This window comes from Diabrotica virgifera, chromosome 6, assembly GCF_917563875.1.
Source record: "Diabrotica virgifera virgifera chromosome 6, PGI_DIABVI_V3a".
NCBI lineage: Eukaryota > Metazoa > Arthropoda > Insecta > Coleoptera > Chrysomelidae > Diabrotica > Diabrotica virgifera.
Window position 1 is genome coordinate 124628030 of NC_065448.1, and position 144179 is coordinate 124772208.

At 33.2% G+C, this 144179-nt stretch overlaps 4 protein-coding genes and 2 long non-coding RNA genes across 6 annotated transcripts; 4 read left to right on the top strand and 2 right to left on the bottom strand.

Moving 5' to 3' along the window:
* The first annotated feature begins 20948 nt into the window (after positions 1–20948).
* LOC126886184 (uncharacterized) lies at positions 20949–21941 on the top strand. Its single transcript, XM_050653038.1, has one exon. The coding sequence runs from the start codon at positions 20949–20951 to the stop codon at positions 21939–21941; it is 993 nt and encodes a 330-aa protein (XP_050508995.1).
* Positions 21942–23575: 1634 nt separating this feature from the next.
* LOC126886185 (uncharacterized) lies at positions 23576–68398 on the top strand. Its single transcript, XM_050653039.1, has 3 exons — positions 23576–25044; positions 38075–38308; positions 68233–68398. Exons 1-3 carry the CDS (start codon positions 23576–23578, stop codon positions 68396–68398), a joined length of 1869 nt encoding a protein of 622 aa, XP_050508996.1.
* LOC114332339 (zinc finger protein OZF-like) lies at positions 68121–102215 on the bottom strand. The gene is made up of 2 exons (XM_028282125.2): positions 101784–102215; positions 68121–70386 (listed from the first exon to the last, which is right to left on the bottom strand). Exons 1-2 carry the CDS (start codon positions 102034–102036, stop codon positions 69116–69118), a joined length of 1524 nt encoding a protein of 507 aa, XP_028137926.2. The 5' UTR covers positions 102037–102215; the 3' UTR covers positions 68121–69115.
* Positions 102216–108586: 6371 nt separating this feature from the next.
* On the top strand, positions 108587–112520 carry LOC126885999 (uncharacterized). The gene is made up of 3 exons (XR_007698532.1): positions 108587–109382; positions 110947–111104; positions 112340–112520. It is a non-coding gene; the product is annotated as an uncharacterized LOC126885999 (long non-coding RNA).
* Positions 112521–119432: 6912 nt separating this feature from the next.
* Positions 119433–120778, bottom strand: LOC126886000 (uncharacterized). The gene is made up of 3 exons (XR_007698533.1): positions 120652–120778; positions 120291–120552; positions 119433–119944 (listed from the first exon to the last, which is right to left on the bottom strand). It is a non-coding gene; the product is annotated as an uncharacterized LOC126886000 (long non-coding RNA).
* Positions 120779–122363: 1585 nt separating this feature from the next.
* LOC126886186 (uncharacterized) lies at positions 122364–123710 on the top strand. The gene has a single exon (XM_050653040.1). The coding sequence runs from the start codon at positions 122364–122366 to the stop codon at positions 123708–123710; it is 1347 nt and encodes a 448-aa protein (XP_050508997.1).
* Positions 123711–144179: the final 20469 nt, after the last annotated feature.

The window sequence follows — 144179 nt, forward strand, 5'->3', positions numbered from 1 at the left end:
TCTTATGTGGTTTTGATTGTATCTGAGAATTATGACAAAAATATGATTAGACAAGGTGGAGGGGAGAAAAAGTATTGAAATTAATCATAAGGCTAAGCAATCAAAAAGTCTGAAAAAAAAACATACCTGCATCTACTTGGAAATTGTTCTCCTTTTGTAGGCGTCCTCCGGTGTTTCTCGAATTTGAGTCCAACAGTAGTCTTTCAATGACATAATGAAATGGACTTTCAATGACATATTGCAACCTAAAGCCTTGTAAGATTTAAGTAGCTCATCAATTCGTTGTTGATAGTCATCTGACCTTTTGTTTCCAAGAAAATTGCGACAAACAAAAACAAAAGATTCCCAGGCTCTTTTCTCTTTTCTTGACAAACTGTTGGAGAAAGCATCGTCATCAAATAACTGTTTAATCTGGGGTCCCACAAATACGCCTTCTTTGATTTTGGCATCACTTATATGCGGAAATTTTTGCTTCAGGTATAAGAATCCTTTACCATCCCTATTTAGAGCCTTAACGAATTGTTTAAAAAGGCCCAGCTTAATGTGAAGTGGAGGTATAATGATTTTTTTTTTGTCTACTAAGGCACCAAAAGCGATGTTTTTACAACCGGGAATATCATTCACGCGCAAGGGCCAGTCTTTTCGCACATAATGTTGATCTTTAGCACGGCTGTCCCATTCACAAAGAAAGCAACAAAATTTAGTGTATGCAGCTTGCAATCCAGTTAATATTGCCACTACTTTGAGGTCAGCACAAACATTCCATTGATGATGATCGTAACTAATTTTTTCCAAAATTTTTCTTAGATTGTCATATGTTTCCTTCATACTGGTTGCATAGGCAACAGGGACCGATGGTAGATCATTTCCATTATTATTGTTACTTATCTTACCTACGTTATATTCATCTCCTTCATTCTTCAAGTCCCTCTGATCAAGAAGGGAGGTGGATTCCCGACTCTCTGCATATCTTATATCACCTTCAACCAACTCTTCCTTAATTTCTGTTTTTGCAGCCCTAGCTAATAAAAAATACGAATTAGGTACATCTTATTGTTTAGTACTAATTTAGATAGATTAAAAAATCGGTGGCAGATTTAAAAAATGTTATTTGGATGGTGTTTTGCAACCCACAGTTGTTTTCAAATGTGGTTAGAGGTGTCAAACTGTTTATCATAACGTATACAAGCAAAAATGATATAAGCCACATTTACACTCATGACGGCATCTGTGAAGTAACTTCTAAACCACATTTTATCAAATAATATGAAAATCGAAATTTGTAAAAACAGTCTAATCCATGTTTTCATTATGTACTTATATGTGGGTTAGATGCTTGTTGCAAATCTTTGTAAGCATGTTTTCATTGTTTTAAACATGTGGCAGGTCGTTATTTACGCCCTTATTCTTCTTCTTCTTCAGGTGCCATCTCCGCTACGGAGGTTGGCAATCATCATAGGTATTTTAATTTTTGAGGCAGTAGCTCTAAATAGTTGTTTTGAACTGCATCCAAACCATTCTCTCAGGTTCTTCAGCCATGAAATTCGTCTTCTTCCGATGCTTCTTCGGCCATCTAGCTTTCCTTGCATTATGAGTCGCAGGATGCCATACTTCTCGCCCCGCATCACATGTCTGAGATACTGTAGTATTCTTTCTTTAATTGTAAGTTCAACTTCCTTATTGTAATATGTTTAAGGAAAAAAGAACACAAATTTGTAATTGTTCTTACTCCAGGGACTATTATTTTTATTACACAAGGTACCTATAAACTTATTTTGACTTAAAATTGAAGAAATGGTTTCAATCTATTGCAACAATCAGTAACAAATCTCAAAACAAATACAAATAAGGATGTTACTAATTGACTAAAAACACATGTAATAAATATTACAAAAGAAAGTCCTATAGTTTTGTATATGAAAAAACATGTGAGAGATGAACAATTTTTCGAAGTAAATATTGAAAAATCAGATAAAGGTTGAAAACCTATTTTAAAAAATGTAGAATTGACTATGTGTGGCCAAGTGGCAAACTACTGTCCGTTGAAAAAATAAAGGACCTTAAATATTTGTGTTAGTTCCCCAAGATGCCATACCTTTTTATGGATTTGTGAACAACATAGACTATAACAATTTTAAGAAGATTTGGAAGGAATTGTGTTAAATCCAAATTTATAGATTGATCAAAATCAAATCAAGTAGAAATTTAATTAGTAACTTTTACTTACTATTAGTAATGAAGTCGAATTCGCAACTTTTTTCTTTGTATTTATCATGTCGGAGGGATAGTCGGTTATAGCAAAATGACAAACTTATATTTTTAAAATTTTGCAAAAACCGTCTAAGCTGCTTTAAGTTATTTTTGCAATAAAATGTTATTATTTATTTTACTTTTGCACATTTTTTAACCTTTCCGTGGCCGTGCGGGGCAACTTGGTTACCCCAGATGCGGTTTGGTCTTTATAACTTTTCAAAATATTTTTATTTTTTTTATCCCTCCAGGTAATCTTAGAAAATATATTACTAAATCGTTTTTTTTATAAAAATTATCAAATATAATTTAAATTTTATACTAAAATTGAAATTAACTCCTCGGGGCACACAGTGCCAGAAACCCCTGCCAGAGACATTCAACAATATACAAGTCGAAGATCCAGCTTTTGTGCCAGGGGACGTGATAGAAAGACTCAAATATCATGTAGTACATGCAGAAAACCAATTTGTACCATACATCGAGAAGAAAGTAAAACATTTTTATGCTTTGACTGTAAAAATTAGGAATAAAATCAAATTGTAATTACAGGTAAAAATAAAAAAAATGTAAATCTTTTTAATAATAAAAACAAATTATTTCAGTTACTAGTGCCTTATTATATAACTTTCCAAACAATAATGTAAAATTTAAATGAATTATTAAAGTATTTTAGTGGGGTAACATAGTTGCCCCGCACGGCCTGCAGCGTAAGTTTTTATAGCACGGTTCCGGAAAGGTTAAAGTAGCCTGTATTTATTGAAGTATAAAACTGTGACAGTAAAGCCTTATTTTTTAACAGTGATTTTTTAAATGTAGGTAGATACATATGTATATGTATTATATATATATATATATATATATATATATATATATCTATATATATGTATATATATATATATATATATATATATATATATATATATATATATATATATATATGTATATATAAATAGTAGAGAAGGAGAGGCTGCGCGCGCGAGAGAACGGTCTGGAAAGACGTGCCACGCGCGTAAGCCGAGAGTGGGTTTAGTTGGTAGGCATTGTAACACGGATGCATCCGGAGGCAAGGCCCCCAGAGGGGGAACTGCGTTCGGATGTACTCCGTTTACTCTGAATCCAACACACGCCAGGTACGATTCGCCTGGTACGGTCTTTAGAAGATTCCCACTCTCACACAAAAAAAAAAAAAAAAAAAAAGGTAGATACATATGTGGCTTAGTCTATTATTGCAAAACACCATCCATTTATTTAATAAAAAAAGGTATAGAACTTTTAAAATAATTACAAAAAATTAAACAAATATTTAACTAAATAGGTAAATTCTGTTCCAATCCAAATTCCCTATTGACAATTTTTTGTCAATAGGGAAAGTATAGCAGTAATTGTTACCTATTAATTATTTTTTAGTATGCAACAACCCTAATATACCTTCTGTACTTAATTTGTTTCTCGGTTTTGTTTTCATTAAATTTATAGCCGAGAATATTCGTTTGATGTTAGCCGACAAGTGTGGCAAAGATAAAAATATGTAGAAAGCAAACATACTCAAACAGAGATATTAAAGAACTCGGAATTGTCACCCAATTTAAGATCTTTGACTTGTTGCCAAACTAATACAACATCATCTGACAAAGTTTGAATTTTGTTAGTGTTTCTCAGTAACTGCCATTCACTGTCTAATGCTTGTATGCTTTTTCTCATCAGCATCTTTCAGTGCGTCACAGTTTTTCGATTTCATTCTTAACGGTATGTGACAGAAAAAATGTGACATTTATAACATTTATTCTAGTTGTCAATAGATGGCGCTATAATCGAAAAACAAATTATTTACGAATTATATAATATATCTCTTCCTTACACTATTAACTGCACAAATCAACTTAATCTTTCATGAAAAAAAGAATTATTGGAAATAGTGGGAGTGTACAACTAAACTCATAAAATTTTGTGGAATTTATTTCTTTAAAATATTTTTACTTTGTACAACAAATAATTTGACACCCAAATCGAACAAGGTTGTAACTCAAATTAGATCTATTTTCAGATTTCAACAAAGGCGAATTCAACAAAAAATTGCGCACACGTCAATATAAACGACATAGTTTAATTCTCAAGAGTTTGGCTAATACTCCATTGAAAAAAGTTGTATTTTAACTTATGTGTGCCATTTTAGCGTGAAAAAGGCAGTAACTCTAGATACTCTCTATGTTAAATATTTACTTTCTTTATACTTGACGATTAACAAGGTTTTTAAATGAGTAACAACTTTGTTGCACGTATGTTTAATTTATAAAGTAATCAAACCGATGGTGCACCTCATAAGTCAATTTATCAAAACGAAAATAAAAAAGATTTACAGACTTTTTTCCTTTTTGATAGTTGCAGTGGACAAAATAAATATAGAACCGTTTTTGCTACATACTTCTATGTAGTGAAAAAGTTTAATATTAACATTACACATGTATTTTTTGAAATACCACATTCACACAATTAGTGTGATTCAATGAATGCCCTTCTAGAAAAACGGAAAAACATTAAGTCATATGCTCCGGATCAATGGATAACCATGATACGATGTGCCAAAGTAGCAGGCAAGCACTATCCGCAACTGAAATAAATCAGAAGAAAATTCTAAATTTTAACCTATTTAAGGACACACATGTTAATTTTGAAGTAGATGTTAATAGTAAAAGAGTAAAGTAATAAAGTAAAACAGTCTAAAATTAAATATTTACAGATATGTAATAAAAATGCGAAAAATTTGAGATATTTTATAGTATGTTCTTTTCATAGTGATAGAATATTATTGTTATTGTAAAATTTATAATTTCCAATTAAAATTGTGAAAATTGTGAGTTGATATTTTGTTTAAATATGCCATAAACACTAATTTTCTCCTACATTGCCAATAGCTCAAAACATACAACCTTTTAATAGTAAAACAGGAAAAATAATTAACACAGAGAGTGTAAAATGGTTGTTAGGCGAGTTACAATCTTTTTCTACGAATAATCAATCATGTTTAATCTCAAGGTTGTATCTCAATCAAACTCAAGATTTTCAATAGTTAATAAAATTAATAAACATACATCTCACAGTAATCTCTTATTATGTTATAAATATCATAATCATAATCAAATCATATCGCATTAGTGTAAAAGAGTCTTATCATTTGTTGCCAATTTACCACTACATCATAATGGTGTAAACAAATAATAATTATTGATTGGCGTAAGGTTTATGTTATTTATGTCTGTTTACTATTAATAATATTGGCTATGAGCAGATATGTTTGGTTGTGTAGTAATTTCCAGTCACGTCTAGCAACCTAACTCCCAAAAAAATTACTAAAATCACTAGACAGTTTGTTGTGTATCAGACAGGGCTGTGCCATGCTATGATGCGGCGAGGCAGTCACATCAGGCGGCATCACAAGGGGGCAGCATAATCAGTAAAATAAAAAAAAATGTAAGATTGTGTAAAAATGTTGTCAGAAACTATAGAAAAAATAAAAAGTTACAGACAATATGGCTAATGACCAAATGAAAATTTAATGAAATTGCCGAAAATTTTGATATAAGTTCCGAACTTCCAGCTGAAACTGAAATTTGAGCCAGGAGAAAAAAGCGTTTATTTGACTACGATCTGTGGACAAGCTCTTAACAGATGAAGCTAAATTTAAAATTTTGTTCATCTATATTTTAGACATTGCCGTTAATTCTTTGACTGATCGATTTTCGCTTCTAGAAACTCATAATAAAATTTTTTAAATTTTTATATATTTTTAAATTGAGGCAAATAGATGATGAAACACTAGAAAAATATTGTATGAATCTTCATTCAATACTTTCAATAGAAAAAGAAAAAAATCTGATGATATAATGATCTTCTAGAAGAATTGAGTGATATATTTCAAATGATATCATACTCCATGAAACCTTTAGAAGTTTTGAACTATTTGTGCCAAAATGACCTAATTTCTTTATACCCAAATGTAGTTAACTATGAATTCTATTAACACTTCCTGTCTCGGTAGCTAGTGGGGAAAGAAGTTTTTCAATATTAAAAACTATTTACAAAGCTCCATAAGACAAGCAGAACTAAAAAATTTAGCACTTATTTCAATAGAGTTCTTACTAGCTGCTACACCTATCTATCCCCACTAGACTACACCATTCTGATTGAAGAGTTTGCCAAAATTAAAGTCAGAAGGGTAAAATTATAATTTTTGTAAATGTTACTTGAGAGCATAGGTGCAAAATTTTCTTGCAATGCTTTTTAAAAGCTTTCACTTTTTTCAAATCCTGAAAAAACTAATCAATATTTTTAAAAAATTTAAACGCAGATTGAAAGATTACATTATCACTGAGGGCCGAAAGTCCCTTAAAATAAACAGAAGGTTTTGTTTGAATAAGATATTTGAAATTAAAAATTACACTCAATTGTCTTTTTTTTCACCCTTTAACTTATTCAAATAAACATTATACGAGATTTTCAGGGACTTTCGGACCTTGGTAATAATGCAATCTTTTACTCTGCATTTAAATTTTTCAAAAATGAAATTACTAATTAATTTTCTCAGGATTCGAAACAAATGAATGCATTTAAAAAGCATTGCAAGCAAATTTTGCGCCTACCCACTTAATGTAGTGTTAATATATTAATTTCATTTAATTTAAAGTGTTTTGTTTTTAAAATAAAAGTTTTCGTTCATTTTGCGTAGTTTATTTTAATAAAAATAAAAGTTAAGTTTCAATAATATATAAGGTGCGGCATTTCGAAGACTTGTATCATATTGAAAAGATGTACCGCACGGCTCTGGTCTCAGATTAGCGAATTTAGTATATTGTCCTTTATTAAATGGACGGTTCAGAATACAAGTGAACCAAGTCCACTTTTTGTATTTTTTGGGGTAATTGCGTGAAATTTGTTCCAATAAAAGCAAAGTACATGTCAAAGTTACTCCTTGACTTTCTTAAATTGAATATACAGGGTGAGGCAGATAAAAGTCCTATTAGAAATATCTCGAGAACTAAAGTAAACAGAATCATGAAAATTGGATTGAAGGGGTTTTGAAGAGTGATCTCTTTAATGGAAATATTTTCATCGATTTGCTACTTCCGGTTAAACCGGAAGTGGCTTATAACTTCGTTTTTTTAAATGGAACATCCTGTATATTTTTACATTTTTAATTCTCCTGGATGTCTGCTTTCTTAAAATATGAGGTTTTGTAATGTTATACAGGGTACTTTAAAAGATAATTACGTTTTTTTTCTTAATTTCCTAGCAATATTCACACCCTGTAGAATTGTAGTAGTTTGACATCAAAAACTCTATTTATGTTCAAATGATTTTTAATATAGTCTACTATGGTTAAAAATTGTTAGTATAGCTAAATGTTGAATTGTACTATACAGGGTTGGTCGAAACTCGGAAAGAGTATTTTCTGAGTTTTCTTAAATGGAACACCCTATATTTTATTATTGTAATGAAATGATATTTTATGCTACTTTTTTATTTTTTAAGCATTCCCTATACCTAACTGCTTTAATTTGTGAGTTATTGGTGATTCAAACCAAACATTAATTTCAAAAAAAAATACGTGAAATTTTATTAGGTTGGCCGTGAAAATATTCAATCACAAATAATTTTTCGGAAATAAATACATATTAATCTAGACGGATCTTTAAAATTGCCAATAATGGTTAAGCTATCAAAATACCTACGTAGCTAACATTTTTGGCGCGATTAACAATTAAGCACAAATTAAAACATTTAGGTATAGGGAATGCTTAAGAAATAAGAAAGTACCATAAAATGTCTTTTCATTGCAATACTAAAATACAGGGTGATCCACTTAAGAAAATTCAGAAAATCCTCATTCCGGGTTTCAACCAACCCTGTATACTAAAATTTAACATTTAGCTATACTAATAATTTTTAATAATAGTGGACTATATTAAAAATCATTTTAACATAAATAGAGTTTTTGATATCCAACTACTACAATTCTACAGGGTGTGAAAATTGCTAGGAAATTAATAAAAAAACGTAATTAGCTTTTAAACTAGCCGGTATAATACTACAAAACCGCATATTTTAAGAAAGAAGACATCGAGTAGAATCTAAAAATGTAAAAATATACAGGGTGTCCCATTTAAAAAAACGAATTTTTAAGCAACTTCCGGTATAACCGGAAGTAGCAAATTGATGAAAATATTTTCATTAAATAGATCACCCTTCAAAACCACTTCATTCCAATTTTCATGATTCTGTTGCCTTTAGTTCTCTAAATATTTCTAATAGGCCAGTTATCTGCCTCACCCTATATACTTTTAAAAATGTTAACAAGTAATTTTGTTATGAAGCTTTAACTTTAAATATCTGTAGCTCAAATGTAACTAAAGTGGACTTGGTTCACTTGTATTCTGAACAATCTGAACCTTCCAAATTAGAAAATAAAAGTGCAACTAGAGTAATGGAACTTATTTGACCACCTTTGACTATACTGTGATCTGGGATCAATAAAATTAAATAGTTTTATTATATTACTTACTTACTTAGTCCTAAGCCTTTCTACCTTTAGGTGTAAGGCTGGTGGAGTTGAGTTTGGCATTGTAGTCTCCATGCTTTCCGATCTTGCGCTAGGTTTCTTGCACTTTCCAATGTCAATCCCTTCTTCTCGACTTCTTTCCTGATTTCATCTACCCACATAACTCTTGGTCTCCCTCTTTTGTTTTTCCCCTGCACTCTCGTTTCGAACACTCGTTTTGTTAGCCTCTCGTTCGACATTCTACACACGTGCCCGAACCATCTAAGTTGTCCTTCTACTATTTTTTCATTGATTGGTTCTAGTTTTAGGTTTTGTCTAATTGTTTCGTTTCGTATTTTGTCTGTCCTTTTTCTGTTTGCTATTTTCCTCAGGAACCTCATTTCCATAGCATTGACTCTGGATTTTTGTCTCCCCGTCAATGTCCATGTCTCGCTGCTATACATGATTGTTGGTCTAACTACTGATTTAACGACTGCCGTTTTTACTTTTTCCGGTATCCCTTTTTTCCCAAAAAATGTTGTTTTCATAGTGTTAAATAAGCTTCCTGTTCGTCCCATTCTCTCGTTTATTTCCATGTCTTGTTTACCATTTGATTCGATTATTACTCCTAGGTATTTAAAATATTCCACTTGCTCTAGTTGTTTCCCGTCTAATTCTATTGCGTGTGTCTTCCTCGTATTTGAAATTATCATTGTTTTTGTTTTCTCTGTATTAATTTTCATATTTATGTTTGATAGTTCTTCTTCTAGGATTTCAAGATTGTTCTGTAAGTCTTCTCTGTTTTCTGCTATCAATACCATGTCGTCTGCAAATAGTAGCTCCGATAGTTGAGTCTGTTTCATTTGCCAGTATCCTAATGTTAGTTTTCTCATTCTTCTCTTGGCTTTCTTTATCGCTTCATCCAGTACCACTGAGAATAGCAGTGGACTCAGCACGCATCCCTGTTTGACGCCTTGACTTGTAGAAAATTCTCTGGATTCCTCGTTATTGGTTCTTACTGTATTTGTATTATTTTTGTACATATCCTTTATTACTTCTATTATGTGTCTGTCGACTCCCCTTTCTGTTAGTGTCTTCCAAACGTCCTTTCTTCGGATTCTGTCAAACGCCTTTTCCAGGTCAATGAAGCACATATGTATCTCTCTATTTTTCTTGATTACCTTCTCACTTACTTGTCTTAATGTGAATATTAGGTCTTGCGTGCTTCTGTCCTTCCTGAATCCACACTGTGTGTCTTCCATAGTTGTTTCTATTTGTGTTTTTATTCTTGTCTCTAGTATTCTTGCTAATACCTTCCCAGGGATACTTGATATGGTGATACCTCGGTAATTATTACAGTTTCTCTTGTCTCCCTTTTTGTGTATTGGTAATAAAATGTCTTTCTTCCAGTCCTTTGGTAATTCTGCTCTATTTATGATATCATTCATTAGTTCTTTCATGCTATCCATTCCCTCTGTACCCATGAATTTTATCATTTCCGGGGTGATATGATCCTTGCCTGGTGCTTTGCCCAGTTTTACTCTTTCTATTGCTTTCTCTAATTCCTCTCTTGTTATGGATTCCACTTGTTGTTCTTCATTCCTTTCTTGTATCTCCCCTATGTTGTCCTTGTCTACATGAGTTAGCTCTTTGAAATGTTCTCTCCATCTTTCCATTATTTGTTTTTCTTCTGTTAGTACGTTTCCATTCTTGTCTTTTATATTCGGCATCGTGTGCTCTTTCTTTTGTCTGAGTTGTTTTAATGCGCCGTAGAAGAGTTTTTGGTTTTCCCTATAATTTTTTGTCATTTTTTGTCCAAATATCTCCCATGACCTTTCCTTTCCTGCTTTCACCGCTATTTTAACCTCTTTCCTTTTTTCTTTATATGCTTCGTAATCTTCCGGGTGTTTTGTGCTTAGGTATCTTTTCCATTTGTCTTTTTTGTTCTTTATTTTCTCTCGTATTTCTTCCGTCCACCATTCTGTTCTCCTCATGTTAGTGTTTGCTATTTTTGCTTTCCCGCAAGTTTCCTCAGCTGCTTTGATTATGCTGGTTTTTAGATATTCCCATTTTTTTTCTATATTTGTATTTTTTGCCCTACCTTTCAAAGTATTATCTAATTTTTCTTGGAATTTCTTCTTATATATTTCCTCTCTTAATTTGTAACTTTTTATTTTTTCATTTACTACCTTTCTTCTCTTTTCTTCTTTTTCCTCTGTTGTTCTCATTCTCATTATTACTAGATGGTGGTCACTGCCAATCTCCGAGCCTCTTTTCACTTTCGTATCCTGTACTCTTTTCCATTTGTTGCTGCTTACCAAAAAGTAATCTATGATTGATTTTTCGTTTCTGCTGTCTTGTACTCTCGTGTATTTGTGTACTTCTTTATGTTTAAATTTTGTATTTGTTATAACTAGTTTATTCTCCATACATATTTCTATTATTCTTTCACCATTTCTGTTTAGCATTTCTTCTCCTTCTTTTCCCATGCACTCCTCTATTCCGCTGTTGTTGTTTCCGACTCTACCGTTTAGATCTCCCATTACAATTATGTTTTCTTCCCCATTATCAATTTGCATTTGGAGCTCCTCGAAAAATTTATCTTTCTCTTCCTTTCTTGCATCTTCATTTACTCCGTAGGCTGTTATTATTGTCCATATTTCTTCGTCCATCAGTTTAATTTTCACCGATAATATTCTCTGGTTAACATATGTTTCTTCTATAACGTGTTGTAGTCTATTCGGTGCAATTATTATCCCGACTCCTTCTTTTGCTCTCTCTTTTGTATCCGCTCCTACCCAAAGTAACCAATATCCTTTGTGTATTTTCTTAAGACCTTTTCCTTTCATCTTCGTTTCTGTTATTCCTAGTATTTCTATTTTTTGTCTTATCATATCTTCTACCAGTTCTTCCTCTTTTCCATTGATGCTTCTCACATTCCATGTTCCCATTTTTATCTCTCCTTTTTTCTGCAATCTAGCTTTCCCCTTTTTCCTATTTTCATCCTTGTTTACCTTTGCATCATCTTTTTCCCTATCGCTTTTCCCATTCATTGCCTTGGTTGTCATTGTTGTGGGTCCGGTCTCATTATTTTCTTTTAGTTTTTTGAAGTCCCTTCCCCGATATTTCTGTGAGTTAGTATAAGTTTCTCTTTATTATGGTCCCATTTCCACTCCTTTCCATTAATCTCCAGTTTCATATATCCTATCTTCGTAGTATTACCTTTGTCTTTTTCTTCTTTTGCCATTTTCCTAATTTTTGCTTGTATTTCCCTTTCCTTTCTTGTTAAATCTGATTCTATATACACCTTTTGTCCCTGTAGATTTTTCAGTTTTCCTTTGTTTTTTAGTACACTCATCTTATCCGTTAGGTTTTCCATTTCTGCTACAAAGATTTGGTCGCCGATCTTCACCGCTCCTCTCAGTCTGACCTCTAATTTCAGATTTCTTCCTATGAAGTGTTCTACTGACTCCTTTACAGGCTTTCCGTCGGTAGCATCTAGTGTTAGGCCTTTTAATACTATATTATTTCTCCGTCTATCTTTTTCCAATTGTTCTATTCTATTGTTTGCCATTTTTAAACCTTCTTCCAATTTTTCGTTTTTTTCTTTCAGCTCCTTAATATATTCCATCGTTTCTTTTTGGTCTTTCCGTATGGTTCTTATTTCTGCCATCATTTCATCATTTTTCCACATAACTTCCCGCATCATTTTTATCATCTCTTCATTTGTGTCGTTGCTTTTATTCGGTGTTCGTCTCGTCAGGTTACTCTTTTCAAAATATAATTTATCTTCTTTATATTTTTTCTTCTTAGATTCTTCGTCGCCACTATCAGATAGTTCTTCATTCTTTCTATAGGTTTCCTTTCGGATTGTTCCTGTTCCGCCACTGGCCATTTTAAATTAAATGTTAACCTCAGCACTAATATAAATATTATTATTATACACTTAGAAGTTTATTTTTATTTCGCACAAGAACGCTTTTTAAGTTTAACGATTATCGATAACGATAGGTCTTTTAAAAAACCGGTGTTTTTATTGTGATAGGTTTCGAATTCGAAATTTTACTTGTCTTAAATACCTGAGTTACCATCTGGCCCATTCTTCCAGTCTCCAAGATAGGTTGATGTGGATGTGAATTGCTGATTTTCTATGTGTCTTTGAACAGTTTCAACAGACTCTTTCTTAATTTCAATGTTAGATTCCATAGCTAACAAATAAACTGGATACCAGTTTTATTATAACCGTTGGCCAAAAAATATGGGATGTCATATCAACACTACACAGTGTTTATAAGAGTAATAAATAAGGTTAAGGCAAGTTAATCCTTAGGCTGTACTTAATGATGCCCTATTTTCTGCCTACAACAAACATACAAGATTTGATACAAGTATACAAGTACAAGTGCAAGATTGTGCAAGATACAAGATACACATACATGAAGTTTATTTTCCAGAATAACAATAACAGAAATAAAAATAAAAATAACCAATAACCATGCCCCGCTAACTCTAATAAAAAACGTGTAATCGTATTTATTTTCCTTCCGTTTAGTCAGAGGCGCTGATGTCGGCATTGTGATTGGTGGAACATGACTTTTGACAAATCCTGCGCTATCTGTGAATCTGTAATGCGCCCGGATTACGTACACTCGATACGCATCGTATCCGCCATGTTTTACCGTAGCGCCTTATGGGAAAACATGGCGGATACGATTCGTATCGAGTGTTCGTAATCCGGGCCCTGTGTTCGTTCGTTCGTTGTCGTTCAGTTATTTTATATGGTCGGTTATGTGATGTGTTTTTTGTGTCACCATAACAAGCTGATATTCAGTCGTGTTTTTTGATATTTTTGCTATTTTGTAATCGTGTATCTTTTTAAAGGTAAGTTTTTCTGATTGTAGGTACTGTTTATCCAACAGTTTTAAAATACACACTTTATTTCGCGTTTTGTTGTTAGGTCTAATGGCTCCGTTCAGCTGTTGTGTGCAGACGGTGGAAAAGTTCAACAAGTAAACATTTATTTAATCCAAATTAAATACTCATATTTCTATGTAAAATGTCACATTATTTTATAAATAAATAAGTAAGAAACAAAAGTTGTTTGTGTTTTACCTTTATTGTCCAATTGAATAAAATATTAAATATTGGAAGTACCGTATGGAGGCTACGTACCTAGCATGGAGGCTAGATTGTGGCACCCTTCCTATCCAATCAACAACAAGAGCGTTTAAAATTTCACACCTATCATGTCGAAGCTACAGACCACTTATGTGGAGGCCAGATTTGTAGTATCCTTCCATTTAACCAGGTGCTGAGATGGCGCTGAAATACGTGACATGTTTTTTAAAGAGTAAGATCGCATTCTACCAAATCACACAACACTTTTTTCTATGCCAATAACCACAAAATTATAAAATAAACAATACGACGTCAACCATATGTCAACTGTCAGCCTGTTGAAGATTAAGGCCCGGTACGCATCTAAACATTCCGTATATGTATTTGGACCATAGGAGTTTTCTATTGGTTCGTTGCAGCACGCGGTAATATTTTAACCAATAGGCGGCGAGGTTCCAGATGCATATCATATACGGAATGTCCCAAATTCATATACGGAATGTTAGTCGGTCCCAAATTCATATACGGAATGTTAATTAAGGAAATTGATTTTAAAATGTATTATTAAATAAAAATAAAACAATTATAGTATTTCGAATGTTATTTGGTGCGATATTCATATGCGGAATGTTAATTATTCGTAGACCAAAAATGGAACTTTTTATTAATCAGTTAAGGCTATGGGTACATAATTCCCAAATATTTTACGTGTATCCCTACTTTTTCTGTCTTTACACGGCAAATTACGTGTAGTAAAATTCACACTGGTATTGATATATAAGCATTACTAGAATGTCATTCTACTTGAAAATGTCATCACTAATTTAAAGAGATGGGTTTTGAATGTTCTTGGATAACTGTTATTTTTATAATTGGAAATTATTAATTCAGTTAATAAATGTGATAATTTTTTCACTAACTATGTATTCAGTGATTGTAATAATTTATTTGTACAACAAAGACTAATACTCAATCGAGAAAAGTGTTAAAGTGATTTTTTAATAATATATTGTTATGGAACGCTTACAATTTTGAACATCTTTAAGAACAAAATACTTGGATCACAGAATATATTATCCTGATGTTATTCTCTGCTTGGATCTTCCACAAATAATACACAATAAATAACTTTTTATTAAGTTCACGTCTTAAATCAATTATTTATCAAATACACTACCCAGGCAACCAAGTGACGTCATATAATGTTGAGGAAACGTCAGTTTTTGGTTGAATATAACACGTGTTTTTACATTACGTCATATAGACGTCTTTTGTAGGTGATTTTAAATACGTAAGATTAATGACGTTAAAATTACGTTTAAAAAACGTTTTAATTTCAGACAGCCTAAGTCTGACGTCACAAAATTGGGAGGAGCTTGTTTGTTTGTATTGACTCCAAACAATTTCGTTTGGGTATAGATAACGCTAAATGTTCATAAGAAATTTCTCATTTATTGTTTACGTGGTTTGTGCCTTGTGTGATAAAATAAGACTTTTCATTTAGATATTTAGTTGAAGAAACGTGTAAATTAAGCGATTTTTATGTGTTTTTGCTCAGTGAGTTAGTTTAATGCAGTAATTCTTCTTGACAACTATTTGAGGTTATGTTTATTTGTTTTTAATTAAGCGTTAAATGAAGATATTAAGACAGCGTTAAATTAAGATATTAGTATGCTGGATAACTTATTAATAAATTATTTATTAGTTTCATATATATGTTGTTTCAGTTTTGACACAGTAAGTAGGTATATATAACTAGTGAAAATTCTAAAATGTGAGGGCTGGTACAATCATGCAGAATTAATGATGCTTCTAGCCTAGCGCACAAGCGATCTTAAACAAGTGGTAGTACTTATATCTTCGACACATATGGGACGTAGGCCTATAGGTTTCATGTTATGTACCTATTTTTATATTATTTTGAAACATCTGAAAGAGGTCACTTTTTGAAAGTATTAAAGACGTGATTTTACCGACGTGAAAAAAACGTAGATACGATGTTTTAAAATAGTCACAATTATGACGTCAAATCGATGAGACAAATACACGTGATTTTCAACGTCAGTACTACGTCATAGAAACACGTCAATTGGTAATTTTTATGACGTGTTATCTACGTTATAAAAACGTCGTTTGGTTGCCTGGGTATATTTCAATAATATTTAATCATTGGGTGCGTTCGGACGACCACAGCGGCTGGACAGCTGGCCAGCAGTAGCTGTCAGACGTCACCGCTGGAAGCCAGCCGCTGAGAGATTTACTAAGCTTTCCCTATCACGGCTGGATACAACCACTCAGCCGATTTCTGCTGACCGCCAGCCGCTATGGTCGTCCGAACGCACCCAATAACTCAACATATTCCCGATGCAATGTCAAATATTTAGTCACTGATTGTCAGTGTCTGACTGACAATATAGCTGACAATATCACAAACCATACATACTCATACACGTTTCACGTAAATTGTCAAGGTCAAGACCACAAACCATACATACTCATAGACGTTTCACGACCATGTTAATCTTTCGGATCGAATTAACGCCATCTCTTGATTGGAATGGGAACTAAATTGACAAATTTTAGTTACATAGGAATTTTAAATTATAAATTTTGCGGGATTTTTGATGAAATTTCGCAGGAAATTAAAACAACAGAAAGACAATTCAATGTTTTACTGAAAACTTTAAATGTTCCAATTTGTTTTCAAAATGCTATAAACACTACTGCCATGTTGATATGCCATATGTCACGTGAAAGCACTGATGTGTAATATAGAGTTGAATGAAAATTTTTGAAAGAATCTTGTAGGATGATTGTTTAGATAAATACCTTATAATCTTTTACAAACTTCCAAAAATATATAGGCCCGAAATGTTGATGACACACTTGTCTATTGGAATAAACTGTTTCAGGATCTATTATATTGTTTTTTAAATGTGGAGAAACACAACACGGGATGATCAATGTAAACTAAAAATTCTACTCACAAAAACGGAGAGGAGGTTAATACAATTGATTAAAATTGTGATTAAATCTAATTAAAAACATAACACCACTATAATATTTAAGACACAAACTGTAAAATAAAAAGTAAATAACAAATTAATTTAATTGTCAACTGTCAGTTGTTAAATATGACAAGAGAATTGACTGACAGCGACATCTCTGGATTGGAATGGTAACTAATTTGCTGTCTTGACCTTGACAATTTACGTGAAACGTCTATGAGTATGTATGGTTTGTGGTCAAGACAGCAAATTAGTTACCATTCCAATCCAGAGATGTCGCCATCAGTCAATTCTCTTGTCATATTTTTAACAACTGACAGTTGACAATTAAATTAATTTGTTATTTACTTTTTATTTTACAGTTTGTGGCGGCTTAATTATTTTATTATAGTGGTGTTACGTTTTTAATTAGATTTAATTACAATTTTAATCAAGTGTATTAAGGCCCCGTCTCACCATCAAATAATTGACAGTTATTTGATCAAACTTGACAGTCAAACTTGACTAGTGACACAAACTATACATACTAACTGTCACTTTGTGTCACTAACTGTCAAGTTTGATCAAATTAACTGTCAATTATTTGATGGTGAGACGGGGCCTTTAACCTCCTCTCCATTTTTATGAGTAGAATTTTTAGTTTACATTGATCATCCCGTGTTGTGTTTCTCCACATTAAAAAAACAATATAATAGATCCTGAAACAGTTTATTCCAATAGACAAGTGTGTCATCAACATTTCGGACTTATGTATTTTTGGAAGTTTGTAAAAGATTATAAGGTAATATTTATCTAAACAATCATCCTACAAGATTCTTTCAAAAATTTTCATTCAACTCGATACACATCAGTGCTTTCACGTGACACATAGTAGTAGCACCGGTAGTAGTGTTTAGCATTTTGAAAACAAATTGGAATATTTGAAGTTTTCAGTAAAATATGGAATAAAACATTGAATTGTCTTTCTGTTGTTTTAATTTCCTGGGAAATTTCATCAAAAATCCCGCAAAATTTATAATTTGAAATTCTCACCTAACTAAAATTTTTCAATTTAGTTCCCATTCCAATCAAGAGATGGCGTTAATTCGATCCGAAAGATTAACATGGTCGTGAAACGTCTATGAGTATGTATGGTTTGTGGACAATATTATATTCGGCTGAGTGCGTTGTAAGACCCGTTTGCCATTATACTAATTTCAGTACTGATTTCAGTACTAAAAATATTGGTTAGTTGCGCGAGTCGATTTAGTATGAAAAAGTCAGTTTGTGCCAAGTTTGTGTTTGCAACTATCCGAATTGTAATCAGCATATAGGCATGCGCTCTACCTACTAAATTTACATGAGCTTTACTCAAGGTTCATAGATAGGAGCTTTACTAATTGAGATTGCAAGTTGCAAGCCATTAACTTATTAACAATAAAAGATGGGAAGAAGTATTTTTGCAAAACTGGCAAACTTGGCTTTTATTTCTGCTATTAGAGATATATCCACACCTAGTTTGGCTAATTCTGCCTTTATTTCTTCCAAAACTTTAATTCGTGCCTTCCTATTCTATAGAGAGGGTGCTTTGGCACATACAAACATTGATCATTGATTCGATTTGTAAAACTCTATTAATGTTTCAATCTGCCTTTTTCTCCACATGTTGAAAGTTGAAATCACTATTATTATTATGTACCTATAAAAAAAAACAAAAGTACCTAATATACAATACAACCTCACTTTTTAATATTGTGTCAATTTCAGTACAAGAAATTAGAACATGTTTTAATTTTTAGTACTAAATCGGCGCGCGCATCTAATTTGTAGATACAATATTTTTAGTACTAATTTCAGTACTAAATTTAGCATAGTGGCAAGCGGACCTAAGACAAAGATAGATTTGGAAAATATTACCACGGCATAGTGTTTATTTTTTTCGAATCCTGAAAAAACCAATAAATATTTTTGAAAAATTTAAACGCAGAATGAAAGACTAAATTATTACCGAGGGCCGAAAGTCCCTTAGAATAAATAGTTTATTTTGAATAATATATTTGAAATTAAAAATCACACTAAATTTTCTCTTAGTTTTTCACCCCTGTAACTTATTAAAATAAACATTATAGAAGTTCTCAGGGACTTTCGGCCCTCGCTAATAACGTGATCTTTCATTCTGCGTTTAAATTTTTCAAAAATACTTATTAGTTTTCTCAGGATTCGAAAAAAATGAATCCCCATTTGAATAGCATTGCAGCCGAAAATACGTTCCGATCCTCTTAAAGGAGACTGATTTTAGAATACCTATTTTATTGATGTATTATTAAAGAAAAATAAAACAAATGATTAGGTACCTATTTGGTGCGAAATTCATAAATGGGATGGTATAGATTTGAGATACATATTTCTTTATTTGACTAAGGTTTCGCTTTCTCAGAATTTTTAATGACTTGCACGTGTTGTTAAGTATGTTTAGACCTGTTTCAGCTATTCAATTCAATTCTGTTGAAGTTTAGGGCTGTGTGCTATCAGACGAAAATAAATGTTAACTTGGTTATAACGTTTGCGGTTGTGTTTTAAATATTATTTATTCTGGTTTATAATATTTATTTTGGTCTACGAATAATTAACATTCCGCATATGAATTTCGCACCAAATATCATTCGAAATACTATAATTGTTTTATTTTTATTTAATAATACAGTAACAAGTATTTTAAAATCAATCTTCTTTTAAAAGACTCTAAAAAAACTTATCTTTTTCGGTGTACGATATTTAACATTCCGTATATGAATTTGGGACCGACTAACATTCCGTATATGAATTTGGGACCGACTACCGTATATGCATCTGGAACCTCGCCGCCTATTGGTTAAAATATTACCGCGTGCTGCAACGAACCAATAGAAAACTCCTATGGTCCAAATACATATACGCAATGTTTAGATGCGCCCGGTACTTACAGCCCGTTAGTTAACGGAGGTTTAATCGGGACCTCTTTAGGGTCTCTTGCGTTGTAATAAATTATACTTATTTATAATTATAATAATACTTGTAATTGCATTTATTACAACGCAAGAGATCCTAAAGAGGTCCCGATTAAACCTCCGTTAACTAACGGGATGTTAATCGAGACATAAAGTTCCGGGCCTAAATTTAGCAACATTGTCCAGAAGACCCATAAGCAATCTTTTTTTTATGGATGCTGTTTTGGCCTCATTAAATTTATTTCATTCGAAGTACCTGGCCTATTTTCTTGCCCAGATATTGTACTAAATTTTTTGTTTTCTCTTTAATTACCTTTCGTTAGTACTAACTAGTCGTGGTTGTCAGTTGTCAGTAAGTAAGAACAAATTGAATTGTTAAGTCGTTTCCTGTAGTTATCAAGTGTCGCCAAAAAACGCCGGTTTCAGTTATAGTAAAAAATAAATTAACCCTTTCTCCCTCCTTCCTTCACCTTACTAATAACTGAAGACTTCTCGACCTACCAGTTAAAATAAGGTAAGAATTTTTTTGTTATTATTTCCATACAGTCCGCTTTAAATTCGATTGCGTAATAGACCAGCATAGCCCAATCGCCACCCCATAAGTTTGGTCCTTCGAGCCGGATCGTCTTGAATCAATTTCGTTGTTGCTTTGCCGGTTCAAGATCTGATCTATCGTATTTTTCGCATTGGATAAATTTATTTAAAATTATAATTGTAATCGGTATAGTATATTTGTCGTGTTAAAATCTAATTAAATCGTAGTGTACCCTTTTTTTGTCGTGTATCGAAAAACCTTGTTCTTCGGTCGACTATAGTTGGAACATTGAATTCGTGTTTTTGCTTCTGAACCCATCGCTTAGTGAAATCGATTTTGATTAAGTAAATATATTTGATTTGGATATTTTGCAAACCTAAAAATAATTTGTTTGGATTTAGTTTAATAAAATTTTAGTAATTGTTGAAAAAATATATACACCTAACTACTATTCTTGACATATTTTGGGTTTTGTTCCATTTTATTTCTTCATCATTGATAATTTTTTGAAAGAATTTCAATATTTATTATTAAACATGCCTAAAAGTCAAAACGAACTAAAATTGGAGCGATTATGCTCTAAACGTGAAACTATCTTTCGTAGGGCTCAATTATGTTACGATGCCGGGTCGGCCTTAGAAAAAGATCCAGAAAATGCCTCAAAAATGCGTAACTTTGCAGTTAGATATAGTACTTTCGAAAAAACTCTATCAGAATATGAGGAAATTGTTCAAGATATCGTTATATTAAAACAAGAGATGGAGCCAGATGCTGGCGTTGCATACCATACGCATTTAGATGCATTTTATGATCTCTACTCCAATATTGAATATTTAGCTTCATTATTAATAAATAAACCTGCTGTTTTGAGTAATAATCCCAATAGTACTAATAATTCTACTATTAAAATGCCCAAATTTGAATTAGTTAAGTTTGATGGTGAAGATATATCTCTGTGGCCTGTTTTCTATGAAAATTTCAAACAATTTGTTCATAACAAAATAGAATATCCCAAGTCCGATAAGCTACAGTATTTGTTGAGTTGTATTTCCGGGAAAGCCTTGAAAAGCTGTAGCTCAATAGAACCCATTCCTAATAATTATGACATTATTTGGAATATGCTTGTTGAAAGATATAATGATAAAAAATATTTGTTTAATCTCTATATGGATCGAATTGTTAATTTTCGCGGTTTGCAATCTAATAATCCATCATATTTGGAAATATTTTTGGAAAAGTTTGATACTAATGTTTCTGCACTAAAACGATTAAATCTCGATAATTTAGATGATCATATTTTAACTTATTTAGCTATGTTAAAATTACCACAAGATACCATAGATTCATTTGATTTAATAAGAAATAATAATGATTTACCCGCTTATGATGATTTATTGAAATTTTTACGCCAACGTGTAGTAAATCTCTTATTAAAAATGATAGATCAAGGAATTCCAAAAATAATTTTTCGTTTCAAAAACCGAACAAATCGTTTCATTTGCAAGAACAGAATACGTATTCCTCCATAGATTGTGTTGTTTGTAAAAAAGGCCCACATTTAATTAAAGACTGTAAGCACTTTTTAGGGCTACCATTTGAATCCAGATTTAAATTAGTGAAGGAAAATAATTTATGTTTAAATTGTTTTTCTTCAAAGCATCGAGTATCCAATTGTCCGTCAAAATTTTCTTGTGTTGTGTGCAAAGCTAGGCACCATTCCAAGTTGCATAAGCCAAATACTACTCGGCCTAATGAGAATGTTCCATTTCCCTCCACTAGTACTGAGCCTACCTCTGGTTCTTCTGATAATCCTTCTAGTTTACATGTCCGCCATTCTAAAAATATCCCAAATGAATCAGAATCGAGTTCTGTTAGTCTGTTTGGGACAATAATGGTTAAAGTTGTTGATAAATGGGGTAGTGCTCACAAGGTTAGATTTTTGTTAGATAGTGGTTCTTCTGCTAATTTTCTTACTTTTGATTGTTCCCGAAAATTAGGCCTAAGTTATTCGAAATTAAATTTGACAGTTTCTGGTATAGGAGGATCAACCACCCCGATAGTAGGTAAAACCAACATTGTTATCTTTTCCCATTTTGATAAAAAAATACAATATCCTATAGAAGTGTTGCTTATAGACACAATCTCTAATAAGTTGCCAGATCAACCAGTTGACAAAGACTGTATTAACAGTATAGAACACTTGAAATTAGCTGACCCGAATTTCTTTTTTCCTGGCAAGATAGATGGTATTTTAGGCTTATCTGTCTTTTCAAATATCATTGGTTGTAATAGAGTGTCATGCGAAGATTCTCTATCAGCTATTGAGACTAGTTTAGGTTATGTAGTCATGGGCTCAGCTGCACCAAATTTTGAAAAAATCCACACATATTTGTCTTTCGTCTGTAACCCTTTGTTGAATTTAGATTCCTTGGTCGAAAGAATGTATGAATTAGAGGATTTGCCCACTGTTACTAATAGTTCATCAGAAGATGAAATTTGTGAAAATTTATTTTTAGAAAATGTATGTAGAGATGCAGATGGTAGATACACAGTTTCATTTCCGTTCCAAAATGATCCTAATGTACTGGGTGATTCTTTTGTTCTTGCTAAAAATAGATTGTTGTCCTTAGAAAATCGCCTAGCACCAAACCCAGAACTTAGAAAACTTTACTGTGATATCTTTCAAGACTATTTAGACCAAAAGCACATGAGTTTAGTTCCCATTCAAACCATTGATTCGTTGTCGTATTATATTCCCCATCATTGTGTTTTTAAATCAGATAGCCCTTCCACTCCTTGTAGAATAGTCTTTGATGCCTCTATGAAAACTAGTAAAGGACCGTCATTAAATGAAATTCTTTATAAAGGTCCAAAATTACAAAATAATCCTACCACAATATTGTTGAATTTTCGTCTTTTTCCAATCGCAATTGTCGCTGATTTGAAACAAATGTATAGGCAGGTTAAAGTGGTTGAATCTCATTGTTCGTTTCAAAGAGTTTTGTGGAGATTTGATACCAATGATCCTATTTCTATTTTCCAATTAAATACTTTAACTTTTGGAGTAAAAGCCTCACCATATCTTAGTCTCAGGGTAATAAAACAATTATGTAATGACGAATCTAAAAGTTTTCCTGATACTATCATCCCAATTTTAAGAGATATGTATGTAGACGATTTTATTAGCAGTTTTCCAAATGTTTCTGAAGCTATAGTTACACACACTCAGTTAGTGAATTTGTTTCAAAAAGGTGGTTTTAAATTAACCAAATGGATGTCGAACTCGAACGATCTACTATCGACAATCCCCGAACCCCTTCAATTGGTCAAAACCAAACAATTTGATAAGTCAGTCTCCAAAGTGTTAGGATTGCAATGGGAAGAAAAATGTGACAATTTTAGTTTTGGGTTAGAAATACCCTCATCGACCCGTTGTACAAAAAGAAACATGCTCTCACTTGTTGCTCGTATGTTTGATCCCTTGGGATTCCTATCTCCTATAACCCTCTTGCTTAAAATTTGGATAAAGAAACTTTGGACTCTAAAGGTAGATTGGGATAGTACCGTACCAAAAGAAATCGAAATAGCATGGGAAAAGTTTCAAAATGAATTTCATGTCCTATACAAAATACAAATTCCACGCCATATAGCAGTTACACCTAATTCGTCGTTGTCTTTTGTAGGATTTTCAGACGCAAGTGCTGCTGGATACGCAGCCATTGTTTATTCCAGGGTTGTTAATTGTACAGGTCAAGTTAAAGTTACTTTACTGTACTCTCAATCTAAAGTATCTCCAATGTCTAAAATAACTCTTCCTCGATTAGAGCTTTGTGGAGCGCTTCTTCTCTCAAAGCTTCTTTCACATGCTATTGAAACTTATTCTCCTAGACATAATATTGATAAAATTTTTGCCTTAAGTGATTCCATGATTGTATTAAATTGGATAAAGTCCTCAGAGAAAAATCTCAAAATATTTGTTCAAAATAGAGTTGTTACAATTCATAAGATGGTTCCGTCAGAGTATTGGTTTTTTGTTCCTGGAAAGGAAAATGTTGTTGATTGCGCCTCTCGAGGTTTGTTTCCTTCTTCGTTAGTCAACCATTCCACATGGTTTACTGGTCCAAATTGGTTACTGTTGGAGCCAGAATATTGGCCTATTCAGTCTGTCAACGGACAGGAAATTATGATTTGTGATTCTGAATATAGATCACAAACCTTCTTTGGTAATGTCACTCGTGTAATTTCTCCGCTGTATACTCTTATTGAATATTTTTCCAGTTGGTCGAAACTTTTAAATTCCACAGTATACGTATTGAGATTTCTTAGAAAATTGTCTTTAAATAAACGGATATCTCTATTTGATTTAAAAATTGCAGAAATTGAATTAATTCGAGCTGTCCAGCAAAAGCATTTTTCTGAAGAATATAAAGCCCTTTCTCAAAATCTCGTTGTAAAATCTTCCATACGTCGTTTGAATCCATTTATTGAAAATGGAATAATTAGAGTAGGTGGACGTTTGTCCAACTCCCAATGTAGTTTTGAACAAAAACATCCGATTTTGTTGCCCAAAGCCGATCCTTTAACCATTTTGTTAATAGATTATTTCCATAAATTGCATTTACATGCTGGAGCGTATTTGTTGCAAAATCTTCTGAGAACAAATTATTGGATACTATCTAGTCGTCAGGCCATCAGAAATAGAATTTGGAGATGTAATCGTTGTTTTCGTCTTAATCCTAAACCTACCTATCCTATGATGGCTGACTTACCCGCCGTAAGAGTCAATCAGGCAAAAGCCTTTTTACACACTGGTGTAGATTATACTGGTGCGTTTTCCATTACTATAGGAAAATATCGTGGCGTAAAAACTAAAAAGGCTTACGTATGTTTGTTTGTTTGTCTAAGTACGAAAGCCATACATCTTGAATTAGCCTCCTCGCTCTCTACAGATTGTTTCTTAGCCACTTTCAAAAGATTTTTATCTCGTCGTGGAAATTGTAAGGTTTTATATTCAGATAATGGCACAAATTTTGTGGGTGCCAAGAGAGTCCTCGATGAAATATATCAATTAACTACTTCAAAAACTTATAAAGATGCATTCCAACAGGAACTTAATAATACCAAAATTTCTTGGAAAATGAACGTACCTTATGGCAGTCACTTCGGTGGTATTTGGGAAAGCAATATAAAAAGTGTAAAACTTCATTTAAATAGAGTTGTGGGGAATCAAATCCTTACTTACGAAGAATTTTTAACTGTTCTGACACAAATCGAGTGTCTTTTGAATTCGCGTCCTCTTTGTGTTCAAAGTAACGACCCTGAAAATCCAGTCGCGCTGACTCCATCGCATTTTTTATGTACAGAACCTTTAGTGTCATTACCCTCGATGGATATTGATCTTGATAAAAATATGAGTACTTTGAAAAGATATAAATTATTAGATTGCATTGTTCAACATTATTGGAAAAGATGGCATTCAGAATATTTGTCTTCTATGCAGTCTCGTTTAAAATGGAACACTAACTCGAACCCTCCCAAAGAGGGAATGGTAGTTATAATAAAAAATGAAACTATCCCACCTTTACAGTGGCCTCTGGCAGTCATAGAGACTTTGTATCCTGGAAAAGATGGGATTGTTCGAATCGTAAAAGTGCGAACCAAGCACGGTAGTTACATGCGCCCAGTCGTTAAACTGTGTCCTCTACCCAGTCAATAAACTGGAGAGGATTTTTTTATTTTATTTGATAGTTAAAATTTTAGTTTAGGGTGATGGGTTCATGTGCAGACTTAGCATATTAAAATTAAATTAGTTTTCGTTGATTTTTCGTTTATTTTAAAAATAAACTCGGGGGGGCAGGATGTTTTGGCCTCATTAAATTTATTTCATTCGAAGTACCTGGCCTATTTTCTTGCCCAGATATTGTACTAAATTTTTTGTTTTCTCTTTAATTACCTTTCGTTAGTACTAACTAGTCGTGGTTGTCAGTAAGTAAGAACAAATTGAATTGTTAAGTCGTTTCCTGTAGTTATCAAGTGTCGCCAAAAAACGCCGGTTTCAGTTATAGTAAAAAATAAATTAACCCTTTCTCCCTCCTTCCTTCACCTTACTAATAACTGAAGACTTCTCGACCTACCAGTTAAAATAAGGTAAGAATTTTTTTGTTATTATTTCCATACAGTCCGCTTTAAATTCGATTGCGTAATAGACCAGCATAGCCCAATCGCCACCCCAGATGCTATTTATAAGGCTACAATAAGGCTATATAATGTGTAACTTCTCTCACTACTTACATTCAAAACGAAAAATTTCTTACGCAGTGAGAAAAGTCGGCCATTGCAGTGAGAAATATTTTTTCTCACGGGTTCTCCTACGATTTTATATAAGATTTGTTCCAATACAACGAAGAACCGTCATGTAACGATCACGTTACTATATAACAGGAGTGGCCAAACTGTGGCTCGCGAGCCACATGTGGCTATTTGAAGGATTATTTGTGGCTCTCATGTTTATGTTTTCAGCAACCCAATCAAAGTTGACATTGACAGTTGGTGACTGTAATTAAATATTTGGTAATGATCAGTTGATTCTATTTTTGATTAGCGTTCGAACAACCGGCCCTTAGGGCCGGTTGTTTGAACGCTAATCAAGAAGTTGATTATAATTAAGTCCCATTAACAACCATCAGATAACAACACCCATCATTCGTCCGTGAATCAGTTGATTGTAATCAATTATGTTAATTATCATTGATAATTAACATAATTGATTGATTAATTAACCATTAATTAACATAACAATTATTAACATAATTGATTAATAAATCTCATAATTGTAATCAATTGTGCTTTCAACAACCAAAACAAAGTTGACATTGACAGTTGGTGACGTAATTAAATATTTGATAATGATCAGTTGATTCCATTTTTGATTAGCGTTCGAACAACCGGCCCTAAGTTAATTCCATTTTTGATGATAGGGCCGGTTGTTCGAACGCTAATCAAAAATGGAATCAAATGATCATTATCAAATATTTAATTACGTCACCAACTGTCAATGTCAACTTTGTTAGGGTTGCTGAAAACATAATTGATTCCAATTATGAGATTTATTAATCAATTATGTTAATAAATAATTGATTACAATCAACTGATTGACGTACGAATGAGGGGTGTTGGTGTGGGGTGTTGTTATTTGATGGTTGTTAAGGGGAGTTAATTATAATCAACTTCTTGATTAGCGTTCGAACAACCGGCCCTACGGCTCCACGGGCGAGAAACTGACGCTAGCAGTAGCCGTAAAACTAACTTAAGGTTCCGCGGAACGGAATAGGAATAGCCGAACTACCGACTACAGGACTTGTGCGTAGTCGGTTCATTTCGGCTATTCCTATTCCGTTCCGCGGAACCTTAAGTTCGTTTTACGGCTACTGCTAGCGTCAATTTCTCGCCCGTGGAGCCGTAGCCTCAGGACTTAAACAAGGTTTACCCCTTAGCACCGTTGCTATTGTTCGGCCTTAGAATATGAAATAAGTAAAATAACATCTAAGCTGACAGGGTATTTCCGAACCGAAGATCAAAACTATTGTTGGCCTTTGCTGATGATCTAGGTGCATTCGCTCATTCTACAAGAGACGTTAAAGAGGTGTTTTCACAACTCGAGGGAGAAATAGGTAGTCTGGGCCTTCGAATAAATGAAAAGAAGACGAAATACATGCTAATAGTAAGCAAAAATCCAAGACCAAGAGTTAGGCAGAACATAACTATTAATGACCCCCACTTCGAAGTAGTAAAAGAGTTAAATATCTAGGGGCGATAATCACATATGGCAAATACATACAAAAGAGGTATCAGCATGGATAGTTGCGTGGAATAGAGCATTATACTCCCATTCATCATTATTAACACATTCACTGACACGCTTCAGATGAAGACACATCTTCTTATGGAGTAACAGTGACTTAATATGCAGTCGTGTCCGTGAATGTGTTAAGATCAAGCTGTTAATCTAAGTCAGTGTGGTCCAACCTTATAGGCACGCGGGCCGCATGCGGCCCGAGGCTCGTTAAACTGCGGCCCCCCAAACACATTTCAAAAATATTGCCATTGATAACTTTTATCTGTTCCAACCCTGTCTAACTTTCCGTAATCTTAAGAAAGTAGTTACATAACCTTGATTGAACACTCACTCCCGATAAGCGGGCAGTTAGCTTCAGTCAGCTGCACGTGTCGTGCTGAATTAACAGTGGCGAATAAATTGAATGCTAAATTCAGAATGAGTAGTGCCAAGAAAGGCAAAATTTTCGAAGAGAATCGTACGTTCCAAGGAAAATGGGAAAATAAATATTTCTTCATCGAATTAAAAGGCAAACCTCAGTGCATTATTTGTTGTCAGTACTCGCGGTATCAAAAGAATACAATATTAGTAGGCATTATGAAACCCATCACAAAACAAAATACGACAAATATCAAGGTGAAGCTCGCATTACTCTTGTAAAAGAACTTAAGGCTAAATTGAATAAACAAAAATCTCTATTTACAAAACCGACAGCTCTTCAATCATCAAGCTTAGCAGCATCATATGAAGTATGTTTAGAGCTGGTCAAAAGTAAAAAAGCATTTTGAGATGGAGAAATGATCGAGCGGTGTGCCGTTAAAATGGCGCGATCCTTTGGAGATGAAAAGATGGCCAAAAATTTTGAATGTGTTTCAGTTTCCCATCAAACTGTACTAACTTGTTTGTACTACTCCTTAGTCCTGGACGAATCTGTTGATATTACCTACTGACAAAAATCAGCTATTAATTTTTGTTAGATGCTTCAGTGAAGATATTTGTGTAACTGAGGAACTTATAAAACTGCACCACATGGAAGACGGGACCAAAGGTATAAATATATTTGAAGCAGTTAGTGACGCTGTGAAAAATATAGGCGGTTTTCAAAAGTGCTCTTGCGTTTGCACCGACGCACGGAGCAAAAGCAATGACGGGACGCATAACGGGAGTGGCTGGACTTTTGCGGGAAAATAGTGTTAACTGTGTTATGTTTCATTGCATTATACATCAAGAGACTCTCTGCGGAAAGATAATTAAAATCAACGATACTATGAAAACTGTAGTGCAGACAGTAAACAGCTTAAGAGGAAGAAACAGAGCTCAGCGACACCGAAAATTCATCTCTTTCTTGGAGGAATTAAATACTGAATATAAGGACGTCCCCCTACATTCAAAGATACGCTGGTTGAGTGCAGGTAAATGCCTTAGAAATTTTTTTTCTTTAAGAAAAGAGATCTTACTCTTTTTTGAAACGGAAATTGTTATTAACACGGAAGTATTTATAACAAAGCTTAAGAATAAAACATTTCTTCATGAACTGGCATTTCTAACAGACATTACCTCTCACTTGAACACATTAAACCTACAACTCCAGGGGAAAAATAAGACAGTATCACAATTGGTTGGTCAAATTGAGACATTTCGCAAAAAACTTGATTTTTTCGAGAACTGCATGAAAATAAAAGACCTCACACATTTTCCTGCGTGTTTCAAAATAAATCAAGAAGAAACTATGGTCGATTTCTCGAGGTTTGCAAAAGTTCTTACAGAAATAAAAAGAGAATTCGATGAAAGGTTTTCGGAATTTGATGCACTAAAACCCGATCTTGAGCTTTTTAACAATCCAATGGGAGTCAACATCCAGAACCAATCAGAAGAATACCAATTATAGCTGTGCGAACTACAGTCCGATTCGTTTTTTCAAGCAAATAAAAATGAAGGCATTAGTACCTTTTGGAAGTTAGTCTCCAAGGATCGTTTTCCTAAACTTCGTAACTTTGCGTTGAAACTATATTCAATGTTTGGTAGTACGTATATATGTGAAAGTACATTTTCTGCTTTGAAGCATATTAAATCTAAAACACGTAATCGCATGGAAAACAATTCTCTGGAAGCGTGTATTAGATTCACTACCACTAGCATAGATATAGATGTGCAAAAGTTCGTAGATGATAAACCCTTGCCTCAAATATCCCATTGATTTTTTATTTTACGTTAAATTTTAAACATAACATGTAAATTGTAAACCATAATAAAATACTTGTAAATAATATTTCGCTTGTATATATTATTTTTAAAATAAACTTTTTTTGAATGAGTCGAGTTCTCTGGCCCTTCATAATAATTTCAAATTTAATACGACCCGCAACATCTAAAAGGTTGGACCACACTGATCTAAGTTAAGACTGTACATGCCAATTATTCGCCCAATTGTTACATGGAAGTGAAACATGGACTTAATATCAGCGGGAAATAAATAAACTGCTGCGGTATTTGAAAGGAAAGTTCTCAGAATGATATTTGGCCCTCAAAGAGATGAATTGACAGGAGAGTCAAGAAGGCGTCGCAGCGCTGAATTGGTGAATGTGTATGGTACTGAAAACATCATCAGAAATAAGAGCTAAGATGAGATGGGCAGGTCATCTCGTAAGATTAGAAGACAATGGATTGTTAAAGACAATGTTTTTTGAGAGACGGTAGAAGATTAGTACGCCGTCCCAGAAAAAAAATGGAACGATGATGAAAAATCGAAGTATCCTGAATTAGTAAATGCTGCTTGTAGAATTATTTGCATATTTGAAATAACGATGTGATCCATTTTTTTTATTTATATACGGTTACAATCATTTACAGAAAAAAACCAATAGATTAAAATATAAATTCCATACAATATAGAGAACAAAAATACATATCATATTATCAATATAAATAAAATGTTACCAATACAAATTACACAAATAATCATACCCAAGGACATTAATTAGTGTGGTCGGCGGACATAAGCAGACAATAAGTCACTTTTGAGTTTATTATTATTATTATTTTTACAGCACAATAAGTCTTAGTTAATGCGTTTACTAAAACCTGACTCAGGAACTTGCTATAAGTTTGAAAAAGGTCAATGTTAAAGTGCTAGTTTGCTAGTCTGGCAGTTCTAGTGAGAAAGTTGTTAAGAGCATAGTTAGTACGGTGGATTGGGTAATGGAAACTAACTGTAGCCCTGGTTGTTCTTAATGGGACATGAATATTAATTTTTTGAAGAAGCTCTGGAGTTCCAGTTTTTCCATGTAGGATGTTGTAAAAAGTGATGAGATCCCTTCTCTTATGACGAGCAGTAACCGGTGCCATATCCAGGATATTAAGAATATCTGCATCATTGTAGTTGTCCAAGATATTGAGTCTATAGGCAATTTGCTTTAAAAATTTATGTTCAACTAACTGAAGAGCATTAGTACCTATGTACTCCATAAAAAGGAGACCATACACAGGAGGCATACTCAAGATGGGGACGGACCAAGGCACAGTAGAGGGTTTTTAAAGCTGTAATATTTGTGAAGTCCTGGGTGCATCTTCTAATAAAACCAAGCATCTGGAAAGCCTTATTAACAACATTCTCCAGACGACGAGAAAGCTGTAAGTTTGTATCAAGGGTGACCCCCCAAGTTTTTAAAAAGGGAAGTTCTTTCGAGAGTACATATATAGTGACCAATATTGTAGTCAAAAACAATAGCATTTCTGGAACGGGAAAAAATCATAGTTTTACATTTAGTTGGATTAAATTCCATGCCATTTCTTTTACACCACTCTAGCATGTTATTTAATTTATTTCACTAAATTAAATTTTATTTTCCTTTAAAATTCGTGAAATCCAAACACTGAGAGAAAAAGTTAATACCCTTTTTAATCGCTTAATTGCAAAGAAGAAGAAGCAAAAAAAGTAACTGAGGCCATACTTAAAATGTGCAAAAGAGTGCATACCGCGAGGTAAAATTAAAGGGTATAAGACTTTCTGGTCCCCAACGCTATCCAAATTGAAAACTGCCAGAAATAAAGCCAGGCGCAAAACTAAAAAATCCAGGCAAATCAACGATTGTATAGAGCTTCGAAAGAGTCAAGCGATCCTAACTCAAGCCATTAAGTCAGGGAAAAGAGAAGCTTTCAAATCCATCTTTGCTAAGCTCGATTTCCGAAAAGACGGCACCAAAGCGCACAAGTTCGTTACTACGCTAGACAATGATGGAAACAAGCAACAGCAAATGCCAATGAGAGGCATGGCTAGAAAACCCACTTCACATGCCGATATAGCAAACGAACTATGTAAACACTACACAAAAGTGAGTAATATTACGGATACATAAGAGGGAGAGAGCAATACTGTTGCGTTATCCGCCTCCCTGGCGGATGAGCAAAAGTATAGAGGACATCTGTACAAAAGATTTCTCGATGTTAGAGCTGGAAGCGGCTCTCTCTGACACAAAAAAGAAAAAGGCAGCAGGGATTGATGAGTTGTACCCGGAAATGCTTAAATATCTGGAGGCCGCAGCCAAAGGCACTATTCTGAATTTGATTAACATAACGTGGAATTCAAGAGTCTCAAGTCAATGGAGGAAGAGCGAAGTCATACCCACCTTAAAGAAAGGAAAAGACCCGAGCCTGACTGATAGCTACCGGCCAATATCCCTCACAAGTTCCTTATGCAAAGTAGCCGAAAAAATGGTTCTGGACAGACTAAACCGAGCCATAACCCATCTTGCACAAGCTGGCTTCAGGAGACACAGGAACACCATGGACCATGTAGTCGATTTCGCTCAAAAAGTAAAGGATGCTTTCCACCGTAAGATGTCAACAGTGGCAGTGCTAGTAGACCTCAAAGCTGGATACGACACAGTATGGAGAGGTTTGCTGTTACACAAGATAGCGAAGTCTGGAATTGACGGCAAACTATTCAATTGGATAAAATCTTTTCTCGGGGAAAGGTATCAGAGAGTCAAATTTCACAACCACTGTTCCAAATTCAGACTGCAAAGACAAGGGCTGCCACAAGGAGCTGTCATCAGCTGCTAATTGTTTAACTTAATGATAAACGATATGCTCGCAATAATTAGAAAGACACCTGGTGTGGAAGCCCTCCTGTATGCCGATAACCTCCTAATATGGGCATCAAGTAGCAGTCTGAAAGCGCTCGAGGGAGTAATGAACCAGGCTCTGAAAAATCTAGAAAAATGGGCGGATAAAAACTGTCTAACTGACAGTACAACCAAAACTGTATATCAAGTGCATACCCTTTGAACAAAACAGACTGCTGTCAAGCTGACATACAAAGGAGTCGATTTGGAAAGACAGGATGTAACAAAATACCTGGGGGTGTACATAGATAAGAAAATGACGTGAAAACCTCAAATCGACGACACTGCAGAGAAAGCCACAAAGAGATGTCGACTGCTCAAACGTCTCACAGCAACAAAGTGGGGCGCCACGCAAGATGTCTTGGTGGCAACATACAAAACTTATGTCCGGAGGATATTAGAATATGGGAGTGAAGCTACAATAACTGCGAGTACAAACACCACCTCCAAGCTTGAAGTCGCCCAGAACACTGCCCTTCGCGTCATCAACGGTGCTCCAAAATCAACACCGATTACATCAATGGAAGCCCAGACCGGTATTGAACCAATACAATGCCGCAGAGACCAACACGCGTTAACTTTCTGAGAAACGCAAAGATGAATACTTCCACAAAAATGGGGCGAATATAGACAAGCAGCCTCACGTCTTAAAACACAAACCAGTCCGCTTACAGTAGCAAATCAAATCATGGAAAAATACCACATTGACCTGTCGGAAGCCGTCCCCTTCCCAGCGCAAACTGCACTGTCCCGCTGTCTATCAAACACAGAATTACGTCTTAAAAACCATAACGACCCGAAGCACTTATCGTCAGACATTGTCCTAAGGAAAGCCGTGCTAGAGACGATACACACCAAGTACCCAGCGCATGAGTGGCTCCACATCGACCTGCGATGGCTCCTCGATGCTGGACTCGGAAAGAACAGGAGCAGGATATGTCTCAACGTTCTTGGAAGGCACCATAGTTGTGGGTGCCGCTCTCACCAACTACGAAGCACGGCGAAATTGCTGCTATATAAGAAGCTGCCAGAAATCTTGAGAATTTCCAACACCCCCAAAAAGTTGCCTTGTTCATCGCCTACCAAGCCGCAATCCTCGCCCTGTCGACAAATCGATATACCGACTCTGCCAAAACAATATCTTGCCGCGTCCAGCTATCGAACTTGCTGGAAAAAGGGTGGCTGATTACTTTACAATGGATCCCTAGTCATGTCGGTGTAAGGGAATGAAGCGGCGGATGAACTTGCAAAAGAAGGCACTACTCTTCCACAACCCCCTAGCTTCCAATCGTACACATCAGCAAAGTCCACCATTAGAAGAGGAATCAAAGCGAAGAAAAAAGAGCAGCAAATACAAACCGGTGCTGGAAAATCTTGGGCCCACCTAATAGAGTCACCAATCCCTCGCAACTTGCCGAGACCCATTAGTGTAGCCGTGTTCAGAACAACTATGGGGCATGACAACCTGACCACCCGAGGAGGATGAAGATCGCCTAGGAGAAACGGCTCGTCTATACTGGTCAGCGCGCCACCAAATGGCTAACATGCCAAGAGTGGGCGTTGGCTAGTAAGTAAGTAATATTTTATTGATAATAATGTACCTAACCAATTTTTGTAATCAACTAATAAGAGAAATGGATTAAAAAAACTTTTCAAAAAAACACCATGTGGACATAGCGTAGTTTATCTTCGAGGTCCAGATTTATTTATTTATTTATTTAGCGTATGGCCTTCATCGCAGAATAGGTAATTGTTTAGATTTAATTGTTTATACAATGCATCACAAACAGATGTCCAATTTCTTTATATATTCGATTGTCCCTTCGGTTGCCAGTACAAAGTCTATAGGGTCGCCTGTGTATGCTCTGCGTGGGCAGTGCTGTGAGGCCTGAACTATGTGTCTGATCGTCTGTCTTGCAGCGCCGCAGTCACAAGAAGGCGAGGGAAGTTTACCCCATCTGTGGAGGGAGTCAACGCATCTTCCACAGTTTGTTCTAATTTGATTAAGGGCTGCCCAAATCTTACGGGGCCGTTCAAATTCGCCAGGTTTTTCTATGATGTCCGGTAGACTATGGTAATGCGGATCTGTCTTACTTTCTAAATCTTCTCTCCATAGGGTATTTAAGTTAGAATTGGATTGCTGCCGCGCTTGAGCAGATTTTAGAGAGGGTAACCTGGATCAGAGACGGTTTCCAAGAATATCGGGGATGTCGTTGTGGACTAGAAGCTGGTGACTGTCCACTATTTTGTTATATTCTTTAAGGTTGATTGGTGCTATATTACTAAGGGTAGTAGCCACATTGTAGGGGTAGGCTTAATTGTGCCTGTTATCATACGCATAGCACGGTCTAGTTGAGTGTCGACCAGGTGGGTATACCTGCTATTTAGCCACACTGGTGCACAGTATTCTGCCACCGGATATATCAGGCCAAGAGCAGGGGATTTTTGGGTTGATGCTGTGGACCCCCATGTAGTGCCGCAGAGTTTCTGTATTATATTGTTGCGTGTTTTCAGTTTTGCTGCTGTTTTCATCAGGTGTTCTCTAAATGTGAGCGTTCTGTCTAGAGTAACCCCAAGGTATGTCGTGTATTTATTGTGTTTCAACAGTTCGTTATTAAAATATACTCGCAATTCTCTGTTTGCCAGCCTGTTGTTGAGATCAAAAGCTGATACTTCTGTTTTTTTAGTACTTGGTTGTAGTCTCCATTTCTTAAGGTATTCGCTGAGGATGCATAGGTCATTCTAGAGATTGGTGGCTTGTTGCAAGGGTCCAGTCGTCAGCATATCCAAACTTCCGAGATTTGGTTTCAGACATGTCAGTAATATAGAGGCTGAAAAGTAAAGGGACAAGGATCGAACCCTGTTGAAGTTATGTTGTGGAAGAATTGCTAAGTTTCATCTGTCTACTCATCTCCTTTCCCTTATTACCTGGAAGGTTCTGTTTGTCAGCATGTTGTCAATGAGGTTAAATATCTTTCTGCAGGGGATAATACGGGCCAGTTTATTGGAGCCGCTTGTTTATAATATACTTGAGGACTTTAGTTGCTGTACCTAGTAGAGAAATTCCACGGTAGTTTTTGCACTGGAGTTTGCCTCCTTTTTTATAGATCGGGCATACTATACTTTTCTTCCAGTAATCTAGTAGCTTTTTTCTTGTCAATATGTATAGGCCTGGATCCCGCGTGCCAATAAAAAGTTTATTAATAGCAAGCTCAACATTTGTTAATAGTTGGTGTCTAGTCCGACAAACTTTGATGGATGGGAACACTGCAACAGGGGAAGTTTTAATTGTGGAACATGATTTTAATTGTGTCATAATTGTGTTCAGCAAGCTAAAATATTTGTTAATAGTTGGTGTCTAGCCGGACAAACTTTGATGTATGGGAACACTGGAGCAGGGGAGTTTTAATTGTGGAAAGTGATTTTAATTGTGTCATCCTGCCAAGTTTATGATTGTGAAAACCAGCAGGTTGTTTTTAAGTTTATTCAATAGCAAACTTTATATTATAATATATAAATGTTTGCCCGACAAATATGTTGGGCATTTAATAAGTCCGACACGTAGAACATGTCTTCTGATAGAAATTATATTGATGGTACATAGCAGTCTTATTTTCGCTTGAGATTTTAATGAGAGGGTAACAAATCAATTGGAAGTTCTGTCTGACAAAATACATGGGACGTTTTCGTAGTCTTGACGTTCGAAACCTGTAACCTGTTCCACAATTAAAACTTCCCTGTTCCAGTGTTCCCGTACATCAAAGTTTGTCCGACTAGACACCGTTCAGCTATTAACAAATTTTCAGCTTGCTATTAATAAACTTTTGTTTGGTACGCGAGATCCGAGGTCTAATAGTTTTTAAAAGGCCAGATGGTGTTAACCGTTACAACTACTGAGTTTGACCGTTTTATGAGGTACAAAACATTTATGAGTTCTTTTGACCTGTGTAAATCATCATATGTTTATTTAAAGAATATTTTTTGTGCGAAAACGATCTAAAGCACATTTCACAACTGTAAGGTCTTTCGCCAATGTGAACTCTCATATGATGATTTAAACTACTTAGGTGACTAAACCGCTTGCTAAAAATTTCACATTCATAAGGCCTTTCTCCACTATGAACTCTCATATTGTTATTTAAAGTTGAATTTTTCAGTAAATTGCTTGTTACTAATTTCACATTGATAAAGACTTTCACCAGTGCGAATTCTTACATGATAATTTAATTTACTTTTTGTAATAAACTGCTTACTACAAATTTCACATTTATAAGGTCTTTCTCCAGTATGAACTCTCATATGAACATTTAAAGTCAGTGCCGGATTAACCAATAGGCAAAGTAGGCAGTTGCTTAGGGGCCTAGGCCCCAAGGGGGCCTCGCAGGGCCAAAAACGAAACAATAATAATTAGAATTAAATAAAAACTATAAATCATATTATGTTGAAAAATTCAAATATTGCGCAATACCATAAAAGTGATGGTGAACTTATAAAACTACATTAGAATGCATACTTTTGATCACATAGAAAGTCTATGTTGTGAGAATAAATCGCTAACGAATGCGATTTGGTAGAAGAAACAGTACTAGATGGAAATAAGAAAACATATTCGAGTGTGAAGCCGAAAACACACAAGAAAAATCAGGAGAAAGATCCTTAAACAAAATGTAAAAGAGAACCAAAACTTATTTAAACTCAGTTTCAGACTGAAATCCATAGCTAGTGAAGCTGCAACCAATGAAAATGAACGTGATGAAATAGAAATAACTGAGAGAAACATAGCGTCCGTAATTGAAGAAGATGAAAAACATGTAACGACAGCTCTATTCCAGTTCAAGAAGTTAACGAACCAGAAACCGAAACTAAGTTCGAAATTCAAGTTAAAGATAAATTTAATATATTTTTACGAATTGGATTACGAAATACAATTACTGAAGAAGTACGAAAATTTTAAATTGGGAAAGGTCTGTAGAATGTAAAAATCTTGATGGAAATTTTTCAGCATCAAAAGGAAATTTTGTAGGCATTACAAGATTTTTACACAATCTATTGTTTTTTCGTAAACATATTAGTGGAACAAAAATTAAAAGAGATTGACTAACGTATTCTCCCTCAAATGGAATATCGTATTTAGGGTTTATTTAGTCCGTGTACAACTTTTTTTCAGCCTCTACCCACCGTTGGGAAGTTATGATCAAATGCTTAAATGAAACTCGATCTCATTCACCACTATCTAGACCTTAAAAGAATAAGCAGCACAAAACAGACTGCAAGGACACATGCAACAAGACCTTTGTCTAAAGGTTACATCGTTTTCAAATCTGCTCTTCATACTCTTGCTGAAGACTCTAATCAGAAAGCTGAAAGAGTTCATGAAGATAAGTGTTTGTTGAGAGAAATGTCAAAAAAAGAAACTTTCATAATTAATGAGTTTTGGGCAACAATTTTATAACGTATCAACGCTGTCTGTAAATCATTACAGAGAGAAGATATTGAACCTAAAACTGCAGTTCAGCTTTTAAATTCACTTTTGGAGTTCTTAAAATTCCAAAGAGATCATTTTGCTTACTACGAGCAGAAGGTCTGCGATCTACAATACTCTGCCGACGAGAGCAAACAAACGCGAGCAAGAAAACTACATTTTGATGATGGTAATTCCAATGAAGTTTTTCTACAGCGTGGAGAAAAGTTGGAGGTTGAAACGGAGATTAAAAACCAAAACTGTAACCGTTCGACAGTGGCATAAAATAGACTTAACACAGGAATACCTCTCGGAGATAGAGGTTCTGGAGGGAAAAGAAAAAGTTTCTTAAGGGCCTCCTAGCTTGGGTTGCCTTGGGGCCTCAAGATTCTTAATCCGGGACTGTTTAAAGTACTTTTTAGAGTAAAGTGCTTACTACATATTTCACATTATAATAAGGTTATTCACCAGTGTGAACTCTCATATGGAGTTGATTTTTCAGTAAACTGCTTACTACAAATTTCACATTTATAAGTAGCTTCACCTGTGTGAACTCTAATATGATGATTTAAACTATTTAGTTGAGTAAACTGCTTACTACAAATTTCACATTTATAAGGTCTTTCACCAGTGTTAATTCTCATATGATTATTTTTAAACTACCTTTTATAATAAACAGCTTACTACAAATTTCACATTTATAAGGTTTTTCACCAGTGTGAACTTTCATATGATGCTTTAAACGTATTAGTTAATTAAACTGCTTATTACAAATTTCACATTCATAGGGTTTTTCTCCATTGTGAATTTAATTTTAAGTTGCTAATTAGTGGGTGGTCTTCCCGATTTTTTTTTGCAAAAACAAAAGTGACCAACTTTATTTTGAGCGTAACTTGCTTAAATTTAATGCTAGAAACTCTCTGTAAAAACAGAAATAAAGCTTTTTTTAAACACTTTAAAAAAGTTTTAATAGATTTTCCCCAAAAAGTGCTTAATTTTTTGGATATTTCACGTCGAAATATTCTATTTGAAATTTGGTGAATATGAATCTATTTTTCATTGGCTATAACTCTGGTTCTACGAGATCCAGAGACCTAATGCGTTCACCATTTTTTTTTTACTTATTGGCTGTATTTTTGCTAAGAACGTTTTTTTCGACAAAATACTTGTTGAGTTATTTGCGAAAAACCGTCTAAAAGCGTGGTTATTTTGTTGAAAAAATGAACATATTCACTGCCAAATAACTCGAAAAGTATTGACTTAGTGAAAAAACTCTATAGAACAAAAGTTACTTAAAATTAGCCAGTTTATCCATTTTCACAATATCACTTTTTTTCTTTGACTTATTAGCTACGTGTATGCCAAATTTCATGTCAATCCAAGCGATTCTTTAAATTTTAGAGGTTTTGCAATATTTTACCGTTAAAGAACGGACTACTAGTCTTCACAACCCAATAGGTACCCAAAGCGCTCGAGTGACTGCACATTTAGCATACTTTCCTCCCCTACTAGGAGAAACAGTACAACATCTTAAAAAGCTGAGAGAAGTGTTTTGTTTTTAAAGAACCGAAAGCGAAAATCAGGTGGATCTCAATAATGCTCTACTGAAATCATATTATGTTTAATGATGTTTTGGATTTGGAGGCAATTAAAATTAAAGATCTTCAAATAGATAATAATTGATGTTTTATTGTTTATATTTATAATACAAATAGCTGGAGCACCCTTATTTTCCAGATAATTACATGAATACACTTACTAATTTTTAATATAGAAAGTGTGCCTTAATACAAAAAAAAACAATACAATAGTGTACTAAAAAGATTCCACTGTTTGAGATGTTATATAATAGGAACTAACGAACTTTAATTATTTCGCCAAGATATTTGTAAAACGATATAGTCCGTACATTATAAATATCATTGCAGGTCATCCTGGTCATAAACAAGTGACATCACATGATGGTAGGTCTGTTCTTTTTTAATTTTTAGAATCGCTTAGCCGAGTAGGTACACTGAAATTACAGCCACTAGACACGGTAGACAAAGACTTTGTCTACCGTGGCCACTAGACATATTTTATCATATAGAAATAATATTGGAAGTTTTCTATTAAGTAAATTTAAAGAAACATGCCCTAACTTGTTTCATTGAATTTGTATAAGTGGAATATAAAGAGTTTCTATAAAGCACATTTGTTCGGATTACACTCTAACTGCGAACGAACAAAGGTGACATTTTGTAATAAAATTGTAACACTTAGTTGACAGTTGCGGTGTAGACACTTTAGATTTATTTATCATTAGGTGCGTTCGCGGGTACAGTTGACAAATTGTCGCCGACAATTTCTAACCTCACTTAATATAAATAATACCGTTAATAGATAAATATACAAGGTATATTTACTTTTAATTAATATTAATAACTAATTATTAAATTATACTAGGCAAATATACCTTGTATATTTATCTATTAACGATATTATTTATATCATTTTAAAGTGCGCATGCGTTTTGCTGCTAATTTGTCGCCGACAGGCTCCCACGAACGCACTTATTATTTACTGTAAGTATTCGTTTTATTAAGTGCGTTCGCGGGTGCCTGTCGGGGACTAGTCGGCGACAAATTAGCAGCAAAACGCATGCGCACTTTAAAATGATATAAATAATATCGTTAATAGATAAATATACAAGGTATGTTTAGTATAATTTAATAATTAGTTATTAATATTAATTGAAAGTAAATATACCTTGTATATTTAGCTATTAACGGTATTATTTATATTAAGTGAGGTTAGAACTTGTCGGCGACAATTTGTCCACTGTACCCGCGAACGCAACTATTATATTTAATGTTTGTATTATTTACTTTAACGTAAGATTATAACTTAATTCTTGTTTTCTATTTCTAATGTTTATTTACATTGAATATTAATTTGTTTTGTTGTATAATCCACTTCCGCAATAATTATGTGATATATTTGATTTAAAATGAATTCAGGAATTTTTTGTAATTTGGCAACAATGTCAATTTAGATCTCTAACGTAAATCATGACGTGCAACGGTATTTATAATTTACGGACCATACATGAAATAAAGGACTGGTTACATATAAAGTATAGCGGCAATAGATTAAGGGGGGGGGGTATGGTTTGAAAGCAACAAATCAAGCACATTTTTGTGAATTTTTTTCGAAGCTATGGTACAATTATTTTATTTTTAAATTAAATAAGCATATTAAGTACAATTCAAAGAATATTTAGAAAAAAATTCAATCCAAAATATTGAAAAATAAGCCATTGGTGACAAATTTTGACGGGCAGCTCACAAAAAAGTGGATTTTGCGGTGGACATCAGAACTCGACACTCGATCATACGAAACAAAAAATTCAAAAAGATTTAATTAGCTTATGAGATTCACGAGGTCACAACGTCGAGTTTTTTTATTTTTAATGATTTTTGAATTTTTGATATCACTCAGAAATAAAAAAAAATGAAATTTTTGGTAAAAATTTTGTGAAAATCAACAGATTTATTATTGTTCAACAAAAAATAAGCAAAAAAAGAAAAATATCTCGACGTTGTTACCTTATGAAATGTCTAAAGCAAATCTGTGCAAAATATCAGGTAGATCGGCCGAGTAGTTTTTCAGTTACAATGTCCACCGCATTTGAAAAAGCAGTTTTGAGAAAAATGCGTTTAAAGTTTTGACAACTGCACGGTATTATTTATATTAAGTGAGGTTAGAACTTGTCGGCGACAATTTGTCCACTGTACCCGCGAACGCAACTATTATATTTAATGTTTGTATTATTTACTTTAACGTAAGATTATAACTTAATTCTTGTTTTCTATTTCTAATGTTTATTTACATTGAATATTAATTTGTTTTGTTGTATAATCCACTTCCGCAATAATTATGTGATATATTTGATTTAAAATGAATTCAGGAATTTTTTGTAATTTGGCAACAATGTCAATTTAGATCTCTAACGTAAATCATGACGTGCAACGGTATTTATAATTTACGGACCATACATGAAATAAAGGACTGGTTACATATAAAGTATAGCGGCAATAGATTAAGGGGGGGGGGGTATGGTTTGAAAGCAACAAATCAAGCACATTTTTGTGAATTTTTTTCGAAGCTATGGTACAATTATTTTATTTTTAAATTAAATAAGCATATTAAGTACAATTCAAAGAATATTTAGAAAAAAATTCAATCCAAAATATTGAAAAATAAGCCATTGGTGACAAATTTTGACAGGCAGCTCACAAAAAAGTGGATTTTGCGGTGGACATCAGAACTCGACACTCGATCATACGAAACAAAAAATTCAAAAAGATTTAATTAGCTTATGAGATTCACGAGGTCACAACGTCGAGTTTTTTTATTTTTAATGATTTTTGAATTTTTGATATCACTCAGAAATAAAAAAAAAATGAAATTTTTGGTAAAAATTTTGTGAAAATCAACAGATTTATTATTGTTCAACAAAAAATAAGCAAAAAAAGAAAAATATCTCGACGTTGTTACCTTATGAAATGTCTAAAGCAAATCTGTGCAAAATATCAGGTAGATCGGCCGAGTAGTTTTTCAGTTACAATGTCCACCGCATTTGAAAAAGCAGTTTTGAGAAAAATGCGTTTAAAGTTTTGACAACTGCATCTTTATCTTCTTATTTGTCTGCCAAATCGTAAAGTGATGCACAATGGAATATGTTTTTTGAATCGAGGAGTAATCTACAAAAGAGAAGGCGAACAGTTGTTTAACGTTTCTCACTACGCTCAAGCGTGCTGGAGCGAAGTCGCGGCAAAGCGAGTCGAAGGTAGGGATATTCAACACCCTGTATCTCTGGTAATTTTACTCCGATTATTTTGAAATTTTCAGAGTGTATTCTTGAAAGTACGCACTTTTATTTGAAATAATAAAAAAAATTAAATATTTCAAACCATACCCTCCCCTTAAGGTAACTATGTATTCATTATAAGAGTTAAATAACAGTTGGATTTATAGTTTGACGTAGCGTAGACGTAGACGCAACGGAGACGGAAGAAACGGACTGGAGACGTAAGAAAATAATATGCCAATTTATAAATCGACGTAGCGGAATTTCTGCGGATGAGTAGAAAGAGTAAACAATGCCTTAATTCTAATTCAACAACATAGCCTATAAATTATACGAACAGTAAACAAACTTTGTGTTTATTTATTTATAATTATACTATTATTTATTATATGTAATATTTATCTGTTTTGTGTGTTACATGGATTAGGAAATAAACGAAGGTATGCTCCTTGGTGCCGCATGCTGTGGGATTTCCAACTATGTATTTTGTTTCATTTCCTGGTCTTTAAAATGTTTATTGGATTTACCTATCGTATAATATGTGTGGATAACCCCGAATTAGGCTAATAAACAACTCATATTTATCTGAAATATTAAAATGACTCTGATATATTTTTATTAAATTAATAACTTAACATCCATTGTATTAACAAATGATTAACAAAATTCGAATATGTTGATAAACAACTTCTTTACAAAATTGATGAGGGCGTGTCCACTTTGGGTGACGGAACAAAATTTTTCCTTTTGATTGGCCAGACGTAAGAAACGCACTGTAAAAGATGGAAGTTGGTGAACTCTTCCGTTCTGTTGCGTTTCTCTTACGTTCCGTCAGGCGCTTGCGATAATTTATAAACACGAGTACACAAAATTCGGTGTTGATCTTTTCCAGTGCGTCTCCGTTGCGTCTACGTCTACGCTACGTCAAACACCTCGACAGATTTGTTTAGAAGATAGGGCAGTTAATGAGGGTGTTTGGCTCCGAATTTCATTCTAGTACATCGATTTACTTAATATTTTCAAAGTAAGTAGGGAATAACTCAAGAAACAAAGTCTACCCTATACAGTGATGAGCGCGCTAATAACCGGCAAAATAACGCAAAAGATAAAAAACACATTAGGTAGTGAGATAAAATGAAATGAAACTAGTAGAGGTGGGAGATTCAGCGATAAAAACCTATAAATTTACATTCTACTTATAGGTCTGGACCCTATGGACAAAGTAAGTAGGGAATAACTCAAGAAACAAAGTCTACCCTATACAGTGATGAGCGCGCTAATAACCGGCAAAATAACGCAAAAGATGGAAAACACATTAAGTAGTGAGATAAAATGAAATGAAACTAGTAGAGGTGGGAGATTCAGCGATAAAAACCTACAAATTTACATTCTACTTATAGGTCTGGACCCCGCGCGTACCAAAAAAGTTGATTAATAGCAAGCTGAAAATTTGATAATAGCTTAACCGTGTCTACTCGGACAAACTATGATGTACGGGAACACTGGAACAGGGGAAGTTTTAATTGTGGAACATTTTAAAAATTTGGAAGGTCAGACTACGAAAACGTCCCATGTATTTTTTCGGACAGAACTTCCAATTGATTTGTTGCCCTTTTATTAAACTCTCATGCAAAAATTAGACTGCTATTTATCACCAACATAATCCCTGTCATTTAACATGTTCTACGTGTCGGACTTATCAAAATGCCCAGTTGGTGATAAATATCAGTCTGATTTTTGCATGAGAGTTTAATGAAAGGGTAAGAAATCAATTGGAAGTTCTGTCCAACAAAATACATATGTGACGTTTTCGTAGTGTGACGTTTCAAATTTTTAACCTGTTCCATCTCCTTCAAGGAGGCGGTTCCATCCCCTTTAAGGGGTGGAAAATTTCGAGATCAAAATAACCACGGAAGTGACTAGAGTACCTAATTCTAAGCAAAAACTGTTTTATAATTTTTTATTGAAAACTCAATAGGTACTTTTTGAGTTATTCGTGATTGAAAATTTCTAGTAACAACACAAAAAGAGATATGGTAGTTAAAATGAGATTGTTTTTTGGTGCACGCTCTAATCGGTGTATTCAACTTGAAATAACACAGAAAAGGCCGATTTTAGGTGTATAATGTTACCAATAACTTTTGTAGTGCTTGGAAAGAGCTTCAAAACGAGCAATATTAAATGTCGATTACATTTAAATTAAGCGATATATGCAGCAAAAAAAAAATTTATGACTAATGTATTTTAAGAAAAAATGAGAAGTATATGATAAGAGACACGAAAAAGGATACCATACAAAAAATGTAGGGTTTTTTACATAAACATTTTGTTTTTGTTTTTCATTACTGCATCTCTTATCATTTTCAAGTTACATGGAGAAAATGGAAGATTTTTAAAAAATTTAAAAATGCGCTCTATAACGACCTTATTTTTTTTCAAAAACCATTAATTTTAAACCCGTCCAACTTTTTGAACAAACAAATAAAACTATAATAAAAGGTATTGTAGAAAGAAAACGATGCATTCAAATTCTGGTGGATGGGGGTTTAAATATACTTTGTTTATCTCGCTTAGTTTGATTGTAATCGATATTTAATATTGCTTATTTTAAAGGTCTTTTTAAGCACTACAAAAGGTTTGGTAGCATTATACACCTAAAATCGACCGTTTCTCTGTTATTTCAAGTTGAATACAGCGATTTGAGCATGCACCAAAAAACAATCTCGTTTTACCTACCATATTATTTTTCTGTGTTATAACTATAAGATTTATGAAGGAATGAATATCTTTGTTCTTTTATAAGCTACAAAAATGTTTCGTACATTTTTTTAGTTAGATGCGTAATTTTTAAGGTATTCGTAAAAAACCGTCCGAAAAGGTTTTTATTTTTGAATGAAAGTGGCAAATTTTCAATCACGAATAACTCAAAAAGTATTGAGTAATCAAAAAAAAATTATATAACATATTTTGCTTAGAATTAGGTTCTCTAGCCACTTCCGTGGTTATTTTGACCAAAAAATTTTCCACCTCCTTGAAGACGTGGGAACCGCCCCTAAGATAAAAGCGCCATAGTTTATAGGGTAGACTTTGAATTAGAAGACAAGCAGAGGATATTCCCAAAATTTCATTAAAATCCATGCAGTAGAATAGAATTCGGAGGTAATAACCTGTCTCATTGACTGGCGCAAAATTTCAAAGCGACATATTTTTTCCAGATTTATATAGTTTTAATATTAATAATACAATAAAGAGTAGTAATGGATGGAGATAATCAAATTTGTTTTATTCGAACATAATCTACAATTGATTCGAACCGGTTGAACAGGCTGGCTTCTGCAAAAGATATAGTACATCAGATCGTTGATAGAGAAGACAAATGAATACCAACTACTCGTATGCCTTGCCTTCGTAGACCATGAAAAGGCATTTGATAGTATCAAGATGTGGGACATAGAACAATCTATGAATAATTGTAGAATAGACTCGAGATATAGACAACTAATACACAGTACAGTGATGAGCACGCTAATAACCGTCAAAATAACGTAAAAGCTGGAAAACGTATTAAGTTGTGAGATAAAAAGAAATGAAACTAGTGGAGGTGGGAAGTTTAGTGATAAAAGCCTATAAATTTACACTATATTTATTATTTCCCATCTTTAGACGTATCAGAGGAGTATGTCAACTAAAACTGTCACTGTCACAATGGCAGTTGCCGAACTATTCTGATACGTCTAAACGTGGGAAACAATAAACATAATATAAATTGATAGGTTTTTATCGCTAAATTTCCCACCTCCACTAGTTTCATTTCTTTTTATCTCACAACTTAATATGTTTTCCATCTTTTGTGTTATTCTGCCGGTTATTAGCGCACCCATCACTGTAGACAGGGTGTCCAGAAACTCTCCCGACAAACGAAGACCGAAGATTTTTCAGACAATTTAACCCAATTCATCTAGTCCGAAAATGATTCCTAAGGGAGTTAGTTTTTCTTAAAAATTTCCAGAACGCTTCTGTATAGAAAAACGAAAACTGGTACGCTAATTTATATTCCAGAGATAAATCGATTACATATTACGAATCTCTAGTACCAGTCATAGGCGCCCGTTTTGGGTAGGGCAACGGGTATTTTATCGCATAACATTTTGTCTTTAACTTCTAAGTATTTTTGAGACAAATTGTGAGGTATTCTACATAGTACTTAAAGGTACTATTGGTTTAAGTCGCCAGAAAACAGTTTTCTATAAAAATCGATTTAAAAATTTTTCGTTTGTTAAATTTGAAAAAAGAAAAATAAAAAAAAATTTTAGAAAAACGAAAATTGATATTTTTATTTATCTGCCAGAGATAAATCGATTTCCTCACTTGCGAAATTCTAGTATCGGTCATATGGGTCCGTTTTGGGTAGGTCAACAGTTATTTTATCACAACTTTTTTGTCTTCAATTTTTAAGCATTTTTGACACTTGACGATTAAATTATGAAGTGTTCTAGTACTAAAAGTTACCCTGGCTTTAAGATATAGGTACAGTCTTTTTTTGAAAATTGTTTACAATTTTTTTTTCAAATTCAATAAACGAAACGAAACGGTAACTTTCAGTACTAGAATACCTTACAATTTAATAATACAGTGTCAAAAATGCTTAGAAGTTAAAGACAGAAAAGGTATGCGATAAAATACCCGTTGCCCTACCCAAAACGGGCGCCTATGACCGGTACTATAAATTTATAATTGATGTAATCGATTTATCTCTGGAAGATAAATACGCGTACCAGTTTTCGTTTTTCTAAATACAAGCGCACTGGAGATATTCAAGAAAAACTAATTCCAAGACTCCACCTTCAAAGAGCTCTGCTCCCTTAGGAAGCATTTTCGGACTAGGTGAATTGGGTTAAATTGTTTTAAAATTATCTGAAGAATCTCCGGTCTTCGTTTGTCGGGAGAGTTTCTGGGCACCCTGTATATATGAAAACGCAATACAACTATGATAGTAGGTACAGCTACATGAAAATGGTAGTGTTCGAAAATGGTAAGTTCGGGATTAGTTTCCAAGGCGCAGGCGTCAACGTAAACTTATCCTGGATATGCTCAGGATTTTTCGCTCCGCGAACAATTTTCGGATTCGTAATGTAATGACGGGTTGCATACATTAAGGTTAGAGAAGGAAGCCTTTTCTTGTCCCTTTGTTATTTCGAAATCAATGTAAAAAAATGCAAATGCAACAAATTTGTATGTCAACAAAGAGAAAGAGAATAAAAGCAACAGGCAAAGGATTAACTTTCTATTCAATAATTCAATGCCTTTCTTAGAAGTTAGAAATTTGATTAGCGTATTTCTTCATTGATATTTAGATATAAAAATTACCTTTAACTTCCTGGGGGTTGAACATTATCTGAAGGAAGGAATAATTTAGTAAAGCAATAATTTCCAATTTTGATATGTACAGTTGAGTCCGCGAGTCTTTACCCGTGCGTCATCATTTAAAGCATACGAAATCAGTCGGAAATTTACTGAACGCAACGGCAAATGGATATTATTCCGATCACGGGTTATTATAAAATTTGACGTTATCAAATAGATATAATGTCAAATTTAAGTTTTCCTTTAAAATTTTGGTGCATCATTACAGCAAACTCGACAGAATAACAGCAAAAAATTCAACAAACTGACAGCCACAAAAATAAACAAACCAAAACGTCAGAAATTGTACTTAAAATATGTGAAGACATCCCCAATCGTCTTTATTTGTACCTTTCTCTTTTCAATACACTGAGTCTTAATCGTTCATAAAAATAACATGTGTTTTTACTCAAATAACAGGCGGCAGCTGGTTTGTCATTAATTTCATGCGTGCAAGAGAACGGCGGGTGTAATTTCCCCACCAAAATAATCTTATACCTGAGTTTGGATGGGTATGTCATAATCCGACAGGTATTTTCCTCACCAAAACTGAAATGGTTGTTTCAGGTAGATTTTACTAAAAGGCATTCAAGGAAATTATTTATCTACTATAAAATTACAGTAGGTACCTATAATAGTTAATTAATTAATTTTATAGTATTTTATTTATAGTCATAATTGGAATTTTGACAAAAATGGCATGTTTAATAGAAAGTAATCTCGGTATTTGAAAATTTTATTTTTTATAAGGTGAAAGTTTTAGAAAGTGAATAAGTGTTCTGGAGGCAATAAAATAACTTTTAGTGCGAAATTGAATACTATTGGGGCAAATTTTACAATAACTAGAAGTAGCCTACAACATAATCATGAACCAGATCTGCAGAAGATAGATCGAAAGATTGTTTCTAAGTCTTGTAAACGTAGAGCCGAAGAGAATATACTGAAAAACCGCCAAAAATCGTTCGCCAAGAGCTTGCAGCTAATTTGCCTGAAACAATTATTACGATTGATGTCTGTTACATAAGAAAAAATATATATAATTATCGACGAAAATGATGCCGGTCGACTTCCTTCCAATATTGATGAGGTTCAAGAATTTGTGAAGAGCTGTGCTCAAAAAACAACCAAGGAGGAAAATTTTTTCTTTATAAACTGTGTCAAAAGTAGTAAGATAACTGTATTTAGTTGTGAATGTGAAACAAATATAAGATTTTTAGCAACATTGAATTTTATACAGAGAGGGGCAAAATTATGGAATATATTCATTTTATGTAATATAATGTTTATATTACTGAATAGAGAATATAACACCCTTTCAAATAAGCTACCACACGACCCCTATTCCCATTTAAAAAAATCACTGATTACATGATCCCGCACAGTTAGATGACGTTACTACTATGAAAATATATTCCAAAAAATTGTAATTTAAAAATAAAAATCGACCTGTTTCGGGGTTTTTCTCCAAAATCGTCCGTTTTAGAGAAAATTAATTTATTCCATAATTTTGCCCCTCTCGTATATTATATGTATGGCACAATTACCGTACCACATATTATTTGCAATTATTCACTATTCATGGGCCAATTACTGGGCATTATATTTCTTTATTATACTGTTTACTGTCAAACAAAAAAAAAACAGAAACTTAAAACAATCTTTTCTATTTGTTAAAATCAGAAATTTTTAAAGCTCTCGAAATTGAGTTTAATCCTAGTAAAGTCTTTGTAGATTTTGAAAAGGCTATATTTATACATAATGCAATCATTCAAATGTGTCCAAACACTGAAATACATTATTGAAGATTTCACCTAAGTACACCAAACTTGGTATAGAAAATTCAGTCTCTTGATTTAACATCAGAATATACAAATGATTCTGAAGTAGGCTCAAACATACTTTTGGCCTTACATTATATAAAACCGGAAGACGTATCAGATTGTTTTGTGTTTGATTTAATGTCATGCAAACTATAAAATGATTTTTTTTTATTACTGCAGTCTGCAAGTAAGCTGAGAAAAATGTAGAAAATTTACGTACGACTGGTCTATTATTTGACAAATAATGACATTATTTCGAAGTCGATTAAGTACGAGATAACGCCCAAGGGGGTGTTATAGAAAAATAACGCCCTATCGCCTATTAAATTTAAATAACGAGTTAAATACTGTCAAGTTGACAAATAAAACTCTGGTTACCACAATTACGTTACGACTATTTCTGGTAAATGTACTTATTCGAAAACTAATTAATTCAAAATGTATTCAAATTTTTTGCATATAAAGGATAATTTAGTCAGACATTAAACGTTGAAGGCATCACGGGTATAATAATAATAAAATAATAACGCTTTCGGTGAACGTATATACCTCGGGCCGAAGGCCCTCGGTCTATACACTATTGACCTCAAGCGTTATTATCCTTATAATACCCTTGGTACCTTAATAACTATAATAAGTTAACAGTCTAATCAAATGACTATAATGGATTTTGTAAAGTGTGTTTCTTATTATAGTAAATAATAAATAATAAGTTATACGTTTTGCACATTATCTATGTTATAAACTATTATTACAACGTAAGGAAATGAATGTCTTTTATTCGGACTTCGGATGCTTTCATAATAATCATTCTTAAATTACATCTATATTTTTTATTTTATTACCTGAGTGAGTTGGTGAGGAAAATACCTACCGGATTAATACGAACCCTTAAACTTGGCGAGGAAAATACCTGTCGGATTATATGGTTCTTCTGGTTGGTGAGGAATTTACCTCCGCCCCAAGAGAATGATGCTAAATAAAAAGTATGTGTTTTATCTCACCAGCCCACATAACAATGATGTTCGCATCATGTTCTAAGCATATCCTACCAACATTCGTCGGAGTATATTCTTTTTAGTATATGTGTAGTACAAGCATAGCATCTACCTTAAAAAACATTCTAAATTTCATGTTCTTTGTATATACTTCAAAGTATATTATCGTACCGAATATACTAAGTATATTCGTGTACGTAGGATCTCGGAATATTCGTAAAAGTTTATTCTTAGAATATACCTTTATCGAATATTCTTAACACATACTTATAAGTACATTCTTAACACATACTTATAAGTAGATACTTTTAAAATATCTTAAAAATAATTTGTATGTATAGAAAGTATAATATTAGCCTTACATATTATCAACTTCGTTATTTTTTAGAATACATAATTAATAAAATTTATGTATGTAGGTAGTATTGGACGAATTTCATTTCAAAATTTTTGTAGGGTAAAAAAGTTTAAACATTAATTGTATTAACGTTTACATAGATACTATTAAAAATTCGTTTTCATAATTAAAATGACTTTACCATTTCGAGTTTATCATGAATCATTAGTATTTTTACATCCTTGGAATTTGAATTTAGGTACATTCAATTCAATAGACCATTTCGCAGAACCAAAACGTGCCAAACTGCACAACCAAAGCAACCAAAGGATTTGGCGTTGCCAACCGTCGAGTAAGCTTTTTCCGTCAACTTACCTTAAAAATTCCCACTTTTATAAAAAAAACTTCCCTCCTGTTTACAAAATCTGAGAAGATATGTTGAATTATTTTCAAATATTTTGATTTTTTCTTAATATTTTACAATTTGGACTGGAACAATAATTCCCTTTTGAGTTAACTTTTTCCCTTTATCACCGTTTATGTTGAAAATTCCCGCAAAAAGGGAAATTTCTCTCCGTTTGGCAACACTGACCACAGATTTTGTTATTCCACAATACATTCATAACCCCCCCCCCCACATTCTGACCATTTCTATTCTTACCTGAATGGATCAGGGATAGGAAAAAACCGTAAAATATGAAAAAGAAAACAGGCATTATTTCATTATTTGTATCATCTATGGATCTATACTATGCAGTGTTAAGGATGAAGGCGAATGATGTAGTACTTAGGACTAAAGAACATACATAATCTGTTTATTTTGTTTGCGGTGCTTCAAAATACATATATAATCTATTTTGATAACTCAATATTACTTAAATAGGTAAGTACATATAAGTATTATATAAATTTTAGTTACTTATTATGCATAGTTTAGTTTAGCTAAATATTATATAATGATTTATATAAATAACTAAAATTTATAAATATGTACTTACTTTTTAAGTAATATTGTAGAATGTAGGTACTAACTACATTCTCATTTGCAATTAAAATATGTAAATAGATATTTGGTAGAACCAGTAGAACCTAAGATGAGATTAGGTGATGCTGAAAACATACTTCTAAGCAATATAGCACTTGATAGCACTTTCTTAGAATATTCTTAAAAATATAATATTCTTCCCATACAAAGATGTGCGGTAGTACGTTCTTAGTATATAAATAGAAGGTTTATAGCACTTTCTTGGAATATTCTAAAAAGTACCTTCTTGGTATAAACTAAAAAGATGTGCGGTAGTATGTTCTAAGTATACACATAGAAGGTTTATAGCATGTCCTTGGAATGTTCTAAAAAGAACATTCTTGGTATATACTGAAAAGAAGTGCGGTAGTACATTCTAAGTATATACATAGAACGTTTAAGTACTGTAATGTAGTATATACTCAGTATCTGCTCTACACATTCGCAATGGTAATTACGCACATTCTCAGTATATACTTTTTCTGAAAAGTATGTTCTATGAATCTACTAAGAACATGAAATTGTTATGTGGGAGGTATTAATGACGCACGGGTAAAGACTCGCGGACTCAACTGTATGTATTGAATTTGATAGGTTGTGGTTGTGGCATTGTGTTGTGGTTTATTACACCACAAAAATAATGAAATATAACAAGACATAAGAAATAGTTTCAGAATAAGTTTGATGTGTTGTTTATGTTTCATTATATTCAATAAGAGACTAATTTAACTCATAAATTAAACTGAAAAATAAACCACAGGAATATGTACTTAGGTACTTATAAGCTTATCTAGATAGAAGAAATTAAGTAAAAACAGAGTACAATTTATTGTAATACTTGTTCGGTGGTAATACATACTACCGTCATTGATTAATAACTACAGGAATATTTATAATCAATGCTACCGTAATAGATAATTATCGAATATCGAATGAAAATAATACTAGAAAAGGTACCTACTTATTTATAAACATACGAATTCGGAAAACATTGACAAAAACAACTAAAAAAGCTTTAATATAAAAAATATTAAAATTTGTTTGAAGAATATTTAAATGATAACTTTACATAATTTCAAAACTTTAAAAACCAGAATCTACATCTAGAAGTTGTTTAACAAAACAATATTTTAGGTTAATAATTGGAAGGAGTAAGAACAGAAATGTCAAGAAATTCTTCCCAAATATTTTGTGCGCCTGTGCGAACTTAAAATCCGAAACAAAATCCTCGAACGTCGAGAGGGTATTCCGGACACGTTCAGGATCTTTTTCTGTACTGCGCGAACACCGAATTAAAAATCCAGAGGGTGTTCAGAGGGAAAGATTCGACCTCCGCGAACGCTCGATTTTGTAATGCGCAGGCGTTCTCCCTCTGGGTACCCACGGGTTGTCCAGCGCGATCAAAGCTAATGGCTAATACAAATCCCATCCCCATTAACAGAGGCGTTAGATAAGGAGACGGGAGACGTAATATCACCAAAACTTTTTAATCTAGCCCTGGACGACGTCTTCAAAACTACAAATTTGTCAACCTATGGTATTAACGTTAACGGCAACAAGTTAAACCACCTCAGATTCTCCGACGACATCGTGATTATAGCGAGCACATTCGAGGAACTACAAAACTATGATGAAGGAACTCGCAGACAGCTCCCATAATACGTCGGCTTAAAAATGAATATGAAAAAAACAAAAACAATGACAAACACAGATGACCTCAGTCGTATAAGTATAAATGGCAGCGAGATAGAGCAAATTCATGAATACACACAACCAAACTTATATGAAATCACCATGTATTTCAAATTTATATTTATTTCTTTTGAAAAAACTTGTTATTGTTGCGAATAATAAAGGTTTTTATTGAAAATAAACAAATCTATAAGACAATCAGATATTAGTACAGCTCGGTACGGTATAGGTTATTTGCTTGAGTTGCAAATTGAACGAAAATAAATAAACTAACTTTTGCGTCAGAAAACCAGGGTGAACCAGAGATATTAGAACGCTGGAAGCAGTACTTTGATGAGCTTCTAAATGGACCTGAAAAGACAGACGATAATAACGAGGAAACAGAGGATCTAGTAAATGAAATACAAAATCAACAGGGTGAAGAGCAGGCTCCGACTATAAGCGAAATTCAAAATATCATCGATAAATTAAAAATGAACAAAAGCCCAGGAAGCGACGGCATAACGGCTGAAATGATTAAATTTGGACGAAATCAGTTAGTAGAGAAAATCCATAAACTAATTAATAATATATGGGAACAAGAAATACTACCTGAGGAATGGATAGAAGCAATACTGTGTCCTATTCACAAAAAAGGAAATATGGCTGATTGTCAGAATTATCGAGACATAGCGCTGCTAAACATAACGTATAAAATATTGGCTATGCATATTAAAAACCGATTAACAACGAAGGTTGATAAAAGCATAGGAGAATATCAAAGTGGGTTCAGAAAAGGCAGAAGTACTGTGGATCAGGTCTTCACACTACGAGAAATACAGGCTGAAAGTTACGAATATAATAAAGACACCATGGTTCTTTTCATTGACTTTAAACAGGCTTTCGATCGAGTGAAAAGAAGCGAGTTATTCATAGCATTGCAAGACATGGACGTTTCTCCAAAGCTTATTAGAATTATAAAAGTAACTCTCCAAAGAACAATGAATAAAGTCAAGATAAACAATACTATAACAGAAAGCTTTGAGGTCAAACAAGGAGTGCGGCAGGGTGATCCATTATCGTCTATAATGTTTAGCACATTACTAGAAAAAGTTATACAGGAAGCAAACATTAATAGAACAGGTCTGATCTACCACAAAAAACATCAGTGCTTGGCATTCGCAGACGATTTGGTAATCTTGGCTAGGAGCAAAAAAAACTTATAGAAACAGTCATGAAACTCGAGGAGAGGGCAGCAACCAAAGGACTGTATATAAGTGAAGCAAAAACAAAGTATATGGAATGGACAAATAAGCAATTCGTTCGGGGGCAATACATAACAATGACAACAGCGAAGGGAACACAGTATAAGTTCGAAGAAGTTGAGAGATTAGAGTACTTAGGAACTGCCTTCACAAGAGATCCTAACTGTGAAGAAGAAATACAAAAGAGAATTATGTCGGGCAACCGCGCTATATTTGCTCTTAATGTGTTGTTAAGAAGTAAAAATATATCACGAAGAGCAAAACTAAGAACTTACAAGACCGTAATAAGGCCGATAGTAACGTATGCTTCTGAAACATGGGTCACAACAAAAAAACATCAAGAGTTGTTATTGGTTTGGAAGAGGAAAATACTGTGCAAAATCTTCGGTGGGAAAAACTTAAATGGACAATGGGTAAGAAGAACAAATAAGGAACTAACTGAGCTCTATCAAGATCCTAACATACTAGCAGTAATTAAGGCGCAAAGACTTAGATGGTTGGGCCATGTGCAGAGGATGATTCCATCTAGAATTCCCAGAATAGTACTATCTAGTGCATTGGCAGGGAAAAGACGAAGAGGAAGACCGAGGTCACGATGGAGTAATGGAGTTAGAGAAGATATGAGAAGAATTAACATAAGGAACTGGGAAAGAAAAGCGACTGACAAAAGGGAGTGGAAAAGAATAGTACATCAAGCCATGGGCCTACTAGGCTCGTAGTGCTTACATATTATTATTGTAAGACAATCAGATATTAGTACAGCTCGGTACGGTATAGGTTATTTGCTTGAGTTGCAAATTGAACGAAAATAAATAAACTAACTTTTGCGTCAGAAAACCAAAATATGCCTCATGTGTTGTTATAGAACTTACAACGGGGAAAGATTATTATTGGTCTTGTGCGTGGAGCAAGTAATGTTCTCAGAGGGACATAGCTGTGGAGCTAGGCGTAACACAGGGCGTTCTGTCCAAAACATATGCTAGGTAACAGGAAAAACAATTTGTTAAATACTTTATGGTTTTATTTAATTGTTATGTATTTGTTATTAAATTGCTTTGAAATAAATATTGGTTGACTTCGTATGTTTGTTTTTTTAAATTCGCACGAAATAATAAGAAATATCGGATGATTCCATATAAATTTGGTTGTGTACATCTACCCAGGCCAAATTCTGAAACTTGACAAAAAAAAAACCAAAGTGTGGAAATCACTAGAAAAGCAAGACTGGCATGGGCAGAATTTGGTAAACTTAGTTGGCTACTTAAGAACTGCAAATTCTTCAATACTTGAGGAGCAGAGTGTTCAGTGCATCCTTCCCATCATGATATATGGATGTCAAACATGGCCCGAACCAAGGCAAATATGAATAAACTAGCCACAACAGAAAGCGCAATGGAAAGAGCAATGCTAGGTATAAGACTATCAGATAAAAAGAAGAACGACTGGGTAAGATCAAAAACAAAAGTCGATGATATCACAACAAAAATTGCGAAACTCAAATAGAGCTTCGCAGGCCACACCGCTAGACAAAAAGACCAATGTTGGAATGCCACAATGCTGTATTGGAGACCTTACGAAGGTAGACGACCCAAGAGGAAGATCACAGATGAGATGGGTAGATGACATAAAAACAATAGCAGGAACATATTGAAAGTATGTTGCTCAGGATAGAAATCGATGGAAGGAGTTGGGAGAGGCTTATGTCCATAAATGGACGATAGAAGGCTAAGAAGAAGGTCTTTCAGCAGTGTGAATTGCCATATCACTATTTTAATTTAATTCTTGTAATAAACTGCTTACTGCAAATTTCACTTTTCTAAGGTGTTTTACCAGTGTAGATTCTCATATGCCGCATTAAATCACTTTGTAGAGTAAACTACTTACTACAAATTTCACATTCATGAGGTCTTTCACCAGTACGAATTCTCATATGAAGTGTTAAATGACTTTTTAGAGTAAACTTCTTCTTCTTCTTCTACGGCACTACAGTCCAAATTGAGCCTTGGCCTCATTTATTTTTTGCCTCCACCCTTGCTTGTCTGTGGCTGCTCTTCTCCATACACGGACTCCTAAAAGGGCTTGTGCGTCGCTGTTTACTGTGTCTTCCCAGCGCTTTCTTGGCTTTCCAACCAGTCTCTTTCCCTGCATTCTAGCAGTCAGTGCTTTTTTTTGGTAGCCTTTTTTTTTAGAGTAAACAGCTTACTACAAATTTCACATTCATACGGTTTTTCACCATTGTGCAGTTTCATATGATAGTTGAAACCGCTTAGATGACCAATCCGCTTACTACAAAGGACCCTGCAACACTCCTTATGGAAAAATTTAACGAAACTTTGGTCAATGATAGTTCTTAATGAATAGATTAAAAAAGTCCATGGCACATATGTCTGAAAAACTATTATTCTCGAACTACAGCCTTCTGAAGTTCTTAAATTTAGGTACTCGGTTTACGTTAAGTGCACTAATTCACGGTCAATTGAATGAAAATATCTACTACTGAAAGAAGACAGACTCATTTTCTTCGTAGTCAAAAATAGATGCATCGTATTTTAGTCTTAGAAAACCTCCGAAAAGTCCTCAGAAAATTGAAGAAGTGCGATAAAAAATGTGCTGCTAGAGTGTCATAACAATTATCATGTTTTTATTAATGCTTCACACTTATTTAATACCAGCATAACCGCAGTTCGACCGTATCTTTAGAAAACTACTGAACAGTGGCGGATTTAGGGGGTAATAGGGGAACTCTCCCGTAACACGGTCCAGAATTAAAGAAAAAATTGTTGAAACATGATTATTACCTACACGTTGAAATATGTTAGCTTACATGCAACTTACTACAGACAGACAAATTCAACCCAATTAACTAGACAGTTAGGAAAATACGGCGAACTTATTGCACATCTTATTACCTACAGTCCCTGGCCATATTTATTATTATGACCACCTATGAATTTTTACAAAAATCAACTATTCTATTAGGTACGTGTTGTTTAAAATATGATTTTTAAATTTAATTTTGTTATGCAACGTTAATTTTATACATTAACTAAAATATATTTAATAATAAACAGCAATAAAATATTTGAAAATATTACATATTTATATTTTTTTAATATTCTGTTGAACTTCTGACCTTAATCAGATGGAAAATATTTGGGAGCTTTTAAAACGAGATATTTTCGATGCAAAGGTCACTAACGAAATTGTTTTGATTAAAGAACTAATATATCGTTGAAACCACAATGACAAATTTAAGTAAAAAAAAAATTAACTGAATTCAAAGTATGCCAAGACGGGTACTAGCGGTAATCAAATATAGAGGGGGCTCAGCAAAATATTAAAAAAATACAAATATATGATATTTTCAAATGGTTTATTGCTGTTTATTATTAAATGTATTATATTTAATAATAAACACCAATAATACATTTAAAAATATCACATACAGTAGAGCGTCGATTATTCGAACTAATTGGGGGACATAGGTGCTCGGAAAACCGATTTGTTCGGATAATCGAACTACAATATTTTGATACATATTTATAGTCATACATATTTATCCACAAGTGAATAAAAGCCATATTTATATACCTACATATTTATTTATATCTTGATAATGACAACTGGCAACTAAACAAAAAAGTGCAGTCTTTGCAACAACATAATTATTTTTGGATACAATATTGAAGAAAATTGAAGATATTTTAAGCGTCAATTACTAACGCTTGCTCGGTATTCAAGTGCGGGACGCGGGAGTCGATAGTTCGAATAAGCGGTCGTTCGGTTGATCGACGTTCGGATAATCGACGCTCTACTGTACTTTTATTTTTTCAATATTTTGTTGAGCCACCTTTAACTTTGATTACCGCTTGTATCCGTATTGGCATACTTGGAATACAGTTAAATTTTCTTGGCTTCAATTTGTCATTGTGGTTTCAATGATATGTTAGTCCTTTAATTAAAAGAAGTTAGTCCAGAAGTTCAACAAATTATTAAAAAGTATATAAACATGTAATATTTTCAAATGTTTTATTGGTGTTTATTATTAAATATAATATAGTTAATGTATAACATTAACATTACAATATCAAAATTAAATTTAAAAATCATATTTTAAACAAAGCGTACCTAGTGAAATAGTTGATTTTTTTAAAATTCATAGGTGGTCATAATAATATGGCCAGGGACTGTATGTCTTTTATGTAATATGGGTTTATATATTTTGTGGTTGATTTTTATTGGAAGTCGGCCCCCCCCCCCCAAGGCAAATGTTCCGCCATTGCTACTGAAATATAGGTCGTTAGTTAACATAACATAATATGTTATAGATGCATCATATTATGATGCATCTAACCGAAATCAGCAAAATCTTAACGTACAGATACTCGAAGATGACATAAACCAGATTTTTCTATAGAAGATTGTAATTATTAGATTTGTTCTAGCATCAATTTCAAACGGTTTGAAACCATCAGCGAATAGTGGACCAGCGCGAGTAGAGGGGATAGCACTGGTGACTGTATTATGTTTTCTCACTGACCAACTGTTTGCTGACGGTTTTTGACTAGTTTGTATGCTAGAACCTAATATTTCGCGTTTACCTACTACCATGTATGTACTTTGTTTTTTCTTTTTGTATCAATATCAAGTTCATTTTCGCTACTCATATCTGATATGCTGGAGATTATTCTTTGCATATCATCTAAGCTATTTGCGAAAACTATCTACGGCTTCGACGGCATATCTAATGATTTTTAGAGGCACTCTATTCTGCATGCGTAAAAACGTGAGATCTCTTGTTCTGCTCTAGCAGCACTTATTGTGGTTATTCCTTAATTTTCTGAAGACGCTTAAATAGCAGTGGCGGATCATTTACCTTAGGAGAGGGGGCGACTTACAATAAAACACCAACCCCGAAATACATAAAACAGATAAACCCAAACTACAAGACATAGATAATAACATGTGCAATAGTTCCCTTAATTTTCCTAACTGTCGAGTTAATTGGTTTGAATTTGTCTTGTCTCTAGTAAGTTTCATGTCAGCTAATATATAGTTTCAACAATTTTTTCTTTAATTCTGGACCGCGTTACGGGGGGCATTACCATATTCCCCCCTAGATCTGCCGCTGTTCAGTATTTTTCTAAAGATAAGGCGGAACTGCAGCTAGGCGGGTATTTGATAAGTCTGAAGCATTCATGAATACACGAGAATTCTTAAGTCGCCGTAGCAACACATTTTCTATCGCATTTCTTCAGTTTTCTGAGTACTTTTCGGAGGATTTCTGAAGACCAAAATACGATGCAGTGGCGGATCCAGAGGGGGGTCACAAGGTCATGACCCCCCCCAAATAGTAGAAGATCCACTTATCCTATTAGTGGTAAGACTAAAGGCAAGCGTCCACAGACCCGCATCGTACGCAACGGATTTTAGTTTGCCTTGTACAAAAACTTATGTACCTGCGTCCACTGACCCGCATCGTACGGATCGCATCATCGAGAATGCCGAAGGGTTGCTTCGAGAGGCAACTTTTGCGATGCGTGCCGGGAATGCCAATCAGTGGGGAATTTTGCTTGGCCCAGTGGGAGCTAATCTACGGTTATTTGCATTTGACGATCGTCTTCTTGGTAATGAAACAAGTAAATTCAGTCACAACTCAGTTTTAACTTTTATTTTATATACAGGGTGTCCAGAAACTCTACCGACAAACGAAGACAAGAGATTCCTCAGATAATTTTAAGACAATTTAACCAAATTCATCAAGTCCGAAAATGTTTCCTAAGGGAGCTAGAGCTCTTTGAAGATGGTGTCTTGTAATTGGTTTTTCTAAAATAACTCCAGCACGCTTTTATTTAGAAAAATGAAAATTGGTACACATGTTTATCTTCTAGAGATAAATCGATCTCATCCATTGTGAATTTCTAGTACCAGTCATAGGCGTCCTTTTTGGGTGGGGCAACGGTTATTTTATCGCATAACTTTTTTGTCTTTCAGTTTTAAGCATTTTTGATACTGGATTATTAAATTGTGATGTATTCTAGTACTAAAATGTACTCTTGTTTTAAGGCGGTAGGACAAACCGTTTTCTAGAAAAATCGATTTGAAAATTTTTCGTTTCCTGAATTTGAAAAAAAATTGAAAATTAAAAAAAACGGTGTATTTTACCAACTTAAAGCAAGAGTACCTTTTAGTACTAGAATACCTCATAATTTAATAATCTAGTGTCAAAAAATCTTAAAAATTAAAGACAAAAATGTTATGCGATAAAATAACCACCTACCCAAAACGGACGCATATGACCGGTACTAGAAATTCGCCATTAATGAAATCGATTCATCTCTGGAATATAAATAAACGTACCAGTTTTCGTTTTTCTAAATATTTTTTTTTTGAAAATTGTTTTTGATATTCAAAAAACAAAAAATGTTCAATTTCATTTTTCTAGAAAACGGTGTATCCTATCGACTTAAAGTAAGAGGACCTTTTGGTACTATAATACCTTACATTTTAATAATCCAGACTCAAAAATGTTTAGAAATTAAAATCAAAAAAGTTATGCGATAATATAACTGTAGCCCTACCCAAAACGGACGCCTATGACCGGTACTAGAAATTTGCAATGGATGAAATCGATTTAACTCTAGCAGATAATTATGAGTACCAAGTTTCGTTTTTCTAAACAGAAGCGTTCTGGAGATATTTAAGAAAAACTAATTATCAGACGCCATCTTCAAATAGCTCTAGCTCCTTTAGGAAGCATTTTTGGACTAGATGAATTGGGTTAAATTGTCTTAAAATTATCTGAGGAATCTCCTGTCTTCGTTTGTCGGTAGAGTTTCTGGACACCCTGTATATGTATAGTCAGGTAAAAATATTATAGTCCATGATAAGTTGATTATGGGGATTGAAATATCATAAATATTACTCATTTTCATGTTTATTGGTCTTTTTAAGATATCTTGAGTATCCAACTATGAAAATTATTCTCGTTAAAAAAAACAACACATTTTTCTATCTTAAATGCAATGAACTTTTTAAAAAATATTAGACTTGTTAATGATGTTCCTGAGAGAAGTGTAAAATTGATGCAAGACATTTCATTGTCTCCACAAAAGATGAAAAAGCAATCAATAGTCCATTCTTTCACGGTTTTTGCTCTAAATTTTAAAGAACCGCTTGGATTGACATGAAATTTGGCATACGTATAGCTTACATGTCAAAGAAAAAAAGTGATATTGTGCCGATGTGTGCTTTTGCCCTGGGGGTGACTTTCACCCCCTCTTGGGGGTGAAAAAATATATGTCCAAAATAAGTCCGAAAATGGGTAAACTGACTAATTTTAAGTAACTTTTGTTCTATAGAGCTTTTTCGCCAAATCAACACTTTTCGAGTTATTTGCAAGTGAATATGTTCATTTTTCAACAAAATAACCACATCTTTGGACGGTTTTTTGCAAATAACTCAAAAAAGTAAGTATTTTGTCGAAAAAACGTTCTTAGCAAAAATATAGCCTATAAAAAAGTAAAAAAAATTATGTACGCGTTAGGTCTCTGGATCGTAGAACCAGAGTTATAGCCAATGAAAAATAGATTCATATTCATTAAATTTCAAATAGAATATTTCAACGTGAAATATCCAACAAATTAAGCACTTTTTGGGGAAAACCCATTATAACTTTTTTAAAGTGTTTGAAAAAAGCTTTATTTCTGTTTTTACAAAAAGTTTCTAGCATTAAATTTAAGCAAGTTAAGCTCAAAATAAAGTAGGTCCCTTTTGTTTTTGCAAAAAAAATCGGGAAGACCCCCCCCCCTAATTAGCAACTTAAATGAAATTAATCGTTACCGCTCCACAAATTATTTTACTTATGTTGCGTTTATATGATCTGTAAGTTTCATCGATTCAAAGTGCTTATTTTTGAAAAAATTTGGTTTCAAAGTAAAATTTTTAAAAATGTAAATTTTGAAAAATATGTTTTTTTTCAAAATAACTTAAAAATTGTTAGAGATACCAAAAATCTCGAAAAACAAAAAAGTCAGATTGGCTTTTCTGAATATCACGTATTTTTTGTTTTTCTGTTAGACAAAAATTGATTAAGATTTGGTGTTTCTAAATTTGCATACATTCGTGATCAGTTACTCATTCAATCCCTTTTAACTACAGCCCTTTCAATAATAAGGACTTTGAACCGATGAAACTGACAGATCATATAAACAATATATACACGAGTCAAGAAACTTGTGAAGTCGTAACGATTAAGTTCATTTAAGATACTAATTAAGGGGTGATTTTCTCGATTTTTTTACCAAAACCAAAAGGGACTAACTTTATTTTGAGCGTGACTTGTTTAATTTTGATGTTAGAAATTTTTTTTATAAAACAAAAATGAAACTTTTTTTAAACACTTAAGTTGTAATGAGTTTTCCCCGAAATGTGCTTAATTTTTGGTTATTTCACGTTAAAGTATTCCATTTGGAATTTGACGAATATGAGCCTATTTTTCATTACTATAACTCTGCTTCTACTAGGTGTAGAGACGTGATATATACACCATTTTTTTAATTTTTTTACAGGCTATATTTTTGTTAAGAATGTTTTTTCGACTAAATTCTTACTATTTCAGTTATTTGCGAAAAACCGTCTAAAGGTGTGGTTATTTTGTTGAAAAAATGAACATATTCACTGCCAAATAACTCGAAAAGTATTGACTTAGTGAAAAACCTCTATAGAACAAAAGTTACTTAAAATTAGCCAGTTTATCCATTTCCTGACTTTCTTTGGACGAATATTTTACCTCCCCCAGGGCAAAAGCACATATCGGCACAATATCACTTTTTTTCTTTGACTTGTTAGCTATGTGTATGCCAAATTTCATGTCAATCCAAGCGGTTATTTAAAATTTAGAGGTTTTGAAATATTTTACCGTTAAAGAACGGACTATCAAAGTGTGTTACAAGTACATAGTTTAAAAACAGAAAGTATTTTACCGATTTCAGAAAGGCAACTTCAATTAATCTTTAAAGAAACTTTTACTGATGTAGTTACTATTTTCCATTTAAATCAAATTTTAACAGCGTTGTGTATTCCTTTATATCCAAATGTTTAATTAGTAAGAAAATGGGTGCTGCTATGCGGTCTACCGTCGTGTTTCTGCTATAGCTTGCGGTCTACCGAGAGGTGTATAAGCTGTAATATTACTATGCCGATAAAGAATGTTTACAGATCATTTTTGAATGTATTTTTTAAAAACATGTAGAGTTTGTGTAAGGTTTTAAAGGTCTAAAGTTAATAATTTTCGAAATATTTAAAATGACATATGAGTATTTTACCAGTATAGTGTCATTTTTAAATAATTTAATATCTTTGACACAGGTATATCAATATATGTGATCACTATTTGAAAATTATTACAACTTTTTTTTCATTTTTTTAAATGGACATCCTGTATATTAGTATTGCATTTTGTATTAAATATTACAGGCTTTCTTTTGATATCAGGTTGTATGTATGTACCTAGTATGTTTCGTTTTGTAGATATTTAAAAAAGATCTATATATTTTACGTTTTTGCGGATTTCTTATTACTAAATAGATCATTAAAATATCATATTTTACCATACTAATAAATATAGTTAATATGCATAAATTAATTATTAAATTAAATAAACGACCAATTTTAAAGTCTACTTTAGTAATTTTTCTACCCTAGCAGGTAGTGGTATCGGTAATCCGATCGCTACCGATACAGTGGACGCAGTATGAAAAATTAATCCGATGCCTCCGATGCGGACTGTGGACGTTTCCCTTAAAAGCGACCTTGAATCAGAGAAAAGTAATCACCTACAAGATCCATGACCCCCCCTCCAAAATTTCTGTCAAATATGCATAAAGAAAATGAGTCTCTTTTCTTTCAATAATAGATATTTTAATTCACTTGACCGTGAATTAGTGCATTTAACGTAAACCGACCGATTACCTGAATAAGAACTTCAGAAGGCTGTACCTCGAGAATAATAGTTTTTCAGACCTAGGTGATATGGACTCTTTTAATCTACTTACTGAGGACTATCATTGACATAAGTTTCGTTGTTAAATTTGACCGGGACCACTTTTCCATAAGGCGTGTTGCGGGGTCCTTTTACATTTCTAAGGTGTTTTACCAGTGTGGATTCTCATATGCCGCTTTAAATCACCTTTTAGAGTAAACAGCTTAATACAAATTTCACATTTATAAGGTTTTTCGCCACTGTGAATTCTCATATGCATCTTTAAATTAACTTTTGTAGTAGACAGCTTACTACAAATTTCACATTTATAAGGTGTTTCACCAGTGTGAATTCTCATATGCATCTTTAAATTACCTTTCATATTAAACAACTTATTACAAATTTCATATTAATAAGGTCTTTCACCAGTGTGAATTCTCATATGAAGTGTTAAATGACTTTTTAGAGTGAACATCCTACTACAAATTTCACATTCATACGGTTTTTCACCAGTCTGAACTCTCATATGACAATGTAAATTAACGGAGGTATCCGAATTGCGTCCAAAATTTTGAGGGATTTTCAGGTAATATCGCTAATGTGTTTTGTATGGTCAATTGCGTTCCGTTTCTAACAATAAAATTTAATCCTACACAGTATTACCTGGGTTTACAGGGTTTACCTAATTAGTTTCTTAGTAAAAATAAGAGAAAGTGGAGGTTAACTTGATAGGGTGGAATTTTTTAAATTGCAGTTTATTTCCAAAACGTAAAGAGTGAACTTAGACAATCGCACCGCGCAATGGATTTTGAAATGATGTTAAGTGAACGGGGAAAAACACTTACAGTTTTCCAAAAATTCAAATTTAGAAAGTTTCGTGAATTAAAAAAGTTTGGTGAAGCTGTGTGGTATTGTACAAATAAAAAGTGTAAAGCAAAACTATATACATTAAATAATGTGTTTTCAAAAGTTAGTGGTGAACACAATCATGAGCTTGCTGAAGAAGTATTAATTCGCCAGAAAGTTAACAATTCTCTTAAAAGAAAAGCAACAGAAGATATTGCGGAACGACCTGCGAAGATATTACACAAGGAAATCGAAAAGCAAAGCGAAGTACTTACCTCTCTGCCAACAAAAGATGTCCAATACATAAAAAAGAACATTAATCGCACGCGATTGAAAACGGTTCCAAAATTGCCAAAATCAGCCAAGGATGTTCAAGAATTTTTGAAACAAATTGAAATATTTACTATCAAAAATGAACAGTTTTGTTGATTAATGATGAACAGTTTAATATTGTTGTTTTTTCATGTCTGTCTAATCTTTCATTTATGTGTAACAATTCCACTTTATTTATGGATGGAACATTCGATTATTGCACCAATTTTTTTTTCAAATGTTTACATTACATACGTTGATTAATGACACTTATGTTCCGGTTGCATTTTGTTTGTTACCTAATAAGCAAAAATTCACTTACAAATCATTATTCGAATTATTAAAGAAAAAATGTCAAGATTTGGGATGCAATTTAAATCCAATGAAAATAGTGATTGATTACGAATTAGGTATCCACTCCAGCTTGAGAGAAGTTTTTCCGGAAGCAAATGTGGTTGGTTGTCGATTTCATCTTGCTCAAGCTTGGTAAGTAATACGTATTCGTATAGCAATGTAACTGGCAAATAGTAGATTGTTAAGAAAAACTTTAGTTATGACGTCATCATATTTTTTTGCTGTAAAACTAAACATTTCAATATGTTTATTTCACTGTAATTTCTTTTTCAAATATTTATTTTTTAATTTTTTTTTACAAAAAACAGCATTTGATATAAGTTAAAACAATAATTGTAGGTAAAATATCTTCAAAAAAATTTATTTTTTGACATAAAAAAAAGATGTCGTCATAACCTCTGTCAAAAAATTGGCTCCTAAAAATATTCTCATTATTTTTTAAAGATGTATTTTTTTATAAAATTTGACCTGTTTCAAACTTTTTCTTGAATGCAAGTACTTTCTGAAATAAAGAAATTATTCTATAATCTTGTTACAGGTGGCGTAAAGTACAAAATGTGGGGTTGAGTTCTGAGTATAAGAACGGGAACTCAGAAATAGGTAAATGGCTGAAGCATATTTTTGGCCTAATGTATCTTCCTCCGAGCCAAGTTGGAGATGGTTTTGTGGAAGATTTTATGCCTGAAAAACCAGATGATCATTGAGTTGACGCATTTGCAAACTATCTAGTTTTAACGTATATCGAAGAGGATTTCCTCCACAAATTCGGGCGAAGAATAGCGCATCTATATATAGAACAACTATTTCTTGTGAGGGATTTCATTCAAAATTTAAAAATTATTGTTTGTCTCCACATCCTAATATTTTTTTGTTTGTTGAAACATTAAAGCGCATTCAAACCGATTCTTATATAAAAATAAATTCTGTTAAACAAAATATTTCTAGAAATGTAGATAAAGCTACCTCCAGCAAATATATTTTTCTCGAACAGAAAATTAACCAGTATAACAGGGGTGAAATTTCAAGATACACTTTCGTTAAATGTGTTAGTTATAAATTCGGTGCTTTTTAATATAATATATTAGATAAAAATAAACTGTTAGTTGATATTACGTTTATTATATTTCCCTGCTTACCTAATATTTATTAAGCTATCCTCTGACCGCAATTGGGTTGGCTAATTAAGAAATGAAACGCAATTCGGACTAGACGTTATCGGTGGCCAGGTAAGCAAAATATTTGGGCGCAATTCGACAAGACCCAAGAAACGGAACGCAATTCGGACTAGACGAAATTAACTAGTTGAACAAACTGCTTACTACAAAATTCACATTTATAAGGTGTTTCACCAGTGTGAATTCTCATGAGTATTTAAATGACTTGTTTGGACAAACGACTTGTTGCGGGGTCCTTTTACATTTCTAAGGTGTTTTACCAGTGTGGATTCTCATATGCCGCTTTAAATCACCTTTTAGAGTAAACAGCTTACTACAAAGTTCGCAGTTATAAAGTTTTTCACCAGTGTGAATTCTCATATGATTATTTAAAGTACATTTTGCAGTAAACTGCTTACTACAAATTTCACAGTTATAAGGTTTTTCACTGGTATGAATTCTAATATGATAATTTAAACTACTTTTTGTAGTAAAGTGCTTACTACAAATTTCACAGTTATAAGGTTTTTCACCAGTGTGAATTCTCATATGAGCATTTAAATGACTTGTTTGGACAAACGACTTATCACAAATTTCACAGTTATAAGGTTTTTCACTGGTATGAATTTTAATATGATAATTTAAACTACTTTTTGTAGTAAAGTGCTTACTACAAATTTCACAGTTATAAGGTTTTTCACTGGTATGAATTCTTATATGATAATTTAAACTACTTTTTGTAGTAAAGTGCTTACTACAAATTTCACAGTTATAAGGTTTTTCACCAGTGTGAATTCTCATATGAGTATTTAAATGACTTGTTTGGACAAACGATTTATCACAAATTTCACAGTTATAAGGTTTTTCACCAGTGTGAATTCTCATATGATTATTTAAAGTACATTTTCCAGTAAACTGCTTACTACAAATTTCACAGTTATAAGGTTTTTCACTGGTATGAATTCTAATATGATAATTTAAACTACTTTTTGCAGTAAAGTGCTTTCTACAAATTTCACATTTATAAAGTTTTTTACCAGTGTGAATTCTCATATGAGTATTTAAATTACTTGTTTGGACAAACGACTTATCACAAATTTCACAGTTATAAGTTTTTTCACCAGTGTGAATTCTCATATGAGTATTTAAACTACATTTTGCAGTAAACTGCTTACTACAAATTTCACAGTTATAAGGTTTTTCACCAGTGTGAATTCTCATATGATTGTTTAAAGTACATTTTGCAGTAAACAACTTACTATAAATTTCACATTTATAAGGTTTTTCACCAGTGTGAACTCTCATATGATCCTTTAAACTACTTAGTTGAGCAAACTGCTTACTACAAATTTCACATTTATAAAGTTTTTCACCAGTGTGAATTTTCATATGAATCTTTAAATTACCTTTTGTAGTAAACAGCTTATTACAAATTTTACATTCATATGGTCTTTCACCAGTATATGTTTTCAAATGTCCTTTGGTAGAATTGAATGGTTTGTTATTTGTGAGTTCCATTGTAATATCAGGTGGGGCACCTATAATAGAAATCAAATTATAAGAATTTGTTTTTTACTAAAAGCAAAATATATGCTACAATGTTGTTCTGAAGCTATTTCCTTGTGGCATTTTTATAATTAAGTATTTTCTATGGGAAATAAGCCACAATTTTACTAAAAAATGAATTTATTAACGTTTCGAATCCCAAATCGGGTTTCGTTGTCAAAATACAAAATACTATTAAAATAACCAAAAATGTTGTTGCTAAGTAAAAAAATTCTTCTAATAATTTATTTAATCTGACTCATTTATATTGGCAATTCAGACGTATGTTATACATTTTAAAGTAGAAAACTTCAAAATGATATCGCCAATATTTATGAGTTGCGTTCCTGGGACGACTTTACTAAAAGATAGTTCATTCGATTACATGAAATCAATCCCAACTCAAGAATATCCGTCGCAAAAAAAATCATAGCATGTGATCTGTCTTTAAAAAGACAACCAAATGCAACGATGACAGTAAAATTCTCGCGTAAGAGATTCCATAGTAAATCACGAGGGAAAACCAGGAAAAAACCTTGTGATACTATCCCGACATCGTAAGTATTTGGTCTTACATTTAATTTACCTTCAAAAAACTAATACCAAATTCCGACTTTAATATGTTTAAATTATAAATAATATTAATAATACATAGAGTAAGTAATACTAAATATAAAATTTGTACTAACTCGATATGTTATTGACTTACTAATCGTGGTATTTTCTTTCTATTGACTTCCTCTTTCAGTATGGGTAACCACATCCTACTGCATTCTACCGAGGAATTTGCGACACAATTGGTTTCATTTAGCATAATTAGAGCCGCTTCTTTGATTTTTCTCTTTTTACTATCTGATTCTTTCAGGACTATACTTGAATCTCTCCACTGAACTCTATGTTCATTATCCCATGCGTGTTGACATATTTGAGATCTATCAAATTCTCTATTTTTAATATAAGACTGATGTTCACTTATTCTAACGTTTAATGGTCTTGATGTTTCACCTAAATAAAATTGTTCGCATTCACAAGGTATTTTATAAATGCAATTCTTTGTTCTTTCTTGTTCATTGTTAGGTTTAGTTTTAGATAGAATAGATCTCAATGTGTTTGTTGTTTTGAATGTTGTTGAAATGTTGAATTTATTTCCTATTGTTTTAAGTTTCTCGGATAGTCCTTTTATATATGGTATTGTTATTTTCCTCGTATTATTTCTTGTGAATGTTGTAGGATCCCGTTCTAAGTTGTTCAGTTCCATTCGATCCAATCTTGTCAATTTCTTATTTATAAACGATAAAGGATAATCATTTTTTAATAAAACAGATGTTAACAATTGTTTTTCTTCTAAAAATGAATTTTCGTTAGAACAAGTAATTTTGGCTCTATCATATAAGGATTTAATGATTCCCTTTTTAACGTTGATGTTGTGATTTGATTTGTAATTGAGATATCGGTTGGTGTGTGTTGGTTTTCTATACACTTGAGTCTCATATCCAATATCCTTCTTTGAGACTAAAACATCGAGGAAAGGCAAAGTGTTATTGTATTCCTTTTCCATTGTAAATTTTATTGTCTCTTCTTGATCGTTTATAATATTCAGGAATGTATCCAACAATTATGATCTATGAGGCCATATTGAAAACACATCATCTTCATATCTCCACCATACTGTGGGTTTTAAATTTTGTTTAGAAATGATATTAGTTTCGAAATCCTCCATAAATATATTAGCCAATAATGGAGATAAAGGAGAGCCCATTGCTAGACCAAAATTTTGTTTATAGAATTCATTATTTAGTTGAAAATAGGTATTATTACTACATAATGTCAATAAATTCATTATAGCTGATACATTTAGTTTTGTCCTAGTTGTCAATGTATTATCATTTTCTAACTTCGTTTTAATTATGTTTAAAGTTTTATCTAATGGCACATTTGTAAATAAACTGTTTATGTCAAAACTTACTAAAATATTATTTGATTAAATTCAATATTTGTTAATTTGTTTAAAAAATGTGTCATTATTATTTGCAAATGGTTTTATAATATTTGTGGTGTCTTACTGTAAAAATTTGTAAAAATGTGGTGTCTTACTGTAATGAGGTGTCATTAATTTTCTTTGATAGTACGTTAGATCATTTTTAAATTTGAATAAAGTTCTATAGATTTTGTTTTCCAGTGTCTTCGTTGGATCCTTCGTTAATTTGGTATAAGGTCCATTTGTAATTAGATCTGTAATTTTGTCTTCATATTGTATTTTATCCATTATTACAGTTGCATTCCTTTATCTGCTGGTAGGATTGTTATGGAGTCATCACTTTTATTGACATAAACAGTTTATTTACAAATGTGCCATTAGATAAAACTTTAAACATAATTAAAACGAAGTTAGAAAATGATAATACATTGACAACTAGGACAAAACTAAATGTATCAGCTATAATGGAGTTATTGACATTATGTACTAATAATACCTATTTTCAACTAAATAATGAATTCTATAAACAAAATTTTGGTCTAGCAATGGGCTCTCCTTTATCTCCATTATTGGCTCATATATTTATGGAGGATTTCGAAACTAATATCATTTCTAAACAAAATTTAAAACCCACAGTATGGTGGAGATATGTAGATGATGTATTTTCAATATGGCCTCATAGATCAGAATTGTTGGATACATTCCTGAATGTTATAAACGATCAAGAAGAGACAATAAAATTTACAATGGAAAAGAAATACAATAACACTTTGCCTTTGCTCGATGTTTTAGTCTCAAAGAAGGATATTGGATATGAGACTCAAGTGTATAGAAAACCAACACACACCAACCGATATCTCAATTACAAATCAAATCACAACATCAACGTTAAAAAGGGAATCATTAAATCCTTATATGATAGAGCCAAAATTACTTGTTCTAACGAAAATTCATTTTTAGAAGAAAAACAATTGTTAACATCTGTTTTATTAAAAAATGATTATCCTTTATCGTTTATAAATAAGGAATTGACAAGATTGGATCGAATGGAACAGAACAACTTAGAACGGGATCCTACAACATTCACAAGAAATAATACGAGGAAAATAACAATACCATATATAAAAGGACTATCCGAGAAACTTAAAACAATAGGAAATAAATTCAACATTTCAACAACATTCAAAACAACAAACACATTGAGATCTATTCTATCTAAAACTAAACCTAACAATGAACAAGAAAGAACAAAGAATTGCATTTATAAAATACCTTGTGAATGCGAACAATTTTATTTAGGTGAAACATCAAGACCATTAAACGTTAGAATAAGTGAACATCAGTCTTATATTAAAAATAGAGAATTTGATAGATCTCAAATATGTCAACACGCATGGGATAATGAACATAGAGTTCAGTGGAGAGATTCAAGTATAGTCCTGAAAGAATCAGATAGTAAAAAGAGAAAAATCAAAGAAGCGGCTCTAATTATGCTAAATGAAACCAATTGTGTCGCAAATTCCTCGGTAGAATGCAGTAGGATGTGGTTACCCATACTGAAAGAGGAAGTCAATAGAAAGAAAATACCACGATTAGTAAGTCAATAACATATCGAGTTAGTACAAATTTTATATTTAGTATTACTTAGTCTATGTATTATTAATATTATTTATAATTTAAACATATTAAAGTCGGAATTTGGTATTAGTTTTTTGAAGGTAAATTAAATGTAAGACCAAATACTTACGATGTCGGGGTAGTATCACAAGGTTTTTTCCTGGTTTTCCCTCGTGATTTACTATGGAATCTCTTACGCGAGAATTTTACTGTCATCGTTGCATTTGGTTGTCTTTTTAAAGACAGATCACATGCTATGATTTTTTTTGCGACGGATATTCTTGAGTTGGGATTGATTTCATGTAATCGAATGAACTCTCTTTTAGTAAAGTCGTCCCAGGAACGCAACTCATAAATATTGGCGATATCATTTTGAAGTTTTCTACTTTAAAATGTATAACATACGTCTGAATTGCCAATATAAATGAGTCAGATTAAATAAATTATTAGAAGAATTTTTTTACTTAGCAACAACATTTTTGGTTATTTTAATAGTATTTTGTATTTTGACAACGAAACCCGATTTGGGATTCGAAACGTTAATAAATTCATTTTTTAGTAAAATTGTGGCTTATTTCCCATAGAAAATACTGAATTATATGCTACAATAATAATAAAATGTAAAAAATACATAAAATAATACAAAAACTGTAACAAAATTTTTACATCTAACATTATTATCAACAATACATTAACCTATTAACTGCCAGCAACGCGCCTCTCGCGTTTTGACAAACTTTGTTTATGTACCGGCAACGCAATTCTCGCGTTCTTCATATGAAACATCTTATGGGTCTAATATTTCGCTGGCATATGGCTAAAGAAAGTAATCAAATATTTTGTATAAAATGACCAAATCGAATCGTAATTACCCGAAATCAGAATGTTGGATATATATATATATATATATATATATATATATATATATATATATATATATATATATATATATATATATTGTTATATTCCTATTTGATAGGAGAATTAAAATTTATAATTATAAGCAAAATTCAAATTAATATAAAAGATTTTCAATTTTCTCAGCCACGGGCATGTAAATTTAGAACAACCTGTATACAACAAATTATTATATTTAGTTTTTAAGAAAGTGATTCGAAGAAGTGTACGAAACTCGGTAACAATGCGCCTAAGATAAACAAGTTGAGTGACGCGGACCATTATAGTGTTTCGCGGAAGATTCGATCATTAGCCTACGCTAAATAAGACTCAGCGAAATAGATAATAGGTCATTAAGTTTTGTAAAAAGTAGAAAGTAAGTTTAAATTGGGAAATGATTATTTTTTCTTGAAATCCATTAAACATATTTAGAAAGATTAAAAGTTGGTATTGAGGAATACGGCGAATTAAAATTTGTGGTGGACTGTTGATTTTTGAATCTGGAAGGGATATTGAGAAAGTAGGGGATTGAATGAGGATGAGAGATCAGAATGTTTTGAGAAGTTGAGAGGTGAAGTCCAGTGGTAGACGGTGGTGTACGAAGAGTGAAAAAGCCAGTGTGGTTCCGTGAGTGTGGAGTATCCATCGGAACGAGAGGTAGGCCGAGTCGAGAGAAAAGAATCTCCTTGAGCAAAGAGTGTCCCGGTAGCTGATGGAAGTGGTTCGAAAAAGGTAGAATCAAAGGTAGCATCACGAGAAAAGCAGGAGCGAGAGCTATACGAGGTAGATTTCAAAGGAGAACATTACTGGAGGCCAGGACGAGTTTTTATCGCAACCAAGGATAGGAGGAAACGGGTTTTGTGTGAGGACATTCGCAGTTCATCAGATAAAGCTCAGTCTCATTTGTCAGGACATGAATGTATGGTTTTTTTTTGTATTAAATACCACATTAAAAATTGAAGAACATAATCGCTAATATCAGAAGATTTTCATCAAACTTAAATCAATTTGTTGCTAATAAATCCTAATAGTTCATTATTAATAAAAATTTAAAATTGGAAACCAAAAGGAAATAAGATTCCCATGTTTAAATGTTTGTATTAAATAAATATAAGATCTAACAAATATTAAGCAGTAATTGCCATTTATATAAAATAAACAAAATTTTGATTTATGATTGTAATCCATATGTGTGTATTATTTTATATTTTTCCTATCCCGATTAGGAACCACTGAGAAATACTTAGAAGTCACGAAAGTAAGTAAGTAATTTTATAATTCGCCCTGAGATTGAAAACATATTGATATGTGATCTGGTTGATTAATTAGATTATCATTAATGCATTAATTAAATTAAATTACATATAAGAATATCATCACATATAAATAAATAAGATTACAACAAATGTCGTCCAACGTGGAAAGCATTGAAAAGTATTTCTAGTGGCAAATTTGAAGGATAGAAAGAGAAAAGCCGGTAGTTGGAAATTTATATGCCTGTGGTAAAAAGTGAGAGACTTACAGTTGATAACATAAAAATTTAGATCCCTTTAGGTACAAATTTTACATAACTGATTTAATAATTTACTTTTACGATATTTACATTTGATATATTTATTGACAATTTATAATATTTGGGGGAGAAAAAGTCGTTTTGGGTAACATACTATTAAAATTTCACATTTGGCGGGGATAGTACTTCTTGAAAACAAATGTCTGTGACAAGAAGCCAAAGCAAAGACAACAAAAAACAAAAAGAACATTCAGATCAAGAGGAAAATTCAGACCAAGAAGATATTTTAGACACAACAATCATGGAAACAGGAAAAAAAGAATTGTCAGAATTAGAAAAGATATTACAACTTATGCAACTCCAGTCACAAAAAATGGATGAAGCAAAACGAACAATGGATAAAAATCAGGAAGAAACATCAAAGAAAATGGATGAATCACAAAAAAAAATGGATGAATCACAACAAAAAATGGATCAAAAAATGGATGAAACACAACAAAAAATGGATGAAACACAACAAAAATTGGATCAAAAAATGGATGAAACATAACCGAAAATGGATGAAACACAACAAAAAATGAAACAAGCAATAGAAGAGAACAACAAGAAAATGGAGGAACGCATAGGAAAGTATGAAAAGGAAGTAAAAGGATGTTTGACAACAATGAAAAACGAGATGAAAGAACAAGAAATGAAAATTCAAAATAAAATAAAAGGGGATAACGAATTGCCAGAAAAAAGAAATGGAAAGTTTGGAAAACAAGTTGCAAAACGCTATTCAAGCAGACATAGAAGAAGTGGAAAGAAAGATTGCGGAAATCAATACTCAACAAAATGTCGGAGAAAGAAGAGAAATGGTTATACATAGCACAGATGACGTGAAGATAAGGTTTGGCGGGGACGTAAGAAGATTACACCCAGTGCCGTTCATAAATAGCCTGAAAAAGAAAATACAGCACATCGGAAATTTCGAAACAGCAAAAGAAACTATCAGAAACCATCTCAAATATGAAGCAAGCCTATGGTTCGATAGCAAAGAAGAAGAATTCGGCAATTGGCAACAATTTGAACAAAAATTTTTGAATTATTTCTGGGGAAAAGTCCAACAATTGGAAATTAACAAGGAACTGCAAAATGGGAAATACAATGATAGGATGGGGGTATCAGAAAGGACATATGCTTTACAAATTTACAATAATGCAAAACATTTACAATATAATTACTCATCGGAACAATTAGTCGAACTGATTGCAAGACATTTCGAAGAAACGCTGGAAGACCATATCACATTGCAAAACTACAAAGACATAGATAGTCTATGCCAATTCTTACAAATAAGAGAATCACGTTTAAGAGAAAGAAAATCAAGAAGGTCGCGAGAAGATTACAGGCCCCGAGAGACAGGATTACAGAGAGATAAATCAAAATAGGAGAGACAATACAAGACGAGATTTTAATCCCAGAAGGGAAAACGAAAATAGAGACAACGGAAGAGGAAATTATGAACAAAGAAATAGACAATGGAATGAGGACAGAAATCGAGAATACCAGAATAGAAACACCACACGCTCAAATCAAGAAAACAGAAATAATGGTAGACAAAATAAACAGGGATATCGAGAAAACCGAAACAGATCCGACAGACCAAGAGAAAATAGAAGAGAGGTAAATAATACCCAGACAGAAGAATATGACGGAGAGAGACATTATGACGAAAATATAAACAACGATGAGCAACCGGCGTCTTTTCACGACGGCGCTCACTAAAAACAAAAAATCAAACAGGAATCTTTTGTCACCCCAAGGAGTTTATTAAATTGGCAGGAAACAACGAAAAGAAAAATGGAGTTAATTTAAAATTTGTGGATGGATTTATCAACGAGAAACCAATTAAAATTATGATAGATACTGGATCTGAAATAACATTGGTCAACAGAAAACTAATAGAAGAAGTTAATTTAACAAATTTAATTTACAAAATACCTAGGGTAAATTTAGTGGGCGCAAACAAACGGACATTGGCAACTATAAATGAAGGCATACGAGTAAGGGTACGACTGGGTAAGAAGATGTATGCACTACAATGTGTAATAATGCCAAACATGTCACATGACATGATAGTAGGAGTTGACGAATTGGCAGAAAAACATGTAGTGATAGATTTTAAAAATAATACGATGAAACTAACAGAAGAAAAAGAAGAAGAACAGGACAAGGAACATGAGAAACAAAATACGGACGAATCAGGGAAAGAACAAACAATGGAAATGAATTTGGCAACGAAGCAAGGACAAAGAAGAAAAAGGAGAAAAAGTCAGAAAAAGATAAAAGAAAATGAAACCTGTGGCTCCTCAAAAGAAGAGTTGGGCCCAGAAGAAGAAAAATTGAGAGTATCAAAAGCAAAAGAAACCTGGGATTCCTCAAAAGAAGAGACGAGCTCAGGAGAAGAAGAAATAAAGCTAACAAATGAAAGTGAAAAGAATATGATTGAAACAGTGGTATTTGAAGAGGAGGTATATGCAAACGAGGATGCAGAATGCACGGTAAACATATGTGAAGAGTCTGAGGAAAAAGACAGAAAATTGATATGTGGAGAAGGAAAAGAAAAAGAATTGCGGTTGATGTTAAGAAACTACGAAAATTTGATCAATGAGGAAAACAGAGTGGCGAAAAAGTACGAACATTCATTTGAGGTGAAAAACTTGGGAAATTTTCGATCAAGGACTTACCCGATTCCATACAAGTATAGACAAGAGGTGAAAGAAGAAATTAATAAAATGTTGGAAGATCAAATCATCGAAAGATGTGATTCACCGTATGTTAACTCGATTGTGATAGTAAAGAAAAGCAATGGAGAATTGAGATTATGTTTAGATGCCAGGAATATCAACCAGCACACTGTATCACAATATGAATCACCTCTAAACATCGAGGCCATTTTTGGAAGAATTACGGGATCACACATATTTTCTAAAATTGACTTAAAACACAGTTTTTGGTTGATACCGTTAGCTGAAAAGTGTAGAAACTACACCGCTTTCTCAATTGATGGTATTGTCTACCGGTTTAAGGTAGTGCCATTTGGATTGCAGAGTGCTTGAGCTGCACTCGTCCGAGCTCTACATACCATTTTAAATCGCCATGAAGATTTCATAGTTCATTATATCGATGATTTATTAATTTTTTCACAAGATACTCAGAGTCATCTGGAACACATAAAAATAATTCTGGAAGAATTGGACACAGCGGGATTGAAATTAAACATTGAAAAATGTCAATTTTTTCAAAAAGAAGTAATTTATTTGGGTTTTCAATTGGACACCAAAACAGTCAGATTAGCCGAAGACAGAGTCAAGCTCATAGATGAATACCCAAGACCAACGAATTTGAAAACATTGAGAGGTTTTCTTGGCACGATTAATTATTTTAAAAAGCTGATTCCCGATTTGAGCCAAAAGGAAATTCCTCTGATAAAATTTCTAAAAAAGGGAATAAAATGGAATTGGAAAGAAGAACAGGAGGAAGCTTTCAAAACATTAAAACGAGAATTCGCAAAAGGAACGAAAATATACCACCCCATTTACAATTTACCTTTTATACTCCGAACTGATGCGTCCATACAAAAATTCGCAGGAGTTCTGTCTCAAATACAAAACGACCAAGAAGTGCCGATATGCTTTATATCTCGAGTGACTAAAACACATGAGAGAAAATATAGTGTTACAGAATTGGAGTTTGCCAGTGTACTATATTGCGTAAACAAATTGAGGTTTTACTTATTGGGAGCAAAATTCACAATCGAAACAGACCATGCAGCTTTAGTACATATCATGAAGAATAGATTAGTAAATAATAGAATACATAGAGGCATTCTATTATTACAGGAGTATGATTTTGAGTTCCGATATATAAAAGGAAAAGACAACATAATAGCCGACGCTCTAACACGGGATGAGGACACCGGAAAAAAGGAAACAATTACTCTACAGGTGGGACTAAATAGATTAATACAAGAAGAAGGGATATATTCGTTAAATGAGATAAGGACAAACCAGGAAGACCTAGAGGAAAGAGAGAAAAGAAGAGCGGAGGTAGAAAATAACATATATTTTAAGAGAATAGACGGAAAGGAACTATATTTAGTGACACAGACATTGGCAGAAAAGATAATAAAGAAATTACATGAGGACAATGGGCATATTGGTAGCAGAAAGGTTTGGCTCGTTTTTAGGGAAAATTACATCAGCCGACAGGATTACCGCATTGCAAAGGAAATTACCCAGAAGTGCGATGTATGTCAAAAATATAAGATCTAACAATAAAACACTGAAAACGTTTGTTTTCTATACTTCCACAAAATTTATTATATCTAAGTGACTACAGCTGTTTCGGCGGAGTGCCTTTCTCAAGTAATATAGTTTACAATGTGTTTGCCTTTTTAAGTCTTCAACTGAAGAGGTTGAGGAGTGGGGAGCTGTTTGTCTCGAGTTGGTCATTCAGAATTATATCTGTATTTTTCAGTTTATTAATTTCCATAGATTCTAAAAAAGATAGCTTAAGGCCTTTATTTTGAATATGTAGAATTTGAAACTCTTCATTGAAAGAATGGTTATGATCTAGAAGGTGAAGTGCGTATGTAGAACTTCACCTTCTAGATCATAATCATTCTTTCAATGAAGAGTTTCAAATTCTACATATTCAAAATAAAGGCCTTAAGCTATCTTTTTTAGAATCTATGGAAATTAATAAACTGAAAAATACAGATATAATTCTGAATGACCAACTCGAGACAAACAGCTCCCCACTCCTCAACCTCTTCAGTTGAAGACTTAAAAAGGCAAACACATTGTAAACTATATTACTTGAGAAAGGCACTCCGCCGAAACAGCTGTAGTCACTTAGATATAATAAATTTTGTGGAAGTATAGAAAACAAACGTTTTCAGTGTTTTATTGTTAGATAAAATGAACTTCCATCAAGTAACGGTCGAATCCATCAATCCATCAAAAATATAAGAGTAGAAATTTCAAAAACGAAAATATTGCCAAAAACATTGAAGCCCGAAACAAACTAGACATTGTAGCAATAGATATGTTAAGCGATCTAATTATGACCACTAAAAGGAACAAACATATTCTAGTGATGGTGGATGTGTTTTCAAAATACGTAAAATTATATAGTTGCCGCACCACAAAGGGGGAAGAAATATTAAGAAAAATCGACAATTTTATAGCCACAGTAGGAACACCAAAAAAGATTCTACTGGACAATGCAACGTATTTCCGAAATGATCGTTTCAAGGGACAACTTCGAGAACGCGGAATAGAGACAAATTTTGTCAGCATCAGGCATCCACAGAGTAATCCTTCGGAACGATTCATATAGGAAGTGACGAAATTTCTTCGCATTGCAACAGATGGTCAACATCGCCACTGGGACAGGAAAATGGCGGAAATAGAAGTGTATCTAAATACAATTCCGAGCACAGTAACAAAAGAGACCCCAGAATACATCATGAAGGGTGTACTGCCGATAAGGCCAGGGGAAGACCCAGAGCCAAAGGAATATCAACAGGTGATTGAAACAGTACAGAGAAGATTACGGCGAAGCAACGAAAAGTATATTCAAAGACAGGAAAACAATAGAAAAAGAAGACCAGTGATTTTCCAAAAGGGTGAAAAAGTACTCGTGAGGGCATTACGAGTATCAAATCTTCCTGGGGGCATTTGCGCAAAGTTGATGCCTGTTTTCGAAGGCCCGTACATCGTGAATAATGAAAATGGGATAAATAGTTATGAGTTGAGGCATAGGAACTCGGAAAAGATCCGAGGAATTTATAATATTCACGATGTATACAAATATCACGAATAAAAGACAGAATTACATAAAGTAGATAGTAAGTTAGGGTATAAGACGTAGATTAAAGTAAGGAAATAGACAGGGAGTTGGTTTTGCCTCGAGAAAATTTATTTAAAAATGCAGATAAATTTTATCGAATACAAGGCGGGGATTTGTTATATTCCTATTTGATAGGAGAATTAAAATTTATAATTATAAGCAAAATTCAAATTAATATAAAAGATTTTCAATTTTCTCAGCCACGGGCATGTAAATTTAGAACAACCTGTATACAACAAATTATTATATTTAGTTTTTAAGAAAGTGATTCGAAGAAGTGTACGAAACTCGGTAACAATGCGCCTAAGATAAACAAGTTGAGTGACGCGGACCATTATAGTGTTTCGCGGAAGATTCGATCATTAGCCTACGCTAAATAAGACTCAGTGAAATAGATAATAGGTCATTAAGTTTTGTAAAAAGTAGAAAGTAAGTTTAAATTGGGGAATGATTATTTTTTCTTGAAATCCATTAAACATATTTAGAAAGATTAAAAGTTGGTATTGAGGAATACGGCGAATTAAAATTTGTGGTGGAATGTTGATTTTTGAATCTGGAAGGGATATTGAGAAAGTAGGGGATTGAATGAGGATGAGAGATCAGAATGTTTTGAGAAGTTGAGAGGTGAAGTCCAGTGGTAGACGGTGGTGTACGAAGAGTGAAAAAGCCAGTGTGGTTCCGTGAGTGTGGAGTATCCATCGGAACGAGAGGTAGGCCGAGTCGAGAGAAAAGAATCTCCTTGAGCAAAGAGTGTCCCGGTAGCTGATGGAAGTGGTTCGAAAAAGGTAGAATCAAAGGTAGCATCACGAGAAAAGCAGGAGCGAGAGCTATACGAGGTAGATTTCAAAGGAGAACATTACTGGAGGCCAGGACGAGTTTTTATCGCAACCAAGGATAGGAGGAAACGGGTTTTGTGTGAGGACATTCGCAGTTCATCAGATAAAGGTCAGTCTCATTTGTCAGGACATGAATGTATGGTTTTTTTTTTGTATTAAATACCACATTAAAAATTGAAGAACATAATCGCTAATATCAGAAGATTTTCATCAAACTTAAATCAATTTGTTGCTAATAAATCCTAATAGTTCATTATTAATAAAAATTTAAAATTGGAAACCAAAAGGAAATAAGATTCCCATGTTTAAATGTTTGTATTAAATAAATATAAGATCTAACAAATATTAAGCAGTAATTGCCATTTATATAAAATAAACAAAATTTTGATTTATGATTGTAATCCATATGTGTGTATTATTTTATATTTTTCCTATCCCGATTAGGAACCACTGAGAAATACTTAGAAGTCACGAAAGTAAGTAAGTAATTTTATAATTCGCCCTGAGATTGAAAACATATTGATATGTGATCTGGTTGATTAATTAGATTATCATTAATGCATTAATTAAATTAAATTACATATAAGAATATCATCACATATAAATAAATAAGATTACAACAATATATATATATATATATATATATATATATATATATATATATATATATATATATCGTGTAGTTTTCGTATTTGGATTGGCATTCTGTAAAGCCGGGTTCAGACACATGTAATGTAATGTGCAACGTCATGTGTAATGTAACACGAATTCTGCGTTTGGACGGCACTACGAGAATTACATGTATCATTCGCACTGTAGCTCCTCGGTATCCATCGACTGTCGGTTTTGTGCGTGAACACTAAGGCGCTTGCAGTACTCGTTTGAACGGCGTTCGTGAAGGTTGTACCGTGTGGACGTTCATTATGTGGAGTGACGAACAATCACTTGAACTTATTAGTTTATACCAAAAAAACCCCAGCATTTATAACCCACTTAGTTGCAGTTATAAATTTTATTGGTTAATGGTAATTATTGCCTTCGACAAGAAAATGGCAGAAAAAAATAGAAACATTCTGTTATTTGTTGACAACTGCCCAGTCCATAAATTTTCAGGAGGTCCATAAATCTTCTTTAAGTTTTTTGGAGGAACAATCTAACGTAACTAAGCAACTTTTTATAATTTAGAGATTTTTTAAGAAAAATAAGTAATTCTGGTGTATGTATTTTACTAAGAAAATATGCACATAAAATGCCTTATATCTACATATCATACCTATATTTCATGCTTATTATGGATGCATGCACAGAAAATGTAATTTGGTTTTTTAATAGAATAAGTTACACTTCTGTATTATTGACATAAAAAGACCTAAAACCATATACAGTGATGAGCGCGCCAATAACCGGCAAAATAGCACCAAAGATGGAAAACTGGTTAAGTTGTGAGATAAAAAGAAATTAAACTAGTCGAGCTGGGAAATTTAGCGATATTAACTTATAAATTTACATTATATTGATTGTTTCCCACCTTTAGACGTACCGCACGAGTTTGGCAATTGCCCCTGTGACAGTATTAGTTGACGTACTCCTGTGATACGTGTAAGGGTGGAAAACAATAAAATATAATGTAAATGTATAGGTTATTATCACTAAATATCCCAGCTCGACTAGTTTCATTTCTTTTTATCTTCAACTTAATATGTTTTCCATCTTTTGTGCTATTTTGCCGGTTTATTAGCGCGCTCACCACTGCAAATACATGTATGTATGTAATATTATTATACAGTGATAAGCGCGCTAATAACCGGCAAAATAGCATAAAAGATAGAAAACGTATTAATTTTTGAGATAAAAAGAAATAAAACTAGTCGAGCTGGGAAATTTAGCGATATTAACCTATTAATTTACATCATATTGATTGTTTCCCACCTTTAAACGTATTGGACGAGTTTGGCAAATATTCTTTTTCTCATAGGCATCTTTCAGTGGGTCACAGTTTTTCGATTTCTTTCAAACGCATTAAATTGTATGTGACAGAAAAAAGGCACGTCCGTGATTAAAATTATTAATAACATTTATTCTAGTTGTTGATAGATGGCGCTATAATCGAAAAAAAAATTATTTACGAATTATATAATATATCTAACGTTAGTACAAAATTCGAACATCCTAAATACCATAAAGTGACGTGGATTTCCCCAGACCAAAAAACATGGTCACAAATAGAGCATATTCTGATTACAAAAAGGAAGCAAACATCGGTAACAGACGTGAGGTCCTACAGAGGTGCACATGCACACAGACCATTTTATGGTGACTGCAAAGGTAAGACAAAAAGTCAAAAGAACTCTAAAAAACACGACAACAAAAAATAAATGGCACGTAGAAAAACTGAATACTCCAGACATAAGGATTAAATATGCTGATGACATGAACAAAAAACTGAAGGAACAATCTAAACCTACAAAGGATATAGAAACAGAATGGAGAAATATAAAAAAAATGTATAAATGAAACAGCGGAAGTACACGTAGGGATAAAAAGAAACAAAAAAAGACAAGAATGGTATAACGAAGAATGCCATAACATGCTAAAAAAGAAGGTAGAAATGAGACAAATGTGGATAAGAACAAGTAGACAGGATTATGGGGAATACAATAGAATAAGGCATGAATGTAAGAAAAAAATAAGGAAAATTAGACGTGACTGGTTGGATGATAAGATAAAAGAAATAGAAAAAGAAAGTAAGAACAGAAACACAAAAGAATTCTATAAGAAAATTAGTGAGCGGAACAAAAACCTTTAAAGGAAAGATAAAAAGCATAAAAGATAAAAATGGAAAAGTATCAGAAAACGATGAAGAGTATAAAGAAATTTGGACTAACTATTTTAAAGAATTATTAACAGAACAACAAGATCAAGACCTAAATGAAAACAGAGGAGAAGAGACAATGATGTTAGGAAACCAGCTACAAATACCAACAAAAGAGGAAGTTGAGGAAATTATTAATAGCAGCCGTAATGGTAAAGCCTCAGGATCGGACTGTATCAATATGGAGCTTATAAAATATGGTGGTGAAGAATTAAAAGATAGATTATACAATTTAATAAAAGACATATGGGACGAAGAAAAAATGCCGGAAGAATGGTACAAAGGACAAATTATCACGATTCATAAAAAAGGAGATCAACAGATGTGTAATAACTACAGAGGACTGACGCTATTAAACACAGCATATAAAATCATGTCAGCCTTAATACAACGAAGACTGACCGAAGCTACCACGAATATCATAGGACACTATCAATGCGGATTTGTTAAGGGAAAGTCTACAACAGATGCCATACATACGGTTAAACAAATTATGGAAAAAGCTCATGGATATAAAATAGAAATTGAACTGCTTTTTATAGATTTTCGACAAGCATTTGATACAATAAAAAGATCAAAATTAATGGTAGCTCTGAAAGAAATGGGAATACAACATAAATTAAGAAGATTAATACAAATGACAATGAGTAGAACTGTAGTTAGTATAAAAACTCAAGTAGGCGACACAGAAGAATTTGTCATCAATAAAGGGGTAAGACAAGGAGATTCATTATCAGCAACTCTGTTTAATCTTGCCCTAGAATACGTCGTCAGGAAGATCAACAAAGGCACCCTCCGAACGAGAGAAGGACAAATAATAGCATACGCTGATGATATTGTGCTAATAACAAAAAATAGAAAAACAATGGAACGAATGTTAAACGAAATGGTAACAGAAGGAAAAGTAATGGGATTAAAAATAAACCAAGAAAAAACCAAAATAATGAGATTTGACAAAAACTTTGAAAACAGAAAGGTTAGAGTAGGAGAATACACTTTTGAAGAAGTCGAAAAATAAATATTTAGGAATATTAATAACAAACAATGGAGAAAGAGAAACCGAAATCAAGGATTATTACAGCAAATAAGAGCTTCCATGCAAATAAAAAATTACTTAAAAATAAGTTATTGAGTAAGAAATCAAAAATGAAAGTATACAAAACAATAATTCGACCAACGATGATGTATGCAGCCGAAACTCTTAGCATGACAAAAAAACAAGAGGAAAACCTTAGAATACAAGAAAGAAAAATACTAAGAGCAATATTAGGACCAATAAAAATAAATGACAATGAATTTAGACAAAGAACGAACCTCGAGTTACTGGAAGAAATTGAGGAGGATATAGTACGTAAAATAAAACAGCAAAGAGCAAAATGGCTAGGACACATATGGAGATCCGGATCAACTACGACGATATACTCAATATTGGAATGGACACCAGCTGGCAAAAGAAGACGTGGAAGACCAAGAACTACATGGTTACAAGAAGTAGTAAGTGATCTCAACAATGCGGGCATACGACATTGGAAAGGGAAAACCAGAGACAGGAAAGAGTGGAGAAAAATAACAGAGAAAATTAAATAACGAACATGAGGACTGATCTACCTCAAAACATAGATCTAGAGAGCGTAACCCCTAAAGGGGTGTTTAGCCACTATATATATATAATATAGGTATCTACGAATATAATCTGTACAATTTATAAGACTATACAAATCAAAGAAAATACCATTTTATAAATGCAATAAACACAATTGATTTGATTTTATGCCAAATTGCAAATAAAATGTGACAACTGTCAGATTTAACTAAAATGTCATGTTAGAATAAATGTGTATTATCACGGACTTACCTTTTTTCTATCATTTGTGACGCACTGAAAAATGCTCATGAAAAGGACCATACCACTGTCACAGTGACAGTTTTATCTGACATACTCCTCTGATACGTGTAAAGCTGGGAAACAATCAATATAATCACATAAAATGGTTACTATCGCTAAATTCCCCAGCTCGACTAGTTTCATTTCATTTTATATCACAACTTAATACGGTTTCCATCTTTTGTGCTATTTTGCCGGTTATTAGCGCCCTCATCACTGTATAATATACTCATGGACAAAAATATTGCATATGCATGTTGTACAGTAAGGGAAAAACCCTTACTGTATAATATAATATGTATCTAAAAAATGTATATAAGTAATTTAAGTAATTAGGTTGTTACAAAAATGTTGTTTCTACATATGCAAACAAAACGAAGGTTGATTGACGGGGTTTGTTTTGTGTAACCTCGCAGAGACTCACGTATCGTTTACTTTTCAAAGTCCGAACCATAAGAAGATATAAATAGCCCACAGAGGGATTATTATTGGCATTATAGTATTGTTATTAATCATATTAAGATTAAGGTCGTTACTATGCTAGTTAGCAGTCATGCGACAAGGGTATCCTGAAGGACTACCCCGCTAAACAACATCTTAGTAACCTTATGTTGATGGATGTTGTAAATCATAAATAAAGTTATAAGTTAGAGTCAGTGTTTCAACTCAACATACCAACCCTGCAACATATCATGGCAATCTACCAACTTAACAATGTGGAATGAAACTTTTTGTGCTGCTATCTTTAGCCCACCTGTATCATAGGAATAGGATTTCTTTTCCGAATGCAAGGTTTTAAAGTATCATATAAATGCTATAATCGGATTTAAATCTGATCTGGGCTTTATGTTGGCCGGTATAATTTGTAAATTAAATCTCATCAAGGTAAGTATTCACTATGCTAGTGACATGAAGACGTGTATTAACACCAATATGTCATATCCAATATCGCCTTCAAATGGCAAAACATGATCTTATAAGTTTTCAATGTACATATCAGTTGGCATTCGCCTAATCACCTCCACGTGTTCGGTATGTCCTTTCAAAGCAATACCGCTCCGTAGCACTACGCCGCCACCACCAAAACTAACGCTCTGTATGAGGTTACAACTGACATACTGTTCGCCAACTGCTCTGTAGACGAAGTTTTGTAAATCTTGCTTCCATATGATGAACGCTATGCCAGATGTAATCTCATACAGAGTCCACGAGGAAAAAGTTTTCCTGAAGTTGTAGGCGAGAGACACACCCCTAATTTGAACTTAGAAATCGAAAAAGCGACCATGATAGGTGAATGGTAAATTTTGGTCATTCTTTATATTTTCGAGGTCGGTGAATCCGAATATGAAGTTTATTTATATCTAATTAGAATTGGTGGACCATGTTCAAAAATCAAATTTTATGCAAAACTGCGAAAAGTCAATTTTGATGAATTTTCATATTTACCTCGCTGTAAATATTTTCTTTTGAAAATTTTACTGTTTCATCTTGCGAGCACATAGATGACAACCAGATTTGTCCAAAATGTTTAAACATATTTAAAGAGGGGTTGTTAATTTTTAAACATTTTGTCGTCAGATTTAGTTTGTTTCATGTTTACTTAAAAATTTGAGTGACAAAATTGTTAGTTTATAATTTTAACCAACACAGCAATAAAATATGATTCATGAGCAAGTTTTCTGGAAAATTTCAAGGCAAAATATACAATAAGAAAAAAGTTATGTGACTTTATAGAAGAGTGGCACTCTTCCAAAAAAACGCTTATTTCTCGAGATACTGACCACGGTGTGCCGAATGGTTAATTTTGGTCTTGCTGAAAACGAAAATAAGATTTATTTTGGATATTATATGGACCAAATTTTTTAAAATTGCAATTTTACCCTAAACATAAAAGAATTAAAATCACGTTTTTCTTAAAATTAAAAGTTGCATTATTTTTTAACATAACATAAACTTGATTAAAAAGTTAAATTTCAAATTTTTTAACTCAACTTTTGCGATTTAACTTTGAAATTCAGGAATCTGCACCTTTCACTTTAAACAATTCATAACTTTTATTATAATGAGACTAGTGATGTAAGAAGAGAATATTCTCAAGAGAATATTCTCGAGAACGAGAATATTTTTTTGCGAGTTGCTGCTTCCTTAATCGTGCCAAGACGATACATAAAAAGAAAAATGAAAAATGAAAAACGAAAAATGTGGATACGACTTTTCTAAGTAAACGCGAAACAATATGACAATGAATTTAACTATGGAAATAATGCTAGACAATTATTTGTTTAAGAATTTTACAAGAATGTCAAAAAGTGATTTCTAACTATTAATAAATATGATAGGGCCAAGAATAGAGAAGAAAGATCAAACATGAGAAACGCAATATCAATCTCAAATTCTTCAGTTTTTGGCGACTGGTGACTCCTATACTAAAAGTGTTAGTTTATTGTATTTATTCAGGATGCACTACTCTTCCATTTGTCTCATAGTTCCAGAAGTATGCCAAGTTCCACAACTCTGGACGTAAATGTACTGCATTAATAAACCTTATTGTGATTTCATTTGACCACGTATTCATATTTTCTTTGTATGTTTTGACAAAACCAAATTAAATTTCAACAGAGTACAGGAAATAAAGAGGAAATATAGAGCAAAATGCAAAATTTTCCACAACAGTTCGACTATATCGGCAACGCATCAGCAACTAACTGCAATAGTGTTCAAATACCAGCAAGATTTCGGCCATATGGCGATATTTTAATTAGATGGCTGTAATGTTGCCAGCAACATACCAAAAATATATATATATATATATATATATATATATATATATATATATATATATATATATATATATATATATATATATATATATATATATATATATATATATATATATATATATATATATATATATATATATATATATATATATATATATATGTAGATAAGGACACATCATTAAACTTGATAAAAATAATAAACTTAAACCCATAACTAAATTAAAATTCATGGTGACGTTTCAATTATTACTTTAATAATCGTCAGAATAATAAGTTTCTTGAGCGGATGCTTTAAAATAATTTTAAAGGAACAAACAATAATTAGGTAATGAAAACGTAAAAAATGACATTGACAATCATTGGGTTAAGTCAATAATTTCAAACACGCCATGTCTTGTTGCGTGTTTAAGGGTGGCTTCAAAAGAAATATGGATAATGCCTCCTTGATGCTGAGTTCCGTTGGAGAACTTGCATGACCAATGATTGAGAAGTCCTTATGACTAATAGGGTGGTCAGAATCAGTCATATGTTGGAATACCGCTGAATTTGGAACTGTTCTTGATCGTCTTCCTAAGTGAGGAGTGACACCTAAGTGTTCACAACATCTGACACCAAAGTGACGTCGAGTCTTCCCGACGTACGTAGCTGCACAGCTACTACATATGAATTGGTATATAATGTTAGATGCGAGATCACTAGGAATCATGTCTTTCACATGGAAACGAGATCCTATCCTTTCCAAAGTCGTGAAAGCAAATCTTAATTCTATAGAGGGAAATGCTTTTTTAATTGTTCTACGGATGTTGCGTCGGATTTGTAAGCTGTGGTAACCAATATATGGAAGTTTGATATAGATCTTTTCTTTGATTTCTTCTACTTTGCTGTTGGTTGGAATTTGTTATCGAAAATACGTCTGATGTATCTTTCTAAGAAGTTCAACGAAAAACCATTTTTACTTAAGATCACTTTTATGTTTTCTAACTCTTCATGTAGGAATTGCCAGGTTGAACAGATAGTGAAAGCGCGGTGAACAAGTATATTGATTAAACTTGTTTTGTATTTGTTGGGAATGAAGCTATCTGCGTTTATATACAGGCCGGTGAAGGTTGGTTTTGTGTATATTGAAGTGGAAAAACCTGAAGGTGATCTGAAGATGTTAATTCCTAAGAAGGGCAGATTTCCATTGGAAATTAACATCTTCAGATCACCTTCAGGTTTCTCCACTTCAATATACAGAAAACCAACCTTCACCGGCCTGTATATAAACGCAGATAGCTTCATTCCCAACAAATCCAAAACAAGTTTAATCAATATACTTATTCACCGCGCTTTCACTATCTGTTCAACCTGGCAATTCCTACATGAAGAGTTAGAAAACATAAAAGTGATCTTAAGTAAAAATGGTTTTTCGTTGAACTTCTTAGAAAGATACATCAGACGTTTTTTCAATAACAAATTCCAACCAAACAGCAAAGTAGAAGAAATCAAAGAAAAGATCTATATCAAACTTCCATATACTGGTTACCACAGCTTACAAATCCGACGCAACATCCGTAGAACAATTAAAAAAGCATTTCCCTCTATAGAATTAAGATTTGCTTTCACGACTTTGGAAAGGATAGGATCTCGTTTCCATGTGAAAGACATGATTCCTAGTGATCTCGCATCTAACATTATATACCAATTCAAATGTAGTAGCTGTGCAGCTACGTACGTCGGGAAGACTCGACGTCACTTTAATGTCAGATGTTGCGAACACTTAGGTGTCACTCCTCACTTAGGAAGACGATCAAGAACAGTTCCAAATTCAGCGGTATTCCAACATATGACTGATTCTGACCACCCTATTAGTCGTAAGGACTTCTCAATCATTGGTCATGCAAGTTCTCCAACGGAACTTAGCATCAAGGAGGCATTATCCATATTTCTTTTGAAGCCACCCTTAAACACGCAACAAGACATGGCGTGTTTGAAATTATTGACTCAACCCAATGATTGTCAATGTCATTTTTTACGTTTTCATTAATTATTGTTTGTTCCTTTAAAATTATTTTAAAGCATCCGCTCAAGAAACTTATTATTCTGACGATGATTAAAGTAATAATTGAAACGTCACCATGAATTTTAATTTAGTTATGGGTTTTATCTTTAAGTTTATTATTTTTATCAAATATATATATATTTTCAGCAACATATTGCTTCAGAAACTAGTCCGTCTAAATGGCACTTTAGACGAAGACCAATCCATGACTCAGCTGGCGACTAGTGAAAAACAAAATCCCATAACTTCTCATCAGTACAATGAAATTCAGAATGTAGATGACCGAGACAGCTAATGATAGAAACAGATTCTAAATCTGAGGCCTCATCTTCTTCTGATTAGATCACCACATCCATTACTTGCATTATTTGCTGTTAAGAAGAAACTTTCATTTTTTTTATCAAATAAATTTTGTGTTCTCTGTTGTTTTTGTATTTTGTTTATATATAAAGAACACTGTTGTTTAGTCTCATAATTTTGTATATAACTTCATGATTTTAATCCCTATTTCATCTTTAACAATATCCCTAAGCGCGTCATAGGGTTTATTCTCAGAAAATTCTCCATATCGAGAATATTCTCCGATTTTTCATTCTCGAGAATTTTCCAACACTAAATGAGACATAAATATTGAAACAGGTAGGTACTATTGTCTTCAGAAAGGTAAGAAATATATTCTATAAAAATTTCACAAAAAAATGATAAAATGGAACAGAGTTATTAAACGCAAAAAAGTGATTTCATTTTTCTTATTTTCACGGTAAAATTGCGATTTTGCCAATGTTCCCTCACGTAAAATTCAAAATAAACCTAATTTTTCGTTTTCAGCATCGTCAAAAACATAAAGTATGACCAAAACTAGTATCTCGAGAAATAATCGTTTTTCGTGGTGTGCCGCTCGTCTATAAAGGCACATAACTTTTTTCCTATTGCATATTTTGACTTGAAATTGTCCAGAAAACTTCTTCATGAATTATGTTTTATTGCTGTGTTGGTTAAAATTATAAGCTAAAAAGTTTGTCGCTTAAATTTTTTAAGTAAACATGAAACTAACGAAATCTGAGGACAAAATGTTTAAAAATTAACAACTCATCTTTTAATTTTTATAAACACTTTGTACAAAGCTCTTTATTATCTAAATACTTCAAAGATGAGACAGTAAAATTTTCAAAAGGAAATATTTATAGTGACCAAAGAAGCAGTGAGGTAAAACTGAAAAATCATTAAAATTAGTTTTTCGCATTTTTGCATAAAATTTGATTTTTGAACATGTTCCACCAATTCTAGATAAAAATAAACTTCATATTCAGATTCAGCGACCTCGAAAACATAAAGAACCATCAAAATTGGCCATTCACCTTAAAGTTGATTTTCGTGGTCGGTATAAAGTAATTTTAGGGGTTGCTGCCGCTAACCTATTGACTGTATACCATATATTACAAAAAAACGACTAAAATCCTTTATAAAAAGGTATATTTGTTAAAATCCCTAAAAAGGGCTACATCACAGAACTAGTTTTCGATCGGATGACCGATCATCACGTAAGCACTGATGATGATCGGTCAACCGACCAAAAACTGTTCTGTGATGTAGCCCTTTTTAGGGATTTTAACAAATATACCTTTTATAAAGGATTTTAGTCGTTTTTTTCATACAGAGTGTTAATTTTGGTTGTGGCGACATAGTGTTACAGAGTGGTATTTCTTGGAATAGACAAGGCGAAAAAGGCGGCTTCGTTGGGAAAAATATTCCCATGAGATTTTTTTGCATAATTACATTCGTGAGACATCCCAGAAAGGTTCAAGAAGTCGCCCACGTGAAAAATGGGCCAAATTTTTTTTAATCAAATTGCATTTTATGTGTGAAGTTTATTTATTTATTTTACGGATATACCATTTTTACAGAAATATGACGTCAACCTTTACAAAGCATAGGTTCAATAGGTTGCGTTAAAAAAACAAACCAAAAATTAAAATTAAACAACATTCAATAAAAGTAGTAGCTTAAGTTATTAAATAATGCTCAAAATCTCTCAACTGATTTCTTAAATGTTGCTATAGATATTCCAAATAACTCTAAACTATTGCTGTGCTCATTGGCAGTTCGTAAAATTCTTGTAATGGGTTCATTTTGACCATAATTTGTAGTGTGGAATGGATGTTGAAAATGTGTTGCGAGTTCTTCTAGTATTAACATTAAAACTTATTAAACTTAGTAACTCTGGATCTTGAACATATCCATTTATAATCTTAAAAAGGAAACATAACTCTGCTTGACACCTTCTATGATGTAGTGGTGAGATATTTAGTATTGACAGTATATCATTATATGTGTATTGCTGTCTAATAAAACCAATCTTGTAAGCACATACCCTCAAGAATTTATTCTGAACTCTCTCGATACTGTAGATGTCACTGTTATATGAAGGAGACCAAATGAGAGAACCATACTCCAAAACTGATCAGACTAAACTAAAGTATAACATTTTTAAAGTTTGTACTGAAAACTGATTACAGTTTCTTAGAATAAATCCCAACATTTTTAAAGCTTTAGCTGAAGTTTCGTTAATGTGATACTTAAAAGTTAATTTAGAATCAAAATTTATACCTAAATCCTTAATATTATGACGTGCCTCTAATGGTACATTATTTATACAATAATCATAATGTACAAACTCTCTTGATCTTCCAAAAGTAATTTTAAAACATTTTTTTATATTTAAGTATAGCTTGTTTACCTCACACCAACTAGCTAAGCTTTTAATATCAAAGAATTCTGTAACAAAGAGGCGACAACTAGGTTATTTACTAGTCGAAATATTTTAAGGTCATCAGCAAACATTAGAAATTTACTACTTTTAACCACTGAGGATATATCCTTAACAAATATATTAAATAAGAGAGGCCCAATATGAGACCCCTGAGGTTACAGATACTTGTTGAGATAAACAATTACCATATTTAACATACTGACATCTACCAGATATATAACTACCTATCCACACAATTATTTTACCTCCAAATCCATAGCCTTTTAATTTAGCAATAAGCAGATCATGGTTAACTCTATCGAATGCTTTAGAGAAGTCTGTGTAGATAGCGTCAACCTGACCCTTCTGTTCAACTGAATTAGCAATGAAATTAGTATACAATATTAAGTTCGTGCATGTAGACTTACCATTAGAAAAGCCATGTTGTCTAACATCAATTATATCTTTAGAATTCCATGTCAAAAAGTTATTTACAAGGCACTCAAAAAGTTTGGGTAATACAGATTGGTTACAAACCGCTCGATAATTTTCAACATCATTTTTATTACCAGACTTAAAAATTGGTGTTAAAAACTAGTTTTCCAAAAATCAGAAAAGACGCCATTACTCAATGAGGAATTAAATAAGTAGCAGATAGGTTTTACGAGAGTAAAAATACAACGCTTGAGAACATAAGCTGGCAAACAATCTGGTCCAACCGATAATTTCCAAGGCATCATTAAAACACTATCAATTATGTCTGAGAGCTCAATACTATAATTATTCACATTTACACTCTGCTGATAGTTAAAAATTGGGATCTGATTAACTTTAGAATTAGAATATGTAGTTGAGAAAAACTTACTAAATAAATTAACTACGTCTTGAGCATTATCACCTTTACCACCACCGTAGAACATATTAGATGGCAGATTATAACATTTACGTTTATTATTGATATACTTCCAAAAATGTCGAGGATTAGATAGAATCCCATTCTTAATATTATTCAAATAGTTACTATAACATTGAGAGGAGACTTGTTTACATTCATTTCTTAACTGAGAAAATCTTAAATAATCATCCCTTCTACCAAATAATTTATACTGCTTATGTATTTTCTTTTTTAAGTATATCAACTTCCTTAATTTACCATTAAACCAAATCGGACACGAACTTGTTTTAAATTTTTTGATCGGAACAAATAAGTCAAAACCTGTATACATAAAATCATAAAATACTGCTAAGCTGTAATTCACATCATCTGATAAAAGTAAGTCCCAATTAATACTTGCGAAGTAATCATTTAATCCGACATAATTTGCATTTTTAAAATCATAATAAAATTCCTCGTAGTTCAGTTGATAATGCTTTTCAAAACCAGTTAATTCTACAACTATAGGCGAATGATGGATACTATTATCAAATAGTATCCAAATAATATATAATATATAATAATATATCAAATAGTAGAATTGATGCAATGTTTATGAATATATGTTAAGCTTTATAAATAGTGTCGCATGTAGGGATATTATGCGCCACTGGCGAGAACTGCCGTTCTCTGGTAATAAGTTTTTAACGTACACCATACAAAAAAACACCGCTAACTTAGATTATTGTTTCCAATTGGATTTTTCCATTTTTTTTTTCAAAAAAATTTATTAGTTTTTTGACCCTAACTTTTTTATTTTTTATATTAGAAAGTTTGTTAAAAAAATTTTTTGTAGGTTTTTATAAGATCTATAAGACTATTAATATTAAATCCTTTTAAAATCCTCAGTCGCAAAAAGAGGTGACTTTGAAAGGGTTTTTAAAGGCGGTTTTTGCATGCTATTATAAGTTCTAATTGTCTGTAGCTCACTCAATTTTTGTCGTAGAAAAAATTTTCGTAAGCCAAGTTCTTAAGAATTAAACAAGCTACATTTTCATATGTAAACATTTTTTCGCATCTCTGATGCTAATCTTTCTATTCTGAAGAAAAGGGCATGTTTTACCAAACTACAAAAATTCGTTATTTGCTTTTAACTGCAGTTTTTTTAAAACTCATTGTTTCTCGAAATCTCATTGTAATCTACTAAAAATACATAAATAAAAAATACGGAATAAGGTCGATGACTAATTTTAATTAGGGTGGTAATTAGGGGGTTGTTTCCGATAACTTTTCGACTGAAAAAATAGGGACTGACATTCTTTTCATTATGTCACTTAATTTTTAAGCTACAGACTTTATTTTTTATTTTTGAAGATGGATCTTTTTAAACATTTAAAATTAATTTCTACAAGTTATTCTCGAAAAATGCATAGTTTTTCCGTATTTTGACTTTGAAACTATAATATTTAGTATTTGACGAAGAGAAGCTAACATAATATTATAATAAAGTACAGCTCAATTACTAAAAAAAACACTTTGTTTCTTTTTTAAAAGGTATATATTCGTTTTTTGATTGATTTTTTCGATATAAAATGTATAAAACATTTTTTGCTTACAATTAATGTTTTTACCAACATTTTCGGTCAAAATATAATAAAAAATTTCCACCCCCGAGATGGGGTGGCAACCACCCCATGGTAAAAGCGTCTTTCGGCATCATATAGATTTTGACCCTTAAACTATCCACTACTTATTGTCAAATTTTCAAGCAAATCGGTCCATTCTGTAAAAAATGAGAAGTGAAAAGTTTGTTAATGGTTATTCATTTTTGAAAAGTTTCAGTTCCTGGACTAATTATACTTTTGGAGCTCTATAACTTTGGAGCTCTCTGTATTGACAAGTAGTATCTGATGCATCCAACATCAAGTATGATAACTGAATGTATTACAGGAATCATTGAGCTTGAAAAACCGTTTTTCCCATTAAGAAATAGATTTGATCATACTTATGAAGCCTATTTATAACTTAAAAATTCGAATTTTCCCAGATATGAGGTATACACCGTTAGAAGCGACTAGAGACCTCCTACAAACGCTCAGTTATTGGCGCAATTCGTAGGTTGAAATTTTGAGTAATTGTCGCAAAACCAAAATTTTCAAAGTTTAATTTTTCAGTTTTTCGGCTATGGTGAGCAGTGTACATGTCTCAGCTTGATAGCTTAGGCACCGTTCAAAAGTTTAACTGAACACACTATGAATATTATTTAATAAACAAACAACTCAAAATATTCCTGAAGCCATGTCAAATATTTAGTAGCCTTGTTTGTCACCATATTCTAGTCGACTCGGTGCATTTGATTTGGAAAATATCACCACACACTTCCATTTTTTCGAATCCTGAAAAAACTAATAAATTTTTTTTTAATTTAAATGCAGAATGAAATACTAGATTATTATTGAGGGCCAAAAGTTCCTTAGAATAAATAAAAAGTTTTTTTGAATAAGATATTTGAAATTAAATATCACACTATACTCCGTCTACCGAAGAGAAGGAGTAATCACGTGAATAAATCAAAATTTTTCTTCAAAATACCGTAACTCACGCCTTTGTACACAATATCGATAACAAGGTATTCGGTATTGGTCTTATCGGTATTGTGTACAAGGGCGTGAGTTAAGGTATTTTGAAGAAATATTGTGATTTATTCACGTGATTACTCCGTCTGTTCGGTAGACGGGGTATAAATAGAGGGATGCGCATCATATTAAGAACTAGTAGAATAACGCCAATATTGACTATGTTAAAATCACTTGAATGGTTGTCAGTTCGTCAACGTTTGCATTACCTAACCATGGTTTTTGTGTATAAAATATTGAACTCATTGGCTCCATCTTACTTTCAAAAATATGTTTCTTTTCAGAGAGATGTACATGATTATAATACAAGGGGTACAAATAATCTACATATTGTTGAGTTTAAAAATAGCTTTATGATGAATTCTTTAATTTGCAAAGGGTTTAAAGAATATAATGAACTACCTCTCAATTTAAGAACTTGTAGAAACATTAATACATTCAAGTACAGTTTAAAAAAATATATTATAGAGAATAGGATGTGTTGAATGTATTTGTGTTGCCTTATATGTAGGGTTACCATAATTTATTAAGGCCAAATCCGGACAAGGGTAGTCCAAGGAAAAAAACATATCCTTGCCCTTGCCTTTTGACACCCACAAAATTAGTATTGGTATCATCAGCACAAAGGCAAACTACTTTTGAATCAATAGAGTACTTTTTAATACATTTTAAAACATGTTCTACTAAAAGATCAGATGTTTCACCCAGAAGTTCATCAAAAAATAAAAGTTTCACGTTGACACCTTCATTTTGCTTAAAATAACAAACATATACCGGAGTCAGTTTGATTTCGTTTCTGTTTGAACTATCAATAATTGTAACCGTAATAAAATTTGCATCTTTGAGATCTTCGAGTAATTTGTTAAATATGTTTTTTTAAATATGTTTTTAGCAAAGAAAAAATCCGGACATTTCTCATATCCGGACACCAATCCGGACATGTCTTTCAAATCCGGACTGTCCGGACGAAATCTGGACGTATGGTAACCCTACTTATATGTATACTTATTGTGCTTACATTAATCGCATTGGTATTTTATTCAAATGTTTGTGGCTTTCGATATTGACATTTTAATTGAGAGATGTTGTGGCCGCAGTGCGGGTGGTGGGGAGATCACTTAAGCTCCCTAGTCATTGTCACAGGTCTATGCACCTACTTAGTGGGAACACAAAATCCTATGCTAAAGCATTACAGGGCAGTACCCTTCTACTCACGTCTATATTCTTTGCTGATATGAATCTTAAACCATATTTGCAAAGTTAAATTCCGACAGAGGGCGCTCAAAATTTCAAAGATGGACGTCAAAATTTCAAAGATGGACGATAACTCAAGGAAAACAATTCAATTTGTCATTTGATCTCACAGTTCTAAAACATTAAATTAAAATCATTTACAGTATTTCTCATGATCATCTTTCAGTGCGTCACAGTTTTTCGATTTCTTTCTAACGCATTAAATTGTATGTGACAGAAAAAAAGGCACGTCAGTGATTACATTTCGTCGGTGACATTTTTATAACATTTCTTCTAGTTATTCTAGTTGTCGATAGATGGCGCCATAATAAAAACATAATTTTTTTTTTTTAGATCATAATGTTACAAATATAATCTGTATAATTTATAAGACTATACAAATCAAAGAAAATACCATTTTGTAAATGCAAGAAACACATTTGATTTGTTTTTATTCCAAATTGAAAATAAAATGTGACAACTGTCAAATTTAACTAAAATGTCATGTTAGAATAAATGTCATAAATCTGTATTATCACGGACTTACCCTTTTTCCTATCATTTGTTACGCACTGAAAAATGATCATGAAAAGGACAATACACAAGTGTGTTGCCAAAGTAACCACTAAGTTTTGCCACTAAGACATCTTATAGGTTAAAGACGACTCAAAATTATGTTTCATCTGTATGCATTCATTAAAATTTGATGCTAACTACTGATTTGTTTTTACCTTTTTTCCATAAAAAATCTAGCCCCCCGATAATCATGCAGTGTTTTAAAAATTATTAATCTATCATAAATTTCTAATTTTGTTTTTTAATTAAGTTAATAGGTAGCTACACTACAATATATTTTACAACAAATAACAATTTTTAATTAAATAAAAACTGCCTGGTGAGTTTATTTTATAGGTGAATTTATTTTATAAAAATTGTGTTTTGGAAATTATGAGGTAGTCGGAATATTTTGTATAAGAATAGAATATATAGTCGCCTCAAAGCTAGCAACAGTAGGATATGTACATATCCTACTGTTGCATGAGTGCACCGTATATGCATATATACCATACACATCGCATCGGTCCCATATGACTTAACTGGTTGATCAGTGCACTAGTGCAACAGTAGGACATGTACCTATCCTACTGTTGCTTTGAGGTGACAATATACTGCATTTTATTTATTTATTTAATTTTGCAGTCGCTTAAACATTAAAAAATACTACGTTTAATACAAACGTTAAATTAAGAAAATGTGTGATTTGGCATTATTAATTTACCTCATTACGTAGAGTATAATAGGAATGAATACTGAGGAACACTGCAATAGTAGTTGTTATTTGTTGTTGATGTATGTAAGCTTTGTCCATAAAATTGTAAAAATTTTCAGTGACAATAAAGCATATTTCTATTCTACTCTAGTTGTTTTAAGTCAAATTCCCAAAGACAAGTTTCCCCTCCAAAGGGAAATGTCTAGATCAGCCACTGGACGCCAGTGTATTCAATATTTTAGTAAAATATCATATTCATAGTGTAAGATACTTAAAAATGAAGAAGAGAATAAGAGACATTAGTTTCTTACCAATGCTCTGCTCCTCTAGTTCTGTTTTTGCTTCAGCTTTAATTTCATTAGATACATTTTCCAATGCATTGTTTTCGATTTTAATATCCACTGAACAAAACTCATCCAATACAGATTCCTGTCCATAACTGCTTACATTTAGTTCCAATTTAACTTCTATATTGTTATATTTCTTTAGAGAATCGCCTTCATCCTTAATAACTGTTAATATTTCTCTGTTTGTAGAGTCCTTAATATCTTCATTACATGCCATAATAAAAAATTAAACTAAATTACAAATTGGTATGTGCTAAGTTTTTAAAATAACTTAAAGCTATGGATTTTAAGTGTAATTTAAAATAAGAGATATTTTTTTAAGTGATGTTTTTTTCTAAATAAACAATAAATAAAGACAAACATCCATGACAGTTGACACTTCTTCAAAGTTCAAGAACTCGGGTCGATACCGAAATGCTATGAGTGGTATCGCCACCTTTACCTTACAAGCCACGAAGAGAAAATGGCAAGCAACGTCGCAATTGTGACGTCAGTAGTCCGACTCTCGGACTACCGCTTCCGAAACCAAAATTTTAAAGTACAAATTCTGGTAAAATTTATAGTGTTTTTTGAGTCGAACAGGAAAATATATTAATTAGAAGTTTGTATAAAATAAAATTAAACGTAATTCCTTGTAAGTAACGTTTATTATACAAAAAAAAAAACAATGACAAGAATATGTGTAAAATACTTTATTTTAAATACATATAATATCTTATTTTAAATTATATAGAAAATATCGCTAGAAATAACTATAACAACAATTGCTCACATGGTTTGATGTGCAGTCTTGGGGTTTGGAGTAGATAACTTTCTTTTTTTTTTGTTATTTTCCTTAGCATTATTTTTCTTTTTATACTTGTTTGAAGATTCATCACTTTGATGGCTGCTATTCTTGTCTATTGTATAATTATTTAAAACAATATTACACATATTTTTTTTTCTAACAGCAGAATAAACTTTGAATGCATTTTCCTCACATTCACACAGTCAAAAAAACTGCAATAACTATCTCTTGAAACCTACCAAATTTCATTTGCATATCTCAATTGGTTTAAGAATAATAAATAAATCGTCAGTTTGTAAAAAAAAATTCAACATCCTCTATCTCGGAAACGAAACATTTGCAGACACGTTTATCAAGCAAACTGTCATTATTGTCTCATGTAGAATTACCCCTTAAGGGGATGGGTACGAACTTTCGGCTTCAATGCTATTTAAATGTGATTCATTTTTTTCGAATCCTGAGAAAACTACCCACATAACAATGATGTTCGCATCATGTTCGAAGCATATATTACCAACATTCGACAGAGTATATTCTTTATAGTACATGCGTAGTACAAGCATAGCATGTACCCTAAAAAAATATTCTAAATTTCATGTTCTTTGCACATACTTTAAAGAATATTCTCGTACCGAATATACTGAGCACATTCGTGTACGTAGTATCTCAGTATATTCGTAAAAGTATATTATTGGAATATACCTTCATCGAATATACTTTAAAAGTATGTAATTAGCACATACTTGTACGCATGATACTATAAATAAAGAGATAGTATTTTTCCGTAGCGCAAATACGCCTGAGTTCGCGCATTGATGACGTAACTGGAGACCGGAAGTTGAATTTGAATTCTTGTTAAAGTTAAATGGGATTTGTATGCATTATGTGATGAAATTATTCTATTAGCAAAATAACATTAAACTTCAATGTATTCGAAAAACATTTAGTGTCGAAATTCCAGTCAAAACAACTGTCAAAAATAAAATATAAAATACAACCGCGAACAATTCAAAGTAATCGGACATCACGAATGATTACGAACCATTACGAACTTGTCGGTCTCCAGTTACGTCACGACTTCCGGATGTGCAATATTATAGGTTTGTTCCAACACGACCGAGAACCGTCACGAAACGGTAGCGCTTCTGCGCAGTAAACAAAATCCGTTCCAACAAAAATATGATCGTCATCGGATCGTCCTTCCCACTGTTCCAACAAAAATTGTGATCTTTCGGTGACGGTTTCGTGATGATCTTTCAGTAATCGGGCAAATGCATAATGTGCTGGTTGGACTGACTTGCGCACTAGGATTTAATTCTTTAAAGTTTTTGAGCCTTTGATCGACTAAAAGCACACAAGCTGTTACCAACAAAAATGACAAATATATGATTACCGTCATGGGACGATAACTGGGCGATACAATTACGAACATGCGCACAACAAACGGTACAAGTAGTTTCGTGACGGTTTCTGGACCGTCCAAAAGTTCATGTTGGAACAAACCTATTATCTTGTTATTTATAGTATCATGCTTGTACGTATGTACTTTTAAAATATCTTAAAAAGAATGTGCATGTATAAGAAAAATAATGTTAGCCTTGTAAAGGCCGCGTCTCACCATCAAATAATTTGATCAAACAGTTTGAGCAAACTTGACGTACTTGACGTCAGGAAGGAAAAGGAAGTACGTCAAAGTGACGTCACAATTGCAGTTTTTTTGAAATTCTAAAAATCTGTGCTCTCACTATCAGTCTAGTTTGATCAAATTTTTTGTATTGAGTTGTCTAACTTGTTTGTACTTTATTTAAAATTAAAATTTTTCATTATTATTCACAATGAACACTCAGGATGTGACGTCACTATCTGTCACTTTCAGTTCGCTCAAACCAGTTTGATCAAATTATTTGATGGTGGGACGCGGTCTTTAGAGTACACTGAATTGTGTGAACAAACCTTTAGAATGTTGTGTTGGTAACAGTGAATGACAATAGATTCCGTGCACTGTAGATATCTACAGTCGCTTTCTGTCGATGGCAATTGTCATGAAAATATTTGAATTTTTAGTTTTAATTCAAATATTTTCTTGTTTTACTAAGTGCCACTTCAGCATCAATTACAGTATAACCTAGCAAAACTAGAAAATAATTCAATTAAAGCTAAAAATTCAAATATTTTCATGACAATTGACATCGATAGAAGGCGACTGTAGATATCTACAGTGCCCTGGGCCCTGGTGCGGGAGCACGCCATATAGAATTCTATTTTAGTGACGTCACGTTGCCTAGCAACTGTCGATTCTCCCATTATGAAATTCTATTTTGTGACGTCACTAAAATAGAATTCTATTTGGCGTGCTCCCGCACCTGATTCTAATTCATTTCGACAGTCGCAATTTCATTTCGACACCGCCATGACAGCAACTGGGGATATTAACCTTATCATGTTGAGACTGCTCAGAATTTGGGTTGGCGCTTCGGTTTCTTGGATTTTGTTGATAGTCTGGGAAAATTATCGAAAAAATACCATTTTTGGGAAAAATTATTTACCAGCTATTTTATTGCTAAAATCGAATCTTAAGATTGCATATATTAGTAATAAGGGGTATGACAAGTCCGCAGAAAGTGTGTTATTTTATTTATAAACAAATTAGCACTCCTAAATCTTCTTTTTTTTTTTCAATTAGTGGTCTGTAACTCCTATAATTTTTCCTTTGAGCCAAAAACACTCAAATAAAAATTCACCGTAATTTAGTTCTGCACAAAGTTATTTTTTTTCCGATTTCCTTCAACAAAAATTTTACTCAGAAAATCCGAGTTTTTCCAAAAAATCTGCCATTTTCAATTAAAATTTTAGGGAAGTAAATAATTATTTATCAATAATTAAATAATTGAAGACATGAAAGATTTATTATAGTAGATTATACAGAGGGGCTAAATTATGGAATAAATTCATTTCTTTAAAACGGACGATTTTGGAGCAAAATCCCGAAAGAGGTCGATTTTTATTTTTCAATTACAATTTTTGGCATATATTTCATACTAGTGACGTCATCCATCTGAGCGTGATGACGTAATCGATAATTTTGTTAATGGGAATAGGGGTCGTGTGGTAGGTCATTTGAAAGGGCGTTTAATTCTCTATTCAGTAATATAAACATTAATATCATTAGGTATTTATACAGGGTTGCCAAAAAAAATTTTGAATTAAATTAATTGGCGCAAAAAGAAGAATGTATGTAATTTATTTAACTCAAAATACATTGTACTGCTGTCAGAAAATAGAAAAAAAGGTTTATTTCACCAATAAACATTTCTTTTCGCTTAAATTAAATCATAAACAGCCTCCCTCCTACCTATTGGCAGTTTGAACTTTTAATTTAAGCTAAAAGCAATGTTTATTTGCAAAATAAACATTTTTTTCTATTTTCTGACAGCAATAGAATGTATTTTGAGTTAAATAAATTACATGCATTCTTCTTCTTGCGTCAATTAATTTAATTCAAAATTTTTTTTGGCCTCCCTGTATAAATATTGATATTAATGTTTATAATACTGAATAGAGAATTGAACGCCTTTGTAAATGAGCTACAACACGAACCCATATTCCTATTTAAAAAAATAATTACGTCATCACGCTCGGATGGATGACGTCACTAGTTTGAAATATATGCCAAGAAATTTAATGTAAAAATAAAAATCGACCTGTTTCGGGATTTTTCTCTAAAATCGTCCATTTTAGAGAAAATGAATTTATTCCATAATTTAGCCCCTCTCTGTATATCAGGAGACCGGCGACAATCTAACCAATAGTTTAGCAATAATTAAAATGTTAATTAAAAAATTTCGGTCGAAATAATAACCAGAAAGATTATGATACACCAGAATAACTATGATTTTCATATAAAAAAGCACTATACCTATTCAACGTACCTTACAGGATTGAAATTGGACCATTTGAGCGGTCTCAGGAATGTTATAAAGAAACAATTTTTTGGCTTATAAACAAATAGAACCCCTCAGAAAATATTAGATTAAATTAAATTAAGTTAACGCTGTTGAAAAGAGCACGGCTTCTGTGTCCTTTTCGAAGAAAAACAAATTGAATTGCGAGGAGTGATTCCAGGTATAACCGGTCAAATTTGACCGGCATTTGCGACAGAGTTATAAACAACAGGATTTTAATCTTTGAACCATTAGATACCTTTTAATTCCGGTCCTCTTTGTACATACAAATTTTCATATCTTCAAGACACTCATAACAAAAAAGATTTATGTCACTGTCACGAAATTATTTAATTATTGATAAATAATTACTCCCTCAAATTTTAGTTGAAAATTAAAGATTTTGTTTGGAAAACCCGAATTTTCCGAAGAAAATTTCCGTCGAAGGAAATTGGAATAAATTATCAATGTGCAGAATTAAATTACTGTCAATTTTTATGTGAGTGTTTTGGTTTAAAGTTAAAATTTTCGGAGTTATAGAGCAATAATAAAAAAAAAAGATTTCGGAGCGCTAATTTGTTTATAAACAAAATAGCACACTTTCTGTGGACTTTGCACAGCTATATTACTAATATAGGAAATCTTAAGATTTGATTTCAGCATGTCCAGCAATAAAATAGCTGGTAATTAATTTTCCTTATTTTTTACTAATTTTCCCAGATTATTACCTCACATCTTTCATTGAGTTGATGATTCATGTTGTGGACATTCTCAATTATTATATTTCTAATTTAATACTATTCTATCTAATTCCTCAAAACAAGCAAATTTCAATTAAACCCAGCTATATTATAATACCTTTTGATTTAGTTTTCCTTGCAAGAAATAAACAAAACACATCTAAACTAAACCTAACCTCGCTTTTGGCCATTCATTCATCTCCGTGTCAAATAATTTCGACAGTCGCCATATTGAAAGCGACTTGTTTTTTTGGTCGAAATTTGATTAGAACTGTCATGTCACACAATACCACAGCAGACCCCCACATAGCAATGCAACAGGGATATTCAAGGTCAACGCACGTTTACTAGTTTGCGCCCTTGCACGGGATGGCATCACTAAATAGTCTCATTTCTGCAGGTTTCTGCACGTCGTTCGTTCAGTTCGTTCTGTATTCTGTCACTTTCTTTGATCTTTGTCAGTTTTCATTTCCTTGAGAAAAATACGACGCCATATTTATTTGTTTTATTTTTTCATAAATAGCGTTTAAATAGTGCAAAATAGTGCATCCAGCAACAAAAAGTGTAAAGTGAATTACAGCAGTTGTGTTTTATTCCAAATGTATACAATTTTGGTGTGGTTTAAACTGATGAATAAATAATAATATTGTGTAAATATATGTGTAATAAGGTAGTTGTGTTTAAGTTTTTACATTGATAATTGATAACAAACATGTTTTATAAACATACATATAAACATTTTTATAAATAAAGATTGTATTTTATGTTTTACTCTTTAATTTTTTAACCACTTTGGCATTTTAATAGGCGCGTTCCAAGTGACATGAAAACCGTCCTTCGTACTGCCCTCGTCATGCGCATTATAAAAAATGCATTTTAAGCGAACATGAACGATGATTGGTATCGTACACCGTGTTGTTCCAAGCGATCCATGTACCGCTTCAAAATCGGTAACTGAATGGTCCTTTTGATACATGCCTTCAAGCAGAAACTATTTGTACTGACTTGCGCAGTTAGGATTGTTTTCATTTTTACTGATCACTGCTATGAGATCAGCTGATGATTTAATAATAGAATAATCCACAATTCCACAATTTACGCTATTAGTACCTGTGAATCTTGATTGCTGTTTAAATAATTATTAATTCTTTTTTTTTTCAAATTAATCTTATAAAAATGGATAATTTATTATTATTTTTTTTTCATAGAAGACAACGATTTAATGTCAGATATCGATTCTGAGGAAGATTTTGAAGCTGAAGTGATGTTTAATGAACATGTTAACCATCTAGCAAACTACTACCCTAACAACACACAACATTCCAGGAATGTACTACCAAAGTTCTATCAATATTTGAATGTCCTGGACATTTAGGGAACATTCGGTGAACATCTGTTTAAATTATTCCTGGAATGTTACCATAAGACATTCTGTGAACATACTACCAATGTTCCTATATTTTAAGTTGCGAAATAATACATACGTGTAACAGATACAACATTACTTATAACATACCAGACAAACTAAGTGACACTTTAGGCCTACAGTGCAATAATATGTCAAATTTAAAGAGTTTCCCAAGTTCAATTAATACAATATTATAAACATACAAATGTAATAAAAATTATTGTTCGCGAATATTCAATTTGGAATGCAATTTTGTTAATAAAAAAAATACTTATAACTTATGCAAAACCCAAGAGAGGCATTTATATTTATTTCTTTTGCGTTCATTTTCAAATTCGCCGTGCATATATTTTTGTGCATGGCGCTTGAGAGGGCATCACGTGACTAAAAACGACCAACCAACGACCTCGCTTCGGCCATCTTGGCATCTTCATCTTGGCCACCTTGCTTTGCCGTGGGTGGATCGTTGTAGCGTATTATTTGTGCTTTTTAAGAATATTTTTTTAATTCGGATACTTTTATAATAGCTTTAATAGTATTATTAACATAGTGAATAAAATGGTGTCCTGTTTTTAACGCAGTTGGAGTAGCAGAAACAAATGTAGATAAAAAAATCTGCAGGAATAACGTTTCAATTATGACAGAAGCTCCAAACAAATGACTGTGAATGAAAAGCCCTATTAAAAGGTTAGTATGCAAATATATAAACGAAGGCATGCCCTGTATTTCAGAAAATAAATTAATACTATTAATACCCTAATAATACTATTCATAAAAAATCTTTTAAGTAACCTAGATATAACAAAGTGAATAAAAGGCATAAATCAGAAGAATTATTATTTTATTTTATAAGTTAATAATTGGTCATATCCATTTATTATTTTAATAATAATTGTGAATAAGCCACAAACTTCGCTTATTCCTAACTAAAATAGTAAATAGAGATAATAACAATAGGATTTGTAAAACTAAAGTAATTCTTTTTGCGTTTTTGCTAATGTATGCCTTTATAAATAGGATGGTAGACCACACACTATAATATGCAGTACCAACTAATGAATACACAGAATATTATAGTCGATTTGCTAAACTCAGTCTCAGTACTACTGAGTCTCAGACACAACTGGCTAGTGATTTTAGTAAATAATTTTGCCAATTTGGTAAAATTGGCAAAAAAAAAAATAATAACTAAATAGTTAATAATTACTGTAATTTTGGCAAAATTGGCCAAAAACAAAAAAAATTACCTACTAAAATCACTAGCCAGTTGTGTCAGAGTTTGGGGAACCGACTATACTAATAGAATAGAATAGAATTTATTGAATCAAATATACAAAATTTCTTTTGTTTTTGACAAGTCAAAAGAGAACGTACATTATAAAACCTGGACAAAATTTAAAAGATAAATATTATAAATTATAATGAAAAGATATACAAACAGGTACTAACAAATTTAAACAATTTAACACACTATGTAAAAACATTAAATAAACATAAAAGCATGAAATTAATATCGTCATAATCAGCAAAAAAAAACCCTGACCAAACTAGTACTATTATATTATATAAGCGGTACCTAAGTACTCTGTCTTTGTGTAAAAACAATGTTTTAAAAAATGTGATTTTATTTTATTTTTAAACGACTGTAAATGAAGACTTTTTACTTCATCTGGCAAAAAATTGTACAAACTAACATCAGTTGAGTTTTTTATACTTTTCGTCAACCTAAAACGTTGTGCTCTAATAGCATCTCTCGATCTTGTGTGATGATCATGGAAGTTGGAGTTTATGTTAAACTTACTTTTGTTGGAATGAATTTCAATCAGCGTCTCATATATATAGAGTGAAGGCAGTGACATAATACCTAACTCCTGAAATAAAGGTTTACAGTGTTCCCTATACTCAGCTCCTGCAAGTATCCTCACTATTTTCTTTTGTAATTTAAAAATTCTTGCTGCGTGACAAGAGCCACCCCAAATAGTTATTCCGTACTTTAAATGGCTATGGAACAGTGCAAAGTAGATCATTATAAGGGTACTTTTAGGGATCATAAAAACTAAGCTGCGTATCAAAAATATAGTTGTAGCAAGTTTAGAACTTAAGTAGTCTGTATCACAAATAACTTAAGTAGTCTGTAATAAACAATTTCTAAGCTGTTTTATAATATTTTGTGAGTCCATTAATCATATTTTTTATTTAAAACTAAAATTTGTTAATAATGCTTAGTAATGCATATATTTTGTATTTTTAGCTTTCCAGAAGATCCTGCGAAGAAGACATGAAGTATAGATCAGATTTGTTAATAGAGGAGTATGTTCAAAACACTTTTTAGAAAAAGATATTGACAGAACTTCACTTTCATCTGTTCGTTTAAGAGACTGTGCTGTTCCAATAGCTTATGTCACACAGGTATATGCATTTTTTTTCTTGGTTTTAACATCTTTAAACGCGAAATACGCAATAGCTTATCGAATTGATGCCATGTTATTTTTCTTTATTAAGGTCTTTGTTTATTATTGTGTATGTGTATTAACAACAGAAACATTTTTGGTTATTCTTTATTTTATTTTATATTTTGTCATCAAGTGTTCAGTCAATGTATGTAGTTTTCTTATGTACACCTTTATGGGTTTATACCTGGTGGATGTATATTTCAATAAATAAATAACCTAATTAATAATACAGTCTGTACAATATAGATACTGTTGTAATTCATTATCTACATCGGAGATCTAAGTTGACATTGTTGCCCAACTGCAAAAAATTTTTGAATTCATTTTAAGTCAAATATATCACATAATTATTGCGAAGTAGATTATACAACAAAACAGATTAATATTCAATGTAAATAAATAAAAACATCAGAAATAGAAAACAAGAATTAAGGTATAATCTTATGTTACAGTTATTAAGGTACCAAGGGTATTATAAGGATAATAACGCTTGAGGTCAATGGTGTTTTTAACAAGGGCCTGAGGGATATACGTTGACCGAAAGCGTTATTATTATAATACCTGTGGTGCCTTCAACGTTTAATGTCTGACTAAATTATTCTTTATATGCGAAAAATTTGAATGAATTTTGAATTGATTAGTTTTTAAATAAGTACATTTACCAGTAACAGTAGTAACGTAATTGTGGTAACCATAGTTTTACTTAGGTTGATATTTGTCAACTTGACAGTATCTAAGTCGTTATTTAAATTTAATGCCCAAGGGCGTTATATCATACTTAACAGACTTCGAAATGTCATTATTTGTCAAATAATGTACCAGTAGGACATTAAAGTAAATAATAAAAACAATAAATATAATGAATACTAAATACTTATTTGTTTGTGAAAAATCTATTTCTTTGTGGCTTTTTTGTAATTAACTATTCTAATGAGGAAATAAGCCACAATTTACTTGAAAAAATAATTTTATTAAGGTTTCTACTTCCACGTCGGATGTCGTTGTCAAAATACAAAATGTTCATTATTATTATTTTATTTATTAAATATTATTTATTATTTATTTAAATATTATTTAATATTTATTTTTTTATTATTATTATTTATGCGTATTATTACCTGTAAATAATATTTCTTCTGATTGTTAATTGTAAAGGATAGAAAAATTACCTTTTATTTTATTTTCTTTTAGAATCAGCTGAGAGAAGTGGTCTACAAAAAACCAGAAAGGAAACGGAATATGTGGCTACGAAAAGCAAAAGAAAGGTTTACAAAGCAAATGTGACACATTTTTTTATAATATTTAGGAATGTCAGTAAATTACATTAAAAAATGTATGTAAAGATTTTTTGCAATAAAAATGTTTATATTTATCAAGGATGTATTATTTGGTATGGCCACATATCGTCAGTGATGTGACAATACCTCCTATCTGTTTTTTTCAAGAGATTTGTAAGATAGACTAAAAACTTGTTTCGGCCACCTCCTGTTTTCATATATTTTTTGACTGTTTCGCAGTAAATTCAACTATCTATTTACTACAAAAAAGTCAGAATACGTACGAAAACAGAAAGTGACCTTAAAAAATGTTTTTCGTCTCCTGCAAACCTCATGAAAAAACATATAGGAGGTATTGTCACATTACTGACGATATATTTCAGTGAATGTCTAAAAAATATACTGTGAATGTTCAAAGAACGTTCGTAGACATTCATGGAATGTTCTAACAAGACATTCAGTCTAAAAATATACTGTGAATGTCCAAAGAACATTCATGGAATGTTCCAACAAGACATTCAGTCTAAAAAATAGACTGTGAATGTCCAAAGAACATTCGTAGACATTCATGGAATGTTCCAACAGAACATTCTAAGAATATTTAAAATGCTGACACAGCACTTTCCTGGGACTTTCCAGGGACATTCGTGTGCATTTGGGGACATTCCAGGAATGTTTTCAATGTCCTGTGTGTACATTCTAGGAACATTCATGGAATGTTTTGTGTTATTAGGGTAGTGGTACAGTGGTACTCGTACACTCGTACTGAAAATGGCTCAAGCGCAACTCGAACTTGAAATGGTACACCAATACGTTCCAAGAGGGTTACGTACCGGTAATCGGTTCGAGATCGAAAGAAAACCGTTCAAGGGCGATTCTGCGCATTAAAACAGTCCAATCGATTTCGTGGCGGTTCAAGGGATCGTACAAATGTGTCGTCTTGGAACGAACCTAATAATGTAATGTAAAATAAATATAACCTCAAAATAACACAAGAAAATCCAAATAGTATACGAATTATTATAAACGTTGATTGATAAATACATACAGATATACTTTTATCAATCAACGATATAATAAGTATTATCGTATAGGATAAGGATTTTGTTTTCTTTTGTTATTTTAAGGTTATATTGATTTTCCTTTACATTAAAATGAGTTCTCAATCCAAGTTAATTTTACAGCCCTTTTGAATTTACCGCCATATGGCGTATAGTTACGCGCCCTACCACTAGCTTATGCGACAATCGTCGTTTCACTCGTTAACAGTGTTCCCAGACCTACTGAAAAATCAGTAGACCTACTGATCTCAATCCTCGTCTACTGATGGCATCCTTACATCCACTGAAATACTAAAAATTACTAAAATACTCAAAATTATCGTATTTTAATAGAGGGATTGGGTAAATTTAACGATAAATCGGTTGAATCCACCGATTTTTTGAGGCATCTGGTTGCCTTCCCCCCTAATTCTAGAATTCTACTGATTTTTCGGGGCGACATCTAGTTGTCTATAAACTAAATTACTCCACCAGCTGAATCTACCGAATTCTACCGATTTTTGAGGCGAATTGATACTATTGAAATTTACTAATCTTTCGGAGCGACACCTACTGATCATCAAAAAAGTCATCTGGGAACACTGCTCGTTAACACGGAACTTGCATTGCTATGTGGGGGTGTGCGTGTGCTGTGCACAATACGTAAAATAATGTCAAGAAAATGCATAGCGCATAGAGAAATAACAACAAGGTTGTTGTTATTTCTCTATGGCATAGCGTCCTTTTTATTAAAATAATGTAACACGCCTAATATAAAAAATAAAATATATTTAACACATTTACCAAACATTATTTGTAGAACCTAACATTGGTTATGGGCCCAGAAAGAGTAATGAGTTAAAAGTTGATTTTTCAGTGTGAAGTTTGTGAGGTTAAGTTTCTGAAAATTAAAATCTGCTTCTAGGCGTGGTGTGTGAAAAAAATTAAGTTGATAAGTATGGAAAATAAACATGGAATTATTGCATTCAATGGAAAAGGATTTGATAATTGGAAATTTCGTCTGTACTCTGTGTTGAAAGCAATGGATTTGGATGCTGTCTTACATGAGGTACCGGCTAGTACCAGAAATGATGATTGGATTAAGGGGAATCATAAGGCCTGTATGGTGATAATTCAGAGTGTGGCAGACTCCCATTTAGAGTATGTAAAAGAAACAGAAGTAGCCTTTGAAATGATAACCAAATTAGAAGCTATTTTTAGCAAAAAAGGTATGTGCTCAAAATTTTATTTACTGAAGGAACTAATAAATTTAAAATATATCTATGGTACTGATTTGCAAGAACATTTTACAAAGTGTGATCGTATTTTTCGAGAGCTTAAAAGTCTGGGGAGCAGTTTTGAAGAGACAGATATCGCATGTTTTTTGTTGCTATCCATGCCAGATGATTTTGAGGGGATAGTCACAGCTATACAAACCTTATCCGAAGCAGGCCTGAAGGTTGAATTTGTAAAGAGTAGGCTGTTAGAATTCAACTCAAATAAAAATAAAAATGTAGCTAAAGTTATGCCATCATCATTTAGTGTGACTCAAAAAGGGGTTAAATGCTTTCGATGTGGTAAGATGGGCGATCTAAAGAATGTTTGTGGTGTAAGATGTCACACTTGTAACAAAATGGGACACAAATCAAAAAACTGCTACTGAATAAAAGTAGACAAAATCAAGTTGACAATAGGGCAAATTTAGCTGAAGAGTTATGTAATGATCAAAACAGTGATATTCAAACATCATCGCAATCTGTTGCATTCTGTGCTTCGAGTGCGTATTTGTCAACATCTAATAAAATAGAATGGTACGCTGATTCAAGAGCTACACATCATTATGTTAATGATAGCTCGAACCTAATAAACAGAAGACAGTTTGCGGAGCCAAGGTCAATACAGTTAGCAGAAAAAGGAAAGTCGATGGAAGCAATCTGTGTCGGGGACTTAAAAGTGATAAGTGAAGTGAATAACAAAGAAGTTGTTATTACTATTAAAAATGTGTTATGTGTGCCTGGTTTAAGAGCAAATTTGTTATCAATATCAACAATTGAAAAAGCCAAATGTTTTAATAGTAAAATTGTCATTAAAAGAGGTAACTGTATTTATGCTGAAGTATGCTGACTTATAATAATTTATATAAAATCATTTTTAAGCATTGCAATTCTGAGTATGCAAACTTAGCAGTTGGTAATGAAAAAGATCTTTGGCACCAGAGGTATGGTCATTTAAATTATAATTCACTGTTACAAATAAAAAATAAAAATTTGGTTAATGGCATGCAGTTTGCAAATTCAGAAAATGATGGGTTGTGTAATATTTGTATAAAAAGCAAACAAAAGTGTTTGCCATATTTTTCAAAAAAGAAAAATTCAAGTAGAGTTCTGGAAACGATATACACAGATGTTTGCGGGCCTATTACACCAGTATCACATAATGGTAATAGATATTTTGTAACTTTTGTAGATGATTACTCAAGGTTTGTCATGGTGTATGTAATTAAACATAAAAATGAGGTCTTTAACTGTATAAAAGATTATGAAGCAAAGGTAACATCTTTATTTTGTGATAAGAAAATTGCTAAAATAAAATGTGATAATGGAGGTGAGTATAATTCAAAAAGTTTTATAGATTTTTGTTCACAAAAGGGTATTCAAATTTCATACACTCCGCAACTCAATGGTGTAGCAGAAAGAATGAACCAAACATTGATGGATAAAGCAAGATCAATGATTAATCAGGAAAATATAGACAAGTCCCTAATAGCACACGACGTCCTTTGGACGTCCAAAATAGGTCCATTTTTGGTCCTTACGTCCATGGACTATAAACGGACGTCCTTTGGACGTCCCATGTTGGACGTCCTTCGGAAGGAATAAATATGGACGTCCTTCGGACGGAATAAATATGGACGTCCTTTGGACGTCCGACGTTGAACGTCCTTTGGACGTCCGACGTTGAACGTCCTTTGGACGTCCGACGTTGAACGTCCTTTGGACGTCCATACTGGACGAAATACAGACGTTTTATGAACGCTTATAACTATATTATATTGGACACATTATACCAATTAACGGGATCAAATAGCAAAATAATTCAATAAAATATTAACTTAGGCGTTAACTTTACGTTAATGAAATACAGTCAAACCTGTCAGTAACGGCCACTAAAATGAAAGAACTATTGGCCGATATAGAAAGGTGGCCGTTATTGCCAGTTTTTGTAGTCTAGATATACAGTAAAACTTGTGTTACTGGCCACCTGTACTAACGGCCAGTTTAAAAATTCCCCAAACCAATTATATCTAGACTACAAAAACTGGCAATACCGGTCACCTTTCTATATCGGCCAATAGCGTTTTCATTTTTAGTGGCCGTTACTGACAAGTTTTACTGTAATTGGTTTGGGGAATTTTTAAACTGGCCGTTAGTACAGGTGGCCGGTGTTTGCAGGGGGCCGGTAACACAGGTTTTACTGTAGTTTAAATCGAAAAGATTAAATCTTAATTCAAAATTGTATATACAATTATTACAATTATAAACTATAGTTTAATATCCAAAACATGTTTTTGATTTTATGTAATGTAAAGAAAATCTTATTTGTAAATTATTGGTTACAATGTTTAACAATAGGAAATATTCAAGAATAAATAAAATAAAAGTTTAATCCTAACAACACAAAACATTCCAGGAATGTAGGTACTACTCCGTGAACATCTATCTGATTAAATTATGGGTGGAAAGTTACCACAAGATATTCTATGTACAATGTCTTCCTGGAGGGGTAAAATTTTCCATTACAAGATTTTAAGAGAGGCCATTTACTGTTCAATTTGCGTTCATTTTCAAATTTGCCGCGCGAATATCTATGTAGCGTCGCGTGGTCATTGGTCATCACATTTCATATAATTTCATTTTCATAAGATAACCGATAACCTAAAAATTTAGTAAAAATTTTGATTAGGGAATCCATCGACCTGTCAAAGTTAAATCACGTGATCTTTGGTTGGCACACAAAACCGTTCTTAACCTAAACTCAATGTAATTTTTGATTTTTCGTATTTGTTTTTCGTCGTGATTTTTTAGCTAATTTAGTATTAAAAGACATTAATTATATTAATTAGTTTATAAACTTTACGTTTTTGGTGATTTTGAGTGCTGACAACATGCCTGTGACTTGTATAGTAGTGAACTGCGGAAGTCCAACTGATCGGGATAATGTTAGTTTTAATTTGTTTTCTGTCGTGATTTTGAGCTTAATATAGTATTTAAAGACATTCATTGGATTAATTATTTTATAAACTTTACGTTTTTGGTGATTTTGAGTGCTGACAACATGCCTGTGACTTGTATAGTAGTGAACTGTGGAAGTCCAATTGATCAGAATAATGTTATTTTAATTTGTTTTTTGTCGTGATTTTGAGCTTAATATACATAGTATTTAAAGACATTCATTGGATTAATTATTTTATAAACTTTACGTTTTTGGTGATTTTGAGTGCTGACAACATGCCTGTGACTTGTATAGTAGTGAACTGTGGAAGTCCAACTGATCAGAATAATGTTAATTTTAATTTGTTTTTTATCGTGATTTTGAGCTTAATATAGTATTTAAAGACATTCATTAGATTGATTATTTTATAAACTTTTCGTTTTTGGTGATTTTAAGTGCTGAAAACATGCCTGTAACTTGTATAGTAATGAACTGTGAAAGTCGAGCTGATCGGATAATGTTAATTTTTTTCGTCTTCCCTCTATAGGGCTTTTCATTCACAGTCATTTGTTTTGAGCTTCTGTCATATGTCCTATAATCCGCGTATAGTAATATTATACACGAATTATACATCATCTAACGCAAGCTCGAAACAAATGACAATCGATGAAAAGCCCTATTAGAAACTCATTTATGTTTCCTCGCCTAACTAAATTATCAAAAAACAGGACGCACTCATGCTAGGAATTATGGTTTTTATTAATATTATTACAATTATTTATATGTGACACTAACGTAACTAGTGACATTAATTTTAGGCCAATGTGACAAACTTTATTAATACTAAATTTTAACATTTATCCCCTATTTTGTTAAAACAATATTATTTTGTTTTTCATTCTATTCAAAATAAATGCAGTTTTGACAGGGAATTTGTTGTTATTTATTTATTCCATATAGACCTGGATCCCACGTACCAAAAAAAAGTTGATTAATAGCAAGCTGAAAATTTATTAATAGCTTAACAGTGTCTAGTCCGACAAACTTTGATGTATGGGAACACTAGAAGTTTTAACTGTGGAACAGGTTAAAAATTTGGAACATCAAACTACGAAAATGTTTATGTAATTTGTCAGATAAAACTTCCAATTGATTTGCTACCAATTCATTAAACTCTCATGCAAAAACCAGACTGGTGAAAAAATCATCAACTGGGCATTTTAATGAGTAGAACACGAAGACCATGTCAAACTACAGGAATCATGTTGGTTAGTAATAGCAGTCTGATTTTTGCATGACAATTTAATGACAGGGTAACAGATCAATTGGATGTTCTGTCTGACAAAATACATGGGATGTTTTCGTAATCTGATGTTCCAAATCTGAGTTTCCAAACTGTTTCACAATTAAAACTACCCCTGTTCCAGTGTCACAATACATCAAAGTTTGTCCAACTGGACACCGTTAAGCTATTAACAAATTTTCAGCTTGCTATTAATCAATTTTTTTGGTACACAGGATCCAGACCTAATAGGTTTGTTCGTAGTACGACACAAACGATTAGCAACTGCTGCCAACCATCAGATGCATGAGCAGCTAACAGTTAGCGTTGTGCAGTTAATAATTAGCATTCATAGACTACGAATGCACATGTGTCTGATGGTTGGCAAGAGTTGCTGATCGTTCTACGAACAAACCTATCAGTAAGCACAATTTGTGATATCCATGGGTAGTTACTAACAGAAAGAGGCAGGATTCGATTTTTAAAACATTTATTTTAGAGTCAAAACATAGTCGTACCTTAAACGATAAATGTATATTATCATTACAAGTTGATACTAATTACAAAAATAAATACACGTCTAAAAGACCAATACATAATTACTCATGATGAAGAAGTACATTATAATTAAAAATGAATAACCATTTTCATATCGCTGCAACACAATGCCAAAGCCATCTTATATTTCAGTTCTTTTAGTGAGCGCAACAAGCACTCTGACTGAACAGTTTCAAAACTCATTAGTTTTTCATCAGAGAATGCATATGTTGCTATCTCCAAACCATGTAGCTGTAACATATGTACATGCATTGGGTTCTTGTTCGTCTGTCTTGCTCTGGGCATACTCAGCTAAAAATAGGATTGCTGCAGACTTCACTATTACCGGCCATACGCATACAATGTGCATTTGCTATGTCATCAGAACTGGCTATCACCCCACCCAACCATTAAGTCGTTTAGCATTAGCTTTTTGGAAATGCTTCACCTAAAAAAAATATTTTATTTTTTTTGGAAATTCTTCAACTACTAAAATTTATTTTTATTAGAGTATTTGCGTTCTTTGCAATGATTGAGAATATTTATTTAAAATCAGACATTCATATAATATAATTTTAGAACAATCATGACAGTAATTCAAATAGATGGCAGTAATAAATCATTTTCAGAGAATTATGGAGTTCGCAGTTTACAGATTAGGACGACGATATGTCTGGTTTCATACAGATATATAAACATAAATAAATCTAATATTTAGAACCAATTTATCCAAAAGACACTAATACTGTTATCCATATATTTCTTAATGGTGAATAAATAAAATAAAGGCATACCTTTCCAACAATAATATGGAAATCAGGAAATCATTAACAATTTTTACTCCATTCAAAACAAATCCAGATGTAAAATATGTATGTGCCTGAAGGCTTTTGTATGCTTTCATCTGCTGCTTAGAGTAGCAACTGTGAGACTCCGCCAGATCTGTATAAATATCTATAATAGTAACTTGATGGACTGCACTTTACTGTAAAATCCAATTCTGACTGAATTCCGTATGGATCTAAATCCCCAATTATTTTCAGCTTCAATAAATATCTAAAACAATAAAAGAAATAATGTTATTGCTTGCAAAATTCATTATTATTGATAAATATCGGGGCAAAATGAACAGTAAATAAACATTGTTTCGCCTACCTTTCTCGCAACATCTGGAGTTTCCAATAATAATTTCCTTAAATAATCAGTTTGCATTGTGGTAAAGTTTATAAAGTTCACAAAAACAGGAAACGAAATCCAAATGAAATGAAAATAGACAAAATACGACGATAAACAATGAAAAATCATTGAAAAATAGATACAAACATAACCTCTTGGTTAGTTTGTGTGCCAACCAGAGGTCACGTGGTTTGGATTGCCTAATTGGAAAAAAATGCATCGATAAGGGGGTGTGGGAAATGGAAATTAGTGGCTTTTTTGCTGTACTGTGTGCTAGTTTTTGCTCTGGGCTCTGGCTGGATCTCTTGTTTAAACAATTTTGTAAGTATTATAAAATCCGTTTTCAATTTTCTTTATTCTTTATGAAACGAATCATTTATGCATGCATATTATTACCTGTAAATAGTATCTATATCTTTTGATTTTTAATTGTAAAGAATAGAAAAATTACCGTTCATTTTAATTTTTTTTAGAATCAGCTGAAAGTGGTCTACAAAAAAAAAACAAGAAGGAAATGTATAGCCTTGTGGCTATGATAAAGGCAAAAGAGAGATATAAAAAGTGTATTGGCTAGTTGGAAGAAAGTCCACATTGTCCATGCATAATAAGTTATTACTTTATCAACAAATATCAAGAAGATAGCAGGAAGTCACGAGCAACACGAGCAATTGAACAACTTCATAAGTTCAAGACTATCGAGGAAATCCAGCTCCTCGATACTACTGGGCAAACTAGAAGATTGAAGAGGACAAAGCCTTTTGAACTAGTTTGAGTGATAGGTGATAGTGAAAAACGGAGCATAGTGCTTGTGTGCTGTGCCTGTGTATGTTAGAATAGTGCACGATCTTGTTAGATTAGATAAGAGACGCTGTAACGTCCCTGGTTTTACGGCCGTCAGCCTGGTGCCTGTATTGTTGGTCGCGGTAACAGATTCTTTCCGTGTAAAAGGAGGTGTTTTTCGTCGGCGGCTGAGAATAAAAATGTTTATGACACGCGATAGGAGCAGGTGCATTTTGGAGGATAGTAAAAGGGATTTATGATTTCGTTTGTTGGGTGTTGAAACTTCTAAGAGACGAGAGAAAAACAGATTCGAGGATTTTATGGAGTGTTATTTTGTTCTTTGGGGAGTGGGCTGCGAAGAACGGTCAAAATAAAAGACGATTGGAATGTTTTGTTTTGCTCGGCGTGTGTGTAAGCGAACGAAGGGTAATTTTTTTTCTTGTTACGGATTAATTCCTTGAGGAAAGGGGTGCGATCGGAACTACTAGTGATCGGCGGAAAAAAATACGAATTCGCGTAATACCGTACTAACTATGTCCGAAGTTGTCGTCTAGTCTAGAGTGTAGACTTGGAACACTAAATGGCGGATTAGCTGGGACCCGGGAGCAGTAAGACAGTGGCGGATACTAGAGGTGGTGTCTCATCGCCATCGCAGAGGACGTCAACCAGTTCGTGTGTTTGCTGAGACTTCGGAAGTCGTAGATTTAAGGTAATTGACTTTTCTTATTTCTTAGTAGGACCTTAGAACATTATAGACGGTTCCATACAATGGTGGCAGCGGTGGGATAGATTAGTTATTAGTTGTCGTGGACATTGGGCTGTCTACTCGGGGTATAGGTGTGACGAGAACCAAGCGAAAGGCACGGTGCCGACGGGTGTAAGACTGGGGTTTTGTTTTGCCTCTAAAAACCATGGCGGAAGTTGGTGACGAGGTAGATAGATTGAAACAAGAGTTAGAAAAGGCGAGAGAGGAAGTATGCAAGTTACAAGATGAGAGACAGAGAGTCGCCCAAAATGAACTAAACTATTTGAGAAAGGAGATGGAAGAACTGAGAATGGCCGGAAGTAGGAGGGCGGAAATGATAGGTGCTAGAGAGGTAAAAGAATGGTGTGGAAGCGAAGGAGAGATGGGTGTAGAGGAGTTTGTTGAGAGAGTAGAGATGTTGCAGCAAATTAATGGGTGGACTGAGCAGAACACAGCTGATTTGGTGAGACGAAGGATGATTGGCGAGGCGGCGGAATTTTTGCGAAATGCGACGAGTGAGAAGCAAGAGGGATGGACATGGAAGGAGATAAAAGGACTGCTATTGCAGCGGTTTGGGGTGAAGAAAGACAGAGTGGATGAAATGGTGAAACTAATGAACATCCGACGGAAGGAGGGGGAAAATTATCGGAGATTCGCTGATAGGTGTAGGACAGCGGCGCGCTATGTTGTGAAAGAATATGAGAAAGAAGAGGAAAAGAAAGTAGCGAATGAGATTCGAGAGGAAATGATCTTGGGAGTATTCATGGAGGGTTTAAATAGCGAGGTACGACGTGTGGTGAAGGCTAGGAAGGGAGTAAATACCCTGACGGCAGTATTAGATATGTTGAAGGACATAGGAGAGGAAGGTGACCGGAAAAGAGTAAGGAGGGTGAGGAAGGAACTAGAGGAAGAAGAAGCAAACAGCAGCGATTCTGAGAAGAGCTTTGCGACGGTAGCAAGCAATAGCAGCGAGCGAAGAGGAATTCGGCGGATAGAAGGTGAGAAGAAGGAAGGATTTGTAAAGATGGACCGTGCAGAGGTTATAGTAGCGGCCGGAAGTAAATGGCATGATAGGGCGAATCCGGCTGGAGAAGTGCAAGGAGAGCGGCAGAGATCACTGCGCAGGGTACCGTATACCCCATGTAGGAGGTGTGGACAGGTTGGTCACTGGACACGGGAGTGCACGATACATCTGGGCAACCAGAAGAGTGGGGATTCACGTTGGAAACCGGAAGAACGAACACGGTTGGGGAAAAGGGCGAGCAACGAAGAATGCTTTCAGTGTGGGCGACCGGGCCATTTTATAAACACATGTCCACAGACCATATGCGATAATTGTGGATATGGCGGTCACGTGTGGAGACAGTGCCAAAATACTGGAACATCCGCGAGGAGGGGTTCATTTTCGCGGCGACAACGGTCATGGGAATCAGATAAGTCAGACAGGGAGGTGGAAGATTATGCGAGCCTAGCCGGAAGACGGGCTGAAAGCCGTAGCGTTTCCCCAAACTAGGTGGCCCTCCAGGTTCCCCTAGCTTGGAGATGGCCCAGAAAACTGGAGGGGGATATATTGGGAAAGCGACCGTAACCGCAGGGGGAGTAACATCCTTGATAATTACGGCCGATTTTCAAGGGGCTAATAGAAAAGTTTTAGTGGATACGGGAGCCGATGTAACCTTACTGCGAGAAGCTGTGGAGGGTGTACCAGTCATCACCGGCCGAAGCGAGACCATTACGGGGGTGACGGGGGTATGTCAACGCATCCAGGGTAAGCAGAAGCTAAACGTAACCATCGGTGATACCGCAGCCATACATGAGGTATGGATAGTCGATGTGGACTGTGGAGCTGAAGGTATATTGGGACTCGATCTGATGAAACGACTTGGACTGGTAATCGACGTTAATAGAAATGAATTGCGGACGAAGCAGGCCATGATACCTGTTATACGGAAAGTCACTCACGAGATACTGGGAGATAAAAGGAGAAAAGTAACATTTGATTTACAGCGAAACGAAATCAAGGAGTATCATGTGGAGACAACAATGAAAAAGCTAGGAAATAGCGGTAGTGGGGTTAACCGTAAGGAAACTTCTGCTCGGCGAACATTAGTGATCGCAGCGGATAGTCATGGACGCTTTCTGAAACCACTTCTTCAGCGATGGATTGGAGATGAATGGGAAATCGAGGAAATGGTTTGGCCAGGTCATGGCACTGTAGATATTATTAATGGGGTACAGCAACGGACGAGTACACTTGGAACTAATGATTGTCTCGTTTTGCTAACGGGCACCAACGATATTCGGCGGAAACAACAAGAGCAAGCAAATGATGCAAGAGCGAGGTTATTTGTGAAGACAGAAAAACCTAAGATTATTCTCTGCAATCTACCAAAACGATTCGACGTAGTATCAAGTTCTACTGTTGTTGAAGACGTCCGTCAACATAATTTGGACTTGTTAATGGTGATGCAGATACATATGAATGTAGATCTGGTCGATATATACAGCGGCACAAGGAGAAGCGATTATACCAAGCAGGGATTCCATTTTAACCTTAAGGGAAAGATTAAGTTAGCAGAAAGGATTCGAGAGGTCTTGCAACCCGACAAGAGATGCTGTGAGATGCAAGCATTGACAGAATATGTAATGCGGGATAAATATTGGGAAGTAATCAAAGAAGTGATGGAAGAAAATGCACAGCAGCGTACAGCGAGCAAAAGCAAAACGAATAGGGAGCGAAAGAAAACGATAAAGCGTACATCTGATGAAAGTGGGATACGTGGTGGAATAGAATTGAAGAATCGCTTTAAGTTATTTGAGGCAGAGGAGGAAAATATCCCCATTATTTTGCACCAAAGCGAAGAGCATAGAGAGAACCAGAAGAAACATGTCGAGTTTATACGGGATTATTTCAAAAAAATACGTTCTCACCTAAACAACGAGCATAGAAAGAACCAAAAGAAACATGTCGCGTTTGTACGGGAATATTTCAAAGAAACAAGGAAAAATGGAAGGAGCAAGGGAGACGAATTTGTGTGTTTGCAGAGGATTCAGATTCAGGGAGATCATATGGATGAAGGAGAGTATTTTAAAGTAATAGATGGCGAGATTCAGCGGGCACCAAAGGATCGGCGAATAAGAGCAATTTGCGGCGGAGTCTGTCAGAAAAATTGGGAGCCAGCTGAAGTGGTACTAAAAAGTAGGGCCCACCTGCCAGCCTGGAGCGAAACTATACTAAAAGCCAAAATTAGAGGAACGAACCAACCGGAGGAAATAATTGTCGAGCAGTTTGGACACCTACCATCAGGTGTTAGAGTGAACCGAGTGATGGCAACGCGAATGGGAGATAATGTATGGGTGAAGTTCATAAATTGTAACCAGGAACCCGTGGAGCTAAGTTCGGGAAGAGTCGTAGGAAAGACGGCAATAATCGCTCGAGATAATACGAAGATGGTGAGACAGGTGAGAGCTGAATCTCAAGGGTCCGACTTCACAGAGGAAATTCACAAGAAGTTGGCCCACTTGTCAGTGGGGCAGGAAAAAAATATAGGGGAGATATTGCTTGAATACCGCGATGTGATGGATGCAGAGACGGAGGGGGAATTCTCATGTACTAATCAGGTGCAACATAAGATCGTCACGGGGGATGCTGCCCCGATAGCTAAATCGGCTTATAGAGTACCTTTCCGTTTGCAGGACGAGATGAGACGGCAAATACAGGATCTTCTGGACAAGGGTATAATTGCACCGTCGACTTCACCGTGGGCAGCGCCAGTGGTGTTGGTAAAGAAAAAGGCTATGGAGGGGGAGGAGGCAAAGTACAGGTTTTGTACTGATTTTAGGGGGTTGAACGCGGTGACAAGGGCGGACACCTATCCCCTTCCCAACATAAATGAAACATTGGATCGGTTGGGAAAATGCAAGTGGTACACGACCATTGATTTAGCCAGCGGGTACCATCAGATTGAGATCAGACCAGAGGACCGAGAGAAGACTGGGTTCAATACGATTGATGGACACTATGAATATAACCGGATGGCGTTTGGACTGTCAGGAGCACCAGCAACGTTCCAGAGATTCATTGACGCGGTACTAATGGGAATAAAGGGGACGGAGTGCTATGTTTACTTGGACGACGTAGTGATCTTTGCAGCGGATGAGACGGAACACAATAGGCGGTTGCGAAATGTTTTACAGCGGCTACGTGAAGTAGGTGTTAAAGCGAACCTTAAGAAATGTCAGTTCATGATGAGTGAACTAATATATTTGGGTCATTTAGTCACCAGCGCAGGTGTAAAACCTGACCCACAGAAGGTTGTAGCAATACGCACATATCCGCGGCCGAAGACTGTGCGAGAAGTACGCGCCTTTCTGGGGTTGACGGGATATTATCGGCGATTCATAAAAGGGTATGCGGAAATAGCTAAGCCGCTAACAGAACTAATAAAAGTGGAAACTACGTTTGAGTGGACCCCAACTAGAGTGGAAGCGTTCGACCGACTAAGAGAGAGTTTGTCGAAACACCCCGTATTGCGCTATCCAGATTTTGAACTGCCATTCATTCTAGCGACTGATGCGTCGGGACTAGCTTTGGGTGCGGTTTTGTCACAGCGACTTGAAGGAGAAGAGCATCCGATAGCCTACGCTTCAAGGCAACTCAACACGGCGGAAAGAAACTACTCGGTAACGGAGAAGGAACTTTTAGCGATGGTTTGGGGAATCGGTCAGTTTAGGTGCTACTTATACGGGCGGAGGTTTAGCGTAATCACCGATCATGCGCCGTTACGTTGGACGTTGCAGGTGAAAGATCCGTCGTCTAGACTAGCGAGATGGCAAATGAAACTGGCCGAGTACGAGTATGAGGTAGTGTATAAGCCGGGAAAGAGACACGTAAACGCGGACGCTTTAAGTAGAGCCGTAGCAAATGTTAGGCGCGATGAAGATTACTCAATAGATCGGGAGTGGATCAAAAGAACTCAAGAGTCTGATAACGAGTGCCAGCGTTATGTCAACAGTGGGAGCGAGGAATATCGAAAGGATTTGGACGGCATACTATACAAAGTGACGGACGGTAGGTGGCGAGTCGTAGTACCCGTGAAAATGAGAAATCGGGTGTTGAAGCGGACACATGATGAACCGAGTGCGGGACATTGTGGGGTACAGCGGTCACTTCAGCGGGCGGAGTCACAGTTTTACTGGAAAACCATGCAAAAGGACGTAAGAAAGCATGTTGAGGACTGTAGAGAATGTGGACGGACGAAAAGTGTAAATAGGGTGCCCATTTGTGAACCATACCATACGTCTAGACCTCTCGAAATGGTAGGAATGGATATAGTGGGTCCTTTGCCACAAACGCAGAGAGGTAATAAATATCTCTTGACGTACGTAGACCACTTTACGCGATATGCTGAGGCGATACCCATAAAAGACTTATCGGCCGAAACTGTGGCGCGTGTTTTTGTGAACGAGGTCGTTCTTCGGCATGGAGCGCCGGAGCGGTTACTGACGGATCAAGGGACAAATTTTGTTTCGGAGCTAATGAAAGAAGTTTGTAGACTATTGGGAATCAAGAAAATTCAAACCACGGCGTATCGGCCCCAAGTAAATGGACGGGTGGAGCGATTGCACCGAACACTTATTGGAATGGTGAAGCATTATGTGAACAGTAAGGCACGGGACTGGGACGAACATATAGGACTGGCGCTAATGGCTTACCGGAGTGCGAAACATAATGCTACGGGGTTCACCCCAAATTGGTTAACCTTTGGGAGGGAAGTACATATTCCTTTTGACTGTGACGTGGGACCGAGAATAGATGACCGAGGAGAGTTAAGCTACCCAGCGGAACTGCGAAGGCGACTGGACGAGGCTTATATATTAGCAGCAGAACAAGCGCGGAAACTAGAACAAACTAATGCCGAGAGAATGAATCGGGGAAGGCACGAGAGAAATTTAAAGGAGGGTGATTATGTATATATTCAAAATCCGATCGTGCCCAGCGGAGTCAGTAAGAAGTTTTTCAAACCATGGAGTGGGCCATACAAAATCATAGAAAAACGCGGGGCTGTGAACTACGTGGTAGATAAGGGCGACGGTAAGACCCAAACTTACCACATAGATCGGCTAAAATATTATAAAGCCTGGGAAGATCCAGACGTATCGGAAGAACAAATCGGCAACCAAGCAAAACCTACGTTATCCCTTCCGCGAATAATAGAAGATGGAGTAGAGGAGAGACCCAGGATGACCGACGACGAGGGAAGCGACGAGGAAGGAGAGATTGTATGGGGTTATGCAAGAGAGCCAGAGGTTGACGACGATGACTTAGGGGGTACGGCAGATATTGGAGACGTTCCGGACGAATCGAGAGTGATAGCCCCAAGAACGAGAAGGCCTCCACAGCGATACACTCCAACCTCCGATGGAATTGGCGAGAGTGAGTTCTGGACAGATGACTCCGGTCTCAGTGAAGAACTGCGGGACTTGCAGCAGCTTGCGGACACCAGCAGTGAAGAAGAGCAGATGGTAGCGGCAGAAGTAGGGGAAAGTTCGGGTGACGAGGAAATCCTAGACATAATTAACGAAGCAACCGTGGAGGAACCTGGGTTATCAAGAGGAGGCCGGCCTCAGCGAGAGAGGCGAAAACCCCTTAGATATCGTATAGAGGATTGAAAAGGATTGCCCTTGGGGCAATCTTTTTATGTGGAGGGGAGTGATGTAACGTCCCTGGTTTTACGGCCGTCAGCCTGGTGCCTGTATTGTTGGTCGCGGTAACAGATTCTTTCCGTGTAAAAGGAGGTGTTTTTCGTCGGCGGCTGAGAATAAAAATGTTTATGACACGCGATAGGAGCAGGTGCATTTTGGAGGATAGTAAAAGGGATTTATGATTTCGTTTGTTGGGTGTTGAAACTTCTAAGAGACGAGAGAAAAACAGATTCGAGGATTTTATGGAGTGTTATTTTGTTCTTTGGGGAGTGGGCTGCGAAGAACGGTCAAAATAAAAGACGATTGGAATGTTTTGTTTTGCTCGGCGTGTGTGTAAGCGAACGAAGGGTAATTTTTTTTCTTGTTACGGATTAATTCCTTGAGGAAAGGGGTGCGATCGGAACTACTAGTGATCGGCGGAAAAAAATACGAATTCGCGTAATACCGTACTAACTATGTCCGAAGTTGTCGTCTAGTCTAGAGTGTAGACTTGGAACACTAAATGGCGGATTAGCTGGGACCCGGGAGCAGTAAGACAGTGGCGGATACTAGAGGTGGTGTCTCATCGCCATCGCAGAGGACGTCAACCAGTTCGTGTGTTTGCTGAGACTTCGGAAGTCGTAGATTTAAGGTAATTGACTTTTCTTATTTCTTAGTAGGACCTTAGAACATTATAGACGGTTCCATACAGACGCTATGGGGTAAGCTCTTCATTTTAAGAAACAGTAGTCATTTAGGTTAAATTAAAATTGCTCCTTGGTCAGTTATGACCAGATTGTTTTTTTATGTTTGGCAAAAAAGGACTTAAGTCAGAATTGCACATTGATAATGTTTTGATGATTTCTGGACCAGAAAAAAACTGTTGTAGATGTAAACTGTATGTACAGTAGAATCTACTACAGTACTGTAGAAATCATCAAAACATTATCGATGTGCAATTCTGACTTAAGCCCTTTTTCCCAAACATCAGAGAATTGTAATGTACAATAATTCTCCTATCTGCTTTTTCATGAATTTTGTAGGAGACGAAAAACCATTTTTAGGATCATCTGCTTTCACATGTAAATTTTGACATGTTTTGTAGTAAATAGATAGTTGAATTTACTACAAAACATGTCAAAAAATATATGAAAACAGGAGGTGACTATAAAAAAAGTTTTTAGTCTCTCTTACAAGACTCATGAAAAAACAAATCGGAGGTATGTCACATCTGTGACTATATCCAGGGACTGTCTAAAAAATATACTTTGATGTCCCAAGAACCAAATATAACCTACAGTCCATCTAATTTACTTACTGTTGCACGTCATTATCTACGCCAGAGATCTAAGTTGACATAGTTGCCAAAGTATAAAAAGATCCTGAATCCATTTTAAATCAAATATATCACATAATTATTGTAAACGTGGATTATACAACAAAACAAATTAATATTCAATGTAAATAAGTAAAAACTTAAGAAATAGAGAACAAGAATTAAGTTATAATCTTTTAAGATTTGCAGTGCAAGCGTTTTTGCACTGCATTGTTAATAATTAAAAAACGGCTCCGAACTCTTGGCAAAAAGCCGGTAGGTTTCTTTGTATAAGTATGTCTACAATAACAACTAAAAAAGTTGTCAGATACCACGATGATTATTCCAAGTCGTTATAAAATTAGGTGAAATTTATATTTTTATAGTAGAGGATCTTTTTATAGTAAAGTAAATAATAAAGACAGTAAATATAATAAATAAAACAGATACTTATAGTAAAGAATATAAACAAATATATGAAGTGTCATCACCACAACTGTCAAATAAATGTTACCAATTTATTCTAAAATGTCACCTTCGTTGGATTACAGTTACAGTGTGATCCGAACAAATCTGCTTTATATCCATTTATACAAATTAAATGAAACATATTATTGTGTATTTCTTTAGGTTAACATTAATAGAAATCTTCAAATATTATTTCTACGCGTATATAATAAAATATGTCTAGAGTCTGTATTTCCAGTGTACTCAGCAAAGTGATTCTAAAAAAGAACACACCTACCGCCTAAATATGTCGTGTTGGTATCATGCGGCCTCACAGACTACGACGCGGATGACGCACAACAGTTAGTAAATTAGACGAAGTATGTAGATATATACAGTATGTAGACCAAAAATAGTTTGATTGGACCTAACTTACCTTAGTACAAATGTGCACACAAGAAAAGTTGCAGCCCTTTGGCTGCAACTATCTTACGAAAAAACTATAGTAAAATTTGGACACCCCATAAAAATTTTATGGGGGTTTTGTTCCTTTAAACCCCCCCAAACTTTTGTGCACGTTTCAATTTAATTATTATTGTAGTACCATTTAAACACAACGTTTTAAAAACTTTTTTGCCTCTTATTGCTTTTTCGAAAAGTCAATTTTTATCGAAATATTTTGAATATTTGTCAAATCCACCACATATTTGTATATGGTTAAGTACGATTATGGAGACTTGGTAATAATATGCAGACTTATTTATGCTTTACATTTTTAGGTATATTTTGAACCATATTAAAAAAGAAGCCAGATCTCGATAAAATGTGCCTTATCGAAAAAATACAAAGAGGCAAAAAAGTTTTAAAAACATTCTGTTTAACTAATGGTACCTCAGTAATAGTTTAATTGGAACGTACACAAACAGTTGGGGGGTTTAAAGGAACAAAACCCCCATAAAATTTTTTTGTAGACATGTTAAAAAAGAAGTCGCAACTCGATAAAAACTGCCTTATCTGAAAAATACTAAGAAACAAAAATATTGAATTTAACTAATGGTACCTACCACAATAATAAAATTGAATTGGAACGTACACAAAAGTTTGGGAGGATCTAAGGGATCAAAACCCCCATAAAATTTTTATGGGGTGCACAAATTTCACCATAATTTTTGTTTAAGATATTCCTGCCATAATACTGCCACATGTCCATTTTCAATAAAAAATCGCTAATAGTTTTCGATATAATCGAAAAAATCGATTTTCATTTTGTAATTTCAAAGGGCTGTAACTTTTTTTATGTGCATATTTGTACTAAGGTAAGTTAGGTTCATTCGAACTATTTTTGGTCCCAGAATATGTGATTTAATTTATGACCTGTATTTTTGTTACACCCTGTATATACAGCCGATTACGCACCACCTTAAAAATTGGGCATTTTTGATGTCTCGAATTTCCTAAACCTGTTGTTGCATCTAAGTGATTTTTTTATAATATTCTAGCCTAGGCCCTAGGCTATAGGTTAAGTACCTCCTTATGCTTGTCATGCACGGGGAGCTATACTGTAATATATATTATATCACATCGCTCTCTATAGTAATGAGTGAGCCTGTACATAGGGAACCATTTGTTTCCTGTCTGCAGGCTCACTCATTACTATAGAGAGCGATATGATATAATGTACATATATTACAGCATAGCTCCCTGTGCGTGACAAGCTTAAGGAGGTAACCTATAGCCTAGGCTATAAGATTATAAAAAAATCACTTAGATGAAACAACAGGTTTAGAAAATACGAGACATCAAAAATACCCCATATTTAAGGTGGTGCGTTAATTTCTTGGAGAAGTGTATTGTAATTTAATGTAAATAATGTAATATCCAATAATTGTAATTTAATATAAGATGTAATATAAGTTCCTTAAAAAATATATTTTTTATTTCCCACGACATTAGATGGATGTTCGGCAGCAAGACATTGGACCAAACTGGGACGTCCTATGAAGGCCCAATTGACGTCCACCGAACGTCCCTTCGGATGTTAAGTGGACCTCCATTGGACGTTTGGCAACGTGGCATTTGGACCAAAATTGGACGTTCTGTTAATGTCCAATTCACGTCCCCTAGGACATCCGGTTAAGGTCCAATTTACTTCCGATTAAGGTCCAATTTACGTCCGATTAAGGTCCCATTTACGTCCGATTAAGGTCCAATTTACGTCCTATTAAGGTCCAATTTACGTCCGATTAAGGTTCAATTTACGTCCGATTAAGGTCCAATTTACGTCCGATTAAGGTCCCATTTACGTCCGATTAAGGTCCAATTTACGTCCTATTAAGGTCTAATTTACGTCCGGTTAAGGTCCAATTTACGTCCGATTAAGGTCCCATTTACATCCCATTAAGGTCCAATTTACGTCCTATTAAGGTCCAATTTACGTCCGATTAAGGTCCAATTTACGTCCGATTAAGGTCCAATTTATGTCCTATTAAGGTCCAATTTACGTCTGATTAAGGTCCAATTTACGTCCGATTAAGGTCCAATTTACGTCCCCTAGGACGTCCGATCAAGGTCCAAATTACGTCCGATTAAGGTCCAATATACGTCCCCTCGGACCTTAGATGGACGTCCAATGGACGTTCGGTAGCGCGACATTTGGACCAAAATAGGACGTATAAAGGACGTTCCTCGGACGAAAACGGACGTCCAATGGACGTCCCCAAAGTCCGTGAAGGACGTCCAATGGACGTCCTTGTGCTATTAGGGGTCATTCTGGGAAGAGGCTGTGCTTGTATCAGCCTATATAAACAATAGAACACAATCATGTTTGGATAAAGAAAAAACTCCTTATGAGTTATGGCTAAATAAGAAGCCAAATGTTAGCAATATGCGAGTTTTTGGATGTATAGCTTATGCAAGAATTCCAGATTCTCTTAGAACAAAATTGGATGATAAAGGTTTGAAGTGCAGATTTATCGGCTATACTGAAAATGGATATAAACTATGGAACGAAAATGAAAATAAATTTGTTCACAGTAGAAATGTCATATTTGATGAGAACAATTTTAAATACTTTACAGATAGGAAAGAAACTGAAAATGATTGGGAAGATGTCAATGGCATCAGAGATGAAGTTGCAAAAGGGAAAATAGAAGAGACAAATGTTAATGAAATAACAGAAACAGAATATGTTTTAGAAGGTATGGAGCAAAATGCTAGATCAAAAAGAAAAACTAGGTTACCTGCTAAATTCGATGACTATGAAATGGACATAAGCTGTTTGGCCTTACTGAGTGAATTCTCAGATGTTCCTCAATCATACTCTCAAGCACAACAAAGTTCAAATTGGAATAATTGGGAAAATGCTATCGATGATGAACTAGATGCTTTAAAATATAATAATACATTGGAATTGGTAGAAAAACCAGAAAAAGAAAATGTTATTGGAAACAGATGGGTATTTAGAGTCAAGGATGATGAAAAAGGAAAATGTTTATATAAAGCAAGATTAGTTGCTAGAGGATTTGAACAACATGATTTTGGTGAGTTTGGTCAAATTCATGCTCCAATTGCAAAACTTTCAACTCTAAGAATTTTATTGGCTATTTGCAATAACTATAATTTGGAATTGGAACAGTTAGATGTTAAAAATGCCTTTTTACATAGTAATATCAAAGAAAAAATTTTTATGAAAATTCCAGAAGGATTAAAAGTATCAGAAGAGGACAGAAACAAGGTTTGTCTGTTAAAACGGGCAATCTATGGTTTAAAACAAGCTCCAAAGGCATGGAATGAGACGTTTAATGGTTTTATGTTCGATTTAAAGTTTATACGATCAAAATCTGATTACTGTTTATACAGTTTTCTTGATCAAAATGTGAGATGTTATCTTCTTCTGTATGTTGACGATACCTTAATTGCTTGTAACAATATTGAATTTTCAAGTTACTTGAAGGCAAAACTCTGTGAAACATTTAAAATCAAAAATTTACTCAATGACAGATTTAATTTTTTAGGCATTAGAATCATTAGAGATTTAGAAAATAGAACTATTTGTATAGATCAAATATCTGCTATAAAAACGTTAATTAAAAGGTTCAATGTACAAGATTCAAAAAATTTCAAAACACCAATAGAAAAGAACTTAAATTTAAAAAGAAATGTTGAAGAAAATAATATGACAAAATTACCTTATAAGGAACTACTAGGAAGTCTTATGTATGTAATGATGGGAACAAGACCAGATATTTGTTTTAGTATTAGCTATTTTGGTCAATTTCAAGACTGTGCAACAGATGAACATTTTAGGCATCTTTTAAGAGTTCTAAAATATCTAAAAACCACTGTTAGTTATAAGTTGTATTTTTACTGTACTTCTGACAACTTGGTAGCTTATACAGATGCCGATTGGGCTAATAATGTTAATGATAGAAAATCCATAAGTGGATACTGTTTTAAAATATTTGGTAATTTAATTTCTTGGAGTTCCAAAAAACGAAACATTTGTGACTTTGTCAAGCACAGAGTCAGAGTTTGTAGCAGTTTGCACTGCATCATGTGAATTTTTATATATTAGAAATTTGTTATCAGATTTAGAAATTAATATACAATTGCCAGTTTGTTTGTTTGAAGACAACCAAAGCACTATTAAATTACTTCACAACTTTGACAATAACAAAAGATGCAAACATATAGATGTTAAACTGCATTTTGTGTTAGACTTAGTAAATAATAACTTGTTAAAATTAGAATATATTCCTACAGAGAGTCAGCTGGCAGATGTGTTTACTAAGGCATTAAGTAATGAAAAATTTTGTAAATTTGTGAAAATGTTAAATTTAGTTTGAGTTTTTTATTTCACTACGAGGCATTTTACAGGTTTGAGGGAGGGTGTTAGAGTACACTGAATTGTGTGAACAAACCTTTAGAATGTTGTGTTGGTAATAGTGAATGACAAGTTCCTGTTCTCTGTAAGAACTGTCATGTCACACAATACGTAAAATAATGTCAAGAAAATGCATAGCGTCCTTTTTAATATTAAAATAATGTAACACGCCGAATATAAAAAATAAAATATATTTAACACATTTACCAAACATTATTTGTAGAGCCTAACAAGCCTTATGTTATTATTTTTAGAATAATTAATAAAATTTATGTATGTAGGTATCTCGGACGAATTCGTTTCTTAAAATGGTTTTAATTGTAGGTATGGTAAAAAAAGTTTAAAAATTAATTTGTATTTAAGAAAATAAATTTCGTTTTCATAATTGAAATGAATTTACCATTTTGATTTTACCCTGAGTATTTTTAAATCGTTGAAATTTATTAAATACATGCAATTGCTGTTTATAAAAGAATACACCATTACCAGATCCTAAAAGATCCGAATAATGCAATAATGCAAACGGAATAAAGGAAATGACCCTTCTCATTCTACCTGCATAGGAATTAACAAAGTTTTTATGAAAATAAAAACCCAAACACAAACACTAAACAGGCACACGGCACAGTGCACACGCGTTTGTATTTGTATCCAATCTATGCTTGATGCTGTATATTGGAGGAAGACGAACGACAAAGTATATTAGGAACTAGGACTAGGATAACATACGTAATCTGTTTATTTTGTTTGTGGTGCTTGAAAATATTAAATTCATTTTGGTAACTCAATATTACTTAAATAGTAGGTAAGTACAAAATATATAAATTTTAGTTATACTTTAGTTTCACTAAATATTATATTATAGCTAGGTATTTATAATATTTATATCTATAGTGTGTCCCACCTTGACTTTTCAGTACAGGTTCTTATGACTAACAGTGATGCCAAATTTTATCAGAAACAGGTTTTAAGCAAATATACTATTTTCTAAAGGATAACTTAGGAATTAATAATATTGACATTTTGTGGCTGTCAAGGGTTCCAAAAAAATTTTTTTTTTCGAAAAATAACTGAATTAACTAACAATTAATGAACTTCGACGAATCAAATGAACTAACTAAAATTAATTTTAATTTTAAAATTTATACTAAATAATAAGGGTGTAAACACATTAGAATGACATTAATTTCAGGTTGGAAATCAGTCATTAATAATAAGAATAAACTGCAATTAGGATCCAAATTTTCCAAATAAGCAATCAGTTACTCAATACAATGTTATCAGTAATAATTATAAGTTTATTTGATATTCTTTGTTGTAATTTAATTTAGGTGAACTGACAATCTATTTTATATTTTTCTTGACATTACTTCACAACTGTCTATACTGTCAATACTATGGAGACCTACTGGACCAAGAGCTAGCAACGTCGGGAAAACAGTGATTTTAAGACACTTGGTTTTTTAATATATTATTCCCTATGCTTCCTTGAACACCTTGCCGCCCATATGGCTACTGAGACAGGTTGCGTTCATTATTACGCAGCGCACCTGTATAGGTAAATATATCGAATTTAAAATTATTTTAAGACGAAACAATTTTTTGCCATTACTTTTTAAACATTATTAGAAATATGAATTATAATTGCCAGGCATTTCTGTGGTTGCTAAATATGCGCCAGACGCTATTTTTTATAAATAATAATTGAAAAATTTAAGTCATTTTAGTATGTCTGAAATTTTAATATGATATTATTTACACATAAATAAATGCAAAATTAATTTGCCAGGTATTAATTCGGTTGCATTTATCAGCCAGATGGATTTAAAATCATAAAAATAATGTGTATTTTCAGCAAAACGATCGCTGCTTGGGTTAAGAAACTAGACAAACAAAAGATACGACAATTTCGGGGGTGAATGTTGTCCGCACATGTTATTAAGATGGTCAGTCACAGTCGCAATAAATTCACAGTTTGTTAACGATTCTTGTCGAGTTTCTATTTAGTGAAAAGTAATTGTGATACAATATAATGGCAAATAAAATACAATGTGTGTTTTGCAAGGAAAAAAACGAGAATATAATAACTTTTGTGGATGAAAAACTGTTAAAGTGTAAGTTTTCAGTGCGCGTATGAAATACAATTTAAAATATAATAATGTACAGTTACCATTTAGCAACCACAGAAATGTCTGGCAATTATAATTCATGTTTTAGACAAGGCGGAAACGGCGGGTTCGTTGGGAAAAATATTCCCATGAGATATTTTTGCATAATCACATTCGTGAGACATCCCAGAATAAGGATCAAGAAGTCGCCCACGTGAAAAGTGGGCCAATTTTTTTTAACAATTTTTTTTAATCAAATTGCAAAAATCAATGTTTTGGCCCGGACTATTTTTTTTAGATTTTTTGGATCATTCTGGACAAAAAAACTCTCTCATAATTTTTTTCTAAAGTTGATCTTTTTCGAGTTATAAGCAATTTAAAATTTGAAAAACGCGAAAATAGCCATTTTTAAGACTTAATAACTCGGTTAAAAATTATTATTATGAAAGTCAGAAAGTGACTAAATCAAAGTTTAAAGTCGCTGCTACATGATCCTGAAGAAATCTGTGTCATTAATTTACTACTAAGCTGAATCTTTTAATTAATAAAAAAGAGTGGTTTGATCATATTGACGCCGCTGTAAATGTGAGTGCGAGTAAGATGCACAATCGGACTACTGGAATGGCTTCTCTCTCGCACTCAGAATTTACAGCAGCCGCACACGTGCATGGTACGTATTATTACTACTTAAAAATAATAGCTTAGTAATAAAATAATGACAAAAATTTCTTCAGGATCTTGTAGGGGTGGCTTTAAACTTTGATTTAGTCATATATTGACTTTCATAGTAATAACTTTTAACCGAGTTATTAAGCCTTGAAAATCGCCATTTTTCGTTTTTTTCAGTTTTAAATTGCTTATAAGTCGAAAACGATCAACTTTAGAGAAAAATTATAAGGGACCTTTTTTGTCCAGAACGGTCCAAAAAATTAAAGAAAAAATTGTTCGGGCCAAAAATATTGATTCTTGCAATTTGATTAAAAAAAAATTGTTAAAAAAAATTGGCCCACTTTTCACGTGGGCGACTTCTTGAACCTTATTCTGGGATATCTCACGAATGTGATTATGCAAAAAAATCTCATGGGAATATTTTTCCCTTCGAACCCGCCGTTTTCGCCTTGTCTATTTCTAATAATGTTTGAGAAGTAATGACAAAAAAATTTTTTGTCTTAAACTAATTTCAAATATATGTACCTGAATCTTTTGTTTGTCTTATTTCTTAACACAGCCAGCGTACGTTTTGATTAAAATATATATCATTTTAAATGATTTTAAATCCATCTGGCTGATTACTGCAACCGAGTTAATGTCTGGCAAATTAATTTTGCATTTATTTATGTGTTAATAATATAATATTAAAATTACAGACATACTAAAATAATTTACATTTTTCTATTATTATTTATAATAAATAGCGTCTGGCGCGCATTTAGCAACCACAGAAATGTCTGGCAATTATAATTCATGTTTCTAATAATGTTTGAGAAGTAATGACAAAAAAATTTTTTGTCTTAAACTAATTTCAAATATATTTACCTGAATCTTTTGTTTGTCTTATTTCTTAACACAGCTAGCGTACGTTTTGATGAAAATATATATCATTTTAAACGATTTTAAATCCATCTGGCTGATTACTGCAACCGAGTTAATGTCTGGCAAATTAATTTTGCATTTATTTATGTGTTTATAATATAATATTAAAATTACAGACATACTAAAATGATTTACATTTTTCTATTATTATTTATAATAAATAGCGTCTGGCGCGCATTTAGCAACCACAGAAATGTCTGGCAATTATAATTCATGTTTCTAATAATGTTTGAGAAGTAATGACAAAAAAATTTTTTGTCTTAAACTAATTTCAAATATATTTACCTGAATCTTTTGTTTGTCTTATTTCTTAACGCAGCCAGCGTACGTTTTGATGAAAATATATATCATTTTAAATGATTTTAAATCCATCTGGCTGATTACTGCAACCGAGTTAATGTCTGGCAAATTAATTTTGCATTTATTTATGTGTTAATAATATAATATTAAAATTGTTGTTGTTTGTTTGGGTTTATATGACTGCGGACACTAAATCCATTCGCCAATTTTACTATTTTTTATTTTATTAGTCATTTTTTCGTATCTTATCCTAAAACTAATACTAATATAACAAACAATTCTACTAATAAATAATTATTTTTGTATTTTTTTTTAATAATTTTTTATATATATATATATATATATATATATATATATATATATTTATTAATTTTTTTCCAAATGATGTTCTCAGAGTTCCACAGCAAAAACTGCAACATTCTTCTTTAGCCCTCTACTTCATTCGAAAGCTATTTTACTATGGACTGTCCAAGTTCGTCATTCATTTTTATCTACATATTTTTTTTTATATTTTTTTTAATTATTATATTTTTTTTTTCTATTTTTTTTTTATATATCTTTTTTATATTTTTTCTTTCTTTTTTTTTATTATTTTTTTTTATTTTTTTTTTTTTTATTTTTTTTTTTTATTTTTTTTATATTTCTTTTCTTTTTTTTTCTTTTCTTTTCTTTTCTTTTTCTTTTAACATATAACAATTTACAAGAAATACTTACTCTATATTTTACAATTACAATTTAAGCTTAATATCTAAAATATGTTTATACAATAGTCGGTATACCAACTCATTATTTTCTAATGTTAATAAATAATTTAAATTAATGGGATGGTGGACATCAGTCAAAGAATACAGTGAATTTAAAAACATATTAACTTTGTTAGAGATAAGAGAACAGGTCAAAATTTTGTGTTGTAGATTGCCCAACTGTCCACAAATACATTGTGGACTATCAGCTATATTAATTTTAAATAAATATGATGGAGTAAGACAGTGGTCAAATCTCATTCTGCATATGGTTCTTATCATATCTTTTGTCGACTCCATTTTAGAAAACCAAGGTTTATCCGTTATATAGTTTCTGATTGATCTGTAGTGGTTTCCTGTATTTACGTTTTCATCAATATACCTTTCTTTCCATTCTTTCTTAATCTCTTTGAATAAATTTGATTCAATATCTTTTGGCGTACAAAGATAATGGGTTAATACTCCTTGTGTCACCGCGTTTTTAGCCAATTCATCTACCATTTCATTTCCAGTTATTCCACAGTGGCTTTTAACCCATGCCAACTTAACAGACTTTCCTTGTTGCTGAAGTTCTTTAATTTTATTTATGATATATAATTCAATGTAGTTCACTTTTGATTTAGGATTTATAGCACTAATTTTACTAAGAGAACTTTTACTGTCACTAAAAATTATAAACTTTGAATGATTTATATTAGATAAATATTTTAGTGCTTCCATTATCGCTATTAATTCAGCTGTGTATATACTCATAATAGAATTTAGTTTAAACATTTTACTAATTTTATGACTGCTATCCCAATAGGCACATCCCACACCTTCAATATTTTTTGATGCATCTGTATATAGCATACAATAATCTTTGAACATTTGTGAACTGTCGGAGATAAACACTAATTTTCTTAAAGATATAGGCAACTTGCTATAGTCCCTTAAAAAGTATACCTGAACTTGTTCCATACTATTAAAGTCAATATTATAATTTGGGTTTATGTCATATTTATAAAGTTGTTTATCATATATTGTCATTTTTGAATATAAATCTACCATATTTAGAGTTTTCTTTTTTATCCAATATTTTTCTGTCAAGTCTGCTAAAAACAGTTGATGTATTTTGGAAATTAAACTTGCCTTTTTTTCATACAATCTAACTAAAAGGTTGATGCCAAGTTTTTTTCGTCTTATATCCATCGGCATTTCACAGCATTCAACTTGTAGATTATTTATCGGTGTACTTCTTAGGGCTCCTATACACAATCTAAGGGATTTATTAATGATTTTGTCTATTTTATTTAAATGACACTGTGATGCGTCACTGTATAATATTGATCCGTAGTCGAATATAGCTCTTATATTATTTTTAAATAACAACAAAGAAATATTTGGATCTGCTCCCCAACGTAAGTGTGATACGAATCGAAGAAGGTTTATTCCTTTTTCTGTTTTTTTAACTATATTGTCTATATGTTCTTTCCAGAGAAGCTGTCTATCCAGAGTAATACCCAAATATTTAACATAACTTTGTACAGGATAGGATATATTGTTTATTAAGATGTGATTGGGTATTTCTTTTCGTTTTCTTGTAAAAATACATAATTTGGTTTTGGAATCAGATATATTTAGTCCATGTAATTCACTCCATATTTTAATATGTTTGTCTCCTTCTTCAATGGATTTGACTGCATTTTCTATTTTAATGTTTTCTTGATAAATAACTATATCATCTGCAAATTGTAAAATTTTTGTTGAGTTTAAATTTTTTTCTATATCAGAAGTGTAAATTAAATATAACAAAGGGCTTAATATTCCTCCTTGAGGTAAACCACCCATCGCTACTCTTGGACCAAATGTGTTATTATTTACCGATATATAAATTTTTCTACAATCATACAATTTTATTATTTTTTGACAGAAGCATTCTGGCAGACCTATTTGTATCATTTTGTTATATAGTATATTTAAATTAACGTTGTCGTATGCTGCTTCAACATCTAATAAAAGAGCGATTACTGAAGAATTTTTCGTAAACGCTAAATTTATATCTGTTACCAAATGACTCACAGCTTCCACAGTAGAATGATTTTTTCGAAATCCAAATTGTGTTTGTGATAATTTATTGTTTTTTTCTAGCCAACTTTCGAGCCTAAGTTTTATCATTCTTTCCAGTGTTTTTGTTATGCAGGAGCTCAATGAAATACCTCTATAAGATTCTGCTGAATCAGGATTCCGATTTGTTTTGAGAATAGGAATCACCCGGTACTCTCTCCAGTTATCTGGAATATCTTCTGATAACCATATTTGATTAAAAAAATTTAATAGTGTTTCTTTCCCTTTTTGATGTAAATTGGCCAACATAATATAATGTACATTATCTATACCTGGAGAAGTATTTTTCTTATTCTTAAGGCTTATTTCTAATTCACAGAAACTAAATGGAATTGAAAGTGGATGCATAGAGTTTTTTCTTTCCATTACATTAATTTTTGAAAATATATTATCTGGACATAATTTTCTTAAAAACTCCTCAACCCATTCTCCTTCAGTCACTGGATTTACTTGTGGTTTAAAAATGTTTTGTAATCGTTTGGCTTGATTCCACATATCTTTAATTGGTGTATTTTTGTTTAAAGTTTTACAAAAATTTCTCCATGCATTACGCTTACTCTCTAATACAACTTTTTTGGTTTTCGCTACACATTTATTATAATTTATATAATTTTGTATATTAGACTGTAGTTTAAACTTGCGTAAAGCTAGTTTTTGTTCTTCTATTACCTTTTTACAATTGTCATTCCACCAAGTTTTTCTAAATCGTGGATTAGTCCCTGTTCTCTTCTCCGGTATACATATCTTACAATATTCGTTTAATTTATTTAAAAATTGTTGGTAATTTAAATTATTATCTATTTCCATGAAATTATCAGTGATAGAAGAGAAAAGAGACCAATCCGCTTTATTTATGTTCCATTTGAATTTTGTATTTACACATTCCGCTTTATTAACATTAATATTTGACTTAATAATAATAGCAAAATGATTTGATCCTAATGTCTCGTCCACAACATCCCAATCGAAAAAATGACTAATATTTGCTGAGCATATTGTAAGATCTATTGCAGATTTATTATTGCTATTCGGTCTACGCATCAAAGTTTCTTTACCATTATTTAAAATTACAAGATTACAGTCCTCAATAGCTTCTAACAGATTTTTTCCTATAGTATCTACAGTACTACAACCCCAAACATAATTGTGGCTATTAAAATCACCACCAATTATAAAAGGCTTCTCTAGACTATTAAAAAACTTTTTCCATTCATTTAGAGTGATTTTAAGATTTGGTTTTACGTATATTGAATAAATGTTTAACTTTTTTCCGGATTGAATTTTAATTGATATGCTATTGCACATTATGTCATTAATTTGGTGAAAAGTAGGACTGTTGTAAAATTTTATTAATTTTTTCAAAAGGATGGCTACTCCACCATATCCATCATCTCTATCATTCCTAAAGACATTATAACCAGTAAAGTTAATAAAATTACTTTTTTTTAACCAAGTTTCTGATATTAATCCTATATCTATTTTATTTTCATACAAGAATTTTTCTAAATAACCCTTATTTGTTTTAATTGATCTCGCATTCCATTGAAGAAATGAAACGTTAGCCATCACGAGGTAATAATAATTGTGAAATATTGTTTTTTAATAATTCCAACGTTTTTTTATCTAAATTGTGATTAATTTGATTTAATGTTGCTGAAATAAAGTTTACTATTATTTCTCCTATATTATTTTGATTATCGTTTTGTGTTTGTGTTGTGTTAGAATAAATGGGATTATTAAAATTATAACAAGGCTGACTTTGTATTCTTGGTGTTTGCAAAATTTTTCTGCGTGCTTCCATTGT

Coding starts and splice junctions, on each gene's coding strand:
- LOC126886186 (XM_050653040.1), top strand. CDS start 122,364: ATGGCGGAAGTTGGTGACGAGGTAGATAGATTGAAACAAGAGTTAGAA.
- LOC126886184 (XM_050653038.1), top strand. CDS start 20,949: ATGCCTAAAAGTCAAAACGAACTAAAATTGGAGCGATTATGCTCTAAA.
- LOC126886185 (XM_050653039.1), top strand. CDS start 23,576: ATGTATGTAGACGATTTTATTAGCAGTTTTCCAAATGTTTCTGAAGCT. Junction 25,045..38,074: donor TTGCATTTACATGCTGGAGC/GTATTTGTTGCA, acceptor ACTCAGTTTCAG/ACTGAAATCCATAGCTAGTG. Junction 38,309..68,232: donor GAAATACAATTACTGAAGAA/GTACGAAAATTT, acceptor ATCTTGTTACAG/GTGGCGTAAAGTACAAAATG.
- LOC114332339 (XM_028282125.2), bottom strand. CDS start 102,036: ATGGCATGTAATGAAGATATTAAGGACTCTACAAACAGAGAAATATTA. Junction 70,387..101,783: donor ACTAGAGGAGCAGAGCATTG/GTAAGAAACTAA, acceptor TTTCTATTATAG/GTGCCCCACCTGATATTACA.